At 49.4% G+C, this 100,987-nt stretch overlaps 1 protein-coding gene across 5 annotated transcripts; it reads left to right on the top strand.

Annotated features, from left to right (window-relative positions):
• The first annotated feature begins 220 nt into the window (after positions 1-220).
• Positions 221-99,796, top strand: Rgs12 (regulator of G protein signaling 12). Of its 5 annotated transcripts, none has more exons than XM_085691991.2 (19): positions 241-308; positions 1,580-1,651; positions 15,808-17,793; positions 37,454-37,570; positions 59,287-59,308; positions 78,917-79,086; positions 79,886-79,978; positions 80,706-80,849; positions 82,124-82,303; positions 82,578-82,734; positions 83,651-83,727; positions 85,250-85,444; positions 85,729-85,802; positions 86,257-86,383; positions 87,750-87,846; positions 89,268-89,347; positions 89,725-89,878; positions 91,158-91,718; positions 99,301-99,796. In XM_085691991.2, exons 3-19 carry the CDS (start codon positions 15,913-15,915, stop codon positions 99,525-99,527), a joined length of 4,356 nt encoding a protein of 1,451 aa, XP_085548117.2. In that variant the 5' UTR covers positions 241-308; positions 1,580-1,651; positions 15,808-15,912; the 3' UTR covers positions 99,528-99,796. The 5 variants fall into 5 exon arrangements, with proteins under 5 accessions (XP_085548116.2, XP_087765229.1, XP_087765228.1 ...); XM_087909101.1 differs by having other exon boundaries at positions 242-308; positions 82,581-82,734; XM_085691990.2 differs by lacking the exon at positions 1,580-1,651 and having other exon boundaries at positions 221-308.
• The last annotated feature ends 1,191 nt before the right edge of the window (positions 99,797-100,987 follow it).

The raw sequence follows: 100,987 nt of genomic DNA, 5'->3' as shown, positions 1-100,987 counted from the left end.
TCCAGAGTGAAGCCAGCCGCCAAGACCTGAGTCCCTCCCTTCAAATTGGCTGGACCCCGCCCTTCCTGGAGCCACGCCCCCAGAAGCTGGACCTTGCGGGTCCGAGTCCCGGACAACGGACTGACCCGCCCCTCACTGAGCCACGCCCCCTATACCTTGGGCCACGCCCTACAATTCCGCCCCCTGGAGCCCGAGCTCCGCTATCAGGGGTCGGACCCCGCCCCTCCCGGAGCCCCGCCCCCGGCCCGGCGACGGTGGTGACCGTTGGTGCTTTCGGCGGGCGCCCGGCGGGAGCAAGCGGCGGCCCGGTAGGTGAGCGGGGCCGGCGCGCCCCCTCGCGCGTCTTTCTTCCCTGGCGCGCGCCCCCGCACGGCCCGGGCTGGTCGGCCTGCGGCCGTGGGGCCGAGCTCGGGCGCCGCCCGCGCCTTCTTTGTTCGCGCGGGACTCCGGGAACTTGCTCGCGCGGACGACGGCCGGGGTCCCACACAGGCCGGATGTGCAGGTTCTGCACGGGCCGCAGCCCACCGGACCCGGGCGGGATCTGACCCGGCTCAGAAGCGGGTCCGGCCAGCCGTGAGGGGGATTTAAAGTCTAACTCAGCCCGCGGCTGCATTGTTTGGGCAGAGACCGTTTCCAAGGACCCGAACTGAGGAAATGTAGGGCAAGAACGCAGAGCAGCCCACAGCGAGAATTATGGAATATAGACGGAGGGACTAGAGCTGTGGAGTGTAGACAAGGGGTCTCAGAGCTGTCGAGTGTAGATAAAGGGTTTCAGACCTATGGAGTATAGACGAGAGCGGAACTATGGATTGTAGGCAGGGGACTCAGCTGTAGGTGTTGGGGAGTTCAGAACCCTGCAGTGTAGACAGAGGGGCTCTGACCCATAGAATACAGATAGAGGGGGCCTAGGCTCCTGGAATGGGCTCAGACCCGTGGAGTGTAGATGAGGCAAAGCTGGTACAGGGAAGTCGCCCTGGGAGTGAAACCTTGAGACTACAGTAAGCAACTGGTGTGTGTGGATGGGGGGAGAGGAGCAAAATCAATTTTGAATCAAGGGATTGTGCTTAAGTTTTCAAAGTTTCTGAAGGAAGCACTATTGTCGGTATGAAGTTTCTGCTGCAGAAAAACGGGAATAAAAATGTTACACCTTTTTCATTTGGGGGCCAGATGACAAGTACCAAGAAGTCAGGACTTGGGCTTCAGGGACACTGTTGGGACAGAGAAGGTCATGGGGCTAGAGGGGCATGGCTTAGGTAAGGCTCTTGGGTAGGACCTTGAAGCTTCTTGGCCCCTACCCTGGTGGAGTGTCATGCAGAAGGACGGTTGCTCTGACAGGGAAGAGGAGAGGCCAGAGAGCTGGCAGAGGAGGTCAGCAAGTCCCAGAGCTAAGGAAAAGCCCTCAGACTTGAGGTGGCGTGTGTGTCCCAGGCTTTGCAGAAGTCAGGGGAAGGCAAGGGTCCATACTGAAGACCAAACTGCAGTGCATCCCCGAGTGCCAGCTTGTGACAGGAGGCATTTTGTGGTTCTACGTGTCACACAGGAGGGTCAAGGACTGACTGACTTTTTGTCTTACATTTAGAACAACAGCCTCAAGAGGATGGATGGTGGGCGGTCACAGAGGTGATGCTGAGCCTGGTCACTGGCAGCTGCAGTAGGTTCTTCAAGGATCCCGGGGTGGGAGAGGCTGAGGCTGAGCTCTAATCCCGGTGTCATTTGACGTCTGTATCTGAGACAGGCCCAACATGCTGGTTCCATCTGGCTGAGGGAGCATGCTGCTTTGGTTGTGGGCTTCTTGCCTTGCTCTGACAAGTGCACAAAGATGGTATCGGGTGGCTGAAGGCCCTTAACATTGTGTGAGTGTGTGTATATGTGTGTGTGTGTGTGTGTGTGTGTGAGAGAGAGAGAGAGAGAGAGAGAGAGAGAGAGAGAGAGAGAGAGAGAGAGTTTGCTGGAAACCTTGCAAACATTTACTTACTAGTCAGCACTTGCTTTAGTTTCCTCTTGAGCTATTGCAGAGACTTAAATTTAGTGGCTTAAAACAACAGTTTATTCTTCATGGCTCCGGATGCCAGAAGTGTGCAGTGGGCTCACTGGCCACATGTCCTTTGGGGCTCAGGGAGAATCTCCTTACTTCTCATGTCAGGTAGACACTAGTCTCATCCCTGGGTTCAGGGCTTGGTTCCAGTATCACACGGCTTTCTCTTCTGTCTTAAACCTCCTTTTGCCTTGGTCTTTAAGGACATTTAGGGTTGCCAGGAGATTTGAAGTTCTCAGTTTACATCTGCAAAGACCCTGGTGTGGTTTCCCCTTCTCACTGAGGAACAGCTGTGTCCTGCTTTTTTTCCCAGGGTGGGACACATGGATCTACCCAAGGGTCCTACACAACAAGGACTGCAGTAGTTTGTGGTTTCACTGCCCCGTGGACATGTTTCTGGATGCATGCCCAGCTGTGAAAGGGTGCAGTGTCCGTTTATTCTATTTAGGAAGGTGGGGGTTCCCACTCCTTCAGCAATCCAGTGAAAACTACAGTCTCCAGAAATCTACTCAGTAGTAGCCTGAACCCCAGCACTCAGGAGGATGGTGAACTTGATGCTGAAGCCTGGGCCAAGTGAGACCTTGTCTCAAAACATCAACAAAAATCACCACACTAGAGAAATGGCTCAGTGGCTGAGAGTGTGTACTGGTCTTGCAGAGGACCCGTGTTTGGTTTCTGGAACCTGCCTTGGACAGCTCACAGCTCCCTAAGGATCTAGTTCTAGGAGAACTGATGCCTCTGGCCTCCCCAGGCTCTGGACTGCATGAGCATTACACACATGTACACATAGTTTAAAAACAGTCTTGATGGGCTTGGTGGTGCATGCCCTTAATCCCAGCACTGGGGAGGCAGAGGCAGGTGGACCTGTGAGTTCGCGGCCAGCCTGGTTACAAATCAAGTTCCAGGACAGTACAGGCTACACAGGGAAACCCTGCCTCAAAATACAAAACAAACAAACAGCCCCCCCCCAAAAAAATCAAAAAAAACCCCAAACCTTAAACCCAAAAGCAAGCCCAAATATGCATGGGAACTTTGCTTCTGATTTTCAGGGGCTACCATTTTAGAAACTCCAAGCTTCTCCCATGCAGAAGTCCTTTGTTCCAGGCGGCACTAACCTGATTAGTGACTGCACGCAGCGTCTTTAAAGGTCTGGGGATAGACGAAAGAGAAGGGGAACATATTATTTGTCCTTTGTTTCCTTTCCTTGTTCTTTTATGACCTCACTGTCCCCAACTCTGTAGTAAGGGCATCCCCATGAGTCCCCTGCCTTGTTCAGGCAGTCACATACACATGCACACACTGTGTGCTATATACATATATATTTTGTACTTCGCTCATCTATCTCTGAGCCATGGTCTTAGTTTTCCTTCCATGACACTGGCTTGTTGGAAACTAACCCATGGGTTTAAATTCAACAGTGGCATTCTGTGCCCAGCCCCAGAGGGGCTACCCTAGATGGATGGAGTTTCAAGTCTCTGTGCACTCACCGCCCCCCATGTCTCATCTTTTAAAAAAAAAGATATTTTTGTGTGTATATGAATATTTTACCTACATGTATGCTTATGGACCATATGCATGCCTGTTGGATTCCCCAGAGTTGTGGTTATGGATGATCGTTAGCCACCATGTAAGTGCTGGAATTGAGCCAAGATCCCTTAACCACCGAATCATCTCTCCATGCCCCTTTTAATAGTGGAGCCTCTTCCTTAAGCCATCTGCCATCACTTGCATGATGCCAGCACAGCTCCCATCATGCACTTGTGGTCTGATCTTGCTGTCACTGGTGTGCCAGGACTGGATTTCAATACATCCTCATGTTAGTCCACACCTACAGCTGGTGGTACGAGAAGAGCCTTCTCCAGTCTGTTCTGAAGTCCAGAGATCTACAGAGCTGTCAGCTGGGGTCACCTGTGCTATACTGCTCTGTATTGGGTTCCTGTGTGCCAGGTTCCTCGTCTGATCTCAGATCCATCCTTGTCTTGCTAAAACTCTACCTTTTTAGTAGCTAAGAACAGAGAACCATTCCTCTTGATTTTGAAACCTTCCTTATGGTCTAGTTCCTTGTTATCTTAACTGGGTATAGAACTCTAGACAGTCTTCTGTCCTTTGTGCAGTTGATGCAGGGGACAGTTGTGATGGAAGTGTGGTAAGGTTAGCTAGGAACAGGAGAGAAGGGTGCCCAGGATGGGGAGAGCTTAGGCTCCTTGGGTGGGACTATAGGCACCAGGGAATAGCCTTGTCTCTTTATAGTTGGGCTTGTCAGAGAAAATGTTGCTGCATAGTGTTTGAGACACTGGACTGCCAAAAAAACTGTTGGTCTTTTATGCAGCATCTACTGATGTGAGTGCCTCATGCTTTTGTGAAATCAATCAACTGTCTTCAAAGACTTGCTTTGCACAGATTTAAAAACCACAAGCAGAACTAAATATCAAGTAGCTATACCAAGGAAAGATCAAATAAAATGAAAGGGAAAAATTAGGATGGTTTGCTCTTAAATATTTCATAGATTTAGAACTGGTGTTTCTGGTATCAGAATTGCCGTGGCAGAGCCGTTGACAGTGAGGACCTTTGTCCTGACACACTGTGACTTCTGCATGTTCTGTCTCTTTTCTAAAACTCGGGAGCCTAGACTGGTGCCCATAGTGAGAGGAATGAGTTGACAAATGTCCTCTGCCTAGCAGACTGTGGGCTCGGGTGGCATCCATTCTCAGTGCTAGCCCTGGTCTCAGCTGGCCGTGGGGGTCTCATGAAGTAGTGGTGGAGGCTAGCTACTCTCTCTGCTGATTTCTTGGGTCAGTGTGCTGCTGCTATTACATTTGAAGGTCCTCGACCTCTGGCAGGTGGACCCCATGCAGTCAGGTCTTTGTTGGTTTCTGTGGCTTATGACTCCATTCCCTGCCCAAAGAATCAGGTCCTCAACCTGTGGGGACACCGAAGAAATGGGCACTGTCAGTGTCTGCAGTGCTACAGTGTAGAATCCCAAGGAACCAAGGGACAGTGCCCATTCCTCTATTCCCTCATCCCATGCAATGGCACTGCACTGCATGAGCACCTCACCTCTGCTGTGATCTGTGAGTAGCTGGAGGCCCTGCCTGCATGCACACAGTGCAATCTCTAGCACCCTTTGTGTAGTGGGTGAACTCAGGCAATGTGAAGCATTGCATTTTGGATCTCTGTTTTCGTCATTGGTGGCCTTGCATTGTCCCTTCTTTTATACTGGGAGCTTGTACATATTTGTTTCTGTGAATAGGCTAGCCTTTGGGTTTTGCTAGTTGTGAACTTTACATCAGGAAAAATTATAGTTGCTCAAAGACAAGAAAAGCAAACCTTTTGCCTTTTGAGATAGTATCTTTGCTGCTAAATCTGAAAACAGGTAAGTGTGAGTTGAGCTTTGCCTGGAGGCAGGGTCCCTGCAGCCTTTGGACATTCTGTGTTCCTGGTCTTCTCTCTTCTGAGGTCCCTGGGTATGCAGCAAGTCCTGGTTCTACTTCCTATGGGAAACACTGCTCTTTGGGTCCTGGCAGCTTAGCTTGTATTTGGAGGGTGCATCAGGGAGCTGTGAGCACAGGTGAGTCCTCTGGGGAAGGGCTGTGGAAGCCACCCGTGATCATTGTGCCTTGTCTCCTAAGGCCCAATATTTACGCTCAGCCAACATTTGAAGCTTGTTTCATGTGGCAGCTGTGACATTAGTCTAGCTGTGTTGTCTCTGACCCCCTCCACCTGTCAGTAGTCCTCAACTGTGATGATAGTGTGTATTTAGAGAGCGGAGCAGGCCAAGTGATGGCTGTCTTTACTTTCTTCTCTACCACCCCTACTTCTTTCTCCTTCGGAATGTGACGTTCTAAGGTGAACTCAGAGTCACTGTTTAAAGGAATTCTTCATGCCTAATTTCTGTGCTGCAATTTAGCAATAGATTGAATGTTTGGTATTAAGACTGAGTGGAATAGGGAGAAAAGGGTTTGCTATGCAAGAGAAGAGTTGACTCATCTGTATGGTCCTAATATTTGGCCTCAGGTTTCTTGGCACCTAAAATGTTAAAATCACAGGGACTGACCTTTACAGAAACCCTGGAGGAACGCTGCCTATAGAAGAGCTTGGGAGGGGAGCAACACTATGCTTGCTTAGCCAGCCAACACTGCTCCATTGGCCCCTGGGCACCCTGCAGTGGAATGGCTGCCAAGCTGCTCTCAAACACACTGGAGACATGAGCCGCCAAGGACTTCCAGCAGGCTTGGAGAACAGTCTCTGAGTGGAGGTTTGGACCCAGGATGTAGGATGTGCTTGAGCTCATCTCTGCATTTGTCAGTGGGATTAGTAGACTCGGATGGCGAGAGCTTGAGCTACCAGGTGGCTATCCAGTGATGGTCCCTCCCGCCAGTGCTTTGACTTTCTTGTTGGAATAGCTCTGATGTTGCAGCTGTCATCTTGTCACAGACTCAATTTTAGGGAACCTGTCTGAAAACACCTTCCTATGCTTGGCCACCCAGAAATAAACAATGCTGTTATGTGTGTATTTATTATAGTGTAGCGATAGCAGACCAAGTGATGATATTTTCATCTTGTGTTCTCTGTGACATTTGCCATCTACTGTGAAGCAACAGGTTGTCCCCAGCACAGCAGCTTACACTGCACAGCGTGCTTCTGTGGTCAGCACTCACACAGGTTGGGATTTAACTGTCAGTCCTAGCTGTGTCGGGAGGAGCTGCTTCCACGTTTCACCTGTGGCAGTTGCTGGCTCGAGAAGATCCTCTTCCAAGGTTGCTAATACGGCTACTGGCAGGCTTCCCATCTTGTTGGCTCCCTGTCATGTGGGTGTCTAGTTAGGGACGCTCACAACCTGACATCTCCCTCAGAGTGAGGGAGAAGGGGGAGGGTAAGACAAAAGCCACAGTCCTTTTGTAACCTAGCCTCAGAGCTGACCCCTCATCACTTTTGCTGTGGTTTAGTAGTTGGAAGTGAGTCACTAGGTCCGTTTCGCATCTAAGGCAAGAATACTATTAAGGGCAGGATAAATAGGAGGCCTGGTTACGGGGCATCTCAGAGGTCACCTCTCCCTGTCCCACCTCTTGCTGGTCCCAGTGGCCCTTATCCTACATACAAAATGTGTTCCCATCCACAGCAGTAGCAGGTCAGACTCTAGCACTTGGGTTGGTTTGGTGCAGATGAGAGCCTGACCCAACCCCTTGGAGAGAAAACTGAAGGGACAAACAGTCGGCCCACCTGCCCGTACCCAGGACAGATGTCCCCACCGCAGGCCTTCCTGCGCAGTGCAGAGAAGACTGGGAGCTGAGACGGCCTCCAAGCTGTGGCCACCCTGAAGTCTGGACTGGGAATGGCTGCAGGGTCCTTGTTAAACCCCAAGACCTCCGTATTCCTCCCGGTCTTGTTTCTCCTCCTGGAATGTGCTCTTCCTGCAGCTGAGACACCTGTCACTGCTTCCTGTTAGGAGGGCTCACAGGATCCAGTGCCCACTGTCCTCCTGAGGCCTTCTGCCTCTTCACTTCCAACTGGTAGTGTTTCTGATGCCATCATTTTCTCAGAAACTTGATGGATCTGTGGATCTCCTTGTTGGCATTCCATATGACCTGAGTCATGCCTACAAAATAATCCCTGTTCGCTCTATATGGTGTGGAATCATGCTCCTCAGTTTTCCTGGGGGCCCCCTTGGGACTCTGGCTGTCTTGTTTAGACCATGTACATGATAGAACAGCTTCACTAGCTGGTGCTTGCAAGCAGGGACTCTGGAGCCTTAGCTACCATTGGCTGCACAGAGGAGGTCTGGCTGTGAGGGTGTATTTCTAGGAGGGTGCAGGCTGGGAGACAGGTGCAGGTGAGTGTTCCAGGGGAGTGGTAGACACAGCATGCGGAACAGGAGACTGGAGGTTATCCTCCTCGAGTCCTTTAGATTTCTTTGACCTTAGCAGGGCTTCCTGCCTGTCTTGCATTGCATGCCCCTCCATTGGTTACTTACCTGACTGGAGATGTGACCAATGATAGAGGTGCTGTCTGCTCTGCTGAACCGTGGGACAACTAGAGAGGCAGTGCTGTCTCTGTGTGCCTGTCTTACAGGGTAACCAGTACAGGTAACCTGGCAGGGAGTGGTCCTGACCGCAGCCACGAAGCACTGTACTGCTGCCTAGCTTGGAGAGCTCATGTGTCCCTGAAGGCGGTCATCCTCACAGCACTTGTGGGGGTGTCGGGTTGGGCTGGGCACAGGGTCATGGGTGAAGGGCTTGGGTGTAGAAAGCAAGGCAGCCCTCGTTTCCTCTCCTGGAGGATGGAAGGCCCTGTCGCTCCGGGCAGCTGGGAAATGTGCCAGGGTGTCTGTCAGTCCTCTGGTGTTTGGTTTCCTTCTGAATGTGTGCTCAGCAAGATCCCTGGTGATTGATATGGATATGTGTTTGGTTGGTGGACTTCATTGCTTGAGCCTGTGTGTAGCGCATCATGGGAGGAGCAGATGGTGGAGCAGAGCTTACCTCCTGGCAGCCAAGGCAGGACAGGCAAGAAGAAACTAGGGTTCCAGTGCCCTTCCAGGGTACACCATGTCTCATTTCTTTTCCTGTTGCTGAGATAGCTGACAGGCCATCCTAGGGAGGAGAGCTTGGCTCTAGCTCAGGGTTGGTTTAAGGGAATCCAGTTTATCAAGCTGTGGAAGGCATGGTGACTGGGGCATCATTGGTTGTGGGAACTTGCAGGGCAGATTGTCATATCTGTGCAGATCAGGAGGCAAGAACTCAGGCTGAAACTGGACCAGGCTAATTCTCAGAGTCTGCTCCCCAGTGAGCCACTGCCTCCAGTAAAGTCCCATACCTTAAAGGTTTCACAGCTTCCCAGAACAGCACCACAAGCTGGAGATCGTGTTTGAAATACAAGGCCGTTGGTGACATTTCACATTCAGACCTTGACATATCTTAATGACCTAGCTTCCTCTAGTCGGCCCTGCCTCCCAAAGGTTCCTCCACTTCTCAGTAGTATTGCGGAGCAACCCTTCTTTCTCTGGCTCAGCAGCTCTGGCAGAACTCTTGCTCTGAGGGCAGGGATGTGCCTTGCCCTCTAGATTATGGGGCACCTTGCTAAAAGACCTGCCATAGCGATCTCTCTGCCACCATAACAAAAATACCCAACACTGGGGTGCTCAATAGGGTAAAGAGGTTTGTGTAACTCTCCAAATTTGACTAGCCCTTTCTGACTGGCCCCTGGTCAGTCTCATGGTCACCAGTCTCATGTGGTGATCTAGCACCACAGAGTGAGAGCATAAGCAAGAGGAAGCAAGCCGGGAGGGGCCAAACACACCCTTTCTACAGCCTGCTCTGGTGCGAACTGACCCACTCCTGTGGGAGCAGCATTACTACTTTTACAGGGTAGCCTAATGTGTTAATGTTCCATTACTTTTTAATACTGTTGCATCGGTGAATTACTGTGAGTTTGAGGGGGGCAAGTCTTACTTAGCACCTCTAGAAACCTCCCACCATAGCTGCACATCCGTGTTCAAGTACACCAGGGCAGGAAGCAAGCCCGTGCAATCTGAGCTTCTGATAGTGGCCCTGGGAGTGGGAGGTGGGAGCATGTTCCAAGAAGAGGGTGCAGGTGAGGTGGGTAGCTGATGGGAGTGGAGCTGGCATCTTCCTGCCCTCAGCTTGGTGCCTCCTCTCTTAGATTCTCTGCACAGGGACCTGCAGTCCCTGAGTGGGCTCCCCAGGTGGGCCCTGTTGTCCCTGTTGTTTTTCTCGTGCCTGGCACGGAGAAAGCTCTCATGTTGATGTGTGGGACAGATGTGGGCACAGCAGCCTGCTCTTTTTAGTGAAGCTGTTTGAGGTGCCTGTGGGAAGGCAGACAGGGCATGGGTTTCCCCACGGTGGTCCACCTGTCCCCTGCGACCAGAGCTGGTGCTTTTCAGTGCTGATGATGCTCCTTGGCTGATGGAGAAGACCAACTGGTGGCGGTAGTGATCTGAGCGGGACAGATCTCATCTGGATGGCAGCACGTCATCTGGTCCCCCTTCCCCAGTCACCACAGGTTTCTGTCTTAGGGACGGGCAAAGCTGTGCTCATACACACAGGTGCTGGTGTGAGGAGTGACCAGCCCACTGTGTTGTTAGTGGGCTGGTCCTGGAGTTTGGGGGCCTCTGTGTTTCTGCTGAAGTTCTGTGCCCTCTCAACTTAAGTGTTGTCTGTGGTACGTTCTTGTCTTTTGCTCTGTTTTGTGGGGGCACTTTCTATGTTCTCTGCTCAGAGTGCACAGCTCCTTGTCTGTCTTTGTCTCTGGGAAATGACCCACTAACTTCTGAACCAACTAACCCACCATTGCCCCACACTAACCGTTACTCTCTCCCAGGATCCAAGCTGCTAGCTGCTCATTAGAGACTGGATAGAACTAACAGGGTCCCTTGGTGTCTTATCTGAACACTACAGCCCTTGTCCCTTGAGTTGCAGGGTAGGTGGAGGCCCTCTCTTTTGGCAGCTACATGATCCCACCCATTATTCTCTGGGTTCCTTTATTCTTAGCCTCTCCCCGCTTTAAAAAGTCAAACAAGCCAGACATCCTCCCAGATGCTGGCACCTGGCTTCAATTTCAGCTGCGGCCAGAATTTCAGAATTCTCTACTCACATACAACCTACAATTTAAGTGTATAACCCCAAACATACCCTTGAGGTAGGGGCCTTCCTGTCTCCTTGCGGGCAAACCCAGCTCATGTTTCATCCTCTTTGCAGCTCAGGGACAGGGCCTCCAACCTCTCTGACTCTGTTTGCTCTGCTCTATGCTGTGGATGGCTACAATCCAGCCCCATGTTTTGGGCTTAAGAGATGCTCTATTGTGGTAGTCTGTCATAGTTTGGATAACTTTATCTTGAGGTGGCACCATCTGGTATCTACATGTCCTTGGCAAGGTTTTAGGGTGCTCTCTTAGGGGCTGGCTGTCTTCCTCTGACATCTGGAGAGATGACCTTGTCTCTGAGGGTGTTTGGACTCTGCTGGGATTGGGTTGTTGGGCATGCTTGTGGGAGATAAGCATGTAAGAGACCAGACATGGAGTGGAAATCCCTGGGGATGGGGAGACAGCTGGGAGCCATTCTTAGAGACTGAACCTTCTAGAAGGGGCAGGAGAATGAGGATAGAAGCTGCCACAAGAGGAGGCCAGTTGTGAGCTGTAGCCAGAAGGGAAGGGAGGACCAGGTTTCAGAGGTCTGGGAGCACAATGAGGGGACCAGAGGGATACTGAAGGGCTGGGGACACTGATGTAAAGAACTTGAGAGGGAACCCAGGACCCTAGGTGGGTGGGATGCCTTGTAGCAGAGGTGGTGTCATAAAACCATGTGACTGAGTGGTGGGGACAGCTTGAGGCCATGGGGTCTGGATTTTCTAAGGAGGCTGGCTGTTGCATGGATGGGGAGCAGTACAGAGGGGAAAGGAGAGAAAGGGGAAGGGAGGCTTAGGAGTTGATAGCTAGTGATTATTTTGTTTGTTTTTGGAGATAGGATTTCTCTGTGTAGCTCTGACTAGCCTCAAGCTCAGAGATCTGCCTGCCTCTGTCTCGCAGTGCAGGGATTGAAGGCGTGCGCCCCCACCTCCTGGCTGTATCTCCTGAGTTCTGGGATTAAAGGCTCATGCCCCCACCGCCTGGCTCTAGCAAGTTTTTAAGGGAGAGCTAGAGCGGGGGAGGGAGGCTTGGAGTGCGGTTAGACAGAAGTTGGGTCCCTAAGGAGAAGCGGACAGAAGGGTCTTCAGTAGGCCAAAGCTGAAGTAAGCTGGCTGAGAGCAGCTGGGGATGTCTGCACCCAAGTGCCGGGTAGCCACTGCTTTGGGAGTAATTCATGAAGCAGCAGGTGTCAGAAGTCAGTGGTATTGTCTAGTGTAGTGGCCTTGTGGCCCCTGATCTGTGGCCTGAGAGGTCTTCACAGAAAGGAGCTGTTTTTCTCACCTTGCTGCTCTGTGCCTTGCTTGGTGACAACCATGTGGCTTAAGAACCTGTTGGTCCTACCTCTACCCTGTGTCCTGATAGGTCCAGATCCAGGTCCGCCAGGGTCAGGAGGATGGATGGGTAGGAGGGCAGGCCTGGGCCTCCACAAGGTTGTTCATGAAGGGCCTAGGAATCAGGCTGCTACAGTAACTGGGAGGTCAGGGACCATCAACTTGAACCTGTGGGGTGGTGTCAGTGGGACAGCTGTTGGTCTTCGGTGTGTGCCTGATAGAGATGTTGATGTAGGTGGTGCCCGGTGGGTGTTTAACAGCCACAGGTGTTGTGGATGGGGGTGGGGAGCATAATTGCTGTGGGGGAGGGCAAGAAGTGGCCAGGGGATCTGCTGTGGGTAGGTCCCTGTTAGAGAATGTAGCTTGGCGGCACCTGTACTGATGAGGCTGGGCTCTGGAGTACCATCTGTGTCTGTGTTCCATAGACTGGTCCAGACAAGTGAGGGGTTTCTTGGCCCTGGAGGAGGGTGCTGCATCTCTGGTCCTGGAGCAGCTTGCAGTGATGGTTGATCTTCACAGTGATACCATGGTCAGCACTGTCCCAGGCAGACCATCCTGTGCTGTGTCCCTCCTGCGGTCCCTTGTGTTTGCTTCTGCTTCTGGAGCTGCCAAAACAAGAAGCTATAAGGCTGAGGCTTGACAGCTTGCCATGTCGTGGCACCTGTGGGACTGGTGACCTCGCTAAAGTCACGGTGTCCCAGGGCTGAGTCTTCCTGGAGGTGTTGTTGTCTCCATCTTACATCCTGAGCCCTACCCTTGGGTCCTCCAGACACACACGCTGTCTCTGCTGAATGACACCTCTCCCCATCCCTTTCCCTGGGCTCCCTTGAATGGTCAGGACTACCTGTCCCCCTTTCTCATATCCTTAACACCAGCTTGTTTGCATGACTGTGGTTGGAGAGGGAGCATGCATGAGTGCGGGCATTACAGTGCGAGTGTGGTAGGGCCACAGTTCTGCCCATCGCTCCCCAGAGAAGACCCATGTAGTTGATTTTTTCTTTTTGTTTGTTTGCTTTCATTTCTTTTCTCTTCACCCTTTGGGGGCTGTCGCCCAGCTTCCAAATAAATACATGGAATCTTATTCTTTCTTATGAATGGCTGGTCTTAGCTTGGCTTGTTTCTAGCCAGCTTTTCTTAAGTTATACCATCTACCTTTTGTCTCTGGGCTTTTATCTTTCTCTGTTTCTGTATATCTTTTCTTCCCTTCTTATTCTGTATCTGACTGAGTGGCTTGGTGGTTACACCTTCTTTTCTTGCTTCTTGATCTTTTTCTCTTTCCATTTGTCCTTTCTGCCTGTCAGCCCCACCTATCCTTGCTCCTGCCTTGCTATTGGTCATTCAGCTCTTATTTAGGCCAACCAGGTGTTTTAGACAGACAAAATAATGCAGCTTCACAGAGTTAGACAAATGCAGCATAAAGAATGCAATACATCTTGTGTCAGTAAACAAATGTTTCATAGCACAAGCAAATGTAACACATCTTCAACTAATATTCCACAGCAGATCCACTGAGATCTTAAAACAGCTTCTTGGTCATCTTCAGTGTGGAGTGGAGACCAGGGCTTCTCATATGCTAATCATTCTCTATATAGGATTGTACTGCCAGCTCCAGTATGTGCAACTTATTGATGACTAATAAATTATTAATTTAGCACCACTTAGATATTAAATGATGCCATATTTTATAGATAAACTGTCCTTTCTTCACTCCTGTGTAGCAAAAGTAATTCTCCTCAAATGTGCATCTTGTGTCCCCTTGTTCTCACTGTTGGGACCATTCCTGCAGTCTCCTGATGTTCTTCCGCTGCCCTTGCCAGTTAGACTTGGTGTGTCTGTAAATCATTTAGAATCTGTTCACAATTCTGTTACTGGAAACTATCTCAAGACACAAGAATGTCTTTAGAGAGTAATTAATTCAACGACGTGTTCTGCAAACACCAAGCTCGTCATTGTAGTTTGAATCATCACATTCCAGCCACTGCTGTACTGCCTTTTCTTCCTGACACAGGGTTTCACTGTAGCCCAGGCTGACCTCCTCCTTATAGAGATCTCCTGCCTCAGCCTTCTGTGTAGCAGTTATAGATATGTGTGTATTGGTATCTATTTTTTTTGTGTGTGTGGTATATGTGTATATACATGTTTGTGTATGCTCAGGTCTTTGTGACAAGATCTCACTGTGAATCCCTGGCTGCCCTTGAACTCACACAATCTGCCTGCCTCTGCTTCCTGAGGCTTAAAGGTATATGCCACCACATATGGCTTCCACCTTATTTTTTGAGACAGGATTACTCACTGACCCTGTAGCTTGCCAACCAATAAGTTCCTAGCATCCTGTCCTTCTCTGGTACTGGATTTATAGGCATGTGTTGCTTTGCCCACTTTTTTAATGTAAATGCCAAGGCTCAAACTCAGGCCCTTGTGCTTACATAGCAAGCACTTTACCACTTGAGTCACCTTTACACCCACTGTATTTTCTAAATGATAATCTTGAAAGAGTCTTAGGCAGTAGGGTTCTCACAGCATTAGACACCCATCTAAGAGATGTCTGCATGCTGGGATGGCGCCTGTCTCCCCTGGTGGGAAAGGTTCCCTGTGTCTCTGTGGACTGTGTGACACACATAGACAATGTGACTCATGTCTGTACTTGCTCTTCTTTGGGAGGCTGGAGTTTTCAGACATGCTGTACAGAGGACACAAGTAGTGACAACCCTAGACTCTGAGTCTCTGCTGGGCCCCTGCTTGGACATTTCACATGTGCATGTTGTCACAGCTCCTCGCTAGAGGGACTTAAGTGTGTCCTTGTGACTCTCCTGGGAGAAGGTTCTAGAAGCTCATGCATGGTTTCTTGGGCATCCCTGTGTATCTTTCCCTCTGCTGATTTTACCTGGAGTCCCTGTATTGTAATGAGTCTTAACCTGATGTGCCTCTGTGCCAAGTCCTAGGAGTCCTGTGGGTCACTGGCCTGGGTGGTGTGGGGACCCTGACTCGGGTCTGCCCTTTAACCTTTTTGTCTTTAGAGTAAAGTAGCTACATTTTCACTTTCTTAAGGCTGATTAAAAAATACCCTCAAGGAACTGGGAAAGATGGCTCAGCCATTAAAGGATAAGGCTCACAGCCAAAAGGACAAAAATACCCTGGAATCTTAGGCCTGGATTTAATGACAACCAGTACTTTATGAAGTCATGCCCCCTGGAATAAGAAAGTCAGTACAGCATTGCTTTGCTTTGTTCAATTGCTGTTTTTATCTCTTCTCTTGGATGACCTCCATGGTTTTATTGATTGAGGTTGTTTCATAGTTACGTGTTTTCCTAGCATAGCTCTTTGTTCAAAATAAATTAATTGTGGGAGAGTCATGGGATATGGGAGTACATTTTGTAGAGGGAATTTGGGATCAGGTAAGAGTTGGGTGGTGATCTTTGGGGCCTTTGACCCCAGAACAGCAGCAAACCTTGTTTTTAACACTGGACCTAAAGGGGTTCCATGGAGCTTTCAGGGGAACCTGGGCCTGTGCCTTAGCCTCTGTCTATGTAGGCTGAATGCAGAGGCCTCCAGGTTGTTGTATGGATATCCTCTTCAGAATCCCTGAAGGAGAGAGATCACAGCTTTCCACTGTGATAGCAGGGTTCTTAGCCCGGCATCAGACCCTCCAAATTCAGATGGTTTGCCTTTCACCTTGACATTTATGTGCTGACTGTAGAGACTCTGGTGGCTTTTGTTGTGAATTACTGTGTAGAGTCAGGTAATGCCAGTAAAAGTTAGAGATACAGGATCTTTAATAACAAGGTATTTGCATTTCCTCCTTAGGGCAACATTCCAAGGCAAAAAACACCTCAGTAACATTCAACATTCCTTGAAACATGGACTCCTTGGACTAGTGGGCTATGCAATTGGCCTTGAAGGTGTACCAGGATGTACAGGGCAGGGGAGCCAGGGAAGCGACAGCCTGGCCCTGTGGCCCCTCGAGTGAGAAGCGTGGAAGTGGCCAGAGGCAGAGCTGGCTATGGCTTCACCCTGTCAGGACAGGCACCCTGTGTGCTCAGCTGTGTCATGAGGGGCAGCCCTGCGGATTTTGTGGGTCTCCGGGCTGGAGACCAGATACTTGCCATCAACGAAATCAATGTGAAGAAAGCCTCGCATGAAGATGTGGTGAAACTAATTGGGAAATGTTCTGGCGTTCTGCATATGGTGATCTGTGAGGGCACCAGTCATGTGGAGTCCTATTCCAGCGATGAAGAAGGTGGCCTGTATGAGGGGAAAGGCTGGCTGAGGCCTAAGCTTGATTCTAAGGCTTTGGGTATAAACAGGGCAGAGAGGGTTGTGGAAGAGGTGCAGTCTGGGGGGATTTTCAACATGATATTTGAAAGCCCAAATCTTTGTGCCAGTGGCCCTGAGTCACCGAAGCTGAAGCAGAGGTCTCTGTCCGAGTCAGCTGCTTTGCGGCTTGATGTGGGTCAGGATAGTCTCTGTGCGCCACATCCCAGCATGCTCTCTAAGGAGGAGATATCAAAAGTTATCAACGACGACTCTGTATTCACTGTAGGGCTGGACAGTCATGATGACTTTGGACTAGATGCAAGTATTTTAAATGTTGCCATGGTCGTGGGCTATTTGGGCTCCATCGAGCTCCCTTCCACAAGTTCCAACCTGGAGCATGACAGTTTACAGGCTATTCGTGGCTGCATGCGCCGCCTGAGGGCCGAGCAGAAGATCCATTCACTAGTAACCATGAAGGTCATGCATGACTGTGTGCAGCTGGTCACTGACAGGGCTGGCGTGGTGGCGGAGTATCCTGCGGAGAAGCTGGCATTCAGTGCAGTGTGCCCAGATGACAGGCGGTTCTTCGGACTGGTGACCATGCAGACCAATGATGATGGAGGCCTGGCACAGGAGGATGAAGGTGCCCTGAGGACGTCCTGCCATGTGTTCATGGTGGACCCAGACTTGTTTCATCACAAGATTCACCAAGGCATCGCTCGGAGGTTTGGGTTTGCATGCACAGCCGACCCAGACACGAGTGGCTGCTTGGAGTTCCCAGCATCTTCCCTCCCTGTGCTTCAGTTCATCTCTGTCCTGTACCGAGACATGGGTGAGCTGATTGAGGGTGTGCGGGCCCGTGCCTTTCTAGATGGGGATGCTGATGCCCACCAGAATAACAGCACCAGCAGCAACAGTGACAGTGGCATTGGCAACTTCAACCAGGAAGAGAAGAGCAACAGGGTGCTTGTGGTTGACCTGGGTGCGAGCTCTAGCAGGCACGGCCAGGGCAATAGCCCAGGGTGGGAAGGTGTGAGTGGGAGGAACTCACAGCCTTGGGGTGCACCCTGGAATGGAACTTTCTGCCATGACCCAGAGGTGGTCTCCCCATTGGAAACCAGCCCCCACACCGACAGGTTCTGGGACTTAACAAAGCCTTCAGGGCCTGCCTCTCATATAGAGGTCCCTCCAACCTCTTTGAGGAGTTCTGTACCCCCTTCCAAGAGGGGTACCACAGGTTCCAGCTGTGGTTTCAACCAGAGGTGGCTCCCAGTCCACGTGCTCCAAGAGTGGCAGTGCGGACATGCCAGTGACCAGGAATCCTACACAGACTCTACTGACGGCTGGTCCAGCGTCAACTGCGGCACACTGCCTCCCCCCATGAGTAAGATCCCTGCAGACCGGTACCGGGTGGAGGGCAGCTTTGCTCAGGCCCCGCTGAGCACCCAGAAGAGGGACTGCTCCAGGAAGACTTTTGGAATGCAAAACATTTTTGGGCCCCATCGAAATGTTAGAAAGACCAAAGAGGACAAAAAGGTAAGTTGGAGGACGTTCAGAAGGAATGGCTTCATTGTAACCTGAACAGTTGCCACTCACAGCCCTGGCTTACTCCCAGTGGCCTTGTGGGCTGTGCAGACTGTCACAGTAATCTGCTCTGCCCTGCACTGAGGCTTTTGTCCTGCTCTGCAGCCTCTGCCTTGGTCTGCACCCTGACCTTAGGCTGTTCTCTGGCTGGTCTTGTCAGGACATCTGTACTGGACAGGCAGAAACCTCCCAGTTTGGCAGGACCTCCCTCCCTCTCTGGCTCCTGGCCATGCTGGCTGCTAGAGGGCTCCTTTCCTATAGCTCCTCTGAAGCCTGTTCTGTTTCAGATCCTGAGTTGTCATTGCAGTATCTGAAGTGAAAGGCTTACAGAAGCAAAGTGGGCTGACTCTCTGGGGATTTCCCTGTCAAGTCCCTGGGGCGGCTTAGGTTCTTTGCCTGCAGCTGATGGGGCCTTTGAGCATCACTGCCTCAGAGAACCTGATCTGTCAATGGCCAGTGTCCCTTGGGGACCTCTGGTTTCCTGTGGGATCTAAGTTTGGAACGTAAGAGGAGAAAACCAGCCCTTCCTCCAGGACTCCATTCAGTGAAGGCTGAGGTGAGAGTCTGGGTGTGCTGGCCATAGCGTGGCTCAGTCAGCATTTACCTCCTTGTTGCTGGGAAGCCATTCTCAGAGACACTTGTAGTTAGAGGCATCTCTCTGTGTTGGTGCATATTTTGGTTTTAGTAGTAGAAAACTTCTCCCAAGCCCTCCAGAAGCTGGTCAGGGCAGGGGATAAAACAAAGGCTGTAGCTGTCACATTGGTGGGGATTTGTTCCAGAGCCCTCGTAAGCTGTAGTGATTTTTCATTATGACTTGTATCTGCGAAGGAAGGGTGGTTCTGGTGCCCTGTCCCCAGATAGTCACAGTAACACTGGTGCAGCAAAGTGTGGATTTAAAGCAAACACACAAAGCTGAACTGATTTTCAACCTCGTTCTTTTTAACTTTCTAAAAATAAAATCAAGTCTTAGCAAGTTGTTCGAGCTTTCTTTGCAACTGAATGCAGTGGATTCCCATCTCGGTGAGCGCAAAGTCAAAACAAGCACAACCCAGATGCAAAGAGTGGGAAGGAGAGCACAGGGGCCTTCCCGAAGCAGTGGCCTCTTGAGCAGAGGAAGCATGGGGGCCTAGAGATAGTCATCCGGGCAATGTCCCATCCCTAAGCGTCTCAGTTAAGGAATGCATTCCTAAACCTGTTCAGTTTAATATTGTGGAGCACATTCTTAAAAAATTCATGCCTCTGGGCATGCTCAATTTATGCCCTAAAATTTCAACTGAAAATAAAGGTCAGGACTATGTGGGCTTGGGGTTTGTCAGAAACAGGGGGAGGCCAGCAGGCTGAACTGCCTGGAAATGAGAGGAACAGAAGTTGGGAAGGGAGGGAGCAGTTAGAGGCTGTGGATAGCCAGTGGTCAGCTTTACAGCACACTGGTTCTTGTCAGCATTTGCCGGAAGGCAGCTAGACCAGCCAGGATGTGGTGGGGTCACAGAACACAGTGCAGTGATGTAATCAGGGAGGCTCGGTGTGTCTGAGGGTGACCAGGAAAGACCTGACGCTACTGACTTAAGATGAGGAGGGGAATCTAGAAAGGGGTGTGGTTTAGAAAAGTGACAAGGAAGAGACCAGACACTCTGAGGAGGCTTGTGAGGAGCAGCAGGTGGTGGGGGCACTTGATGAAGAGACTTGGGGGTGGGGTGCAGCTGCCCAACTGTAGTGGCTATGCCTGTGAGGAATGTCTGCCTAGAGATGGCTCAGCCCTTAAAGGCTAGGCTCACAACCAAAACTATAGGAGAAATGTTGTCAAGGTCTTTGCATGCAGATGGAAGAGATAGACACTTTCACATGAATGCCCCCTCTAGTGCCTCTGTGGCAGCACTGAGTGGCAAGCGGGCAGGGTATCTGCAAGGTCCCAGGTGCAAGAGCAGGAGCTGACCATTCAGAGGATCTTGGTGCCTAATGCCTACCATGACACCCCTGCCTGGCCACACAGTGTCCCTGGGAAGTAGACTTCATGGTGAGAGTGTCCTCTCCCCTCCAGGACAGTCCCAGAGTTCTTATTTATCTGCTTTTTTTTTTTTTTTTTTTAGTTGGCTTCCCTGAGCAGAGTGTGTGAGGTTTGTTCTTTGTTATGCACCCATGTAGTGTCTGCCTGGTTAGCTTTGTGATGGACTCATGATGTAACAGAGATGTCAAATCTTAGGTGCCTGAGACAGTCAGTTCTCCTGCCTTAGCCTCCTCTTCCTTCTCAGTTGAGAACTGTGGCTTCCTCAGTCTTTCCTGCACGTATACCTGGCCCTACAGCAGCTTTCTAGGTTCCCAGGAATATGTTGTCGTTTTCCTCACCCTTCTCTCCCACTGTCAGGGATCTACTTCCCTAGCTTTTCCTTTGGAGCAAGCCTTGGCCAGATGCCCCTTTGAGGAGGTCCCTGTGACCAGGAGCAACTGTGCCTGGGCAGTCCTGCAAGCAGTGACTACAGATGCATTTTAACCAGTAAGGTAGTTGTCACTGTCCCCATCTTGGTAAGAATGAAGTAAACAGACAGCAAAGAGACCCAGTTGGAGGTACTTTGTTGTCAGTTTGGGAATGACCTTAAACGGGATAAACCAGCCTGCCACACAGGATTTAAACAACATGAGTATGAACTCGGGCAAGCAGTGGATAGATAGCCAAGGGCTGAGAGGGGTTGCAGCGTGAAGTTCCCAGGGTCCTGGGATGCCATTGAGGAGCCACCCTTTGCAGAGTAGGTCTGCAGCTCGGCCTGCAGGTCTCTGAAATGGTGTGTGGTCTCACTGTCTGGAAGCCAGAACAAATTCCTGCCTGTATCCGATCCATGAAGTCTGGGAGACCCAGGCAGGAACAAGCCCCCTCAGTCTGCAGCTACACATCTAGTTCTCTGAAGAGCCCTGACTTCATCTCTTCTTCCTCCATTGAATTCTAACACACCCTCTTGCTGAAGCCCTGATTTATAGGACATCGGCTGGGCCCTATCAGGATCCAGCCTGGTGGGGGAGGAGGAGAACCCTGAACCCACCCCCAAATAGCCAGAAGTTCAAGTTAGGTCTGGGGTCTGCCTGCAAGAACACTTGTTAAAATATTTTAGGCAGCTCAGGTTGCTGCCTGCCACTTCCTTGCTTCCTTTAGAAGGGGTTTTTGTTTCATTTGCCACTACCGTAACTGGGACACTTTAAACCCTGGGCTTAGCCTGCCAGCTGGCAGGGGACTGTCAGAAAGCTCAGAGCTCATATGCCCCTAACGTCAGGACTGCCGTAGCCCAAGCCTTCTCCTCTTAGGGTGTTCTTGCCTTCACCATCCTCACTTAGCTGCTAGACTCCCACTGAACAGCTTGGGGGCATGCAAGAATGGTGATGCCCTCTGAGAGTGGACCCTCCCACCTCCATCTGCTGAAATGCCAGGGAGGGTAGTGGAAAGGACTCAGGGAGTCAGGTGGTTGGAGTTGAGAGGTCCTCACTTGGTTTGGGCTTCCATGATGGCCAAGCAAGCCTCCCTTCTCTTTGATCTCAGGAGGCAGAGAAACGTTTTCACTGGTGTGTGCAGTGTGTGGATAGGACTGCCCTGGGCTGTGAGATAGACGTTCGAGAGGCTCCTTGGGGCCTGAGGGTGCATACCTGTGTGCATGTGTACGGGCCATGCCAGGTTGTTTGGACTGAAGGTGGAGGTGTGTTCTTCCACAGACCTGGGTGGTCAGGCTGGTTCCTCCTGAGGTAAGCCTTGCGTGGGGTCATCATCTCCATATGTCCCCAGAGTCATCCTGTGTGTGTTCTAATCTCCTGTGTCCATCATACTGTGTCAGGGTCCACCCAGTGAGCTCATTTGACGGGCACTTGTCGGCAGGTATAGGCATGTGCTGAGGTTCTAGGTTTAGGATTCAACATGTGGCTATTGGAGAGCGCAGACCAGCCCGCGATAGGTACTGACCTCCTAGAATTGATGGGGGCCATGTCTGTCTCTTAAAGTAACCAGTGCCAGAGTTGTAAATGATAGCACCGGATGTGCTTAGTGATAGACGTGAGAGTAATGTTGAGAGAAGGGGATCAGCACAGGAACGAGGTGGCTCGGGACAGGCAGTGGTCTCACCCTATGCTGATACCATGACAGGCAGGGTCTCTCACTCTGAAGTATTAAAGCAGCAGTTACATGACTCCATGCCAACCCACTGAGTTGTCAGGGGTAGGCATGAAAAACACCAGAACAGGACTCAGATGTGATAGGGTAGGCTATCACAGATCAGACTGGAAATCTGCTGACTGCTTATAAATCGATTAAATTTGCATTAGGCATCATTTGGGTTTAGGAATAAAACTTAATTCTTTCTTTCTTTTTTTTTTTTTTTCTAGACAGGGTTTCTCTGTGTAGCCCTGGCTGCCCTGAAACTCACTCTGTAGACCAGGCTGGCCTTAAACTCACAGAGATCCTCCTGCCTCTGCTTCCCGAGTGCTGGGATTAAAGGTTTGTGCCACTATCACCAATCAAACTGAGTTTTATGCAATGTGGGTTCCTTTGCAAGTTAACCTTCTTGGTTGCCTGAGTCCATAGATGTTGGAGGTGGAGGCAGAGCTTGAGTCCCTGGGATTGGGGTTGGGGTTTCAGGAGAGTGTGCAGTCATTCATGAAGAGGGACAGCATGTGACTAATAGGAGATTCCTCGTGCAGAGTGAGAACAGCAGCTCACAGAAATGCACATTTAAATCCCTTTCTTATATAAAGGTTTCAGTGTCCTCAAGTCGTTGTTAACCATTCATGTTTATTTTTTTGCTTTTAAAGTAATTGTGTGTGTGTACACAGGTGACCATGCACACCTGTGCTGTAACACACACGTGGTCGGAAGACAACTTCTGAGAGTTCCCTTCTCTCACTGTGGGTTCTAGACTTGAACTCAGCTTCCTAGGCATGTGCAGCGAGTGGTTTTTCCTGCCGACTGTGTGGCTAGCCCAGGTGTGCACATGCTGATGCAGCAGATGATAGCACAGGCTTGTCATCCAGTCACTCTTGGGCTGAGACAGGAGGATAGCCCATTCAAGTTCTGCTTAGGCTACAGAGTTCAAGACAAGCTTAGACAGTGTAGTAAGGGTCCATCAGAAAGGAAAAAAGGGGCTGAGAATGTGGTCCATAGGTAGGAAGCCTGCCCAGTATGTGAGGCCCTGCATTCAGTACCCACTTCAACCTCCCATCCCCACCACATCAAGCCAGCCAGAGACTTTGAGCAGGCAGACTGGTAATAACCATTACCTTAGGGGCCAGTGAGAGTCAGGGAGCCTATTTTCATCTTGTGTCTATTTTTGTGATGGAAATGTAACTTAGTGACTAAGAAAGTTTCCCTAGATAAAAACACATTAGTTTAGATAGTTTAAATTTTTTTTAATTTTATTTACTGCTATCATCATCATTAATGTGTAAATACATGCAAACATGTAGACCACGGCATGCATTTGAGGTCACAGGACAACTTTTAGAGTTGATTCTCTCCTACCAAGTGCTGGGGGATTGAACTCAGATCATTAAGTACGCTTGTTAAGTGCTTTTACTACTAAGCCATCTTGATGGCCCCTAAAGATTCTTTTAAAAAGAACAAGCCAGCTGTAACCAGCACTCAGGGTAGGAAGGAGGAGGGTCAGGGGTTCAAGGCCATATAGTGAGGTTAGTCTGGGCTGCTTGAAACCTCGACTCCAAAACAAAACAAAACATAACAATCATAAAACAGTGGGGCTTGGAGCTGGAAAAGGTAATTCCTCTTTCATGTGGCCCAGCAATGAGGAACTTACCAAGACCAAGCCTGGAGAGCTCTGCATTCAACAAACAAGATTTGTCTAGTCTTTCCCTGTGTGAGAGGAAGTTTCAAAATAGATACTTTCTCCTGGTACTTTCAACAAAGACCATGCCTAAAAAAGGCCCCATATTGTTACCTGCCTGAGCAGGGTATCTATGGCTATCCCCTGTGTGAACTGAGACTTAGCTCTGTCTAGCGTCCAGTACCCACCCCATGTCTTTGATGAACGAGGTGGCCAGTGTTCCCATGTGTAAGACTGCCTGTCTGGAGATGTGGTGCCTCCGGGAGGGTGAGCGGACCTGAGGTTGCAGAGGAGCCCTGCAGGTGGAGGGATGTAGCTGGGTGTGCCTGCTGCCCTCCCCTTTGTTTAGTTTCCAGGAAGGAAGACTATTGAGAGTCCTGCTGGAAGAGCCCCAGCTGAGCATTGGCTTCCCAAACATGGACATTTGCTGCCCTTCCACTGTGTGTGGATACTTTGCAAGTCTGCGCAACTTCAAAGCTTTCCCTGCGATGTTATGTGTAGCTGCAGCTTGATCACCTTTCTGCTGTATGAATGTTCCATTGTGTAAATGTGTCACACACAGCTCTTAACGTTCCTATTTTTCTTAGTTTTATTCTCTTTTGCACATGAATATTTTTCTGTGTGTACATCTATGAACCACATGTGTACCTGGTGCCCAGAGTCCTAAAAGAGCTCTGGATTCCCACCAAGAACTGGGGTTACAGGCAGTTTGAACTGCCTTACGTGGGTCCTGGGCACTGAACTTGAGCAATCTGGAAGAGCAGAATACAGTCTTAGCGGAACCACCTCTCCAGCCTTCTGTTACAGGATCAATGCCATATGGGCATTCTTGCCCGGGTCTGGGTGCGGTTGTTGGGCTTCTTGACCATGGTTCTGTAGCACTCGTAGCAGTGGTTAACTGTGGCTTATGTTTGAATTGATTATGAAGGTTGCTGGTGCATCTGCTCACACCTTTTGTTTGCTCACACACTGTGTTTCTGCCAGATCATCTCTTCTGGGAAGGCAGGACTGTAGATGCTGATTGCTTGCTCTGTGATGATAGTAGGACCACACATTTACAGACACATACACCTGGCCTGTGGCTTGCTTCCTTTCACTTCCTTCATGTTTTTGGATGCCTAAAGGTCCCTGGCTTTCCTTTAATCATGTCTATAATCTATGTTTTACATAGTAAAATTCTACTACCTTAAAGATCAGATATTTTTCCCTGCCACAATATTTTTAGCATTAACTTTTTAATGTGTATGTGTTGTGTGTAGTGTATACATGTATATGTCCTTGTGTGTATGTAGAAGTCAGAGGTTGATGCTAGGCTGTCTTTAATAGCTTCTCTACTGTATGTTTTTGAGGCAGGGTTTCTTATTGAACCCAAGGCTAGTTGCTTCAGCTAGATTGACTGGCCAGTAGGCTTCTGGTATCCTTCTGTTTGCTGGGAATACAAGCACACATCCAACTTATTTTTTAAGATTTATTTTATTATGTTAAATTCTGTGTATGTATTTGTGGGGGGGGGGGATATGCATGTGAATGTAGATACTTGCAGAGGCCAGAAGCATTGCATCCCGTGGACCAAAGTGGTTCAAAGTGGTTGTGAGTGTTAATATCCAAACTCAGGTCCTCACGCCTGCATAGCCTTATACACTAAGCCACCTCTCTAGCCACAGAGATAACTTTGTGAATAGAATCTGGTAGGTGAAGGTTCATCGCAGAGGACATCATTCTAGCACTGAGTTTATCCTTCACCTACATCAGAAATGTCCCATCATAGATGGCATGTCCCCCTTTCTGTCTAAATAAAAAGGAAAGGTTTTAACTTTAACATAGTAAAACTACATACAACAAAACAGTTGTCAAAAAGTAAGAATTATGTTTATTATATTTAGCAAATTTATAAAAAATACTCCATTGTCTGTGTTATCTTGGTGACTTCAAATTTGGATACCTAATTTACTTACTAACATAATTAAGGAAAACTGAACTATAACTATCCAGTCTTCAACTCTATCACAGACCCAGAAGGATATAATAGTACCTAACAACAAAGACATTTGGCTGCTTGGACAGTCACCCAAAGTTTCTCTGCTATGTTGGGGCATCTTTCTTCAGCCTACAGGCCTAGAATATCTTTCAGACTCTTCTTTAAATCAATCTTTTTGTTTGTTTGTTTTTTCAAGACAGGGTTTCTCTGTAGCTTTGGAGCCTGTCCTGGAACTAGCTCTTGTAGACCAGGCTGGCCTCGAACTCACAGAGATCCGCCTGCCTCTGCCTCCTAAGTGCTAGGATTAAAGGCGTGCATCACCACTGCCCAGCTCTGACAGATTCTTCTGTGAAGCAGGAATTTTGAAGAACTGTCCTGACTTGTTTTGGCAAAGTTCAGAAGTCACTTTCCTGTGTGTCCTGCAGAATGTCTGGCAGACTTTTCTGTGAAGCAGGAATTTTGGAGAACTGTCCTGCCTCATTTTGGCAAAATTCAACAGTCACTTTCCTGGGGGTCCTGTATGTCCAGTTTATACAGCATACTGTCAGTAGTCAAGGCAAAGCAGTTTCTTGCCCAAATGGCTAGCTTTGCCACACTGAAAGCAAACTCCACATGGAGGTTCTTTGATGACTGTCATCTTTTTATGAAGTAGATTGGTGCTGCCAGGAGTAAATGCGTCTCATTGTCATGAAAAACCTTAGGTTATTCAACATCTTAAATGCCATATTCTAGGTCTTTGAAGTAAGTGTTTGAAAATCATTTATCTGTCTAAAATATACCTGTTTAACCTTGGAAACATACCTAATGTGACTATAAGTTTGATTATTATACACTAACTACTAGCCTCATTTCTTATACATTGCATTTTTCTTTTTAATTAATTTTTATTTTTTTTTAAAAAAACAATCTTTTCTCATTTTACATACCAATCCCAGTTCCCACTCCCTCCCTTCTTCCTGCCCCTTCTACTTTATCCACACCCCACCCCTCATCCACTGCTCAATGAGGGTAAGGCTTCCCATAAGGAGTCAACAAAGTCTAGCATATCACTTTGAGGCAGGACCAAGGCCTGCCTCACTATATGTAGACTGAACAAGGTATTTATCAAAAGAGAATGGGTTCCAAAAAGCCAGTTCAAGCACTAGGGATAACTTCTGGTACCACTGCCAGTGACCCCATGAACTGCCCCAGTCATACAACTATTGCCCACATTCAGAGGGCCTAATTTGATCCTATGCTGGTACCCCACTGTCAGTTCAGAGTCAGTGAGCTCCCATTAGCTCAGGTTAAACTGTTTCAGTGGGTATTTTCATCATGGTCTTGATCCCTTTGGTTCCTTTCTGTCTTCAACTGGACTTTGGGAACTCAGCCCAGTGCTTCACTGTGGATCTCTGCATCAGCTTCCATCAGTTGCTAGATGAAGGTTCTATGATGGTAATTAAGGTAGTTATTAATCTGATTACAGGGAAAGGCCAGTTCAGGCACCCTTTTCACTACTGCTTAGTATCTTAGCTGGGGTCATCCCTGTGAATTCCTGGGAATTTCCCTAGTACCTTTAAAATGAACTGCGTAAGCACAAATACCCCAAACAAGAGTAGAAACATATAAACAGTATAGCAAAAATAACTTTAATTTTATATCAATATACCAAAATCCATGCCAATGCAAAATATTTGATTTAATAGTTGTCATTTTAGCCTATATTTTTATATTCCTCCAATTAATAACAAACATTCACAACCCACCAAATAACCAAAGGCCACCCACCCCATATCTTGGGAATGTAGGTATCGTTTTCTCTAAACCGCTTCTGTTGTCTGTGGGCATAGCATCGTCCTGGATAGACCAGCAGTAACCTTTGTTGATATACATCACCTGTCAAGATTCAGGAGGTCTTCCCTGTTCAGACCTAATCCATATTAATCCTGAAGGAATCCACAGTCTCTCATCTCCTATGAGAACAAAAGCAAAATCTTCTCCAAAACAATGCATCTTTTAAGTTCCATTTTACAAACACATTTTTGATTTCCATTTTAAAGTTAAGGTATTCCTAAAGTATATAGGCTGGTTTATTTCAGCAGTCCTGCTTTCAATTCCTGTCTCTTAGCAGCTATCCTTTGCTTATCAGCAATCAGTAAATTCAAAATCAATCAACAGCAACATACAGGATCCAAACTCGCTGTGTATTTCCCATTTTACATTGCTTTTTTTCTTATGTTACTTTTACTCTCTCTTTAAAGACTTGGTTATTTTGAAACTATTTCTTTTCTTTCTTAAGCCCATGCCATTGTTAAACACACTGGAACCTGTCTAGAGGGTTTTGGTTTTTTTTTTTTCCCCATCTGGACCTCTTTTAATGCGTATCTCTAGTCTTTTCTGACCGTGTGAGCAAATTTTAAACTGCTAAGCTAAGTGAGAGCCAAGCTTCGGGCTCTTGGCCTGGTCGCAGATGTCTTTGGCCAGGAACTGTATTTAACCCGTAGCCCTAGAATGCCTGTGTCCTGCACTGTGGCAGGTGGTTTTTGTTTTTTGTTTAACATAGTTTTTTGTTTCTATTTATCATTGGAAAGGCTGTTTAAATGATCTGCTATAAGGCAGAGTTTCTTAAAGGGGCCATATCTGTATTTTTTCCAGCTTTCTCAGGCCCTGTGTATTTGAGCCTCACTATGGGTACCAAAATGTAGTTTGTTTTTTACTCTTTACTTTTTGGGGGCCTGCCACCCAGCTCCCAAATAAATACATAGAGTCTTATTCTTACTTATGAACGCCTAGCCTTACCTTGGCTTGTTTCTAGCCAGCTTTTCTTAAATTATTCCATCTATCTTTTGCTTCTGGGCTTTTATCTTTCTCTATTTCTGTATATCTTTCTTTACTTCTTACCTGTGGCTTGCTGTGTGTCTGGGTGGCTGGCCCCTGGAGTCCTCCTCACCTCCTTTAGCTCTTTGCTCTCCCCTTCTCAGATTTCTCCTCCTAAATATTTATTTGCTTTGCCTGCCAGCCCCACCTATCCTTTCTCATGCCTAGCTATTGGTCATTCAGCTTTTTATTAGACAAATCAGGTGTTTTAGACAGGCAAAGTAACCCAGCTTCACAGAGTTAAAAAAAAATGCAACATAAAAGAATACAACACATCTTTGCATCATTAAACAAATGTTCCACAGCATAAACAAATGTAACACAACTTCAACTAATATTCCACCACAGGCCTGCTCTGATATGAATGGGTCTATTCCTTGGTGATTTGTTATTCTGTTGTCAGCTTATTGTAGGTTTATGATGTCTCTGTGTCTCTAGGGCAAGACCCTCTATGTATGCTTGTTTTTGCTTTTTCAGTACCCAAACAACAGTTTATCATGACTTCAGGACATCTCTGTTTCTGTAGGGCACAGTCCCTTACCTTATGTTAATTTTGCTTAGGCCTCAGTTACACGCAGGTAAAAGATTCCCCAAAATACTGTTGGTGTTTTCATGTGTAGATTAATTTAGAAGAGTTGATGAGTTTAAGTTACCAAGTTTTCCTACCATGAAGATAATCTCTCTCCACGTTTTGAGTGTCTCTGTTTTCTTTCTTTCTTTCTTTCTTTCTTTCTTTCTTTCTTCCTTCCTTCCTTCCTTCCTTCCTTCCTTCCTTCCTTCCTTCCTTCCTTCCTTCCTTTCTTTCTTTCTTTCTTTCTTTCATTTTTGTCTTTTTGAGATAGGATTTTTCATTGTAGCCTTGACTTTCCTGAAATTCATTCTGCAGATCAGGCTGGCCTCAAACTCACAGAGATCAACCTGCCTCTGCCTCGAAAGTGCTGGTACTAAAGGCTTGTGCCACACTGCCCAGCTCTATTTTCTTTATTAAAATTAAAGAAAAGAAAACAGGCACCCCACACCCAGATAACGTGATTGTCTTGGTTAAGGCTTCTCTTTCTGTGACAAAGACACTGTGACCAAAAAGCAAGTTGGGAAGGGAAAGGTTTGTTTAACTTACACTTCAGCATTGCTGTTCATCACTGAAGGAAGCCAGGGCAGGAACTTACACAGGGCAGGATCCGAGAGACAGGAGCTGATGCAGAGGCCATGGAGCGGGTGCTGCTTACTGCTTTGCTTCCAATGGCTGCTCTGCCCACCTTCTTATAGAACCCAGGACCAGCAGCCCAGGGGTGGCACCACCTAAACGATCTGGGCTCTCTACCATTGATGGATAAACGAGAAAAATGCTTTATAGCAGGATCTCAAGGAGGCATTTCCTCAGCTGAGGCTCTTTTCTCTGATAACTCTAGCTTGTATCAAGTTCACACACAAAACTACCCAGTAGAGTGATAGTTTTTGCTTGTTTGTTCAGGCTTTTAAAATCTTTATTTTTTTTTTGATGGTGTTTGAGATTGATCTCTACATGCTCTTTAAATTGAAGAGAATGTACTGAGATGAACTTTACACTGCTTAGCCTAAGAGCATGCAAAGGGAAATCTGAATTCTGTTGTTGGGGAGGTGACTGTGGAGGACATGGAACATAGTGTTATAGATAATATGAGGGTGAAAGAGAAACTCTGGCCTGAGGTTTCCTAAGATTTTGATATTTTGTAATAAAAATTCCCACATTAGCTTCCCTTAATTTCAGTGTCAGCCTGTTACCCTCAGGGAGCACGTGGTTTTCTAAGTGGATCCCTCCAAGGTTCTGAGCAGTGTCTGTGTGCACTGGTGTCATGGTGAACTCGTGGCATTGATTTTACATAAGCGTTACGATATTAAGAAATTCATCACCAGGCAATGGTGGTGGCACATACCTTTAATCCCAGCACATGGGAGTTAGACGCAGGGGGTCTCTGAGTTTGAGACCAGTCAAAAAAAGGAAGTAGTTCATCTCGACCCTATTTGAAAAGCACAGCCCAGTGTCCTAATTTAGGCTAGTGTTGATGCCTTTGAGGAGTCTAGGGGGTCATAGGAGGCCCATGCAGTTTAACCAAAGCTCAGGTGTGCATTGGATTTTGTTTCTATTAGGCCCTAGCCCTTCAGAATGAGTTTAGCAAGGGCTTTGAATCCTGCCTCCAGGTTCCTACCTTCAGTGAGTGACCACAATGTAGAAATGTAACCCAAATAAACCCCTTCCTCCCCCAGTTTGCTTTGTCCATGGTGTTTTACAGCAATAGAAACCCTGACCAAGATAGACTGTAACCTGGGGCTGGAGAGATGGCTCGGTGGTTAAGAGCATTGTCTGCTCTTCCAAAGGTTCTGAGTTCAATTCCCAGCAACCACATGGTGGCTCACAACCATCTGTAATGAGGTCTGGTGCCCTCTTCTGGCCTTCAGGCATACACACAGACAGAACATTGTATACATTATAAATAAATAAATATTAAAAAAAGATAGACTGTAACCTAAAACTGTGGCTAAGAGAAACCCCTTTTCCCCCCCGAGTTGCCTTTGTTAGGGTATTTTATCACAGTGACCGGGAAAGAAACTAAGGCAGAAATTGGTTCCGAGAGTGGGATAGTTGCCATGACCATGTGGCTTTTAAGCCTTTAGAATTTTTTTTTTCTGCTCCGCCACCGCCCTAGAAATGTTTTGTGGGAGGAATGTGGAAGAAGTTTGTAACTTCGGGCTTAAAAAGCCATTGGATGCTGTGTGAAGGATTTAATGGGCTGTTCTGATAGGAACCCAGAAGACAAGAGTGCCGAGGGGAGCAAGGACAGTGGAGATCCGGCTCGTCTGGCTTCAGAGAGAACAGAGCTCTAACAGGAACTGGGATGGGACAAATCTTGTGATTCTTTTTCTTTCTTTCTTTTTTTTTTTTCCCAAGAATTTGGTTGCATCTTTCCTGTCTTGTGAAAACTTGAGTAGGACAAGTTTGAAGGTTGATGAACTAATCTCTGTTTGGCAGAGGAGAGTCAAGGCAGGATGGCATTCAGGCTGGTGTTCAGGAAGCAGCTCAAGGTAAAGAGATTAGCACCAATGTAGCGAAGCCTGCCATGTTATACTGGAACCAAAGGAAGGCTATCCCAGGGTAGGACCTCACCCATGGTTGGCCTTATCCTGTAGATAAACAAATTCATTTAAAGAAATGAAATTTAACCTGAAAGGGTTCCCTGCTCCTTAAGAACAACTCCCCAGGAGAGTATGTCCTCAAGGTCTGCATATTGTGTGGTCCCAGGAGCCTGGTTACACCTTGAGCTGGCAGCAGAACTTAGCAGCATTGTAAGCTTTGTATACTTGGTATTGGTTTTAAAGACAAAGATGCAAGGATCATGAAGAGCAGCTGATGCCAGGTACCCTGTGGCAGGATTGTAGTCCCTGTGAACAGGCGGTTGTGTGGAGCTGTGAAGGTGAAACCCCAGTTTCAGTGGAGACCCTAGGATATCAGAGCTGCCAAGAGCATAGGACATCTGCCAGCGAGAGCCACAGCTGTCAGATGGAACCAGCATGAGCTTTAGAAAGAGGCTGGAGATGCTGCAGCTGGCAGAACTCAGGGGGTCAGGGATACCCCAGCCTTTTAGAGCCAGATGTTTATGCTCTAAGTTCCAGATGCTGGACAGGAAGGTGTAGGGTTTGGTATTTCACTTGACGGATTTTAGTTTTATTTTGGTGTGAATGTTTTATTCCCTGGTTCTTCCCTTTGAGAATAAAACATATTTATTCTTGCTAGTATGTGTTCAAAGTATATAACTTTCTTTTATTTTAGAGGCACTCACAGTTAGATGGGATTTTAAAGTGTTGGAATTTTTAAAGACTATGGAGACTTCTTTTTAAAAATGATTTATTCTTATTTTATGTGCATTGGTGTTTTGCCTGTAAGTATGTCTGTGCCAGGGTGTCAGATCCCCTGGAACTGGAGTTACAGACTGTTGTGAGCTGCTATGTGGATGCTGGGAATTGAACCTAGGTCCTCTGGAAGAATAGCCAGTTCTCTTAACCACTGAACCATCTTCTCCAGTCTGATTATGATGACTTTTAAAGTTGTGTTGTGCTTTATATTCTGAAAGAAGCATGAGACTTTGGGGACAGAAGGTGGAAGAATACAGCTTAGAGAGATGTGTTTGTGTGTCCAGTTGACCAGGGGCGGGGATTTAAGACAGTATGTGTGTATATGTGTGTGGTGACGTGCACATGTAAACCACAGCATGTGTGTGAAGGTCTGAAGACTATTGGCCAGGTAGTTGGTTCTCTTCACCCACTATGTGGGTTCTAGGGATCAAGCTGAGGTTCTCCGGCTCGGTAGCAGGTATCTTTACCCACTGGGCCATCTGCTGCCTTGTTCTTTTCTCCCAACTGTTTAGGCAGTTACCTTCCTGAGTGTCTTTAATAAGGCTTATTGTTTCATTAGAGTCATTCCTAGCTGTTTTATGTAATTCTGTTGCTATTATTAATGGGACCATCATAAATTATAAATGCCACCTCTGGGGACATATGAAAATACAGTTGGTTCCTGGCCTTTTCTTCAGCTCTCTGCGTTTGGGAAGATCCTTTTCTTCTTTTGTTAATATGAATCCTCCAATGGGTGTTCTAGTTGAGCTTTTCTTTTTGAGTGTTCTGCATCCATCGAATTGTGTGGGCTTCCCCCTCTTCATTAGATTTTCAAATGTTAGACCACATCTGCATTCCCAAGATAACAGCTCAGCACAATGAGCTTTTCATATGCTAGTGGATTTGGTTTGCTAATAGTTTTGTAGGATTTTTAAATCTGTGTTGTGAGACTCTTCTGTAGTTTTTCCCTTTTCTCATTGTTTTTGGTTTTGGTAGCAATTTTTTTCTTATAAAATAAATGACATTGTATCTAGTTAATAGTGTTTTTCTCCCTCTCTTCCTTCTCTTTTTCCTCCCTTTTTCACATATTAACCTCCACCACCCATTTCAGAGCTAGGAATTAAACCCAGGGCCTTGTGTATTCTTGGCAAGCGCTCCACAGCTCAGGAACATCCCCAGCTCTGGGTTCTTTATTAGACACCAGCAAACACCAGGCTTTACCAGTGGCACCGGCTTGTCCGATCAGCACTCTTAAACATTTCCACTTCCGTTTGGAGGTCAATAGTTGGATTTCTTTCCCAGTTCAATTTGAGATTCTTCCGTTAGCATATGAGTGAATCAGAAGGAATCTACAGATGTGGTCCATCCTCGTAATGGGAGCAGAGGTGAGTCCTGGGCTCCTGGAAGGCACCAGGTCTCCCTTTCTCTTTTGCCTTGTTTGGTCTTCAAGGCTTTGTAGTTTGTTTCCTTAGTTCCGTCTCTCCCTTCTTGGTGTGGCAGTTCATACTTTATTTTCCCCTTAAAGTTCTTGGCCTGGCCTGACAGATACTTGCTAACTGATGCAGTTTGCCACCGTGCCTAGATGTGCTGTCCTGTGTGGTTGTCCATCCTTTCTTGAGTAGAAGACCTGGACTGTCCCACTTCTCAGACGTGACCCATGGTGACCAGGAGTAGTCTTTCAAGCAGTGTACGCATGAAGTGCACCGTAAGGTTGAAGGGGGCCTCATTTGGCAGAGAGCTTCAGAGCCCCAGAATTCAGGTCAAGCAGTGGCAAGATGGGCATGGAGATAGAGCGATCACTAGGGTTCTTGGCCAGTCAGCCTAGCTAACTTGGTGAAGTTCCAGGCCAGTGACGAACCCTGTTTGTCTCTGTTATGGTTTTCTGTTGCTGTGATAAGACACTATAGTCTAAAGCAACTTGAGGAAGAAAGAGTTTATTCTAGATTATAACACTTAAGTCATACTCCGTCATAGAAGGAAGTCAGGCAGGAATCTGGAGGTAGGAACTGAAGCAGAGGCCGTGGAGAGGTGCTGCTTACTGGCTTCTTTCTCATGGCTCACTTAACTTCTGCCTCAGAGCATTCAGGGCCAGCAGTCTAAGGGTGAAACTTCCCTCTATGAGCTGGGCCTACACAGTCAATCAAGAAGATGCATAACAGGCTTTCCTACGGGTCAATCTGAGGGGCATTTTCTCAGCGGAGATTCCTCTTCCAGAGTGACTCTAGCTTGTGTCAAGTTGACATAAAACTAGCCAGCAAGCCTGAGACGTGACACCTGAATTTGCCCTCTGACCTCTGCATGCATGTGCATACCTACACATACACACGGACACAGACACAATACACCTGTCATTGTTCAGTTTGTGTGTGACGCTCTGAAGCTGTTTTGAACTTGGCTTTTGGATTCTTCGTGGTTAACTTTGCTGTAACACACCAGTTCTAGCTGTACCCCAGCCCTGAGACCTTCTATGCTCTGAGGAGTAGGGTCTGCACCATCTTCTTGCCCCTCAGCCATGTGCTGTCAAGCTTTGTCTCTATGGATGTTAAATGAACCAGAGGACAGGGATGTCACAGTAATAACACTCTTCATCCCTAGGGGCCATTTCTTCCCCTCTGTTCCTTGAGTCCAGCTCAGGGTTTCCCAGCTCATTGATTTCCCCTCTGTCCCTCAGAGTCCCAGCTCTGTGGTCCCTCCTTCAGCTGCTCAGTGTGAACAGCCCTCCTCTGCCTCCAGGACACCCTAGGGCCTCCTTGCCTGTCCTGTCCCCCAGTACCAAATCAGCTGCTTGATATAATGAGTTTTCTCTACTAAGATACCTCATAGGAACCCTGATTAATATACCAGGAGGAGCAAACCTGTCAATTCCAAATCTTGTCAGAATCCCATGTCACATCTGCAGGAACCTTCTGATGGTGGATCTGGTCTCTGTTTAGAGCCAAACTCTGTTCAGCATCTTTTTGGTAAAACTGTGTGGACACTTGGTTTTTCCCTGGCACTGTGGAAGGTCAGAGATAGGTGCTACCAGGACAGACTAAGTCCCTGCCTGACTGGGGCCTGCAGTCTAGGGTTGAGGCTTCTGGATTAGGAATTTTAAATTCTAACAACACAGGCAGCACAGAAGGGGGGAAGGTATAGAAATTACATTATCTCAAAATGTAAAACTTGGACTTATTGAAGGAATCAATCAAGAACACGGGAAAGTGGTTCTGAGATGGAGAGAATGCTCAGACAGCTCCGACAGAACCTGGGTCTAGCACAGATGGAACCTGATTTAAAGTGGACAAAGGACTCAGGATGACTCCTTCCCAAAGAAGATAGTCAGATGCTGAAAGCATGTGAGAAATGCTCAACCCCATTGTCACCAGGCAGGTGACAATGACTGCAGTGCAGTGAAGCACACTCAGCCCAGTGGGGTGACCACTGCCAAAACTGGACAGTGCCAGGTCCTGGATAGGACTTGTGAAATTTGAACTGTGTGCATGGCTGGTGGGAATCTATGGTGGAACAGCCACTATGGAATAGTGTGGTAAGTCCTTAAAATTCTTTTAAATAGAATCACCTTATGACTGAACAATTCCACTTCTGGTATAGCCAAAAGAATTGTAAGCAGAGACAAGAATAGATGTTTATACACCAGAGTTTATATTTATAGCTGGGTTATTTCAGCAGCTAAGATATGGAGGCAGCCTAAGTGCCCTTGAATAGATGACTGGAAAAAGAAAATTTAGCTACTTCATACAGTGGAATTCAGCCCCGAAAAGGAAAGAAATCCTGACATGTGCTGCAGTACGGATGAACCTTGAGGACATTATGGCCAATGAGACAAGCTAGTCAGTAAAGATGAGGATGTAGTGATTCTGCTTATACAAGGCCCAAAGTGGCCATTATCAGACAGAAAAGGCAGACGTGGGGAGAGTTTCCATGCGGGAAGGTGAGAAGGTGCTGGCTATGGATGGAGGTGATGGTTGCCAACACTGGTGTGCTCAGCACTACTGAGTAAAGGCCTGAACTTTGTGTCGCTGAATGCTGATGTCTGAAGGCTGCCCTCCAGGGTGCCCTTTCTGGGGAGTCTGAGTGCTGTAGAGCCAACCCCATGGATAGTGACCCATGGGTAGTGAGTATATTGCGGGGTTTTATGGGCCATTGTGAGGGGTTACTACAGGACTGGGGCATCTTTAGGCAGCTGCATCACTAAAAAGCCCATTCCAGCATGAGTGAGGACCCACGAGAGCTGCATCCCAGCATTCTCACTTAACAGCTCACTGCTCCCACAAGCTGGGGTGTCTGAGACTTTGCGAGTCTTTCCAACTTACTGAACTGTCCGAGCCAGATGACCTGTCTGCTTGCTTGCACTCTCTTGCTCTCTGCCCCTCCCATTTTCTAAAATGTGTATGTGTATGTTGTGTGTGTGTGTGTATGTGTGTGTGCCAGTGGAGGCCAGAAGAGGGTGTCATATCCCCTGGGACCAGACTTATAGGTGTTTGTGATCCACCTTTTGTGGGTGATAGGATCCAGACTCGAGTCCTCTGACTTCACAATCGTGTACATTTTGTTAGCTTCCTAAGTCTTTTCAGTCCCCCTCCTCCTTCCGGAAGGGGATGTTGAATTGGGGAGAAATAGCAGTAAACACTGTCATTTCCTGGAGGAAGAAACACAAGCCTCTTGTTGGAATGATCTTCAGACACTGGCTAGGGTGTTCTTAGCTGCTTAAAGTGATCATCAGATGACACGAGCCCAGGTGTGAGGAAGACGGCCTCCACACTGACTTACTCTGCACACACTTTTGCTGTGTAGCCATCAGTATCAGTCCGCCCCGAGTCCGCCCACACGCTGTCTGTGTGTGGTTTGGGAAAGCAGGGTGGGCCTTATCATCCAGGGTACACAGTTGGTAAGTAGCAGCAGATAGCTAGAGATTCTGAGAGGACTCTTGCAATTTTACATATGTTGTGGTAAATATTTCAATTAAAATATACCAAACAGTGGCTTCAACTGAGCCTCCCATGGTGCTACTGGGCCTGGTTTTTCCTTCAGTGGAGCACAGAGGACAAAACTGATCATCTCTTCCGAGAATACTTACCTAACACATCGTTTCCTTTGTGTTTAGGGCTCAAAACTGGGGCGGGGAGTCGCCCTGGCTCAGACCTCACAGCGCACCTCAGCTCGAAGATCCTTTGGAAGGTCTAGGAGGTTCAGCATCACGCGCTCCCTTGATGATCTTGAGGTAGGTGGATTGGACTTGCTGACCACTGTGGGCCTTGGCCACTCGATCCCCTCCAGGGCTCTGGCCCTCCCCTCTGGGAGCCTGCTGGACTCTGCCCCCTCAGCAGGAGCTTCTAGAGCACGTGCTAGACTGTCCCTATCCCTCAAAGTACCTGAGTCACCTGGACCCCCACACTGGGGAGCCCTGGTCAGACTGGAGTGTGTTTAATCCTGTGGGACAGTTGAGGTAGGGCCCATTTCTGTTCCTTCCTAAAGACTCAATCAGCCAGATCAAAGGCCATTTTGAGAATCGTTTTTACTCTTCTGGGAAGTTTTAGGCTTCCAGGAACTAGAGGGAAGGAAAGTACAGACCCTGATGGTGGTGCGCCAGTCATCAGCATGTGAGGGCTGAGGACTTGTCACCGCCAGTGGGCACTGCGGGTGTACTGCTGTTAATGACAGCACAGCAGCACTGACAGGCGGGGTCTCTTCTGTGTGGGGCACGTGTGCCATGCCATGCCATACTAGCCCACACAGCACATACAGAACAGTGACAGCGCTCCCAAGGTCCTCTGTGCTCTTCCTGTGCCCTCTCTGAGCCATTTGCACCCACAGATCATGCTGCTGGGTTTCCTGATTTATTAATCTGATGGGCACAGTTACCGCCATGCTTTGTTCTGCCACTTTCCAAACGCAGGCCACTTGCTCTCAGGATTTATTTTACAGCTTTCTGTGGCATGATCTATAAACCTGTGGCGGTTAGACTCCTCTGTCAGATGGAAATGCTGGGGAGGATGAAGCATCTGCTGTAAGGAAGCTGTGTGTTCCCTACACATCTCCTCCTGCACACATGTGATAGTGCTAGGACGGCTCTATAAGTGGAAGAGCTGAGTGACAGGTGTCCATGTACGTCCCTAGTGGCCGCTTCCACATTTGTGAGGTGACAGTGAAGACCAACTGCAGGGCTGTTCCATGGCATAGAAGAGAAAAGTCAGTTCCTGGTGTTAGATGTGAGGCTGTGCAGCAAGGTCTGGCTGGGCCTGGGGACCTTAATAGCATTGCTGGACCTCATGAGAAGGGGGATTATGGCTCGCCTGCTTCCTCCTGCCAGGGGCGCTTGTGTCTCCACTTGTGTGAGAAGAAGGCCTCAGTGGTCTGAACCCTGAGCATGTATATAGTTTCATGATGCATGTCTGAGAAACGTGTAGAAGTTTGGGCTACCACTTTGTTTCTCTTCATCTTTAGGAATGTGCTGGTTCTTCCTGCTGGCCAGCAGCTGGAGTCTTGCTGTTATCAGCAGTGAGAAGTGAGCATGGGCTGGTGTTCCAAGCCTCTCCCTGATGTCTTCAGAGTATCACAACAAGAGGGTTGTCAGTATGGCCACTGGCCTTGAACTCACAATTCTACGTGGCCTCCTAAGGGATAGGATTGCAGGCCTGTGTCAGCATGTCTTGCTGACATAGCCTTTTTACAGATAGGAAGCCCAATTGTAGACCAGCTATTAAATGCTTCTTAGGCACACTACAGTGAAGCTGTGGCTTTTCATCATATGGGTAGTCTCTTATTTAATCTTTCTGAATTTCTCCTAAAAATTTCAAAGTGCAGAAGCTACAAATAGCCCTGACCACTTGGGGAATTGGGGCCTGTCCTTCTGTGCTCTGCTTGGCTGCTGTGGCAGGTGTGCTAGGAACGTCCTCCTAGTCTCTGCATCCGCAGGCTCCACCACCCTGGGGTGCAGCAGACCCTGGTGACCAGGCTGCTGTAGAGTAGCACAGAGTGCTGGGATGCCGTCCTGGTGGCTAGATAGTGGGCAGCTCTGCTCACTGGAGGCCACATGTCAGGCAGCTCTCTGTGGTCAGCAGGCAGCTGGAGCCGAGACTGCCTCGCTGGATGATGTACGGTGCCACCTCTGTTGTCTTGTGCCACTCAATCCCGGCACTCTCTGGCTAGTGTTGGATGTCAGCCCTGTCCTTCTAAGGACTCAGATAGTGGTGTAGGGATGGTCTGGGATGGATGCAGTCCTGTGGGACAAGGTGTTCATTCTCTTGTTCTCTTCTGCCATTCTGAGGCCTCCCTCCCTCCCCATCCATCCTTTTAGCTGAGGTCTTCAGCCACATCCCCTGTCCTCTGCACAAGCCTTTACATAGTCTTACCTGGGCTTAATGCTCCTCACACACAAATGTGACCGGGCGACCCTGTCACAATCTGATCTTTCTGGGCATCTGTTTTTGATCCACTTCATCCTGAGGTGAGCCATTTGCTTCTCTATGTCTTTCACATTCACTGGTTACGAGCACTTACCCGTGTGGCCATACATGTGGATACCCTGGATGGGAGTGACATGGAGTCTGCTGCCTGCTCCTTCCTGCCTGGGCGTATCCTGATTGTGCTGGACTTTTCCCGGGAAAGAACCAGCACCGCACTCATGGATGGTTTGGTACCTAGAAACTGACCATTGTCCCATGTAGAAACTTTGTGACCATCTGGCCCAGCAGCATCAGGAGCTGCTTTTTGGCAGCAGGAAGCAGCAGTAGGAACACAATATGTGAAGAAGGATCTGAGCCATGTTCCCAAGGGAGAGGCAGTCAGCATCTAGAGCCCTGACAAGCTTCCGGGCTGTGACTTCTCTGTGGTTGGTGAGAGGTCTGTGGTAATGACTTGTCTCTCCCTAGGACAGGATGTCTAACTTCGGATCACTCTGCTGGTTGGCAGCCCTGAGTGCAGATCTGTCTCTCACTCTCTGGGGTTCCAGTGCTGGACCAAGACCCATGGACTTGCTGTTGCTTGGACCTGCGGTGTTGTGATGATCCAGGGGCTCAGGTTCTCTCTGACTGTCCCACAGCAGGGTGGGAGCATTGTTGTTGGGTGGGACAGCTGCACATGTTCCCAGCATGCTGTCTCACAGTATTGTGACTATTGAGTTTCTTTTCAAGTTGCTGCGATCAATATCCTGGCAAAGGAATGTAATGGAGAAAGGATTTGTTTTGGGTCACAATTCAAGGTTATGGGTCATCATAGCAGAAACATCAAGGTGGTCTTTGTCCTTGATGCAGTTGGTCACATGGAATCTGCAGTCATGAAGCAGGGAGTGACCAGTGTGTGTGTGCTGGTGCTCAACTGACTGTCTCAGTTTGTATAGTCCAGGATCCTCTGCAGGAACGGCCTCACCCATGGCCAAGATGGGGTTCCCCAGCTGGGAAGCGGTAGAGCATGTCTTTAATCCTAGCAGATGCAGAGGTAGACTGATCTCTGAGTTGGAGGCCAGTCTGGTCTACAGAGTGAGTTCCAGGACAGCTAGGGCTACACAAAAAGACCCAGTCTCAGAAAAAAAAAAAAAAAAAAAGATGTGGTTCCTCACATGATTGAACACAATCAAGATACTCCTCCACAGGTAAGCCCAGAGGTCTGTCTCCTTGGTGATTAGTTGAACCCTAGAGCAAAACCTGAGGACTTCCTACTGATGTCACTTGCTTTGGTGTCATAAGAACCTTCTTAACTGTCTCCTGATAGCTTCCAGCCAGCTGACACCAGGAACACCTTGCTCTGCCCTCTGGGAGGGACTTGTACTGGAATCAAGAATTCTGTCTCTCACCTGAATCCCTAGAGGGACTCTACCTACCTATCCTCTGGCTGCAGGGATGGGATGGTGCTGGACTTATATCCTACCTATTCCACTGTTTGCTTTGATTGTGCTCAGTCCCTCAAACACATTAGTCTCCTTCCTCTATTGGTGGGATTTGCTATTTAGTGCTTTCTTGCCACACCCTCTTGGAAGCTTGCAAAGCTGAGCACAGCCTGGACCATAAGCTTCTTCTGAGAAGAAGAGTGACAAATGGCACACAGCCTGTTCTTGCCTCCATGCAGGCAGACTAGAAACACTAGCACCTATCCACTCGGTGAGCTGTGCCTTGCTGACTCATCCAGCTCAGAGAAGAAATCCCCTTGGACATTAGGAAGTGTTTTGAAGTGACTACTAACTTAATGTTCTTTTAATTTCTTTTTCTTTTTCTGGGGTGTGTGTGTGTGTGTGTGTGTGTGTGTGTGTGTGTGTAAGAGATGTATGTACATGTTCATGTGAGTGTGTGTGCACATGCATGCAAGTGGAGGTCAGAGTTTGGCATCAGGTGTCTTTTTTGATCTGCCTCCATTTTATATTTGAGGCAAGTTCTTTAACTGAATCTGTAGCTCATTGATCCTGCTAGGCTGGCTGGCCAGTGAACCTCAGGATCTGCTTGTCTCTGCCCCCCAAACCCTGGGGTTGAAGATGTGTAGCTATGCGCTAGCCTCCATGGAGGTGCTGGTAATCTGAGCTCAGGTCCTCAGGCTTGTATGACAGGCCTGTGGAAACGGGCTGTCTCCCCAGCCCAGCAGTGTGCAAACAAGGGCAGTGGAATGTCATCTCAGATTGGACAGGAGTCTTAGAACAGGATCGCAGGAATCAGGAGCTGTGCAGTAGTCATACTGTTAAAGCAGTTAATCCAACAGTAGATAAGCGGGTCCTGACTTTCAGCAGTTTTTGATGAGACCACTATAACCTTGGGAGCAAAAACTCCGAGAAGAAAGTTTGGGAGATTGGCTAATACTAGATGTAAAAATCCTAAACAAGATATTAGCCAAGATATTAGCAATCTGAATGCAGTAATTTTTATTTTAGGGACACATTGATTGGTATTTAAAAATTTTAACTCCCCCACTGTGTATATCTCCCCCACTGTGTATGTGTAAGTTACTACATTAACAGAGTAAAGAAAATAAAATTGCATATTTCTCAACAGGCAGGAAAGGCATTTGGTAAAATTCACTACCCATGTATAGTGAAACAGAAGTTACCAATGTAAAAATGGAAAGGATCACCTAGGTCCCACAGTCCTCAGAGTGGCCTGGTGTGCATTGTACTAAGCTTTCCCTTTGAGACAGGGACAAGACACAATGACTGCCTTTCCATTTACAGTTGTACTGGCAATGTAGTTGACGCACACAGGAGATAAGAATAATAGAAATGTGAAATGCGGGCTGGAGAGATGGCTCAGTGGTTAAGAGCACCAGCTGCTCTTCCAGAGGTCCTGAGTTCAATTCCCAGCAACCACATGGTGGCTCACAACCATCTGTAATGAGGTCTGTACTGCAGGATACATTCAGGAAGAACCCTGTATACATAATAAATGAAAATCTAAAAAAAAAAAAAATTCCAACTTAAGACCTGCTTCTGCCTCTGTGTTTCTTTTTGTATATGTGTGGGTGTTTCTGTGTGCACTTGTATGAGGAGTCTGGAGGACATCCTCAGGTGCCATTCCTCAGGCATTTTCCAACCTCTTTTTGTGATAGGATCTCACTATCTACCAGTTTCAGGCTGCAGGGATCTGCTTTCTTTGACTTCTAGTACAGGGCCATAACATGTCACCATAACTGGCTTTAATATATATATTAAATATATATGTGGGTTCTGGGGATGGAATTCAGGTTCTTGTGCTTTTCAAGGCAAGTACTTGACTGGTTAAACCGTATCCACAGCCTGGTGGTCCTTTGAAGTGTGTGTTTGTTTGTTTGTTTGTTTGCTCAGCCCAAGTCTTGCCATGATTGGCTTGCAGGTCAACTCCTGAGGTTGGGTGGCAGTTTGAGCAGTGAAAAGTGAAATGGCGAGGCTAGAAAACATCGGATCCCCTTACTGGGTGCCCTGACTGACTTTTGCCATTTATGGAGCCAAGAGATGAGGATACAGATGCTTATGCAATGCTTTTCCCAAGGGTGCTGGGGACAGCAGCCATCTCTAATAATTTATCAATGTATGGATTTTCTGCTTTTCCAAAACCCTGCAGAGTCTAGGAAGCACAGTGAGAAAGACCCAGCAAACTGCACAGAAAGGGAAGAGATCTGGGGAAGTCTAGGTTAAAGCAGCTCCACCACTGGTGCTGTTTAGCCTGGCTGAGGCCTGTTCACTGTGGACCCTCCTGTGGGGAGCAGGTTTGGTCCTGAAGATTGCCCAGTGACTGAGGGAGTTGACTGCTTTGTGCTGGCCCAGGTGATGGGAAGTTGTAGGACCAGTCCTTGGAGGTACAGGAAGTATAGTCCTGGGAGGTGCAGGAAGTATAGTCCTTGGAGGTACAGGAAGTATAGTCCTGGGAGGTGCAGGAAGTGCAGTCCTGGGAAGAAAGCTGCACTGAGGCCCCAGTGGAGCCTGAAGCTCAGGGAAGGCATAGCCAGGGAGCAGCTAGGATAGAGGCATAGACCTCCCAGGAGAAGCTTGCACCCCATAAAGCTGTGTGTGTATGGGTATCTCTGTGACTGAATCACCCATGAGTTGAAATGTGATGATCTCTGGTACTGAAGAGGTGGACAGGAATCACCCTCCATTGGAAACCATAGTTCTTTTCACTGGGGAAGTAAGATGTAGCAGGCTTTCTTTTGGGTCACCAACCAGTTCCCAAATAAAGACATGGAGACTTAATATTAGTTATGAATGCTTGGCCTTAGCTTATGCTTGTCCCACTAGCTCTTATAATATAATTTAACCTATTTATCTTCATTATGTTTTGCCTCGGGGGGAGTTATCTTTCATTCTATAAGCCCCACTCTGTGTCTGTCTGGCTGCCTGCCAGACAGGGTCCTTGGCATCTCCCTCTCGTTCTCTCCTCTTAGTCTCTTCTCTCTCTCCTACTTATTCTCTCTGCCCATCCCTTTATTGCCTAGCTATTGGCCATTCAGCTTATTAGACCAATCAGGTGCCTTAAGAAAGCAAGGCAAGATAGCAACACCTTTTCATAATTAAACAAATACATCATAACTATAACAAAACAAATATAACACATCTTTACATAGTTAAAGTGATATTCCATGGCTCACAGAGAGTTTAGTCTTGTAGCTGTTGTGGGGCCACTGTGAGAGTATGGGGAAAGCCTTGACATCCTCCAAGGCCTGCTCTGATCACATGGTGGGTGACATTAGTGCCCAAAGCAGTCGCCATGCCTTGAGGTCTCCTGACTGTCTACTTGTCCTGAGTGCACCCCATGCTGAGCTTTTGGTACTGGGTCCTCTAGTAGATACCCAGGAGGCATGGATGTCCTTATTCCATGTGGAGATGGCAAAGTTCCTACAGGGTAGGGACATAAGCATTTCTTCCTTATAAAGTTAGAACCTGGGGCAAAAAGCCAGGAGTATTGTGTCCAAGACCATGAGTATGTGAGGACAGCAGCCAGGACATTGCCCTGGCAGGCAAGCCCTGATTGCGTATTAGTCAGCTGTTCCTTTCAGGAGACTGCAGGTGCTGGATGTAGGATTTCCTACAGCAATGGTGTTTTATCTAACTAACTAATGGTTAGTTACAGGGATGTGGTTCCCCCAACAGGCTACATACTTTACTCGGCAGGGATGGAGGCTTCCCCATCGTTCATAGATGGAGCTCCCTCCCCTCATCTTGGCTTCATCAGTTTTTATGCTCTAGCCCCTCTCCAGGCCATGTGCATTTAAGCAGAGTTCCATATATAAGGTGATAGGGAAAAACAGGATACTCAAGTGGGGGGCTTGAGACCCTTCCTACCCATCCATGAGAGTATGTTAACAGTCAGTAAGTCCAGCTGAGATAACCCTTTTGCAGGGGAGAGCCAGCTGAACTCCCCTTGATATTGCTTGACTCTGAGGACATTCACTTACAATAGGTAGTGATGTGTCCAAAAGAGATCTTGAGCCCAGGGAACTGCTGTCCACATGTGGCAGGGTGATAAAAATGAGACAATAAGCCAGGCTCTCTGGGTGAACAGTGGGGCATGACTATTTTGAGGAGGGATCTGATACTGTGCCTTCCATACTGAGAGGGAACCAGCCACAAGGAACTCAGGTCACAGGCAGTGTGTCTGAAGGACAGGAAGGGCTGAGATGCAAGCTTGGATCTTCTTGGTGTGACAAAGCTTTGGATAAGTTTGTGTCCGGGAGCTGAGGGAGAGAAACTCCCCCTGGGCCTGGTGTGGATGGTGCAGGCTCCTGCCTGTGCCCCAGTTAGGCTCTAGCTGTGAGAGCAGAGTGCAGTCCCTCTCTGGAAGGTTATGTGGCTGTGCTTGGAAGGCCTTTGGGCAGCAGGTGGCAGCTGGGTAGGGCTGGAAACAAGCCTGGAGAGCAGTGCAAGAGGGAAGGACCAGAGTCTGGGCCGCAGCTGGGAGTCCGGGTGGCACTGTCCTGGGCTGGGGCTCTCAGAATGCATTCTGGAGGAAGCTGTCATGTTTCCATGTGACAGGAGGAGCTGCAGCAATAGAACCTGAGGGCAGGGTGAATAGAAGGTAAATTGTGAGGTTCTGGGAGCTAGAGCTGGTGCTCTGGGCCTAGAGTCCAGTTAATGGCCACAGCCACACCCCCCAGGCCTGTATCTCAGCTGTTTTTGTATCATATGGCCATTGAGTGGTTCAGGCAGGGTTGGGATGGCTTGCAAAGCTGAGTGTCTCCTGGGCCCTTCACAGAGAAGCCTGTTGTGTTCTTCTCTGAGCTTCTTGTAACTGTCTAGGTAGAGCCTACAGGGCTACAACAGGATAAAACCCTGTCTGCCTCCTGTGGCTCTGGATTGTTGTATAGCCTGTTAAATAACTGAATGAATGAGTGAGTGAATGAATTTGTGTTGTGGTGTGTGTGTGTGTGTGTGTGTGTGCTTGTGCCGTACCATGAGTTGTGTGGGTCCCAGGGACTGAACTCATCAGGGTCAGTGGCATGTACCTTTATCCAGTGAGCTGCCTTTCTGGTCCTTGTTTTCTGAGACAAGGTTTCACTGTGTAGCCTGACTGTCCCTAAATTTGTAGCACCTCCTTTGCCTCTGCCTCTGGAGCAATAGGACTGTAGGAGTTCACCATCAGTCTTGCCTCCACGTTGATCTTCCTTTGGCTCCCACCTTACCCTATGCATAAGCCAGGCCTGCCTTTCCTGTGTCCCCTAATCTCTGTCCTGGCTAAAGCCAGTGTTCTAGTTTCTACTCCTTGACATTCCAACACCCAAGGGATCTGTTGGTGGCCCTGCAGAGCACAGTGCTGGGATGAACTGGTTTGACCTCTTTTACCTAAGCTGGAGTTGCTATAGAATTAATTGCCTGTTGCTGAGTGACTATTTTGCTGGCACTGGCAATGGCAGATTCTGGGCAGCAGGGGGCGCCCAAGTCACAGTTTTGCTTCCATCAAAAGTAGCCCTGTGCTCCAGATGTTGGAGAGCCATAGCATAATGGGAGGAGGCTTTATGTGGGTGCTTTGATACTGTCTGCAGACCCAGCCCACTCTTCTTGCTTGTCATACTCACAATCCCCAGCAAAGCATGCAGAAACCCCACGTGAGAGCCAGGTCAGGACACAAGGGAAAGTGCCTTCTTGACATTTGGCAGGTTTGGTTGCTTCCACTGCAGCTGCCCTGAACTGAGATGCTGGCGGTTGCAGAGTGTGTAACCGCCTTTAGGATGACTCTACAGATAGCTCAAAATAAACTCTTTTTTCTTATTTCTTAAATCTACCCTTCCCTGTTTCCAAACAGGGATTAGTTTGGTCTTTCATACTCGTATCTTCTCTTCCTTTGTGTGGGGAGTTACCGTGACTCTTTATTCACTCAGACACACAATAGGGGATCTCTGTGCTCGGGTCTTTCCTTATTCAGTCGCTGCTCATGGGGCCGTTCCTTTTCTATACACTATCTCTGGGAACACAGCAGCCAGTAGAACCTGAGGTGCAGGCCATGGAGAGCGTCAGGCCAGAGGGAGATGGGCCTGTTCTGGCAAAGCGGGCAAGAGCAAGAGGCACTGAGGGTCATGAGGCCATGCTCTGCCGCAACGGTGCTGGCAGTGGAGAGAACTCAGCCTGGCTAGCCTCGCCAGCCATCTAGTTGGCAATTCTTGGATGAAGAATGGGAGGCTGGGGAGCCCTTCGTTTGCACTAGAACTTTTTGGGGCCCACCTCCCATAAGTTCTCACTTCCACTTGGCCTTGGTCTTCTGCCCTCTTATACTGCTGTCACTTTGCTCTTGTCCCTGTGGTTCTGACCAGTGCCTCATCCACATCCCTGTGTACTCCAATTTCCTTATTCCAAGTGCTGGCTCTGGGGCGAAGGTGGGAGTGAGGTCACTCCTGGGATCCTGTGGGCACTTAGTAGGTACCTCTTGTCTCACCACATAGCAAATAGTCTGGGTACTCTAGGTTGAGTACTCCACCTGACACCATGGCGTACTGATCTGCCATGTGGTGGCTTTTACTCTTCTCCGGGCTCCAGGTCGCTGGTGTGAGAGATGGCTTAGCCTAGCTGCTGGACAGTGACTCACGCAGAGCTGGTGCCCAGTGCTTTCTGCTCACCTCTCATTGTCTTGGTGCTGGCTTCCTGTTCCTGAACTGGCCATAGGCTCAACTCTGTGAGAGCTGTGCTGGGGCTGGTGGGCCCAGACTTGAACTCTCTCCCAGCACTGGGCATGGGCAGAAGGCAGGAAGGCATGTGAGGCCCTGTCTACTGCCACTGTTATCTTTCACCCTTGGACCCTGATCTGGCAGGCAGCTAATCAGCCCTTGCTCAGAGCATGAGTGGGTCAAGAAACAGCAGGACGGCATAGAGTCCTGGGTGTTGGCCTGGTTGTCCTCTAGGTCCTGTCCTCAGACGAAGAGGCCAGTCTCAGCCTTAGCAATGACCTCATCAACTATAGAGGCTAGGGCAAACAGCAGGTATGGGGAGAAGAGAAGATGTGGCCTTAAGTCTCCAGGCTGCTTGTGACTTAGCCACAGCATCCATACAGGCAAGATCCTACTGTTTTCTTCCTTTCCTGTCCCTGACTGAACATACCAAGGATGCAGGCACTCTGTTTGAGATAATGAAAGTAAGCACCTAGACCTTTCTGTGTAAAGTTATTGAGTGTTGTATGACTGGGTTGTCTCTCAGCATCGCAGCCGGCTCCTCTGTGCGTGTTAACCACACCTGGCACATATGCACCTTCATCATTCATAGCTGTTTCTAGGGTCTGGAGGGCTGGTGGGCTGGGATGTACTATCGTGCACCCCTTCCACAACTCTATCAATTAGTGCTAGGTCCTCAGACAATTGTCACTCTGACTGCTGTGTGTCACTTAGACTCTTTGGCATGGAGACAGTTCCCTGTGCCAGTAGCCATTGGACTCACAGGACTGACCACAGCCTCCAGGCTGCCCACAGAGCAGAGGTGGTGCTCCCTTCCAGCAAGGAGCAGCTCTACAGATGGAGGACTGGGCTGTCTGGACCATCTCTAGCTGTGGAAGCCAGTCCCCTTGTTTGCTTTTTCCATTGTAAGTCCCCTGTCTGGGTGCTAGCTGTGCTCGGGGTGGGAATGAGGGTGGTGCACATGAGCCTTGGCCCTTGCTGCTTTCCCTGGTTCTGTTCCTGTGTTCATGACTGCGTCTCCCCAGAAAGCCGTTGGTCTAAGGAGACTTGAGCTATTGCAGGTTCTCATCCTGGCCGGCAGTCATTGTAGCTTCCACATGGAAGGGCAGGGAAGGTGTTTTGGCTTTGTGATCACACAGCTCTCTCGGAATAGCAAAGGTGATACTGGCCCTAGGCGTTTCCATCTGGTAGCCTGACACAGACATAAGTCCTGGCCCAGTCTAAGGGCCAGAGGCACTGCATTTGTGATTTCTAGGGGTGCCCCCATCTAACCCAGAGGTCTAGGATGATGGAGGACACGTAGAGCCTGATTGGCCAGACCACGATGCCTGGAGACACCTAGGTGAGCAGTTCACCCAGTCTCAGAGAAGCAGCAGGTCATTTTGCAGTGGGACCCAGGTTTTAGCGGCAGTCTTCCCCCCACCCCCGCCAACCCCTTCTTCCTTTCGCAAGCCAGGATCCATCAGGTTCACACATTCCTGGGTTGTTCATCCTTGGGAAGCAAGCGTAGCCAATCATGTATCACAGATGCTGCGTGGAGGTGGAGGGGTTTTTAGGAACGTACTAGATCCTGCTGGCTGCCACCAAGGAAGCGCGTGCATATGGAGCAGGCTTATAATAGAATCAGCAGCAACTGTAATTAAGGTTGCAAACCATACCACGCCGCTAAAACACAAATTCTCTGCAGCTGTTGTGCTGAGAAATTACCCCTGTCAGCTAGTGTTGCTCTTCAGATTCGGTAGAGGAAATGCTTTAAAAATGATCTCACAGGGTGACATATATAAATGGCTCTTCTGTATAAGTGGATCAAGATAGCGTCTGAGTCTCTGGCAGACCACAGCTTCCTCGGTGTCCTGTTGCTATGGGTGACGAAGGGAACACATGGAACCGAAATATCTGAACTTTTCTGACATGCACAGGCACGGTGCTGTGTTGGATGGGGTTTTAGATCCAGGTGCCTGGCGCATTCTGGACATTTTCTTGTCTTAAGATGAATTTGGAAAAGGGGCTGTCGGATGATTCGGACGTTTTTACTGACCATCAGGTAAGTGATCCAGCTGCTGTGTGTTGTGTAAACGGATGTCCATAAGAAAGCTTGACATCCAGGCTACTGCTTTATCTCTACCTGTCTGGGAATAGTAGTTGTGTGATTTCCAGGTGCTTTGAAGCTGCTTTCCTTGGGTCCTGAGAGAGAGCCATGGAGTGAGTGCCACACCAGCAACCAATGACCGCAGCCCCAGTGCAGGACTGGGCTGTTTAGCTAGGTCAGAGTGATGGGTGAGTGTGGGACTCAGACCACAGCCCAATGCAGGGCTGTCTGTTTGGCTGCTTGGGACATTGGTCCCTCCTAACCCTTTGGGAGCCTGTCTGAAAGCATCAACATTTATCTTTTAGTTACCCAAAGTAATTCTAACAGCTCTTAAAGTGATAGTGAATGTTTTCTTGCAATACTGCATTTCAAGTGGATAAACACTAACATTTCTCTTCTTGTTAAATTGCTTGTAGCTCACATTTTAAAATATAGCAAATTGGCTCTGCAGGAACATATCAACAAGTACTGGAGTTTAATGTTTGGTTGTCATAGGAGGGTATGAAGTGGAACGTATTATAGAGTGTTTTTTTTTTAAAAAAAAAAGTTTGAGAGAGCACAAAAAGCATTTTTCTTTTTGTGACAGTCCCATGTTGTTAGGAAGATAAAAATAAATTTAAGTTTATATGGAAGATTGTCATTAATTCCTGGGTACTGATTTCAAATTTTTCTTTTCCTGGGAATTGCTTAATCTTTCTTCCTAATATCTAATTCACACTTCCTGGAGTAAAAGTTGCTAGAATATCAGTGGCAGGTATGGGTGTATACATTAGTGCACAGGAGGATGTCTATACCCGCCAGGTGTGGGTGTATACATTAGTGCACAGGAGGACATCTATACCTGCCAGATGTGGGTGTATACATTAGTGCACAGGAGGACATCTATACCTGCCAGGTGTGGGTGTAAAATGCTAGTGCACACTAGGATAGCTGTACCCTTCCCTTTCCCTCAGGTCCTGAACTGGTCTCATGGGTCAGGGCTGGGTTTCCAGGGTAGAGCAGCTCCCACTGGGTTGGGTATGGTTAGGTGGCATGGTCGTGTTTGATGTGCTGACACCTCCCTGCTTTCTAGCCTTTTCTTTCCCACCAGGCACTGGCCAGCTAAGTTGAGTGACTCCTGGGGGCCGAGACAGATGCTCCCTAACCATTTGGTGTTGGATGCAAAGTGGAGAAACTGTTCTTAAACCCCAGGTCCCAAGGGAATCTCTCTTAAAGTTTAAAATGGGGTGCTCTGAATACTGGGGTTCTGTGTATAGTCTGCATGCTCGCTGCAGCCTTTCTTAAAGTGCAGGTGGCTGTGCTTTCTTTGCCCTGAGGCAAAGAGCTCTCTAATTTTCCTAGGTCCTGTCCAGTATCTTTCAGGGCACATGAGCAGCTAGGTGGATGGGAATTAAAGCCAGAGAGCCAAGAGTCTTTCAGTGGCCAGAAATACTGACCATGACTTCCTTACATTATGTGGATGGGGAATACATGTGCTGGACTTGGCCGTTAGATGTATCCTGGGCACTGGTATGAACTACTTAAAGAGAGTAAAACCTATAGTCAAAAGCAGTATGAGTTATCATAGGAAAGCAACATTTCCAATCTGCCCACACCCTCTCTGGGTCTCCCTTCTCCTGGGTGGTCTATTGGGAGGAGCAGTTGTACCCGGAAGCATTTAAGGCTCTGTATGGAGTGAGGTGACAGTCAGCACATCCCACGGGTGGGATGCTATTTCTTCCTCAGGCCTCAGATGTCAGGAACAGCAGGTTGGGCCATGTGGTCATCACTACAGGACAGTGGCCATTAGGTTGTATTGAGTGCTGTTTAATATTTGAAAATGAAAACTGGTTCTAGTGTAAAGAAAACAAGGGACTTTTCTTTCTTGGTTGTGTGGAAGGCCCACTGTCTCCTTGGGGTGGTGAATAGGACTTCAGTGGGTAACCCATACAGGGCGCACACAGGCTCCTGCTGGGGGTTCTGCTGCCTGCATGGCTGGAGCTGTACCCACGGCACAGTAAAAGATCTTTGAGTTTGGTGAAGGTAGAGCCTTGTTGGGACATGGGGAGGTAAATGAATAGCACAGAAGATGAGCTTGCCAAGGGGACTTGGGCTGTGTGGTGTGAGGGGTGACTCAGAATCCAGTGTCCAGAGTGTCCGTTGCCTGTCATGTCTGGAACCTTTTGCCTGTCCTCATCTGCCCGTCCTCAATGAGAAGAGACTAGGTGTTGACGAGGGGCTGTGGCCGACAGCAGTGGAGCTGGCACTGTTGGTGTGCTTAGCAATGATGAGTGCAGCTCAGCTGGTGGCAGCCGTGGGATGTGAGAAACACAGGCGGTGTGTTTGAGGTTGCCTCTGCCTGGCTCTTGCTGAGCCTTTGTGGGCTGAGTTTGAAGTATACTGTGGAATCTCTTTTTCCCCTTTTGAGTTTCTCTTTTAGTCAAATTAGAGTCTCTCTGCCATGTTCTACCTATTGTAGGGCTCTGAAATGATGTTCTGACCAGGGCTGAGTGCAGAATGTGGCAGACCCACAGTGTTCTGAAGTGTGCAGCAGGGTGAAGCTGGTCAGCCGCCTGTGGGATCGAACACAGTAGGAAGCAAGGCGCAGCCAGTGCTTCAGACATGACTGTGTCCCTTAGGTGGACTCAGCAGTGTTCACATGAACAGCTTATTTGCATTAGGAAAAACATAGTCCAAGCCTTTTATGTGGGCACACATGGGTAGATGTCCACAGACATGTTTTCCTAGCAGTAAAAAATAAAATAGTGTAAAGTTGCTTTGATACACGTTGAATGAGTACTGCTGACAGGTGTCCGGGCTGTGGCCTGGCAGCGGCCTGCTAAGATGCTACAGTCACAAGAATATGCTTTGGCAGAGGCACGTCCCCTCCTGGTCCTGCAGGTCCAGCCCCTCCACCATGTAAGGTGTTGTCCCTCTCTCTGTCTGTCTTTGTTAGCATGAGGTTTATTCCAGACCTTGAAACTATGTTACCTACAGCACTGCTGGCCCCAACCTCCGCAGCCTTCACTGCTTCTCTGGGCCACGGAACCGTCCACACATCCCTGTCTCCCCTTAGATATCTGGGAACCCCATCAGACTTGATTCATCTCCCACCCCTATCTCTGCTCCCATAGCTAAGGAAAGGTTAGCCCCTGTCTTCTGACTCGGGCCTTGACACTCTGATTCTTCACATCAGCAGCTGTGAACTTGACCTTCAGTCTCCTAGCCAAGTTCGCACGTTCTTACCTCCCCTCGCCTTTCCCTTACTTGGAGTGCGGATCCCATGCTGGAGTCTATGGGCCTTTAACAGATCTACAGACAGGGACTTCACTGAAGGGCTGTGTGAGCTGATCTCTGTGTTCAGTTTCATAAAGAGGGCCTGGCACCTCAGGTGCAGGTGGTCAGCAGAAATAACTTAGAAATGTTCCCACGGACTTGGCATCTACTTTGGCTCCTGGATTACAAAAGTTATTTCTTGTCAACTTCTAGGTATATACCTGATGTGTGCCTCTCCCGCCTTGTTCTAGGTGAACATGCTCTCCAGATGTCCCTTTATTTAAAAGAAAGAGCATTGCATTGTGTTTGTGGACTATGTACTCTGTGTAAGAGCATGAAGAGAACCGGTAGCTGCAGGGTGTAGCTACAAATGCCATGCTTTGATGCCCGGTCAGCAGTGCAGCCCAGCCCTCAGCTGGGGCTCCTTGGAGTCTGTGGAGTCACCGTTCTGATTCCACAGTCAAAGCGTCCCAAAGCAGACAAGACCTGGCTAGGTTTCCAAACATGGCCAGAGAGGGCAATCAGGGGCCATCCAGAGGAGGTGCAAGTGTACCTGAGTCCAGGTAAGGGAACCTGCCAGGTGAGACTGCTGTGTAATCTGGGGCAACAACTCCACCCTGGGTTAGAGCATGCAGCCACCAGCAGTCCTCAGATTAACCCACATGTGGGAGGTAAGTATATATCCCTTTAGAACCTGGGAACCCAGATGTACATACGTCCACAAATAGACACTCAGAGATGCTCGCATGCACTTAATACACTGTTCTGATTTGATCTTTGCTGAAGTAATAAAACACCCTGACCAAAAGCAACTTAGGTTTTTCCAGCTTATACTTCCAGGTCACAATCCACTACTAAAGGAACCCAAGCCAGGAACTCCTTATAGTAAAGGCAATGTCAACAAAACAAAAAGACAATCTCTAGGTAGGAGAGTATTTGCAAGCCAGGTGCGTGCTACCCAATAAGGGTTAGTAACAGAAATATATGAGAAACTCAAATAGCTAAATATCAACAAGAAAAAAATCAAAACAAAATAAAAAATTTTACTTATAAACTGGGTATATTAGTGAAGCCTTCAATCCCAACCCTCTAGAGGCAGGGGCAGAAGCAGGCAAATCTCTGTGAGCTTAAGACCAGTCTGGTCTGCATTGCGCGTGCCAGGCCAGCCAGTGCTGTGTAGTGAGACCTTGTCTCAAAAAATAAAAGTAAATAAATCCTTCTTGAAAAATGGCAGAGGAGCTGGTTTTCTGAGTAACATGTACAGACCATGTCACATGTGCCCTTCATCAGGAGATGAAACAGTATGATGCTATCTGGCACCTGCCTTCACAGTGTTAAAGGGCAAAACTGTAGGCCAGGGCAGGAGTTGGTGGGGTGAGAATCAGTGCAGCCAATATGCAAGCAGTGTAAAGTTTCCTTTGAAACTTAGGTCCGAGACACATTACCACTGTCAAGCCCATTGCAGCATTAATCCCATAGCCAAGATACAGAAATAACCCAAATACCTGCAGATGACCAATGAATGAGAAATAAAGCAAATGTGGTGTATATATGACAGCTGCCATTTGTGACAACATCGAGTCAGCTTAGGCTGACTGGAGTCTGTCAGACAGAAAAATGGATCCTCTATGGTTTTTGTGGCATGGTGAAATCTAAAAGGGCTAAGGTCCTGAAGCAGAGTAGAAGAGTGGCTGCCAGGGTGAGAGGGAGTGGGGGCAGGGAGACAACACATCAGTAAAGTACTGTGGCCTCAGGATTGCCCATGCTTATTGATACCTTGTAAGGTGAGGATGCCCTGTCTGGTTATGGTGATCATACTGTCATGGGTATGTACTCAAAATAGTCTGCTGTGCACTTAAGATATGCATGGTCTTTTTCTGCATAAGAAAGCCATAACTACATCCTCCAAGGGTGATTGACCATGTCAGTCCTTTGTGTGCAGTTTGCCTTTTCACATGTTTTACAGTGAAAGTGACACGCCTGTGACAGTGCTGTGGAAACCGCTCATTGTTTGCGGTGGCACTGATGACACGGCATTGTGTCTCACCATAGGTGACTGCACCTCTCACAGCTAGCCCACAGTGTCCTCCTTCCCATGCCCTCGGGGGTGGGAGGTACACCTCTGGTTATTCTGGCTCCTCCTGCTCGCCCTTCTTGGGGAACACAGGCCAGCCCAGTCAGGTCCTGACAGCACAGCATGAGTGTTATGCTAAACCTGTGTTGTGAATGCACTGTCCCTCTACTGCCCCAGGAGATAAATGTTCTGAGCATCGAAATGTAAAAAGTCACGTTGAACTGCAGGTGACTAGTTTACCGCTACGACAACAGACAACATCCTTCAGGACTGTTAGGAATCCCAAGGAAAAGAGGAATGAGTTGGGGGCTTCTGCCTCTTCCCCTTTGCCTCCTCACCCCTCCCTTACCTCCAACCACGGCCCTTCTTCCCTCTTCTAATGGCACTGTTCATTTCTCCATGGTGTCATGACTGTGTCATTCTGCCAAGACCTGTCTAGGAGGTGAAACTGCTGATGTTTCTACTGATTCCTTTAAAAGAGTGATTTGTTTATTTTATGTATATGAGTGTTTTGTTTACATGGGTGCCTGTGCACCATGTATGTGCCTTTTGCCTGTGGAGGTCAGAAGAGGGCTCCAGATCCCCTGGAACTGGAGTTACAAACAGTTGTGAGCAACCCTGTGGGTGCTGGGCATTTAACCCTAGTCCTCTAGAAGAGCTGCCAGTGCTCTTAACTCCTGAGCCATCACTCCAGCTCACATTTCCACAGACTCTGGCCTGTGTGGGCCTCCCTTGGGTATGGCAGAGTTTGTACTCTGGTGTTGCACATATAGAAGCTCCTGAAGGTGGAGTTATACTCCTGCTTCCCAGAGTACTGTGCCCTGTGCCTGTCTCAGAACAGCTTCCTTGAGGCCTATGCCAAAAGAGTGTAACATCTCAGATGAGATAGAGTGGGTGACAGTACTGTGGCCAGGCTCATTTGGTTCGCCTCACTAGAGGCCATGGCTTTTGCCCATTGCTCCCAACCCCCTGCCTATCTTCTCTTTCTCAAGGACTCTGGCTTTTGTAACAGTAACGTATTAGAAAGTACACATCTCTGTACTGGCTTTTTCCTATAAAGTAAAACTGTTTTAGAAATTGAAAGTTTCCCTTCCCAAAAAGGTGTCTCTTGACCTTGGCTCAGTGCTGGCAGATGGATACTCTGCTGTGCTCATTCCCACTGTTCTTTCCCTCATGGGCGCTGGTCCTCGAAAGCCATCTTCTCACTGCCTGTCTTTGGTTTCCCAGCCCCTGTTCCTAGGCCTCTAGGCTTCCCTAACGGTGGGTCTGCTGTGTGTTGACATTTCCTGGTATGTGTGTTCGGTCAGTCAGCTATGATTTAAGGGCCTGCATTTGTCTTGAGTGACACAAGGCGACACCTTGATGAGGTTTAGACTCTAAGGCTGACAGGACTTCTGAATGTGCACCACAACAAGGGTCTTCTTCACAGTCCCCAGGAAGAGCTGGCTCTGGTGTCTTTCAGCCTCACACTGTGGTGGCAGATGACATGTCATGGCATGGAAACTCCAGCCTGAAAAGAGGCCAGCATACAGGATGGGTGCATACTGCTCATAGATGTCCAACAAGGTGAAAGTTACTTGGCTCTGGGGCTGGGGTAGCATTGCAGTTAAGAGCATTGGCTCTTGGGGACATGGGTTCAGTACCCAGAACCTACATAGCAACTCACAGTCATTTGTAACTCCAAGTCCAGGGTTACAGACAAATCTGATGCCCTCTTCTGGCCTCTGAGGGCACTGGACACACAAAGTGGTGACAGACATATAAGCAAGCAAAATAACCACATACATAAATTAAAAATTAAAGATTAATTAGATGCATTCTCTTGGTGGCTAAGGAACTGTTATGCCCAAATCCACAATCCCCACAAGCCAACAAGGAAACCAAGAGTGTAAAAGCAAAGAGCCCTTTATTTAATCAAGTTTGCAAACTTGGTCTCTCCGCATGGAATAACTGGAGAGCCCTGAGCTCAATTAGAATAGGGTTTTATAGTAGTAAAGATGGGGGTGAGACCCATGATTGGCTGACATTCGTCTAGTGTTTCCTGGTGACTCTGAGCTGCAGGTGTTTCAAGCTACAGTGCTTGGAATGCCAGGAATTTCCCCTGAATGGTCTGTTCTTGGGTGGGGGTCTGGTGATCTCAGCTTGTGGTTCCTTTTGCAGCCCAGCATGTCTCTGGGTAAACAATTGAGACTCCAGCCTCCATTTAAATTCATCGTTGGCCAGAATTCCAGGTGATAATGGTTGAAAGAAATAAAGAACTTCCTTTAGGTGACCTGCCCAGGCTTAGATTATCATGGCTGACCCTCACAGAACTTGGATTCCCTAAACCTAGGATTTTATGGGTTCAGACCCCATCACAGGATGTAGCAGTCACAGTAAGAAGTGACTTCTCTCTATGTGCCACGACAGTCTTTTGGTCATAGGTGGAGGCTGGCCATCAAGGTGGATCCATTGAGTCCTTCATCATGTATCCTAACAGGGTAGCAATAGGGGCTCCTCGGTATCAGCCAGGATGGATAGAGAGTACTAGCTGACTGCCCAATAGGTCTGGACGTGGGATGTAGAGTCGGGCAGGAAATGCACAAATCCAGGTGCCCTGGTGGGTTGTATATCATTATCCTTTGACTTCCCTGGGGAGAGTGGATAGTGTCTTATGGCCATTGGTTCTGTGTTCCTGTTGGCTACCAGATGCCCCGTTAGTAGATTATTTAACTAGAGGGGTCTTACAGGATGCCAGGGGGACCCAAGTCTGCTGTGAGGCAGGCTCTGCTCACTTGCTGTCTGCCCTCTGGCTGCACCTTAGAAGCCCTGTTCAGATGAGACCTGAATGCTATGCAAAAATGGTAGAACCTTGGAGAGGTAAAGCTGGGAAGGCTTTGTAATTGATCCAGGAAGCTCTAGGTAGAGCGACCGATAGCTCAGACCACAGGAGGGAAAGTTTTCTGGCATCTTGGCATGCTGCAGACATGAACGCAGTGGTGCTGGACCTGCTGTGTCACAGGCACTCTGCTGTCCTGCCTGCTCTTGGGGAGGAGCCATACTGCCGCCAGGGTCCTAGCCACAGGCTACCTGACTCTTCTATGCTCCTCCTCCTCCTGCTGGGTCCCTCTGCTGCCCCTGGGATGCCTGCCTCCTTATCCATCTGCCTTTTCCTGTCCATTTCCTGGGCCACTCACCACCTACTTGACCACTAGCAAGTGTCCATATGAGCCCAGGCTGGGCTCCTGCAGAGAACTGCTGACAATTTTTATTCCCAGAGGATCAGCCTCTTTTTTTTTTTAATATTTATTTATTATGTATACTGTCTGTGTGCATGCCTACAGGCCAGAAGAGGGCACCAGACCTCATTACAGATGGTTGTGAGCCACCATATGGTTGCTGGGATTTGAACTCAGGACCTTTGGAAGAGCAGGCAGTGCTCTTAACCGCTGAGCCATCTCTCCTGCCCCCCCCCCCCCAACCCCAACTCTTTTTAATCTGCTCCCAGGCATTTCCCCAGGCCTGTAGTAGCCACTCTTCCAAGGGGGAGTGGTGGGGGCGGGGGTGGGGAGAGGTGGTGGTGGTGGTTAGGGACACACACATTCCTGTTCTGCCTGCTTGTGGCTCAGGTCTCACTGGGGTGGAGGTAACACTAACCTGAACCGAATAGTGTCTGGTACTGAGCCCCTGCCCTGCAAGGTGCCCTCACTGGGGCACTAATCTTAAGCTGTTATCACACGGTCTGTTAATAAGACTATGATGTCAGACATGCCGGGATCTGTTCTTTTCAAGTGAAAATGACGGCAGCTTCCTCTTAGAGGGAGTCACCAACTGGGGCGGAGTTGGAGCCCCAAGGCTTGACTCACTGTCTGCTTCTCTCAGCACCTACCTGGGTAGCTGGGAGTCGCCCTGGACCTTGGAGGAAGTGAAGCGCTGTTCCCTGAATCTTGTCATGAGATGTAATTAACTCATGTCTCTCTCTCTCTTTTTTCAGTCTGCAACTGTGTCTGATGGTGGTAAGTCATATTTTATTTTTCTTATTACCGTTTTCAAGTTATGAAAATATATCTGCCATTTGATATACTCAGTAAGATGCTTTCTCTGCCTTTTCCTTGTGGGAGGGTCTCAGTTGCAGTTTCACTGGCGGGCAGCGTCCTGGTGGCCTGGCCATGTGTTTGACTAACATGGCAATAGAAGCTCCGTGATAGCCAGCACAGGTAGTGTGCTGAGCTGTAGTTCATGCTCCTGCACGCCTGTGATCAACAAGCAAAAACATGCTTGCTGATCCCTTGTACATCCAGCTTCCAAACGAGCAAGTTCAGCTCTCATAGCAGTTGCTGAATTTGAGCCATTCTGGAAGTTCCCTTCCTAAGGAAAATGTAGTAGATGAACTGAGAGTAGATGAATTGAGAATCAAAACCTTCCTCTCTGTCTTTAGAAGAGTTTGTGTACAGGGCTTTTTTACTGGGACTGACCAGGAAGGGTGACCAGGAATGGAGTGATCCAGCCAGGGTTCACTCCATTTCTCTGACATAATCCCTGGTTTTAATTCAGCATTTAGAAAGAAAAAAATAAGACAAACAAACAACAGCAACAACAACAACAAAAAACCCAACTGCCTTAAACTCTTTGGAGAGCTTCATCTAGACACTTCTGCGTATAGTATTCTGGTACTACAGACCAGTTGGTATAGTTTCTAAAGACTTCTGTTGTCTCCCTCAGAGCTGCCCACTTCAGGCTGCTGTCCCTCTCCCACAGGAAAGTGCAGGCGGAGCCTTTGGCATTAGTAGTTCTGTAGGACTCACAGAATGGAGGCGGGGAGAATTTCCACAGCTTGAGTTACAAACCAGCTTATGCCAGAACACAGACCACAGGGAGCTTGGTCAAAGTGTGAGAAGCATATATTTTAGAGTAAAGGGGGTTATATTTCCTGTGTTATGTACAATAATAATCGTGTCATTTAATCATCCAAAGCCTCCTTAATGCAAGAAAAGAAGTAGGACGGCCAGGCAAGTCTGGGCTAAAAATACAGGTTCACAGCCCTGGTTCTAACTTCTCTTTTTCTGGCAGAGGACATTTATTCTTGTGGGAAATTTATATACTTGAGAGGTTTCCATAATCCATCAGTTTAATAATATGTAATTTTTTTTATTGACTTTACAAAGTTCTGCACTGTTGTTAAGAGTTGGGGAAGCCAGTCCTCCCCAGTCCCAGTATCTCAAGTTGTCCTATAGGTTTCAGAAGGTCCCTTTCCGAGGGTGGGAAGCCCCTGGCTCCCAGCCCCCACTGCGCCTTTCTGAGGAAGTGGTGTCCTGGCCAGGTGATTCCCCCTGTCCTGGGGGCTTTCCACCCTCTGTCCCCTTCTCCTCCAACTCAGACTCCAGGGCCACAGGGCTGTGTCCTGTTCTCCTCTGGAGGACCTGCTATGGCAGGAGGCAGCGCATTTCAGCAACTGAACTAGACAGCCAGATATATTTTATTTCGTCACTTTTCATGCTTTTATTATTTTTACTTTTAGTTTCTTTTCTATTTATAAGATTAAAATGCAGAGGCTGTCTGACTGAGTCTGTGTGTTAGTTCTGGGAGGTCGCAGTTATGTGCTGTGGACACAGTGATACTGAAGCAGTGTCAGGATCACTCCAGTCGGTCCCCTGGGCTCAGGCCTGGAGAAGAACCTCCAGCCCTCACCCTACTAATCCATCTAAGGCCTTCCATTTCCCACAGGCCCCAGGAGCTCTTCCGTGTTCCACCATGCCGTGCCCAGGCACCTGTGGAGAAGGGCTAGGCAGAAACTTGAATGTTTCCACACTGAGATATTTTATAGACCTGGTCAGTAGTAGACAGGTTCGCACATGGAGCCTAGGAATCACAGAACCCCACTGATGTATGGAAAAATGTGTACCAAGTGCAGGCAGAGATGAGGAGCCAGCTCAATCTGTGCCCAGTTGAGGCTATGTCTGCCTCCTCATCCAGCCTGGGCTATGGTTATTAGGAAATCTCATACTCTTCAGAAGTGTCGTGCATCCAGCTAACCATGCCCTTGACATAATGTGACTCTTTGATGTCATTCCAGGCTGTGTGTAACATTTGGTAATGTGTATTCCTACCATGTCGTCTCATGCAATTTTAAGGAAGTTGGGCGGTGGCATTTAAGATTTCACTCAGAGTGTGCTTTTCACCTGCTCAGCAGGAAAGGGCTTAAGGTCAACACTGCCCATGCATTGGCCTTGTGTGGAGGGCAGACTGTCTCTAGGACAGCAGATCAGGCCTAGAGAAGTATCCCTAGCATTCAGAGACTAACCAATGATCCACCCATTGGAAACCTGTCCAAATAGAAAACAAGGTCAACCTGGAGGGTTAAAAATGTGTAAATTAAGTATGGGCTGGGGGTGTAGCTCATGATTAGAGCCCTTAGCATGCTTGAACCCAGAGGTTTTATCCCAGCCTCAGGGAAGGAGAAGGGAAGATGGGGGAGTGAGAGAGAGGGAGGGAGAGGAGAGGGAAGAGGAAGGGATATCAATGTGAGAGTCCCACTGTTGATGCTGGTAGTGAAAGGAGTTTTCGCCTCAGATACAGGCTTGGCTTTCACACTGTCTTCTGTGGTACCTCACTACTGTGTTCCCATAGTGCTCCCACAGTGTTACATCTCTGCTCCTGCAGCGTCCCATCTCCGTGCTCCTGCAGTAATCTACCTCTGCACTACCCTTGTGTTCCCACGATGCCACCTCTGCGCTCCCATGGAGCTTAAGCTCTTTAACTTCGTATTAGCAGCTCTGCCAGGATCTCCCCTCCCACCCGGCTCTTGTGTTCTCAAAGGGCACACTACCTTGTGCTGCATGAGGACATTCAGGTGTGCCTTTCCTGCTAAAGGTTCAGTAGTTCTGGTGTGTGAAGTAAACTGGCAGCAAGCAGACCATTAGAGACATTACTACTCAGTTTTAGCATTCAGACATCTTGAAAGTCCCTGGAATCAGGATATTTACACAGTGCAAACAAGGTGGTCTTGTCACAAATGTAGTAGTCACCTATGGTCTGCTTGGGTCAGGGGCAGAACCCTTTCTTTGTGTGGAAGGATTCCTCCAGCCTCTGATTATACCTGCTCCTCACTAAGATAGACGGATGCAAGCTTTTAGCTTCCAGGGTCCTTGTGAGGAGCACCTTTTGGTTTATGTCAGAGAAGAGCTATGTGACAGTTTATAGTGGGTAAAGGTACTTGCCACACAGTCTGATAACCTGAGTTCTATTCCTGGAACCCACATGGTACAGGGAGAGAACCAACTCCTGAAAATTACTCTGCTCGCTCTCTCTCTCTCTCTCTCTCTCTCTCTCTCTCTCTCTCTCTCTCTCTCACACACACACACACACACACACACACACACACGCATAACACGCATACGGCCATGGGGTGCAAGGGAGAAACTGTAGCAGTGTAGTCAGTGGAGGGTGTGGCTGTGGGGTCTGTGTAGCACCTTCCCTAAGATCTCTGTACTGTCCAGTCTCAGCTTTCCTGCAGGCCTGCTGGTCCTGAAATCTGCCATTCCTGTGTCCTCATGTCAGGCTCTTCAACTCCGTGACTCCGTGCCCTTACCACATCCATGGATCCTTCTTGTGGAAGTGAGGCTCTGCCTCCTTAGGCCTTGCAGTGCGCTCCCCATCCCTACCCTCTGCCGGGCCTGTGCTCTCCAGTCTCCACAGGGCAGCAGCTCTGGCCTGCTCACACTGAACTTGGACCCCCTCCGTCTGCCACAGTAGTCTGTTGTCCCAGGCTAGCCTGCAGTAACCCAGCATACCAGGCCTCTCGACCTCGCATTGTACTCTCCCTGATGTCATTCAGCTCCTCCTGTCCCACCTGCCTGCTGCCTCCTGCCCCTTCTGAGTAGTATTCTGTGCTCTTCCTGCCGGTGACCAGCGTGAGAAAGCTTGGTGAGAGGATCATTGGGTCTGGGCCCCAGTAGTCTTCAGTGACATTAGCCTAAGCTTTGGAAGGCTGGCTTAGGGCAGTGGCTTTTAAAGTGTTTTCAGCAGCAAAATGCTCTTAAATTCAGTCAAGCAAATGTCCTATCCTGGAGCACAGATTGGAAAATGCCTGGCTGAGTGGCAACTGGGTGTGCCCGTCCATAGCATCCCCACCTGACTAAACTCCAGAAGGCATCCGAGTCTGTCTTCACCTTCTTCTCCAGGCTGCTAGGCCTTAGGTTGGGTTTACTCTGCTTTTAGCTTTTTCTTCTCTAAAGAATGGGCATGAGTGTCCCCTTCTTTGTCCCTCTGCCTAAGTGGAGCTGAGTGGTAGTCATGCACATGACTGTAGGTTCCTTTGTGGTGGAACTTTCAGTGGAACTTGAAGGAAGAGAGTATTGGGCCAAGGGCTGTTCTTGGCCTGCTGTGCCCCACGGGTATGGGACTTTGGGTGCTTGACAGTGGGCTAGGCTGGACTAAGTATTTGTCTGGAGCTGGTACCTGTCTGAACTCTAGGCCGACCTAGGTGCTGAGCTGGGCTAACCTAGACACTGAGCTGAATGCTGGGAGTCTAGACCACTCCCCCCCAGACTATTCTGGAGACTTGATCAGACTTGATGAGGACTAGCATGCCTACTCAGAGTTGTAGGGGCACCTTTGTCATGCTTTTATCTCTGACCTGTGTTAGATGCTTATGGGCTTGGCCAGGTCTCTTAGCCTCCCTCCTTGTGAAGCCCAGCCAGGTCTTCCATGAAGAGGCTGCCAGGCTCACTTTACTTTCCTGTTAATTTTGTGTTTTTAAGGTTTCCACCTCTGAGATCTGGAGGGCTATCTATGTAAGCTCTCAAACGACTGTAAACACTTACCCTTACCTTCAGAGGCTCTGGGAAAGGCCGTGTGTCATTCTGCCCTTTGCCCTCCTCAGTCCCTGGCACTTCTTAAGTGCCCTAAGCTGTGGGGTGAAGATTTTGGGTTCTGCCCAGGGGTACACTCAGGCAAGCCACCTTCCCTTCCTGTCTGGAAACTTTGGCTTTGCTCCAACCTGACGGCATCTTCTGTCCTACTGAAGTGGCTGCAGCGGTCCACATCACAGGCCTGCTGAGCTGACTTGGATGCTGCTCAGTGATGAAGGGCCAGCTGTGCTTGCCACGAGGACTTGAAGTTAGGTCGCATTCACTTGGAAAATTGTGATTGTGAAGATTCTGGGCAGGTGAACCATACTCTGTAATCAGAAGAGACAGAGATGTGAGAGGAGTCCCCGTGGAACCGTGCCGACTGTGCAGCGTGGCTCGGTGGTCCACGGTATACCACAGCCTAATCTTGTGCTTTTCAAAACTGCTCACTTACTAGTAGGAATGGGATTTTAATTTGTAGCTTGTGGTGTGAGAGCAGGTGTTTAAGCAGAGCCTTTTATTTGGCCCAGTAGTTCACGTTTTTTTTTTTTTTTTTTTTTTTTTTGGGACTTGAAACTCAAACAGACTGTAGACTGTAGGGGAAGCAGGCAGACTTGCTTTTTGCCAAGATGCCTCCCAACACACTCCTTTCTTTCTGGTTTGACAAGACATTTGGAAGGAGCTTTTATTAGTAACTATGTTGTGAAGTTTTTTTTCAAGCAAAGTTCAAAAGTAATAAAGCCAGAGACTCCTTTCTGCCTCCCTTCCTCCCACCTTCCCTCCTCCCCCTCTTCTATTTGTGGGAACCCTGGACATGTTGGTTTCAGTACTTGTCTCTAAGGCATTGGAGTGGGAGTAGGGTCTTCTTGGTTCCCCTTCTGTCTCGAGAGGCCCACCTAAGGGAGCCATGCATCCTCCCCTCACAAAGGGAACATTCAGTCGGTTCTTAGAGAACAAGACTCAGTTGAACGGAACCTTATGTGAGTCTCTGAGGCAGAGAAGCAGTCTGAGCCTTGCTCTGAGACCCAGGATGGTAGAGTCAGAGAGATGAAGCCCAGGGGCTTCCTGCTTATGTCCCAACACTTGGTTCCAGAGGAGCTGACATAGTGTGCTCACTTGCAAAAGCCTTTGCAATACATACCTGGGGCTTGTGCTCTTTTAGACTTTGATAAAGAGCTGTGTAGGGGTGCGGCCTCCCTGTCATTCCCTTTAGCACCATAGGGCTTTTGGCTAGAGAACTGGTTAGCAGGAAAAAACATGAATGTCTTAAGTGCACAAATATGAGGATCTTCACAAGAATGAGTAGGAAGGAATGACAAAGAGCAGCAAGCCTGTGATATCAGAACAAGGGGACTAGATCTCTGGACCAGTCTAGCACTCGCAGGGACATTGCTAAGAGATGTGGTGGGGCAGGAAATGCAGTTGCCCCAGAGTTCCCTTGGTGCTCTGCGGCATCAGCTTCTTTGTCACATGACCAAGGTGTTTTCCGGACTTGGCATATGAAGAAGGACTCCCTAAAAGAGTCTTTATGTTCCTGGCTTGATGGAGCCCCTCCAGGGTTGGATCTGGAACTTCCCCAGACTTGTGCAAGGGCTGGCAACCTTCATCCTGTAGCTCCAAACCATCACCTGCAACATCCTGGAGCCTCATCTTGCGTGTGCACTAGAGTCAGTACTGAGACATCCCAGGTGGTCCCCTGCCTCCTCTCCACCAATTGTATCTGGACTGCTTGCCCAGCCTCTTAACTTTCTCTAGTTCTAATTTGTCTCTTTAGCTCAATGGAGAGTCACCTGTAGGGACCCTTTTCTGCTGTGCTCCCAACATGCCTCCTGGCAAATTAGGTGACCTAAACACACACTAACTTGACGGCTTTCCCATCAGAAGTCCAGCTTCCAAGGATCATTGCTAAACACATTTAATTTTCTTGTGCTGAGTAGGGTTCCTGTCACAGCCAGCCCATCATAACCAGCATCCTGCGATGGCGATGCTTTCACATTCTAGTTGTGGAACATGATTTAGAAAGTTCACAATAAAATGTGAGCTCAATACAAGGAGCTCCCATGATTTCTCATCCCATAGGATGAACACTACCCTTAGAATCATGAAGTGCCAGGTCTCACCCCCAGTATGCCTGAAGTGTCCTGTATTCCACACATTATAGGCGTACGAAGCAATCAGTTCCTCATTCATTCAGAGCTGATACCTCATTCCGGAATCAGCAAGCCCTACCTGCCTGCCTGTCCCGTTACTTTCTCTGCCTTTACAAAGCATTCAGCCATGAAAAGTCAGAGCATCATGAAGTGGTGACACGGCCCTGACCACATCAGAACCTGTCTTCTGAAGTGTCGCTGTTCCAGCTGCGCTCTGCTGCATCTTGGTGCCCTACCCAGCTTCTCCAGGGAGAGTGTGGGGCTCCCGAAAGTGTTATGCACACTGTATAATATTTGGGCCCACCTCCTTGGAGGGCTCAGTCTATCTGGTAACATGTGGTGTGACACTCAGGGTGTCCTTAGATAAGTGCTGTATACCTGACTAGCAACACTTAGCCCTGAGGGTTCTGGTATACCCAGCCCTCACCTCAGTGAGGGGCAGTTGTGTTCCCTCTACATTTGGGATCCAGACACGGAGGGCAGGGCCTGCAAGGTCTCAAGGCTGGTGAGAGGGACAGGTCCCACTGTGCTACAGGCTGGTGAGGGGTACCGTTCCCACTGTGTTGCAGGCTGGTGGTGTGCTCAGAGATGTCTTTGTTCTTAGGTCCTGAGCATGGATGTGCACAGTGAGTAGGAGCTCCCTGAGGTCCCTTACCAGCTCTGAACATGATGGAGGTCAGCTAGGTGGCCCTGCTATGTGCTTATTTCTTATCCAGTGACTCCACATGCCAGGGCTTGAGAGATAGGTGACACATACTGATTAAGGAACATGGACTTTTTGGTGAGCCTTGTACAGAAGGGATTGGGGCCAGCCTGCAAAGTCTACTTACAGACAACACATCTCTGGGTCAGTTTACCACATCCTCTGGGAAGGAAGGCTTTTATGTAAATATTTTAAAACAAAACCTAAGACTCATGACCTAATGATGGCTTTCCTGCCTTTATAAAGGCGTCCTTTCAAGTTAGCTAACATTAATGGGGCTACAGTGATTGATGCTAGTGATCTTTACAAGGCACTGGGGATTGACTGGCACTGGGGGAGGAAGGCACCCATTCTTGGGACATCATCCTTTGAGCCTCTGCCTGGTTCCCAGGACATATCTTCCCTTCCACCTTCACTCTGGACTGATGTCTCACCCTACCATGTGATCTTGAGCTAAGGCTGCCATGTGTGCTCTCTGGTACCTGACTGTTTTTTGTGAACTGCTTTCCTGTCTTGTGGGTCTGTTACCATTCACTTTGGCTACTGTGCCCTGTTCTGTTGTTAAATGGCCACTGTCTGCTCTTGCCTCTGGTGATAGCTGCTAAGCTGGCTCAGACTTTAGCTGTAGCAAAGATTGTAAGACATGCCCGTACAGGTCTCTGCATGGACATCCGTGTGTGCCTTGCTCTGATGAGCTGGTCATTGGTGTGTATTAGATATTTTCCATTGTTCAGTGTGCACACTACCCAGCAGTGTGTAAGGAATCACCTCAGAGCTTTCTGTTGTGTTCATCATGGCCGCTAGGGTTTGTATGTGGCCATTTGATGTTTGTTTGTTTGTTTGTTTGTTTGTTTGTTTTTGTTTTTCAAAAGAAAGGGTTTCTCTGTAGCTTTGGAGCCTGTCCTGGAACTAGCTCTTGTAGACAAGACTGGCCTCAAACTCACAGAGATCCGCCCACCTCTGCCTCCTGGGATTAAAGGTGTGCGCCACCACCGCCTGGCTCAGTTTTATTTTTAAATATTCAATCCAGACCTTTGCTTAGATGGGTGTCAGTATAGAGTACCCGATAAACAAGTGTGAGGCCCTACATTCCATCGTAGACACTGCCAAAAACCAACAAGCTTGTGCTTGTTGCTTACTTTTTGTGTTTTCTCGTTTGGCTGGTTATGTTGTTACTGTTAGTTGATTAGTAGAAAATTGAAAAAAAAATAAATTCTGGAAGTGATTCTTGGATTGGACAGTTGAATTATGATAATCTTATATACTGGCTATTTTCCCATCAATAAAATATGATTAAATGCCATAACCAAAGAAGCTTGTAGAAGTTTGTTTTAGTTTACAGTTTCAAAGGGTAAAAGTCCATTATGTTGGGGAAGCATAGTTGCAAGAACAAGAAGCTGAGAGCTCAGATCATCAAGCAGAGAGTGACCAGGAAGTGAGGTAAGACTGTGAGCACTCATAGCCTGCCCCCAGCGATCTACTTCCTCCAGCAAGGCTCTACCTCCCAGATGTTCAAAAGCCCCTCCCCCACAACACAGTGATCATCTGGGGATCAGGTGCTCAAATACTGGAGCCAATGGGGACAGTTCTCCTTCACAACTTTACAGCAATTGAAGCATTCTTATTTTTTTTTTTGTGGCTAATGAAATGAAAGAAGGTATAATAGCACTTGAAGAAGGCTTGCAGATCACCTTCTGCAGTTGGTTCTCAGTGCTGTCTCCTAAAGACCAAAGTTTTTAAGATAGTCCCAGTGGTCATCTCCCCTTTAAGAAGCACATTTGTCTTACTCTACTCTGCCCTTCCTAAGACCATGAAGGTAAAACTTTTACTATTTTATTATTCACATTCAAGTCTTGGATACCCTTGGAATCTGGTTTTTGTTTTTTGTTTTGTTTTGTTTTTTTCCCATGGTGTGGGGTAGGGTTTTGAGTTTCTGCATTGTTCTCAACACTTCCAGACACTTGAGTACATTTTGGGGCAGACTAAGTTCATGTTTTCAGAGTTTGCTTTCAGGGCAAACAATTGCAGACACATAAGCAGATCTGTCACAGCAGAGAAGGAGTGAAGCCAATTGACTCACACCATGGAGGCCAGAGTAGCAGCTGACAGAGTCAAGCGCTCCAAGTTACACTAGACAACCAGAAGCATTCTACAAGAGCCAGGAATAACACGCGCATGTGCACATGCCAGTAACTTTAGGTGTTAGGGTTAGCCAAGACTAAAAAGACAAAAGAGAGTCTTTAGGACTGGAAAGGAGAAAACTACAACTCACAGTTGGCACCATCTGTGTACAAACCCAAAGCAGAGCCCCTGACCAGCCCTAACCTTCAGAACTGATTGAATCCATCAGAGAGAAAACAGGACCTTCTTTAAATGAGGTGCCATGTCTGTATAGGGAAGGGATGAAAGCATGATTTTATATGCTGACCAACAAAAGCTAGATTTGTGTTTAAGATGTTAAGACAGAGAATATTTAGGAACTATGAGTTCACAGTGGGGGTACATAGCTGGAGTCGCTTGCCCTTCACCGGGTGTTCAGAACTAGCACGGCCCAGTTAGTTGTTAACATCATTCAGTGCCTACTGTGTGCCTGATATTGTCACAACTTTCCTGTGATGATAGCATATAGTTATTATCAGGTTTTATTGAAAGGTTAAGTGGCTCTCCAGTGAGGAGTGGCGCTCACCCCATCCTATGAAGTTAGCTCCATCATTACACTTAGCACAGCCAAAACACCCTTGTTGACATGGTTTATGTAGAAGGTGAAGCCCCACCTCATGTGCGCATGAGGTTCCAGAGCCTTCCTCCTGAGCCCAGCATTTGGATGCCTGGGCTTCTGTGCTGGGCGGTGTGTCTGTCTTCTTCAGCCAGATTTTGTTGCCAGGTGACTGTTTCACATGTTGTCATTGAAAAATAAAAGGAGAATGTATGTCTTCATGATACCAATTTTTTATTTGTCAAAATCAAATAAGTCCATTTTGAGAAAGAATTGCCAGTTAAGGCATTATGACCTTTTTGGTTCCAGCCAGTGTATGAATCTGATCAGGGCTTGAAAAAGGCGCTGCCCCTTCCTGGCATGTGCTAGGGCCCCTGTAGTCCAGTGACCCTCATGGTGGCAGCTGATGGCTCCTCAGCTGAGTTCTGAAAATGCAATGTGACAAACGAAGGAGCTGTTCGCTTCCACCACTTCCCACACTGACCCTTGGCAGCTCCCATTCAACCCACTCTTACGGCCCTGAAAGCTCTTGGCATTTTCCCATCTGCTTGGCATTTCCTCTCCTGAAACACTGTGTCGCTTCACAGGCTGAGTTTGTTCTGCTGAGTTCAGATGGGCCTGGTCTCGGCTTCAAGACAGCATTTAGATTTCTCCCATTTGTTCCCTCGGGGCCCTACAGTATACATAATCATGTGATCCCAGCACAGTCTCAAAGGACTGTCTGGCCCTGTCACTCCCTGGGAGTCGGTGAGGAGCAAGCAGGGCAGGAAAGGGTACTGGGATGCCACCTCAGAGTTTGTGGTGCCTGCTCAGTTCTACCCACCAGTATCCCAAGACCTGTGAAGCCTCACCCTCACTAGAGTTAGACCAGCAGTTTGGGGGCTCTGCTCTGAGGAGGTGCTGTGGTGCTCAAAACATGCCATTCTGCTTATTGTCAGGATCTGCCACTGCTCGCTCTGGCTTTCTCAGGTGAGGAGCCGAATGGCTGCCTCAGATTTTACACTGTGTTGTCTGTAAGCAACTGGACCTGCCCTGAGCTCTCCTCACTGCTTAGTATGAAGGGTCACCTTGCTGGCAATGAGAATGAAGTGCTCTTAGCTCTCGGAGTAAGGTGACAGAACTTAGGTATGTAGGTTGTGACACAGGAAATGAAGTGAGGCCAGGGCTATCTTCCCTGTGTCATGCAGGACTTTCATGGAAACCTAGCCCTCCAGGTAGTTGAGGCCTCTCTTGTTGATGGTGTTTTAGCTTCTGGTACAGTTCCAGTACTTGGATGTATAGCTTGGGATCCTTACTGCATTCTCGGGCCCCAGGCCATACAGGTGTTCGTTTCTCCCCATAAGAAATCCAACATAGACATAAGGGATCCATGTGATCATCATGTCTTGTCACCTAGATCCAGAAAGGTCATGTTGGGCTCTGTCTCTGCCTGGCCTCTCCCAGAGCCAGAGTTGTCCATACTGGTGACCTGTGACTGATGGCTACATGAACCACTGTGGGAATGAAGGGAACATGTTCACAGAGAGCAGTGCCTTCACCAAGCAGGTGACAGAGCTTCCCAGCCCAGCAAGGTAGGTGGGACTCTGCCGTAAATGTCACCTGCAAGGGAACTCTAGAAAGCTCAGCTGCTTTTTGTTGAGGGAGGAAGTGGGGGCATCAGGAGCAAAAGGAGGCTGTCAGCTGCTGGAGCTGACACCCGAAGACCAACTCCTGGGCTGAGACTCACAGGGACACACGGCCACCCGATGGAGGACTGAGTAGAGGAGAAAGTGCCAGGCCACTGAGAGCAAACCCCTGACTGACTACAAACCAGCATAGCCCTGAAACCCTCTCAGGAAACTGAGACCATGACACAGCCTCATGAACATGAGGCACTTTTTGCCTTAGTTTGGGAGATGAGAGTTCCTTATACAAAATCATTGGGGCCAGTATTTCAATTTCTGACTTTTTCCCTTGGGTTTTGGAATTTTCCCATAGGTACAATGAACTCTTTCAGGCATAGGATACAGGGTCTTCCCATGGGTTTCATTTACTCATCTTACACATAGAACCTGAGGGTAATTTTACTCAGCACTTTAGTCTGTTTGCAGATGTCATGAGACAAGATGTAGAAGTAGCTTTTTTTCTTCACCCCAAATTTTTGGATTTGGGAGCATTTTGAATTTTAGATTTTTGAATTAAGGCTATTCAACTTATATATTTTTTAAATATTTTATTTTTATTATTTTATTTTTAATCTTTATTATTTTAAATATTTATTTATTATGTATACAATATTCTGTCCACATGTATGCCTACAGGCCAGAAGAGGGCACCAGACCTCATTACAGATGGTTGTGAGCCACTATGTGGTTGCTGGGAATTGAACTCAGGACCTTTGGAAGAGTAGGCAGTGCTCTTAACCACTGAGCCATCTCTTCAGCCCCTCAACTTATGTTTTGAGGAGAAAGAGTGATAATGCAAAAAACTGGTGCCCTGACTACAGGATCAGGCCTCACACTGGCATGGTGCACCATGCAGAGAAAGGTGCCTGCATGATCCGCTTCTCTCCCTGACACTGACAAGCCAAGATAAGATGGCTGACCAAACCCTCTGGCCCATCAAGCAGAATTTAGTCCTAGGCAGAGGGGACGGCACCATGAAGGGCATGGTGGGTGGTGGTATTAGAGGACAGGCTGTGCTAAATGTTCTGGGTTTATCACAGTGATTAAAAAAGTCTTAGCAGGCAGTACACCTTGATGTGTGTGTGTCTGTGTCTTTATGTGTGTCTGTGTGTGCTGCTGTTGGCAACTTACCCTCAAATAGCTTAAGAAAAAAAATGTGTATGTTTTGGTGACTGTCCCTGGAGGAGGCACAGAAGGTTGTGACAGGAGGGTCAGAGACAGAATGGGCCCAGAAGAGAGTGGGGGTCCTGTTCCTGCTTCCCATCCTCACACCAACAAGACTCCGTGAGCTTCTGGTGGCAGCCTCACGGGTGGTAAGGGTGTATTCCCTGCTTCAGCTATTGATGTGAAGCAGTGTGCTCAGGGAAGGCAGACACAACTGAGGCTCTTTTAGAGAACACTATTGAGATCCTTTGATGGCCTTTTTACTGGAACTGACAGAGTCCTGAGTGTTTGTTGAGGAGTGTCCACCCAAAATCACCAATTATTGGACTGTGGTCATCCAGCTTGGGTGGTAAAACTTTGACCCAGTCATATCTTTCCCTTGCCTGTCTTGGAGATCAAATTTGGAATTGCTAGGGACTGTGGCCAGAAAGCTGAAAATGGTCTCTGCTGACCCTTACCTGGGCTACCTGCGGGAAGGCCCAACCTCAGAGACCATGGAGAAGTCATGAGGCCTCGCTGGCTCTGCCTTTCTCCCACCTCTGTTTATGCACTGATTTAGTTTGTGAGGGCAGCAGCAAAAGGCTTTATTTTCTAAAGCTGACACGCCCAGTTCCGGCTGAGCTCCCAGCCCCTCGAGGTTTTCTTAGATGTGCTGCTTAGGTGTGCTTAGACTTTGCATTGGAACTGGTTGAGTTCAAGCTGCTTGTTTCTTAAGTGCACACCCTTGAGACTCCATTTAGTCTTTAGTCATTCTCACTGAGAATATATAGATCTTGTGTTTATGGGACTTAAGAGTTTAAATTCAAGATGGTGTGGAAATATGACAGCATCACATAACTATTACAAGGAGCTGTGTGTTCTTGTGTAATGAACTGCACAGTGGCTCCTCCCCACCACTGGGGGAACAGTGTTTCTGCCCTTGTGAATAATTCAGGCCTCTGCAGCAGGCACTCCGGCTGTGCATTATGCATGAGTCTCTGAGGCTTTGCGAGGCTCTAGGGCCTCTCCAGCAGCCAGTGCTGGAAGGCTGAGGGCTGCCTTTGAGAGGGTCCCTGGGGCTCTGCAATAATTCATCCACCCCCAAGGCTGAGCTAAGGAGCCATGTCCTCAGCGCTCGTGGCCCAGGCCTCTGCTCCTGGCCACCCAGGCTGAGCCTGGTATGGACTCAGAAGGGTGGTTTACGGTGAATGGTTGGAAGTATTTGGTTAGATGGCACCACAGTGGCTCTTATCATCTCTACCCAGGTAAAGTCCCACATCTGTCTCTCAACTTGTCTTGAGTTTCAGAGCAGGCTGACGTGTGCAGTCCTCAGGTATGTTTGCTGCGTGGGGAGGGTCTTATGTTGGGATGGGCTGCCACGTGGCTTGAGTTGAGACTTGAGCATTTGGAATACTTAGGTTATGATTGACTGAGACATACAGTGAACTGGGCGCGGGTTGAGGCCATGCATCACAGAAGTAACTGCGTACTGTCAGTCTCAAGGAATTACTGCAATTTGTAACCTACAGCCTACATCGCTACACAGTCTCTGCTGGCAGCTGTTCCAGCAGATCTGCACAGACTCAAGTCACGTTCTCACCAGGTCAGCACTTGACTGAAAGAAGAAAACCCACATCACTACAAACACCTAGAACACACCCACTAAAGCCACAGTGCAGCCGTATCTTCAACTCAGCCTGTGTTTCACCCAAGCGCTTAACATTAGAGGACCAGGCTGGCAGCTCCCAGCAGACCAGTGGGTCTCAGACCTGATGTGTGTCTGCCTCCTGAACTGGTCTTGAACTTGGTGTAGGAATAGAGGTGTTTACAAGGAATTCCTTGGCCACCAGGTGCTGCTTGATTTCCTGGGTCAATTTAACCCTGGAGGTGCTTTGTTCTGTATGTAACTAACAGTGCTGGAACATGGTGTGGGTTCTGAACTCAGAAATGGATGACAAAGGAGAAGGGTCTTTGTGTCTGTGTAGCATGTCAAAAGCACTAAGATCCAACTCACAGGAGCAACTTGTGTCAAGCCTCTGCAGGACTGCCTTTATCCCTCTGTTTTGCAAGCCTCCTACACCCCCACTGGGGTGAAAACATCCTCCAGGAGCTCTGTTTAAAAGAACCATGTATGGCACCCTTGTCAACTCAGGACTTGCCCCTATTTGTATGTGACTTGTCATAGTCTACTCTGACTAGGTCTCACCTCAGCATTTGTGATGTCTTTGTCTAGGTCCCTGGGCTGTGCTGGGCTCAAGGCCAAGTCACTGTTCCCACAACCTCAGGGAACATTGTGGGAGCACCAGAAACTTCCTCTTCTCCTAGGGGAAGTGCTCTGTTGCAGCCATGGAAACCGTCCCCTCACTGACCAGGCATCTCACCTGAGTGGCTCTCTAGTCCAGCTGCCAGGAGATGGGCTGTTTCCCCTCATTTCCTGTGGTGTCACTTCCCCACTGTTGTCTTTGCCACTTGAGCCATGCCTGCTTAGGGGCTGCGCCACCTTCCTCTGTACCCAGTGCCCATGCCTGAGAGACCCAAGGACAAGCCTGACCCACAGCCAGGGACCCTGGCAGCCAGTACGATGTGGGACACAGTGACACAGGGGAGCTCATCATAGCAGCCTTTGCTGAATCCTTCTTTGTTAGAGTTCACAGTCATGTTGACTTGAGTCTTGGAAAGTCATTGTTTTATATCAGGTTATGAAAATGAGTTTAGTCAGTATACCGGTCGTCTTTCACTCACTGACTGAGACAGCATAGGTTCACTCCTACCACACACCCAACATTTCCTGCTGCAGTACTAGGGACCAGTGACCTCTTGTAGTTAAGGTGAGCACACAGAAACCTGGATGATTAGGGAGTGGGGAAGGTCTCGTTGAGCTAGCAGACAGTGACAAGCTGCATATGAGCAAGCTGGGAGGTATGAAGGTCTGCTCGGAGGACTGGGCCGCTTTTCCTCCAGCAATTGAGTACCTTGGACACAGAGAAAATGGGCATTTCTCATGGGGCGGTGGTGGCACATGCCTTTAATCCCAGCACTCAGGAGGCAGAGGCAGACAGATCTCTGTGAATCCAAGGCCAACCTGGTCTCCAAGAGCTAGTTCCAGGACAGGCTCCAAAGCAACACAGAGAAACCCTGTCTCAAAAACCTAAAAAGAAAAAAGAAAAGAAAATGAATATTTCTCATACTAAGCTTGTGCTGGAATTACACATACCTTGTAATTCAGAAGCACAAACCTCATTACCCTAGAAGGGCCATGTGGTCTATGGATAGCTCAGTGACTCGGTCCCACCTTACCTCCTCTGCCTTCCTGTCCTCCAGGCCACCTTCCACTGTGAGGAAGCACAAGAGACCTTGCCAGTCCTTTGCCTGAGGTGAAGGACACATTGCCAGGATACCCCTGTGGCCTGCCAGCACTGCTGCTGCTCAGCTGAGTCACTGCTGTGTGCTGCATTTCTTTTGCCACAGAACCTTCGCATGTGCACATCCTGGTGTAGTGGATTCTTCTGTGTTTCATGAGTTAACTTTCGTTCCTTATTCAGTTTTTAGTTCATTGCCTCAGGGAAAAGTTGGAGGGAAATAGTTGCAGTGTTGACTCTGCTGGGCTCAGTGCTTCACTGGTGAGGGTCAGTGAAGATGCAGTGAAGAGCAGCATCGGCACCCTCACTTTCCTTGGGGGCTGGGTCGCCAAAAGACTGTGCTGGCAGTGTGATTCCTATGCACCTTGGAATGCTAAGCTCCTTTGATGTACAAGTTCCCATGTCTGCCTGGGTTGTCACCTGACATGTACAAAGCCCATGACTTTAGCAGAGTGATATGGAGCGTGAGCTAGCCTGCAGCGGTTGCAGAGAGGAGCATGCCCAAGTGTCTAGGAGCCCAGAACCTGTCATGTGCTTCCTTTTGCCTTCTGGCCATTTGTCTGTGTGGATGTCTTGGTCTGGAAGGAACCAGCCCTCAGTCTGTGTGTTGTATGTCACCCTTAGCCTCTTGCCTGGACATTTCATATGGGGTTCAGACGCTGTTGTGCTCCACATCATGGGAGCTTGGGTTTCTCAGTTTGTCTCCACTTTCATTTCACATCTAAATCACTGTGCCCTATGAGGTCAGCTTTAATATGCTCTGGAAAGCAAGAGCCCAGCTTGAAGTTTTTCAGATGTTGTTCAGTTCCTGCCTCCACTGCATTCTTTTTCATCTGCTCCTGGACTTTGCCTTCTGTCCAAAGCATGGGTCTGGTGTTTTATCCCCAAGAACATATTCCTGCTTGTATGGTGATATAGCAAGTGGTATGCAGTGGGGATGGGTGTGGTGCACAGTGGGGATGGGGTGGTGTACAATGGGAATGGAGTGTGGTATGCAGTGGGGTTGGGCGTGGTGCACAGTGGGGATAGGGTGGTGTACAATGGGAATGGGGTGTGGTGTGCAGTGGGGTTGGGCGTGGTGTACAGTGGGGATGGGCGTGGTGTGTAGTGGGGGTGGTGTGCAGTGGGGGATGGCTGTGGTTTACAGTGGAACTAGGTGGAGCCATCCTGCCTTTTATTGTGTTTTCTGTTTAGTTTTCTGCTGGGACAGTCACACTCAGCTTGTGTAGCTCTTGCGAAACCTCCCTCAAGACATATTTTGGACGTAAATGTGCATTCTGAGAGAATCAGTATCTGCTCTGGTCACTGGACACAGGTCAGCTTCAGCGAACCATCCCTGTGGGGTCCCAGCCCCACAGAAAGTATGTGAGGTGCTCACACAGTGTGTGTTTGATGGCTGAAGCAGCCCTACGTAGTGCCAGCTGCTCTGCCCATGCCCCCTGCTGGACAGTGTTCTAGAGGAACAGGTAGAACTCCTGTGATGTGTCCTGACCCAAGTCCTTTCCTCTTGACTTCAGGAGAACAGTGGCTGGTAGACAGACGGGGGTGGGGGGAGGCGCTAAGATTGTACAAGTTCTGATCTCATGATATCATTTCTTCTGACATAAACATCTGTAGTGGTGTCAGTGTGTGGCTCGTATGTCTTTCCCTTGTCTCTTGTAATCTAAATGCTAGCTGGCTTTGAATGTTCTTGCCTGGTACTTAATCTGGGTGCCATGCTGATCTGAGGACAGTGTTCTAGGAATCTGTAGTCACATCCTTGGCTTGACTCCTAGCCCTCAGGGTCACTTTCCTCTAGAAAGTAAGTGTCCACTCCTCTAAGGCCCTCTCTATTCTGGCTTGCACACATCATCTGCACACTGTTCTGGGCCGTATGTAGGCTCAGTGGCATCTCAGTGCCCCTGTGGAAAGTGTAAGTGGCCCTGCTGCTTCCAGTCCCTGTGTTTCCCTCCTCCTGTCCTGCCACAAAACACACTTTAGTGACTGGCCTCAAGCTAGAGCCTGCTACCTTATCCCCAGGAATCTGTCCTGTGGACTGACCGCAGGCAGACCATCCTGAGTAACTGACCTGTCTTAAATGCCAAGCAGCAAGTGCTCAGAACAGATGATAGAGCCTGTTGTGAACATGTGATGTAGCAACATTTCCTTAGGGATGCCATGTGGAAAGTCATCTTAGTCAGCTCTGCTACAGAGCCTGGGGCCTTCTGACAGCACAGCCCAGTAAGGCTCCTATCCTGCTTCCCCACAGTGGTCTGGCCTTGCCTCGGATATGGGTCATTCTCATTTAGCGAAGCTCTGTGTGCCCTGCTCACCAGTGGCAACATGTGTAACAACTTTAGAGCTCCACTTACATTGGCCTGTGGTCCTCCTCCCCTCCCTGGGCTGCTTCATCAACAGGACAGGAGTGACAAATGGGATCTTCCTAGACACCTCCCTTTCTCCTCTTTGAGTTGTAATGTTTTCCTGTATTGGGATCACCAGTGAATGAGCTGCCAGCAGACACATGGCTAAATACCCAATTTGGATGTTGTGACTTAGTGTTTCCACTGAGAAGTGACCTGCACGCAGAAAAGTACATAAGCTGTGAGCTGTGGGATTTCAAGTTGCAGCAGACAGACAGCATCAGGAGGGCGATGGGCCAACTGAAGCCTCTCCTTGGGCTTCACTCAGAGTCTTTGGCTTTGTGGTGCACTTGTAAATGCCTCCCTGCTGTATACTCAGCATTGAGCTTTCTGCCCTGTGTTGTATGTGCACTTAGGTGATAGTTTCTCTGTTTCATTCTCATGGTCAGCTTACTATTTAAATAAGTGTGTGTGTGTGTGTGTGTGTGTGTGCGCGCGCGTGTGTGTGTGGTTGAAATGGGATGTGTTCTTTTCACTGCTACGTCTGATGTCTAGAAGGCCTTGGCTAGGCTTCAGGTGCAGTGCATGTCGCTGAGTGGACAAGTGTGAAAAATAGAACTGGCTATAGGTACCTGTGACCTCCTGTGGAGCAGGCACAAAAGGCAAGAGGTGCAGGTGTGTCTGTACTGATCCTGCAGAGCTGACAGGAGCTGACCTGAAGGATTGCATCAGCAACAACAGCCTGAGCAGCAATGCCAGCCTCCCCAGTGTGCAGAGCTGCCGGCGCCTACGTGAGAGGAGGGTTGCGAGCTGGGCAGTGTCATTCGAGCGTCTGCTGCAGGATCCCATTGGTGTTCGCTACTTCTCTGTGAGTAAGGGGCACTGCTGAGGGAGCATTGCCACTTTGTGCCAAGGGTGCTTAAGCTTACTGGGTTATCTCATATCCCAGAGACAGTGTATCAACTTGTAGGAGTGTGGCTGTCAGCTTCTGCTCCAAACTCCAGACTCAGGGTAGGGTGTGCATTTGTAGAGACCCTCAGCTAAGTCGTCTTTCCTGACCGGCTTCCTGTCCTGGAATTTCCCGAACCCCCTCCACCCCGTGTTCACACACTTAGGATGTCCATGCAGCAAGGAACATCAGAGTTTCTTGGCTCTATGTATTGGTTTGTTTTGAGGCAGGGTCTCCCTATGTCACTCAGGCTGACTTGGAACTATAACCCTATCTCATCCTTCTGAGTGCTGGGATTGCAGGTGTGCGTCATCCTCCTAGCTGAAGCTTCTTCAAAATTCTTGGAAAGATACTCTGACAAGCACAGCTCTTAAGGACCCAGGAGTGGGGGTGGGACAACAAGAGAGGGTAATGGGATAAATATGAGCAACGTGTGTAGGACAGTGTCATATCTGAGATAATGTCATATTTTTTATACTCACCAGAAACTAAAAATTCATTTCTCAAAGAAAAAGAATGAGCAGCTCTTGAGAAAAGAGCTGTGAGGCAGATAGTGCCCTCGGGGATGTTGGACAGTCTCTGTGCTTGCTTTCAAGACCCTCTGGAGAGGAACCTGTTCTGCTGTGTGGTAGACAAAGGAGGCCAGGATAAGGGTTGGGGGTCAGCTGCATGGAGGAGTTGTGGAGTGTCGACTGCTCTCTTCCTTATGCTCCCTCAGGATTTTCTACGGAAAGAATTCAGCGAAGAGAACATCTTATTTTGGCAAGCCTGTGAATGCTTCAGTCATGTTCCTGCACACGACAAAAAAGAGGTAATTGCTCTTCCGAGTGGGGGCTGCCTGAGGGTCAGGTGGCAGAGGGCTACATTGAGTTTTGCTTGAGCAGTTGATGAGGGATGCTTACACGTGACTTTAAAAAATGACATTTCTGCTTCCGAATAAAAACTTAAGTGTGTGACATTTAATCCTGCCTAAACATAGTCTGCATAAATGTCCTGTCACAGAGCCTGGCAGAGGTGGTACTTGGTGTTAGGACTGGGAGGGAGAAGCCGTGCTGGAGGGAGGCTTGGAGAAGCACTCAGTCCAAGTGTGCCCTCACCCTGCCAGACTGACGGCTCCTTTCAAGCTGTCCCAGGACCACCCCAGCCATGTCGTGTGGGATGTCCCCAAGGTAACAGTTGTCCTCACAGAGTGGCCTCATGCCTGTTTCTTGTGCTCTGAGCACTGCACACTCCTGTCCTCCCCGGTGGCTCACACTTTGCTGGTGGATCCTACTCTGAGGCCTATTCCAGGTAGCACGTCTCAGTTTTTGAGGCCCTTCCAAAGCAGCCATTCAGAAACTTGCAGAGGAGCCCATTCAGGGTTTTTTCCTGACTCGTTCTTTTATACTTCCCTTTGTAAGCCAGAGTATAGACTGGACCTGTGAATCAGTTCTTCAGTCCCAAAGTAGTGTCAGCCTCAGGAATGCTGCAGTGACAGGCAGGAAATGCATGTCCAGTGGGTGTGTCCACAGCTCTGCTCAGACCTTTCTACCTGTCAGCTCTCTTACAGGGCCCGGGAGATTTTCGGTAAATTCCTGTGCAGCAAGGCCACGACTCCTGTAAACATTGACAGCCAGGCCCAGCTGGCAGATGACATTCTCAATGCGCCCCACCCTGACATGTTCAAAGAACAACAGCTCCAGGTGACTCTGCAGGCAGCGCATGGGGCTTCCAGCCAGGGGTTGGGGTGCAGGGCTCTCAGCTGGGGAGGGGGAATGCTGGTAATGTGGGCATGGTGAGGACTCCATCTGACCACTGGCCTCCAGTCTCAAAAGGATTCGGGAGAACTGAGGAACGAGAAGCCTGCTACAGAGACTTGTACCTCACTGTGAACCAAAGGAAAGGACAGTGTTATCTATCAAAAGTCACTGGGGTGGTGAGATGGCTCAGCAGATAAAGGCACTTGTCACCAAGTCTGACAACCTGAGTTTGTTCCTTGGAACCCATATAGTGGAAGGAGAGAACCAACTTCTACAAGTTATACTCTGACCTCCACACATGGACCATAACATGTGTGCACACACACTCTCTACTCTTTCTATACATACATACATACATACATACATACATGTTAAAAAAATTTTAAGTGCATTGGGCACACCTTACCTACAGCTTCTCCACATGGCACATTATGAAAGGTCAGTGGTCTCATGATCGCAGGGCTGACCTAGAGCCAGAGTTTGGTGTCACTCAGAGAAGTCAAGAAAGGATGGTACTGCATTGTACCAGCCCAGAGAAAGATCCAGGTTCAAAACTTTAAGTACTGTTTCAGTGAACACACATTGCTGCCACACTAGTATACATTCAGAATACTCGATGTCTGGCCATCATAGCTCTGGGCCTGTCTGTATGCTTGCAGTATGAGTTTAGTAGTACTGGCAGTTGTTGTTTGCTCTCCCTGTGTAGCTCACCAAGACTGACCTGAAACTCACTGTCTTCCTGCCTCAGCCTCTGAGTGCTGAGTCACAGAATGCACAGGGCACCCTGCTTGTATGTTTATGTCTTCCTTGTGGCAGAACATTTGATCTGAGCCAGCAGTGCCCGTCCAGAGCACACTCTCTAGCCCTGGCAGCTGCTGCATCACTCGGCTGTAAAACAAAGATCTTCCCCAGGAACACTCACTCGTGAGCCGACAGCCTTCCAAGTCCTTAGGAAATGAAGGCCTGCTAAGGTTACCACTGGAGGCCTGAGTCTGCCCATGCTTCTGACTAACATAAGCTCTGTAACTCCGCTCCTACTAGAGTGACAGAGGGGACAGGCTGCTGAGAGCAGAAGGATGCCTGGAGAATTAGCATCAGGATGCCCTGGGAGGACTGGCTGAAATACACTCTTCCAAAATAGCACTTGTTCGTGGTACCTAGGACCTCAGGGAGTTCTGTTCCTTCTGTGACTGTACTGCATGGTGTTTGCTCCTCAGATTTTCAACCTGATGAAGTTTGATAGCTATACTCGCTTTCTGAAATCCCAGCTGTACCAAGAATGCGTCCTGGCAGAGGTGGAAGGACGCACCCTCCCTGATTCCCAGCAAGTCCCCAGCAGCCCAGCCTCCAAGCACAGTGTCAACTCCGACCACTCCAATGTGTCCACACCAAAAAAGGTGCTGGGCCAGCCTTTGTGGGGGTGAGAGTGAGGCTGTGTGGCTCATCCCTTCACCAGCTTGGGGTGGGGCGTGGAGTACTTAGATACCTTCGAGCCCTTTCCTGTTCCCCTAATCCCTGGCCACCTCAGGGTGAAAGAGAGGGTCAGAGCTGTGCCCTTGACCCACTGAAGGATCTAGATTATTCCTCAGAATCCTTACTCATAAAGCTCTGTATTCCGCCTTTGGTGTTTCATGTTAAAGTAACTTCTTAACTGTTGTTTCTATTTCCTAGCAGTTAAGTGGAAAATCAAAGTCAGGACGATCACTGAATGAGGATATAGTGGATGAGGATTGCGAGAAAAAACGCAAAGGGGCCTTTTTCTCTTGGTCAAGGAGCAGGAGCACGGGGCGGTCCCAGAAGAAGAAGGACCATGGTGACCATGCCCACGGTATGTTGATGCAGACCATGCCATTGTGAGTGGGAGCTCAGCTGCCATGGTGACATGAGAAGCCATGGTGAGCAGGCAGAGGTATAGCAACAGCTGTCTGGAGGAATGAGGAAATGTCACAGAGCCTGACTGGATAGCAAAGCTGGGGATGAGCCAGCTTATGGAGCAGACCTGCTCCAGAACCTTCTGGAGTCTTCTTAGTGCCAAGTGTTCAGCTGACTGAGGTCCTTTTCTTCCTGCTATGATAGTAACAGGTGGATTCCGGAGGATTTTAGTAGAGATCAGATACTCACTTGGTCTGTACAGTGTCTGTAGATGCTAAGAGGCCACTTGTTCAGAGTGGGTCACTGGATCCAGGAGCCTGAGTATCAGTCTCACTTGGCATAGAACCGTGTTTAGGCCCTTCATGGTGCATAGACCAGCCTAGATCATAGTTAGAACAAGTTAGAGAGTTGGACTATTGGCTCTGAACAGGATTTGTGAGGAAGAAGATGGGAAATGAGTCATCAGTAGACTGAGCAGCCAGCTGGTCACAGAGACAGTCTTCTTCAGACCCAAAATAGCCCTTTGAGATAGAAATCCTGAAGGCAGGTCCACACGGGGACATGAGACTGGGCTGCATAGCATTGTTCCCTGTTATCTGAAGCCTGGATTGCACCAGATAAGTCCTTAAGTCCTACACGGCTCCCACAATGTGACCTCCTTGGCCCTTGCCTTGACCTCTGCTGTGAGGGAGCTGACTACACCCCAGTGGAGCAAGGTGACTCCTGGAAGGACCTCTGATGTTTTGCTGTCTCTCTGTCCTTACTATATGTGTCTTTCAGTCTGAGGGGGGTGGTAGGGTTCTGTACTGAGAGAGGGCACAGCATGGTGAAGCCGTGGCTCTGATTTACCCCAGTCTTTCCCTTCTTTCAAGATGGTCTTCATGCCAATGGAGGCCTCTGCCGTCGGGAGTCGCAGGGCTCTGTGTCTTCAGCAGGGAGCCTAGACCTGGTGAGTGGCCACCTCCTCTCCTTCCAAGGGTCACAGGCTACACCTCTCAGCTGGCAGATGAAGTCTGGCTCCTAAACCCAGCATTTGTTTCATAAACAGAGCCCCAGGATTAGACACTGGTCTGGGTCCCCTAGGCCTCAGAGTCCCCAGCCCAGGATTTCTAGGGCATTGTGAGAAGCTGTTTAGTAGGTGGGGACAAGCACTGTGTAAGGACTAAAATTAGCCTTGAGTTTATGTCTTAAATTCCTCTGTTGTGATGTAGTTAATATTTCTTGAACTCCCACTAAGAGCGCAGTGCTTTGAAGAAGGGCTTTGTCTTAGGCTTGATGCTCAGACCTCCTGTTGCCTCTAGCATTCCAGTGTTTGTTTCTGCCTGTGGGGTCCTAGGAGCAGTCCTCCTACTGCTTAAGAGCTAGGCCTAGCTTTGCATGTCTCTACAGGTTACCCTGATTGCCCTGCTCTTTGCTAGCGTGCTGTGAGGGGAGCTGGGTAGGGTTCAGGACCTTTTACTCCCTCAACTCTTATCTGACAAAAATTTGGGGAAACCTTGTTGGTGTCAGCATCATGACATTTGTAACCGTCCATCAAGATGGTTGACAGCTGAGGTAGATGGTTGTTTCTTCTTTCATTACTCCAGATACCCTGTCAAGGTCACCGTGAGTCGGTTACCTGTTGTCACCAGTACCCCAGCCTAATGTTGGAAACTGTGAAGTGCATGTGTTTAGGTGTCAGCTGGGTGGTCCTGTGCTTAGGGGGGCTCATGTGCTTCCAGTCCCTTGGCCTCCCAGCTCACAGATGACGATGGATATGTGGCTGTGGGCCAGATCAATGGGACCAACCGGACCATGTTTTTGTCACCATCCAGAGGCCAACCCAGGTTCCTCCCCACGGTGGCTAGGAGATTAGGCTGGGAACTGGCTCTTTCCCTTCTGCCAGGTCCTTTCTGGGCAGTTTCCAAGGCCAGGGATGAAACAGCCACTTCATGGGAAGAGCCATACAGATTTAGGAGGAGTCCTTGGGCCATTCCTGCAGCCAGTCCTCGCCCTCCTAGACAGCTGTCTGAGGGGCAGGCAGAGGTTTTCAGGCAAAGCAGTAGGATAAGGAGATAGCTGTGAAGGGTTTCATAGGCCTGTGCCTCAGGACAAGTCTGTAATGCTGTAACTGGAGGGGTAGGACAGCCTGCAGCCCTGTGGGCAGCTCGTTCTCACAGCCTCAGGGTTCCAAGGTGAGCTGGGTCCAGTGTAGCAGTAAGTAGCATTCACACCTGGAAGGACACAGCCGTGCTTCAGGTACAAGCCATACGGTTCCCTTGGTTGAGAGAGATCATGGCCCTGGCCTCCGAACCCTACCACATCATCAGCTTTGGGGGCAGAGAATTCCCTGCGGTGGATTCTGAGTTTCTGTGTGTGGAACTGCACGGGGACATGCAGGTTATGGGGTACAGGAGACCAGGCAGGCTGAATCTTCCTCGGGAGGTACGCCCTTACCTTCTGACATTGGCATTTGTGTCCCTACCCTACAGTCAGACACCTGCAGGACCTCAGCTCTAGAGAGAGATAAGGCTGCCAAATACTGCTGTGTCCACCTCCCAGATGGGACATCCTGTGTGGTTGCTGTAAAGTCCGGGTTTTCCATCAAAGAGATCCTATCTGGACTGTGTGAGCGGCATGGCATCAATGGGGCTGCTGTGGACCTCTTCCTGGTGGGTGGAGACAAGGTACTGTGCCAGACAGGAATGAGCCATCGGTATCCTGGTCCTGTCTACTCCCTTCCTTCTGGCCTTGTCAGTGCCCACTCCTACCACCACCACTACCCCCTGCCTGTGAAGCAGTGCAGCTGGAAATGGAGGCTCCCAGGGGTTGGTGGGTACATGGCAGCACAACCTGCTGTCTCGAGGGTGTCAGGCTAGTTTTGAAACTGCTCTTTTGTTCTTGCAGCTGTGTGCTGTTACATGTCAAGCCCACATGCTCCCACGTTAACTCTGGTGTCTTTGTTCCTCAGCCTCTGGTGCTGCATCAGGACAGCAGCATCCTGGCCACAAGGGACCTACGCTTGGAAAAGCGTACTTTGTTTCGGTAAGAGAAGAGCATACAGGTTTCTGGAGACTTTGAGCCTCAGGACTTCTGTTCTGTGCTAATCTTTGTTTCTTACCCAATGAACATGTACTTGTCCCATGACCAGCCATAAAAGAATGCCAGTGCCCCCACCAGACCCTTGGCAAGAGGGCAGGCACCACACACAGGCTGCTTGGCCCTAAAATCATAGTGGGGAAAGAGGCGGAATCTGAGTCAGTGGGTGCTGACTGCGCAGTCCTCCATCAGAAGATTGAGGCCTGCATCCTGCAGCCCTGTTTTAAGTCTCAGAAGGGCTTCATGGAGTGGCTTCCACATGCAGGGAGTGCTCCTTACAAGGTGGGGCTGAATTGTTGGAGTCTCCAAGCTGTGGAATCCTGTTCTGCCGAGGGGACCCTTGAGACTTGGTGGAGCCAGAACTGGGTGTTTTGTGAATGTTTCCCTGCCCTACTTCCAGGCTGGATCTTGTTCCAATTAACCGGTCAGTGGGACTCAAGGCCAAGCCCACCAAGCCTGTCACAGAAGTGTTGCGACCGGTGGTGGCCAAATATGGCCTGGACCTGGGTAGCCTGCTGGTGAGACTGGTGAGTGTCATTTGGAGTCTGAGCACTGGAACCGAGCTGTGCTCCACCTTGCCCTGTGTTTTCTGCACTATCTCTCGTATCTTGTCACTCTCCTTCCTAAGGTAAAGGACAGTCCCATCTCCTCTGGTATCCTTTATTGTTCATTATATTTGCTTCAGGTGAACCAAATTGAAACAACAAAACCTTGAAACAGCTTCACCATTTTCAAGTGTGACAAGAAAGCAGAGTACAGCCAGTACCCCCTTGATGTGCAGTTTGTCAGGGCGCAAATGCACTGTCCCTGTCCCTGCACTGACTGGCAGTTTCATATGAATTTGCACACTGTGCTGCTTCCTCCCAGTTGTGGGGGGGGGGAGTTGTTATGGAGGTGAGGTTGAGGAAGAAGACAGCAGGCCCTCTGTGACTCTTTCCTGCTTCCATGGATATTTATGGACCAGCAGCTAGGATGGCTCTGGCCTTGAGGCAGTGTTGGCTCACAGTGGCTTGGGGTATAGCATCTGCCAAGCCTTCCCTGTCAACTTAATCCAAGCTGTGATATCTAGGGTTGTCTTGTTTTGTTTTGATGTTTTTGGAACAGGGTTTCATGCAGCCCAGGCTAGTCTTGAACTCTTTATCCTTTGACTATATCTCCCAACTACTGGGATTACAGGCATACATCACTATATTACGCTGAGATTTCTAATATTCTTAAATTTTTAAATTTCCCTGAAATTGTCCTCAGAATTGTCTCTAGAGCCTTGGATAAAAAAGAGCAACCTACTTGATTATTCACAGGCTCCAACCTCAGGTAACTGGATACTACTTCCCTACTGTGGACTCACTCCAGTTTGGAGATCAGAAATTTGCCTATAGAGACTGCCCTAGCCTGGCATCCAGGGTCCCTCCCCTGCTTCTTTCTATAGCTAAGGTAGTCTCTCAAAATTGCAAGGCAGAGGGAAGAATGTCCTGAGCTACAGCTACCTAAAACCCCTGCACCCTACCTCAGGGCTCTCCTCAGAGCAGTTTGGGGATCAGTTTGGGGGTTTTAGGTGGGCCATCATGAAGACTATGTTGAAACAAAAGCCAGATGAAGTTATTGAGTATTGATACATGCATATCAATCTTTTTTGGGGGATGAGGAGTTTCCAGTTTGCCCCTGGGTTGTTCTGCCTCCCCTTTGAATGACCTTTGAAAGACCTTCTCCACCGGCTTCTCAGGGTTCCATATTCCCACAGGTCAGCCAGGCTGGGTGACCTGACCCCAGATCCAGCTGGATTGAGGCTCCATTAAACCTGGGTTAATCTTACTGTCAGTGGCTGGGTTACAGCAACTATTCCAGAAAGTTGAAATCTGGGCAATTGGTTCACTGCATCATCTCTGCCTCTAGAGTGGGGAAAAGGAGCCCCTGGACCTTGGTGCTCCTATATCAAGTCTGGATGGACAGCGGGTCATCCTGGAGGAGAGGGATCCTTGCAGAGGGAAAGGTAAGGCTGCCAGCTCCCAGCCTGCCACTCCGTGGTCTAGTAGTTGTCTCATAGCAACACCGTGGATAGACCGCTCGGTCCATGTGACCCCTCACATGGCAGTGTAGCTCTCATGTGCTGACCCAGCCTCCTGCAGGATGGGGGAAGGAGGACCTGGCTTCTTGAGCATATCTGTCTGCTCAGGTGTAGAAAGAGTGGCAGCCCCTGTCTGCTCCTCCAGGTTGCTTATGTGGCAGAAAGCACTAGAAGGTACTCTTTCCCTTAGAGGCTTTTGTTGTTACAAAGCAGGGACCTAAGACCTTAACAGCCTGGTCTAGGTCTCCTGTCTTTAACACAGTGCCCTGTTCTGAGATCCGTCCCTCTGGGTGAAACAGGCAGTGAGGACAGTGGTGGGCATGGTCCTGTCCAGAGGGCACTGGCCCTGCACTCAGCACTGGTCTGCTGTTGTTCCTCATTTGTGAGGACCACATAACTCTTTCCCACTCCTAATCTGGTCATTCAGTCCTTGTCAAAGCCTCCATGGGCCCCCAAACCTCCAAAGCCTCAGGGACCTCTATTATTCAGGGCGTTAGCACAGGAAATCTATGGGGGAGGCACTTTGTTTTATAGTCCCTAGGACTGTCCAGATGGGAGGAAACTTTCTAGAAGCTGCTGAGGAAGGGTGATCTGGGTGGAGGTCCCTTGTATGGAGCTACTCCAGGTAACTTTAGGTTTTCCCCAGGGCTTGTGCCCAAGTGACTCCTGAGGGAGGGCTTTACATAAACAGATCCCCCTGGGCCTGGGAGGTGCATGTGTCTCCATCAGCTTAGTAGATAAGGTTCTATGGCCTGGGCTAAAGTACTCTAGTTCCTGTTTCTTCCTCCTTACAGAGGAGATTTCCGCTTCTTTGGTCATCCTCCGCTCTAGAAAATGCTGCCCCCTGGCCCTGGTGTGGCTGGACTGAGCACTATCTAGGCAGCATCCGTAGGGTAGGCACCTAGCTTTACCTGGCGGGTTCTCAGCATCTTCCTCCAAGGCTGGCAAGTAGGGCCTGTGTGCAAGTGAGTTCTTGGTGGGGGCTTCTGTGGATTAGGATTCTGGTTAGCCAGACAGCAGTCCTTAGACTTTGCCACCAAAGCCGGCTACACCCTGACGGGGGATGAGGGGGCCTAATGTTCAATTCTAAAGGAACATATGTAGCACATGGTAAAAGGCATGAGTTTCGATCTCAGCCTCCCGGCATCCTAGTGTCTAGACCTCCCTCCACGCCCTGCTGCCTTCTCCCAGCTGCAGCAGGTGGGCAGAGAAGCGTAGGCTCTGGCCTGGGTGTGCATGTTAGATAAGGGGTGGTGAGGGCCTTTGCTCTCACTGAACACAGCAAATGGTGTTTATTGTTCAGAGGGCACTGTGAGCTCTGGTCACAAGCTTGTCTCATGTGTTAGTGTCCACAGACAAACCGAAAGGTGCTCCTGTCAAGCAAAGCTCTGCTGTGAACTCCAGCCCCAGAAACCACTCGGCTATGGTAATTCCCCTTCCCGCCCCACACTGTCCCTGCCCCTCTTGCATGGCCTCCCCCTCTTGGGGCTCCTTGTGCCCATTGTCGCCCATTTGGCTGGCTGAGGCTCTGCTCAGGATTGTGTACTTCCCCCGTGGGTATCTCTCCTAATGTCCTTTTGGAGTTCAGTCTCCGCTTGGCTGTGAGCTGCCAGTCTTTGGTCTTCTTTTGTCCTGGGTGGGTAGGTGGGCCATAAACGCTGTTGTGTTATCCGTCACTGGGATTGATTTGCAAAGTGTGTCTAGACTTGCTGCTGATGCTGGGCCGCAGGGCCTTTGCTGTACTGATGAGTGATGTTACCGTGTGCTGACATGCAGTAGAACTTGACTTTCCTTCTGATGCAGGGAGAGGAGAGAACACTAGGCAAGTCTAACTCTATTAAAATAAGAGGAGAAAATGGAAAAGGTGCTAGGGATCCCCGGCTTTCAAAGAGAGAAGAATCTATTGCAAAGATTGGGAAAAAAAAATATCAGAAAATTAATTTGGACGAAGCAGAGGGTATGTGTACTTTTTAAAACTTCTGTGTCTTCCAGTAAATGCACAATATGGTCCTTAACCTTGCTCTGCCCTGTCTGTAGCCTGTTTTCTTGTACTGAGGCTACCAGTGTAACTCACTGTGTTATAAGGGGAAAGCCAGAGGCCCTGCCAGAGGCCAACAGCCTTGGCTGCGCTTTCAACCAGCTCCCTTCCCCCACCACCCAAATCCTGACACGAGCTGGGGCCCAGCTTGGGTGGGGGCAGGAACTAGGTGTGAGGGAGGAGGGCAAAGTTCTAGGCCTGAGAGGGCTGTGGGTTTGTTGACCTATGTTGACCATGGAAGCTGGAGAAAGGCCTGTTCTGCCCTGACCCAGGATTTCTGTAGGGTGCCCCTGGGACTTGGGGGCCATAGGGGTGGGATTTGTCCCTCACTCTGCCACCTTTTCACAATAGAGCCATTAAATGTCGCCCTTGGGCATTCTGACCCTTGAACAGATATAAAGCATACACTCTGAGTGTGTGCATTTCTGAGAAGCACCGACAGTGAAGCCGTGAACTCTGGGTTACAGACGACGTAGGATTCTAGAGAACATTTAGGCCCCCGTGTTGTGAGTGGTGAGCTTGAGTCACACTGAACACAGGCTAGTGGCAAGAAAAGGCTCTGGAGCAGCCAGCGAAGAAGCCAGGCAGGTGCCAAACCCAGAGTGCCCATTCTGGTCCAAGGGCTGGGGAGCTTCAGCTGGGTCAGGGAGTCATGAAGCGCCTCCTCCCTTCAGCCTAGAGCACCACCTTCTGTGCAGAGGCAGTAAATCTGGGAGCCAGATAGATCTCAGGGCTCCCCATTCTACCCAGCTGAGGCTTTCTCTCAGCCTTCCACAGGCTAGCCATCCTTTCCCGATTTGGGCTTGCAGTGCGGCTGGGCCCTGGCTCTGTCAGACCCTACTTCAACCAACACTTACACTTCAAATTCATCTGTGCTCAGGTATAAAGGGCCCCATGTATGAACAAAGTACATGCCATAGAACCAGCAAATTCCTACTAAGCACTAGGAAGCTTATCCCCTACTTAAGTAGAGGGATGTTTTCAAGCCCAGGCCTGGCAGTATAATTTTCAGGGGGGCTGGCAGCCAGACGTTGGCCTCATCTCTGTGGGGAAAGTAGTGTGGCTGACCTCATAACTCTGTTGGCTGCAGTGGCGTCTCAAGGAAGCAGAAGCCCCTGGTAAGAGTGAGTGGTCAGCTGAGACGTACATGCATTTGCGAGTCTCTCAAATATGGTCACTGTGGGTTTTCTTCCAATAGAGTTTTTTGAGCTCATTTCCAAAGCTCAGAGCAACAGAGCCGATGACCAGCGTGGGCTGCTAAGAAAGGAAGACCTGGTGCTGCCTGAATTCCTTCGCTTACCTTCCGGTTCCTCAGAACTCGCCCTGTCCAGCCCAGCCCCAGTCAAGGGCTTTAGCAAGAGAGCTGTCACAGGCTGTGTCCAGGAGGAAGCTGCTCAGACTGAGAACTACAGCGACAGCCCAGCCACCAGCCCTGCCTCAGCCCAGAGCCCCAGCTCCACCTGCAGTCCAGGCTCCGCCCACAGCCCCGGCTCCACCCACAGCCCCCCTGGGCCTCCTGGAACCACCCAACCTGGAGAGAAGCCTACAAAGCCCTCCTGCATCCCTTCTGTGCAGGAGGATCCTACACAGGCCTGGAGGAGGCTGTCGCCAGAAGTGGAGGCTGGGGGCATCCAAACTGTGGAGGATGAGCAGGTGGCTGACCTGACCCTGATGGGGGAGGGGGACATCAGCAGCCCCAACAGCACGCTGTTACCGCCACCCCCCATACCCCAAGACACACCAGGACCTACAAGACCAGGTACCTCCAGGTTCTGACTCTACAGCCTTGATCTGTCCTGCTTACTGCCCACAGCCTGCTCCAGCCCATGTTTAATAGAGGGAGCACTGAGGCAGGCAGCCCCTCCTTTACTTTTCTGTACTGAAACACGAGAGATGGCCTCCTCATGAATTTATGGGGCCTCTTTTGCCTTCTCTGAAAGGAAAGCAGGTGGCAGCCAAGGTTCGGTCTCCCTGGGAGGGTCACCGAGGCTCAGGCAGGTACACCATGTTGAGCTGCTCCTGTGGAGGTGCTGTGGGAATGGTAGCCCACGTCCAGTGACACCTTGTGCAGGCTCAGCTCTGAGAATGGATCTCATCTTTAAAATCTCCTTGCTGCCATCTCAGTGTTCTAACCTCAAGATGGAAAAAAAAATTGTATTTGTCTTGAGCCAGTCAGCAAGGGTCCCATGCTGACAAGACCAGGCTTCTCAATGTCAGCCCCTCTGTGGCCAACCAGGATTTAACTGACTGCCCTCGACAGGCCAGGCAGTCACTGCCGCTCTGCTGCTCACGCTGGCCTCGGATGTGTCCAGGCATTTCTCTTAGGGGAAGCATGAAGTCCAGTGGAGGGGAACAGTGTGACCAAGTGGTCGGGATGCTACCCTGGGCCCACCCAAAACTCTCCTTATTCCACACAGTAGAGATGGGCTCCAGCAGCCGCTGTGCTCCATGTCCCCACAGTGACAGTGAGGAGCCTTTTCAGTGCATGTTTCCTATTGTTCCTGTCCAACGCCTGGCTGTGATGTACGGCAGGCAGTGTGTGCGCCCGTCCAGGTCTTCTTTCTGGGCTTCAGTGCATGTTCCACATACACTCACACATCTGGGCACTTGGGAGGGCACACACAGTGGCCTGGACTCCACAGCCTCACCCTGTGGGGAAACACCCAGTCAGGAAGCACGAGGTGCCATGAAGTGGCCCAGCGTGCATGCTTGGGCACCTCTGTCAAGCCACACCCCTCCTTTCTGCTCCTTTGTAGCTGCCTGTTTACAGTTCTACCTGTGTTCTAACTCTGTTCTTCCGAGAGTAATAAACTCGAGAGCTCATCACTGACTGGCTGAAAACTCCTTTCTTCTTCATTTACAGTGGGTTCTCTCTTTAGGATTAAAGCATAGATGATTCTTTCTACGTCTTAATGATTCTTTTTACAACTTAACCATTTTGGAGAAATTAAGTAGATTTATCTTAAACAAGCTTTTTAAAAATGATTTATTTTTTAATGTGTGTGTATATGAGTGTTTTGCTTGCATATTTGTATGTGTACTACATGTGTGTCTGGTGCCCCCCCCCCCACTCAAGGCTATAAGAGGGTGTCGGATTCTCTGGAACTAGAGTTACAGATGACTGTGAGCGGCCATGTGGATGCTGGGAACCAACCCAGGTCTTGTGCAAGAGCAGCAATTTAACCACTGGGTCATCTCTCCAGCTCCAAATAGATTGGCTTTCACTTCACATGGCTGCCACACACAGCTTTGTGATAGGAACATCAAGAGAACAGGCTTTAAAGTGGGAATAGAATTGTCCCCTGCCCAATCTTGCCTTCTGGCAGGATCTTCCTCACCTCAGGCCTGTGGTCTCCACAGCTGTCTCCTGCCTTTGCCTGGGCACTTCCACCACAGAAGAGAAGAGCAGAGGAGCCATCCTGGGCTTGGTTCCTTAAGCCCTGTTCCCCTCCCTGGGATGGTTCTGGAGCCTGTTTCTGTTCAAGCTGGCTCACAGCTCAAATGTCAATGCCATATCTGGAGTGTGAGTAGGCTGTGTAGTTTACCCACAGGGCACATGGACAGTGACACCCAGTATGGTGCCAGGCCAGGTTGCCTTTGCTGGCCTGCCCTGGATGTGCTAATAGGGGAAGAGCAGGGGTGGTACTAGACTTGTAGAGAGTGAGTCTCTGGTCGCCAAGGAGATAGGGAAGCAGGGTCCTTGGCTTTGTCCTGAAAAAAAGGACAGTAGGAGAGGGTCTGGGGGCTTCGGCTGTAGCGCATTGATTGTGGCTCCCACCCGCCAGTCCCCAGTGCCACTGGAAGGCTATTGGTGCTAATAACTCTTCCCGTCTCCAGGAGACAGTGGCCCCAGCATGAGGGAGGAGGCCGTGGGATATGATTCCACTGTTCAGCTTGCTTACTGCAGTTTGTGTCTCTGCACTAACTGTTCCAGGGCTGCTTTATGTAGGAGAGTGCCTGACTGGGTAAGGGCTGCTGGAAGTGCTGGAGAAGGCGGCAATAAGAACACTCTCAGGTGCACACCTTAGGGTCATTTCTGGCTCTCTGAGCAGGGCTGGGCAACTGATTGCCACTTACAGTTTTCAGGGTTTGAAGGCCCCACTTCCACCCAGCTACTCTCAACTAACTCTGTGAGATAGTTTTTAGGGATTTGTTGGCCACCTTGGCCCCACAATCCAGTGAGAAAGGCATTGAAATGTGGCCACTAACACTCTAGACACTTTGATAGGGGTATGTGTGTGTGTGTGTGTGTATGCATGTGCATACATGTAAGTGCCTCTATGTAACATTTAATATATTTGTGTCTTGATAAAGAAATACCCAAGTTCCTTCATAATAGGGAAAAGCAGATGAGTGTCCTCAGCACTCTTGGAGGGCTGCTCTGTTTATTTTACAAGGCATTGCAAAGGGAGCAGGGATCAAGAGCAGGGCCTCCCAAGCAGGAAGTTCCTGCAGGCAGGTCTGGAAACTGTCCCTCACAGTTAGACAGTCACTCCTGTCCATCCTTCTAGTACAGTCTGTCTGTTTGCTGGCCTGCTAATGTGCTGGGGGCTGGGGCTTAAAGAGGGCCTTGGGTGGGGAGGCAGTATGGGTCAGCAGCTAAGTCTGTCGGGACAGCTCTCTGAATCCTGGGAGGGGTGGGGTTCTGCCTGGAGGGCACTTTGTTTCCAGGAGGAAGTGAGCTGTGGTGATGGAGTTTGAGGTGAGAACCACAAGAGCAGTCTCCTGCTCTGACCATGGCCAGTGCCCCACCCCCTCCCAGCACTTTGAGTGCTCACAACCAGCAGTAGCTTGGAGCCTAGGGGTGGTCTGCTTCTCTGCCCAGGGACTGGACACTTCAGCTGCCCCTCCCTTCGCCATGACTGGTCTGTGGTGCCACTGTCCTACCTGCCCTGCCTCATCTTCACCCTCTGTTCACTTGGCAACACAGCCTCTAGAAGCCAGTCTTAGCTAAGGAAAGATCAGTGAGCCCCTCCCAGCCCATAGTGAATGGCCTGGTTCCTGGGGATACCTGGCTAGGCTGAGCTCCCTGCTCAATCTCAACCCCAGACCCACAGGAGGCTGCCAAGAAATGCCAGCTCTAACGGACTACCAAAGGGCTGAGCCGTGATCCCTGTGGAAGGGGCCTTCACAAAGCCATCCAGGGCTTGTCGTGGCACAGTGGCTGTCTGGGAGCTGAGTTCCCCACCAGAGCTCTTCACCCTCCTGCCTACCCATCCAGAGGTCACTGAGACTTGGGGACAAAGTCTTGTGTCGGTTCCTCACCCTGGAAATAAAGATACCGTGACTGCAGCTCCGTGGACAGGTCCTGTCTGTGTCAGGCTCATCTACCTTTCCCCAGCCTGGGTGCTTCCCCAGCCCTGCATGGTATCACACTTTCTGAGCTTGGGTTGAAGGTACACAGCCTTTCTGGACTTCAGCTCCAGCCAGACTGCCTGTAGGAGGCATTTCCTCCTTGGCAAGTGTCATCCAATTCTCAGGCCCCCAGGGCACCTCTCATGTCCTCAAGGAAATTGCACCCTGGAAGCCCAGCACTCATGAGGCACAGACACGGCTCAGAACTCTTTACCCCCTGGGGCCGACACTCTCAAGTTTGCTGAGTTACCAAGGAAGCCATCTGCCAGGAGCCACCCCATAGCACATCTGGTACCAGGCCATGTCCAGTGTCTAGTATCAAATAGATATCAGGTTCCAGTTGATGCCAAGACCTTGGACCTGTTGTACTAGCCCAGACCCCAACCTGAGCTACAGTGGCCTCACCCTCCGGATTTGCTCACTTCTTACCCCTCCTCCTGATCCGCCCCACCCCCACCGCCTCCAGCACAGGCCTTCCCTAACCATGCTGACTTCTTGGCTACCCCTTGGCCCTAGCATGCCAGCCTCACTAGGTACCATCCTCTAGACTCCCCCATTCCCTGTCCGCTAGTATACCCTGCACCACTGTCCACCTCAGCCACAGGCAAGCATGTGCTCAAGGCCCAGGAAGTGTCTATAGAATAAGGAACTGAAATCTAGCCCTGCCTGTCATAGCCCTAATCCTGAGCTGGGGTCTTTGTGAAGGCAGGTGGTGACCAGGGGTCATGAGCCAAAAGCAATGCTAAGTGATTCTCTCCCAAAAGGAGCCACAAGTTTGCAGGCCCCTGTGGGAATCTGTGGAATGGCCAGGGTGGAGCCCTGGCCCTGGTCCTCTTTGCTGTCTCCTTCCAGGCTTTCCTGCAGCTGTGGCTCACCTGTGCCTGGGTTCTTTCTAGGAGCATCTGGAGGCCCTGGCAGGAGGCCTCAGGACCAGATGGTGCATGCAATCCTGAGAGCATGGGGCCATAACTCAGGGCAGTATCTGTGCCTGTGGAGACAGGAAGGGAAGAGGGACAGGCTTCTAGGGCTAGACCCTGAGAAAGGGCTTACTTTGGGGGCAGCTTAGACCCTCATCCTTTCTTAGCTGTGGGGCACAGAACCTTAGGGATGGGCTTTAGGGGTAGGCATGCTGAGCCTAGAGCAGGCAGCAGCTAGGACAGGAAATGTCCACAGGTAAGTGAAGAGGCCAGGGGATGACAGGTGCCACCACTCCTGATAAGCAAAGGATTATTCAGGCTCCCAGTGAGGAGCCTAGGTGGTTCCCAGTCTCTGGGGTTAGTCAGGGGCCAGTATGCCCGGAGGAAAGGCCCATGGGTGGCCCAAGGGGCAGAAAATGAGATGCTAATGTAGCCTCGGGCTGAGTGCTCAAGAGCACTCAGAGCCCAGGGGAACTGGCACCAGGAGGTGTGGTATGGGCTCTGCTGCCCAGACTGGCCCTGCCCAGTGGCTTCTCATGCATTGCTCCTGGCCTAGGGAGCTCTGTGGGGCCTTGGAGGTAGGCTGGTCCTAACATATGGTTGCTGTCTGACTCACTGGCTGGGAATTGCCACATTTTCAGAGCAGGCAGGGCTGGGCAGGCAGGAACTGTGAAAGTGCCTCTCCTTTTGAGGTGCACTTCCTTGATCCCCAGAAAAAATCTGCCTTGTTCCGTTCTGGGCACACAGGCCTACAGGAGGTTGGAGTCTCTTCCAGAGTGTCCATTCAGAACTGTAGGGGACTATACAGGCCTACTGTGCCTGTGTGGAGTAACTGGTTCTTTCAGGACCCGATGGCACTCTACATAAATGCCCCAATGGTGTCCCTATCCCTGCATTTACATACTACCGTCTTGCTGCCGTGCCGTTTGGAGCCATGGAAGTCTAATGACAAGCAGGATAGATAGAGGCAAGACGATCCCAACAGGCCCTACCAGAATGTTTGCTGAGTGACAGAGCAGACTGGGTGAGAGTTCCAGTTTTCCACTGTGTGCTGGGCACCCTGTTCTTGATACCAGCTGAAGTCAATGAACCTCCTCATGTGTCCCCTGGACTTGTCAAAGGATGAGCTGGGGACCCCCCAACAGAGACATTGTGCCTCTGTGTACAAGCCTGGACTTGCTACACAAGGCCTTATGGAAGCCACTTCTGGAAGCCTGGGCCAAGGGTAAGATGTGATACAAAGAGTCAGTGTGCCTTGGAGTCCATAGAGAAGCTGGGCCATCACAGACCCCCTGCCCTCTGTGTCTGTTAGGAGACATGGGCTGTGGAGGGAGCAGAATCTTCATCTTTAGTGGTCAGCCCTCTGTTATAGTTGGGGAAACTGAGTCTGGGGGTGGTTTATAGACTATAATCCCATGTTTTGGGTTCTTGTGGCTTGGAATGGAACTCTCACTTGAGGCTTTGGCAAGGAAGGCCTGCTCTGCCTGTGGGCTTCCAAAGGTAGAGGGAAGTGGGGATCCATTTCTGCAAACCCTGCTCTGCTGATCTCAGTCTGTAGATGGAAGGTGGGGTACTCAGGGGCTCCCTCAGCCTTAACCCTGGTGTCACTGCCCCTGATTGGAGCTCAGATAGTGCAATGCAGGAAACTGAGACCTGACCCAAATGGAGCCACTCCCAAATTCCTGCAGACTATTACTGGGCTGTGGGTGTACCCCTCCCCCCAAAGTAGATGGGTAGGCCTCTTACAAGACCCATGCACAGCCAGCCAGATTCGTCAAGGCAGTCCTGGAGTAAGGATTTCTAAACCTATCTTGAGATCTAGAAACTTCCAAGGCAGTTTTGGACACCTAAAGTAGAGGTATCCAGACCGAAGAGGAAAATAGTGAGGAGGGCATACAGGAGATCCTCAGCAAGGGAAGGACAATGACAGTGGGGGCAACAGGTCGGTGACAGGGAGGAGCCGATGGCTACAGGTGTTGGTGACATGGGAGTCAAGGGGCGCCATAGTCCCAGAGGAGTGTGTGTGGGTGAAGATGACCCCAACATTAGGAAAAGGAAGGATGAGGCCTGGGGAACTGGGCTAGGAGGCCTGTTATGGGAGGATCCTAGGGTCTCCAAGGCTTAAAGGGTGCAGGCAGCACCCAGGAGAAACTGGGGGTGAGTATTGGCTCCAGGTGAAGGTGAGCAATCAGGACAAGGTGACTAGGGACCTAAGCAGGTGACCTGGCTTTTTGCTTCTGGGCTTCACTGGGGCAAGGAAGAGACCGTGAGGGGAATCTCAGTGCAAGCTTAGAGATAGCTCCCCTCCCTGCTCTCGGGGACTCCTGCTGAACCCCAGGGTGCATGTACCTCTTTGAGTTGTCCTAAGTCCTCCTGGCCACTCCAGTCCCGCACTGGATGAACCCACCTCACTGCTTATGGTCCTGGCCTGGAGGCAGTCCAGTATCCTCACTAGAAGCCTGTCAGGAAGGAGTCCAGCTGTTTTCCTGGGAGACAAGGAGAGCTAGCCAAAGAGGCCTGGAGAGAGATGCCCAACAGGGAACAGCAAACATCAGCAGTGTTCCAGATGGGTGGGCAGAGGAGGCTGCACGGGCCAGCATCTAGTGAGATGCCACCCTTGTGGGTGAGACCCCCGAGCAGTCTCATGATGAAGCCGGAGCACAGCTGTGCAGGTGTAGGAAAGCCCTGTGACAGGACGGACTAGAGCCAAGGACTAACTCCAGGCTCCCCAACCCCCAGAGCCCTGAGTCCCTTGCTCATTATGTCAGAGCAGCCTGTGATTCACAACCCTCCCAGCTGAGACTCTGGTACAGCCTGCCATCAGAGCCATTCGTGAGGCAGCCAGTTAGGAGAATCATCTATGGAGGCTCCTGGTGGGCCTGGAGGTGTTGGCAATTGAATGCCCTCTGACCTTCCCAGCCCTCCTGCCCAGGATCATGCCTTACAGCTGGAGATCATCTTGTCTGGAGTGGATTTGGAGTATTTGGTGTCTGTGCAGGGATGATGGGTGGGTTTTGGAAGTCCATGGCTGAGCCAAGCAGGTGACGGCTTCTCTTCTCGCTGTGACAGGGGGCAGGGCCCAAGGCAGCGGAAGCCTCCCAGTCAACAAGATCATCGATGTGGACCTCGTTGCGGGTGTGACTCCTGGGTGGGGAGGCAGCGTCCTGGGTGTACGGCTGGGCCCCAGGAGGGCGAGAGCTGACGGACCCTTTCGATCAAACGGTTCTGGCCTGAGCCCCGTCCCAGGTGAGCCCGCCAGGCCCAAGGCCAGCACGCACCATGCCACCTTTGTGTGAAGCTGTTCTGATCTTGAGATTCCTACTGCTCCCGCGTGTGCTCTCTTCCCTGTTCATATGGGAAGGCCATGACCTTGAGACAGCAGGGGCCTGTTTGTCAACAAGGGATGCTCAGGGGCCTGGGAGGAGCCCCTTCAGCCACAGTACCCTCAGGAGCCAAAGCAGGAATTGAAGGGACAACCTTGTCACAGGAGCTGGATTTAGACAGCTCCACAGCAGCCCACCTTGGCATTCAGACTCTGCCCAATAAAATGTTTCTGAAAACCTGCCATGCATTGTGTTGTGCTAAGTGCTGGTGTCGCATGCTCCCCACCCACGGGAGCCCTCACTCCTGCACGTGGTCCCAAGAAGAAAGAATCCCAGGGAGAAAATGGTGTCTGGCGTGAGGTCAAGGGTGGCTGCGAGGAGAAGGTAGCTTGGCATCTGGGAGCTGAAGATCAGAATCCCCTCCTACCCTCAGATGTATGGGCTCCAGGACCACCCCGGGATAATGAGACCAGCTACACCCCTAATATTGTTCATCACACTGTCCCTTGTAGATGACCTGGAGTCTTGGACGTCTGTGCTCTTCTCTCTCATCCAAGGTTGACTGTTGAGGGCAGGCTTGGTTGAGAGCTGCAGTGGGGTCACTGTGGTCTCACTCCTGCCCACTGTGTCCACTGTGCCCAGTGGAGCCCTCTTGCTGCTGGCCTTGCTCCCCTACCCTAGTCTCATTCAGGTGACCTGAGAGAATCTCCAGAGAGGGACATCTGAGCTACAACCTGGCTGTTGACAACGTCTAGCAAAAGAACCAAGTATGTCGAAGTCAGACAGGAGCGACGTTGGTTATAGACTAGTTATCTAGTCCTGATATGGCAGGACATAAGTGAGGAGGCAGAAGTGCAGGACCATAGGGTGGTGTTGGGCTGAATCTGCAAGACACACCATCATGGGCCCAGGATGCCTCAGGAGAGGCCCCAGCACTGAGCAGCCCACTGCTGAGCGGCTTATCCCGAAACCCTTCCTTGAATTGGAATTGGACTGACTGGAAGGTTTCTCAGAGAGCGTACTAGGTACCCTATCATGTACACCCCACGGCACCATGTCCCCAGTACCCACCATGTCCAGCACCACTATTTCTCCGGTACCACCATTCCCCAGCACCACCGTGTCCCAACACCTCTGTGATCGGAGCCACCATGTCTCCAGTGCCCACCATGCTTCTAGCACCTACTTTAACAAGCTTGGGTACTTCTTGGTGTCTGTTCTGGAAGTAGAGAGACGATCCCAAGACAGCCCTGCCGCAACTAGAGCCTTGGGTGTGGACTTTCTGCTCTGACTTGCCTAGGGTCCCCAGTGGTCCCCAGTGCTAGAGCCACAGGGCTACGAGGCTCAGTGGCTCCTGCTCAGTGTAGCCTGCTCAACATGAGTCATACAGGCTATGTCCACAGGGCTGGGGAAGTTTACTGGGAGTACCCAGA

This window comes from Myodes glareolus, chromosome 8 (genome assembly GCF_982192425.1).
Source record: "Myodes glareolus chromosome 8, mMyoGla1.1, whole genome shotgun sequence".
Taxonomy (NCBI): Eukaryota; Metazoa; Chordata; class Mammalia; order Rodentia; family Cricetidae; genus Myodes; species Myodes glareolus.
This window is presented reverse-complemented; position numbering and strand designations above follow the sequence as displayed.

Bases quoted from the DNA above. Each gene is read 5' to 3' on its own strand.
- Rgs12 (XM_085691990.2), top strand. From the start codon at position 15,913: ATGTACAGGGCAGGGGAGCCAGGGAAGCGACAGCCTGGCCCTGTGGCC. The intron at 59,309-78,916 runs GTAAGTCATATT...CTGATCCTGCAG, and splicing joins TGCAACTGTGTCTGATGGTG to AGCTGACAGGAGCTGACCTG. The intron at 89,348-89,724 runs GTAATTCCCCTT...CTTCTGATGCAG, and splicing joins CCAGAAACCACTCGGCTATG to GGAGAGGAGAGAACACTAGG.